The 135,008-nt window shown below is 41.0% G+C and overlaps 2 protein-coding genes and 2 pseudogenes across 11 annotated transcripts; 1 reads left to right on the top strand and 3 right to left on the bottom strand.

Annotated features, from left to right (window-relative positions):
* Positions 1-3,135: 3,135 nt before the first annotated feature.
* Positions 3,136-6,707, bottom strand: LOC131419859 (spermatogenesis-associated protein 31D1-like; annotated as a pseudogene).
* An 11,589-nt stretch (positions 6,708-18,296) lies between these two features.
* On the bottom strand, positions 18,297-24,573 carry LOC131419950 (spermatogenesis-associated protein 31D4-like; annotated as a pseudogene).
* A 10,130-nt stretch (positions 24,574-34,703) lies between these two features.
* Positions 34,704-55,729, top strand: IDNK (IDNK gluconokinase). Of its 9 annotated transcripts, none has more exons than XM_058565570.1 (6): positions 34,704-34,791; positions 39,442-39,472; positions 39,868-39,954; positions 44,501-44,533; positions 51,318-51,361; positions 53,231-55,729. In XM_058565570.1, exons 1-6 carry the CDS (start codon positions 34,742-34,744, stop codon positions 53,574-53,576), a joined length of 591 nt encoding a protein of 196 aa, XP_058421553.1. In that variant the 5' UTR covers positions 34,704-34,741; the 3' UTR covers positions 53,577-55,729. The 9 variants fall into 9 exon arrangements, with proteins under 9 accessions (XP_058421553.1, XP_058421555.1, XP_058421554.1 ...); XM_058565572.1 differs by having other exon boundaries at positions 52,724-53,317; XM_058565578.1 differs by lacking the exon at positions 34,704-34,791 and adding an exon at positions 37,157-38,871 and having other exon boundaries at positions 39,872-39,954.
* A 10,098-nt stretch (positions 55,730-65,827) lies between these two features.
* Positions 65,828-116,328, bottom strand: UBQLN1 (ubiquilin 1). Of its 2 annotated transcripts, XM_058565563.1 has the most exons (11): positions 116,139-116,328; positions 87,690-87,841; positions 85,448-85,563; positions 80,667-80,929; positions 80,039-80,197; positions 79,646-79,880; positions 74,278-74,420; positions 71,274-71,357; positions 69,928-70,043; positions 69,510-69,678; positions 65,828-67,811 (listed from the first exon to the last, which is right to left on the bottom strand). In XM_058565563.1, the coding sequence occupies exons 1-11, from the start codon at positions 116,316-116,318 to the stop codon at positions 67,659-67,661; spliced, it is 1,770 nt and encodes a 589-aa protein (XP_058421546.1). In that variant the 5' UTR covers positions 116,319-116,328; the 3' UTR covers positions 65,828-67,658. The 2 variants fall into 2 exon arrangements, with proteins under 2 accessions (XP_058421546.1, XP_058421547.1); XM_058565564.1 differs by lacking the exon at positions 71,274-71,357.
* Between the last annotated feature and the right edge of the window lie 18,680 nt (positions 116,329-135,008).

The following is a 135,008-nucleotide window of genomic DNA, read 5'->3' as shown; positions in this document are numbered from 1 at the left end:
ATCTGTACAGAAGCTGAAGGTTGCTTCTTTGGGCTTATGGTCTAGGATCTAGAGCAGAGTGGAGAGACTGTGGTGGAGCCAGGGTGAGCCATATTCCACCTAATTGTTCCTCCCCTCTAAGTCTGAATACTGGCAGTGGTGAGTCAGGTGGTTCTATGGGCTCCTTTCACTCTCCCATTCATGAGAACCCCACATTACCTTTACCTCCATGCCACCTTTCCCTCCTTTGGACTCTCCACCCTCTTTGATGATTTTTCTTACCAGCCCCCACTCCACTTAGCTGTTAAACAGCTTTGACCTTGATGACATGGAGATGGATGAGGACAAGGATGAGGACAAGGCCACTTGGCACCTTTCGCCAGTTTTGCTTCTGTGACCTGAGGTGTCCAAGAAGAAACCCTGGTGTTAGGAAGACTTCTAAGAAGGTTCCAGTGATCCCCACCCCCTGATGTTCACACCCTTGTGTAAACCCCTCCCCTTGAGTGTAGGCTGGACTTAGTGATCTGCTTCTGACTCATAGAATAAGGGAAAGGTGATGTGATGGGATGTCATTTCCATTATTAGCTTACAAGAGATTGTAACTTCTGTCTTGCTAACAGACTCTCTCCTGGCTTTGATGAAGCAAGCTGCCATGGTGGAGAGGCCCACATGACAAGGAACTGAGGTGGCCTCCAGCCAACTCCAGCCCACAGCCAGCCAGGAATTGAGGATCTCAGTCCAACAGACCTTGAGGAACTGCATCCTCTCAACAACTATATAAGTGAGCACAGAAGTGGGTCCTGCCCAGTCGAGCCTTCAGATGAGACCCCAGCCCCAGCTGACACCTGAATTGCAGCCTTGTGAGAGACCCTGGAGCAGAGAACCCAGGTAGGCCTTGCCTGGATTCCTGACCCACAAAAACTGTGAGTTAATAAATATGTGTTTTTTTAAGCTATGAAATTTTGGGGTATCCATTACACAGCAGTAGATAACTAACACACCCCTAAATTACTGTAACCTTGGTGTGAGATGTGGCGTGGTTGGGAAGGCAGGCACCAAATAGGAGGACACCCTCCCTGACAACGTTCCTGGAGATACTGTCTTCACGCTCAAAGACTATCCCATGTCCTCTTATGCTGCAGTGGTATCATTCTGCTCTACCAAGCCCTGATCAGTCTCCAGGAGGTGAGGTCTAGGTAGTGTTGGGTGGAGTGGGTGGCCAGGATAGAGTCACAAGGAGTGATGATGAGGTCATTCTTCCCCTCCTCACTTTTTTCTTCCTTTCCCACTCACTCCACCGTTACATTTTCTTTGCTGTCTGTCTCCTTTTCCCCCAAATTCTGGGTGGCTGCCCAATGCCCATTCCTACAAATGATGGCCAGGTGATCTGTTGGTCTTGCAATAGTGCTATCAAGCTAGGCATCCTGAGGTTTCCCTGAGGAGTGGCTCTTCCCATTCATCAGGGTGCCCTCACAAGCAGGGAGACCTCATTGTCGAGCTCAAAATATGCCTTCCAGACAGATTAACTCCCCACATATAACAGATTCTTCAGCTGGACCCAGCCAGTTCCTAGACCCTGCCATGGCCACTCCAGTGTCCACAATCACAAAACCCATCCATACACACACACCCCCCACTAACCACCCACCTGTGAGATACTGTGGAATCAGCAACTTTTTCTAAATGAAAGTAAGCCACTGTTTTTAGGGAAGCTCTGGGCCCTTTCAGAGCTTCAAGTTCTGTCCTCCCTACTGCTCCAGGAATGGTAGAGGAAGGGGGAGGGTGAACTGCTACCCGTTTTCATTAGGGTCAAGTGGAGGGCGGGGACATGGCTGATCACCCCAGCCTTCATGAGGGAGAGAAGGGCTCTTAGGAGCAGGTGACATTTATTCCTCACCAAGAGATCCATGAGGAAGATTTCTCCCTACCCCCCACCTCAGGGCCTAAACACCCCCATGCTTCCAATTCTAAATTCTGAGGCAACAAGGGGGAATTCTGGCTGTATTATTCCAAAGGAACTCATCCCACCCTGCAGCTGTGTATAGTTCGGGACAGTGAGGGAGCAGATGAAAAGATAGGTTGAGCCAAGTTCTGGACTTGAAGGGTTTTTCTGTCTTTGAAAAGGCCTGGAAGTTTTTAGTAAACTTTTTATGAAAAAATAAAGTGTTTTAAATAGAGGACATCTAAACAGAGTCAAATAAAGTACCCAGGATAAAACTGAGAAGGCCACTGTCAGGCCCCCTACAAGGGGCTGGTCATCTTGTAGAAACCAAAAGAGAAAATCAGTCAGAGCTGATATCCCTCCTTCCTTTCCCTGAGCACAAGCCCCGGGATACCCCAAACAGACGCCTCCAGTGCACTATGCAGAGAACACCACTCTGTGTTAGCAGAAACATTTACTGAGGAGGATCAGTATCCTCTGTTGTGCTAAAGAAAGGTCCTCCATCGGAAGATGTTTTATCACGAGAACTGTGAGCCTTTCTCAACAAGGACTAAATAATTTCTTTGGGGACATTTTTCTCTGGGATTCTTGGAGAAGCGTTTTCTGTTTGAATAGAAGAGTCAAATCTCTGAACACAGTGCCTTCATCACAGGTGTGGGTGGCCAGAGGGACCTGGCATACCTAATGCATGCAGGTGGGGCTTGGATGGGGCTCAGGCTTCCTGGAGGGCTGGGAAGCCGGTTGACTCTGGCATAAATGCTGGTCCTTGAAGGCCACAACTCTCTGGAGATGTCTGATCCTGTCTCAGTTCTAACACTTGTAAGACAACTCTGGTGAGCAGAGACAGCATCTTGGCTGCGGGACTTGGTACTTGCCCATTCCCCTTGCTGTGGGTCGGAGAGAGCCCCATAGTTGGAGGGATGCCCCTTGTCAGCCTCTACCTGGGCCTGCAGTTCCTGCTTCTGCTGACTTAACTCCAAGGCCTCAGGTTCATGCCTACATGCCAGTTTCTCCTCTAGGATCTTCCCAGTGGCTGTCGTGAGCTCATGAGCTTCAGAAGGCCCACAACTCAGAAGGAGAGCTGCACTTGCAGCGGGGTCTTGGTGCTGCTCAAAGGTTGACATAAACTTGGGTTTTGCTAGGGACTTTACTGCCCTGTGATTTTTCTCTTGGAATTGATCCACTGAAAAAAATTGCCTCATCTTTTTTCTGAATTAACTTTCAGGAGGAAACTGTTCATTCTGTGACAGAGACAGGGAAGTGCCCTCTAATTCTCTGTCCTCAGTAGAGTGGCTCTTCTTTCTGGCTTTAGGTGTCCCAGCTCCTGAATCCTCACTTCCACATTCTCCTGTTTTGGAGCCCAGAGGCCTCACTCTCTTTGCAGCTGGTGGGAAATTCTTATCCTTGCATTTCCATGAGACTCGTTCAGAGACCCAGGGCTCGTGCTCCTGCTCCGTGCTGATCCGGGTGTCCTCCAAGTGGACATGCAGCACCTGGGAAGCTCCTTGTCCCCACTGGAGATGCTCTGGGACTGAGGGAGGACTTGGAAGGCAAGCTCTCTGAAATAAGGGACGTGTCTTGAGCCTGGCTATGCTCCCCACTCTCCAGTTGAAACTTTAACTCACTAAGGGGCTGTTTTTTAAGGTCTGATAGTTTAGAATCTCGGAGAACTGGTATTTTTGGTGAGGGACATTCAGTGGTCAGAGTAGTTTCTACTTTACTCATATTGACATTTACCATTTGGGAGCTTCCCAACTTGCTGGTTGTCAAGATGTCACAGGATTGTGATTTAAGAGCACACAGCTCCTCAGCCTTGTTAAATATCTCCCTGCACCCGTTGGACACGAAAAAACATTCTAACTTTTTCTCCACCATCCTTTGGCCCTGAATCATTTCTGCTCATCACTGGAACTCACATTCACATCCCTTGGCTCATGTCCAGCCCCAGCTTGCCTTGTGGGCACCTCTGGGATGCCTCTCTTGTCTAGTAGTCTCACTCTGACTCAGTTTGTCTATGATGCTGTGTGGGAGGGGCTCTAAAGTCTGTCTGCCACGCTCAGTTGTCTGGACGTCCTCGGCAAGCTCATAGTAGATATCAGAGTGGGATGGTTTCAGGGCCCTTGTCCTTCGTTGCCCACGGATAAGGTAGCAGAGAGAGGATGATCCAGGATGGGGACTGAATTTGTTGTTCTCACCTTGTTTCCCTGAAAACTTTTAGAGCTTCCCTCAAGGGGCTTGGAAACCTCAGCTTTGGAATCCACTCCAGAAATAATGAGTGGCTGAGGAGAGAAAGTCAAATTGGGGAAGAGACTATGTTTTGGCTTCTCTCAACATACGGAATTTTATGGATTCAAGAACCTTGAGGGGTAGGCCCCACCTCTGACTCACATGAAACCTTGTAATATAGGCTTCTAGTCGGGTGTTGGGATCAAGAAAAGAAAGCTGTAGAGTGCTCATCTGGCAGTACACCCTTCCTACCATTGTGTTTTTCGAATTTGTGTTCTCCGTGTTGGTCTGGGAACTCCCAGAAGGAGGGGATGGGTTGTCCTTGGCCGGCCGTGAACAACACACTCCTTGAGCGATCCTCCCCACGGTGATCTGCCAAAAATTCTTGCTCAAATGTAGTCTAAGAATGGTTCTCATTTCGCTTTCATTTTCGTTCTGGTCTATGTCTTTTCTTGAGACATTTAAGAATTCATTCCCTGAGTGATTCCTTGAGTGACACACACAGATACTTTTTGTCTCCAAGGCAGCCCTCAGACCCTTCACTAGGTAGCATTCTGAGACCCTTTGAGGGCTATCTTCTGGGCTGTTCTCTAGGCTATACCCAAGATTCCTCCTCTTGTCCTTCCTTAGGTGAAACTTTGTTGGGGTCCTCTCATGGAAGCTTCCTGGGAGACTCAATTCAGTCTCCGCTAGATCCTCACTACTCTGGCCCTGAAGCTCAGAGGCTTTGAGGCATGTCTGCCTTTCTGCTGAGATGTTTCTGTGAATTTACACTGAGGTTCCATCAGTGCTAGAGACTCTAGATTCCTACAGATGTGGAGGCAGCAGTGTGGGATTAGTGTGGGATTAGCCTCCTTCGAGCGTGGAGCTCCAGTTTCTCCTGGGGTTCACTGGCTATATGAAAATGTCCAGGAAGGATGGAGACCGGTACATAGGCGTGGGATGACTGGCTGACCCACGGAAGACTGGGAGCTTGAGGACAAATGGCTTCTTAAGATTTTTGGAACACAGGGACTAAACCCCACAAACTTTCCTGTTGCTTCTGCAACACGTGCCATTCCAGGTGTTGATTTTCAGTCAAGATATGAGAGTCTAACTCATTCTGGGATCTATGGAAAGACACTTCACGGTCCTTAATCTGGGATGGAGAAGAACATGGTAGGATCAGGAGTGGGGATTGAAGGTGGGCCTGGGGCTGGACCTGAGTGAAAGGTCAGGGCTGGGATTGGGGCTTGGTTTGAGGCAAGGGTTGAGGATGTACATTGGGGAGGGGAAGAGGGTGAGAGTGAGGAAGTTGTAGAGATTCTTGATCCCACATTTTGGCTGCAGAAGCATTACAGGCTCCATTGAATAAGACAAAGGAAGACTCTAGTGGGGAACTACTGCTAGAGACCAGGAGAGTGGCCACTGGGGACTCACAGTGCAGAGAGGGAAGACTCCAGAAGAGCTTGACATACAGCAGCTGCTGACAAATGCGCAGCTGCTCTGGTTTGCCTTTGATGTTCCAGCCAGTTTTGGGGGCTGTGGTGTCCTGTATATCAAGTGGCTGCAATGAATTCCCTGAAGATGTCTCTTGGCTTTCTGACCACATTTGTTTTGAAAATAGTCCCTCCTCCTTTTCTTTCTTCTCTAAAATCTGGAAAGCCACCCCCTTTTTTATTTGTCTCGCCAAGAGTACTTGGATGTTAAGGCCAAAGAAAGAATGGCTACTGGCCACACTGTGCATGGTAGCAGAGTCTTCCCAGAGACAGGTCTCTGGTAGATGGAGGGAAACGTGCTCTCACTGAATATCAGAGTGTGATAATGTGGGGAAGAACATGTTCTTGGCATGAGCCTGACAAGAGAATTCTGAAGTTGATAGGCTTGAATGGTCAGTGTCTCTGATTGTTGGGACACCAGTGGACAACCCACCAGGGCTATCTGGAGATGAGCTCTCCAGAACAGGCTTCAATAAGAAGGAAATCGATTTAGATTCAGTCACAGTTAACGGGCAGTGTGGCAGTGGTGAAACAGACAGGTTGATGGTGTGTGATGACAAGCCAGTGAATCAGTTGGACTCATTGTCTGGGACAAATCTGGTAAGTGGTTGATATCTTGGGAAAGGGTGGGGTGAAGAGAGAAGATGATATGCAGAGACAGAGTGGCCTCTGGTTGGAGAACAGGGTCTGCTGAGTGTCATGTGGTGGGAAGGGAAAGAGGTAAGGGGTTGGGGTGGGGAATGGTCCCCTGGGAATTTGGAATACGAGTGAGGAAAAGGCTCTGGTGGCATAGAGTGACCCAGTTGTGAGGGTGAAAGAAAGTCAGCTAAGGGGGTCATTGGATTATGTGAGAGAATGAAGGGGGGTGTTGGTGAGGAAGGCTCAGGCAGAGGGGCTGGTATTAGGTCTCCTAGAGGGTCTGCTGAGAAGGCACAGGACAGAGTGAATGATGACTCAGTCACAGAAGCTGTGAAAGCCAAAGGGGCCACAGAGGGAGTAGCATCACCCAGGGCCTCTGGGAACTGCAGCTAATAGACCTCAGCAGTTGTGTTATTACACACCTCGCAGAAGGGGTCTGGACATAACAGTTAAGAAAGCAGATGATATCCTGATGCCGGCCCAGGAGCTATGAGAGACAGGAGGTACAAAGCTGCAGCCAGAACCAGAACAAACATATGGGACCCTGGCAGGTCTGGCAGAGGTAGGGGTGCCCAATGCATACTGTGCTTTCACATTCCCCCACTTCCTTGAGATCACAATACACCTTGTTTGCCTCTCTCCAAGGCTTCATATTTTGACTCTGAGAGTTTTCCCTCCCACGTCCATCTCAGGCTTCACTGAGGCCCTAGAAATTCATAGACTCTACTAAAAGAGGGATACAGGAAAGAAGGGTAATGTTTAGTCGCCTTTGCAGAAGAGAAAGCACCTTCCTTGCCTCCTCTGCTTCGCTCTGACAAGCTGCCCAACCTGGGAAACCAGGAGAGTGATGAAGATAGAAGCAAGAGATCTTTTGGGAGGCTGAGTAGAATGTCCTTTTTGGTATGCTCGGTAGATTAGACTTGGAGAGCCCCAAGAATTAGGATTCAGGATCACGTGGTTAATGATAATAATAACAAAGCTCACATAATGTATGTTGTTTTATCATTCACAATGGACTTTCCCGTGAGGAACATAGGTCAGTGGTTACCTCAAAGAGGAGTCTGATCATCCAGGAAGTCAAAGTACTTTCACAAGGTCAGGAGACAGAAGTTCTGACTGTTGACGTCTCACATGACCACCTGTTGGGTGACACCCATTGCCCAGGTCCATCACTGCTTCATGGCCAGGGGCTGGCAGAGCAGGAATCTGAGAAGTGTCTTGGGTTCTGACTGCCTCTTCATGAGCCTCTCCTCTGAGGGCTCTGTTTTCTGAGAGGGACAGTATCTAGCAACTGACATTCTCAGAGATCATGGACCCAGGACCTCAGGGAAAGGACAGGAAGGGTCACCCTTGGAGAGCTCAGGTGGAATAAGCAGAACCCTAACCTCTCATGTTCCACCTTTCCTTCTCCTCTTGACTCTGCCCTGACGCTGAGAACAAAAAGAAAAGAATGAGGGGCTGGGGCTCATTTCTCTCCCTCCTCTCTCTAGGAAACTCAGATATCCATTATCCAAGAATAATATGACTGTCTATTTTAATTAATAGAATTGTGTGTTCCTTCCTTTAATTAATTTTTAAAGGTGATAAAATATTTTCAATTTTTCCTTCTTAGAAAAACTCAAAGAAGGATTTTTGTCTATGAGGTTCACACTTGATATTCTCAGAAGTTCTCCGCTCAAGGAGGACATAGAATCAGACCAACAGTCATGTCTGTGCTCCCTCAGATAGGACCCTGTATCCTGGGACAGAGCTCGGGCTCCGGCCTTTGCTCAGAGGCTCTCAGAGGCTCAGCCCTGCTCTCCTGATCTGCCCAACATGAAGGGAGGCTTGGTTGAGTGATGCCTGACATGGGAATGTGACTCATGGTCAAGTGCTGGGAACTCTGTTCTCCTGCACAGATCCCAAACTCTAAATAACCCAATCCAGGTCTGCAGCATCATTGTGTTAGGGATTTTATCTGAGAACTCACCACCACAACCAGATAGTCTTTGACCTTCAGATGGAAACCGTAGTCCTCCCTGAACCCCTAGTTCTGCCTGGTCTCCTCCCCTAGAAGAGTGATGTTCTGTCCTCTCCTCAGACTTTCCTGTTTAGGTGCGTCTCTGACCCAACTAAACTCATTTGGAAATGTGGGACAAGGAATAGGAAAATAAGTAATCATTCTTTGATTCCTTCTCTGAATCATTCTTTGAGGGATGACTTCTGGTTCCAGTTCCGACAGTTAAAGAGCTTTGGAGTCATCACTCCAGTCTTTAGAAGAAGCAAAAAAGTGAACAAACTGAAAATCGGTGACTTTCCATGGAGCCATCAGAGAACTGAGGTCACAGGGCAAACCACTACCGTAAAATCTTCAGAGAAGGTGAATGCAGAGACTCACTGTTGAGATCAGCTTACCTGGAGCAGAAGTGCTGGAATCATAAACTGGTAGAAACATGTAAAAGGACACTTTGACAAATCCTAGAGGATGCCTGTGGGGCTAGCAAGAGAATGAGAAACTTTTGGGATCACTGTCTTAGGAGGGGGCCCCACCTCTTCGTGGGTTTTACCTTCAGGAACCCCACCAGGTTCTTACAGTGAAGAACCATGAAGAAACTCTGATGTTTCTGGTGGGGGAGAGTGGGGGTGGGGAGACTATAACTGTTTTGAAAACATATTGAAATATCCCCTGAGTATTCTCCATAACAGAAGCCCACTTAGCAGGGGAAAAGATTACCAAGCCTTATCCCACATGGGAGAAGGGAAATTACCCAACTACAGCCCCCTCCAGCCTTCCCATCTCATCTAAAGAGTGAAAAGAAAAAAAATAGAAACAGCTGTGAACATCACATCCCAGGGACACAGGCCTCCTAAAAGACTGAGATTTAATCATGTCCCCTCCCCCATCACCTTACGACCACATCCACAGGAGTCCAGTATAGTCATAGGATCATAGCTGAAGGAGCTGCGAGGCATAGGCTCTATTTAAGGAGGAGATTTAGGGAAACCTGAAGACACCAGGAAAGACAAAAACAAGGACACTCGAGGACATTGAAGCATCTGACATGTACAGCTACAGTAAGTATTAAACACAGCCCAACACCTAGCCAGATTAACATAAAATTTCACACTAAAGGTCTGTTTACCTCAGTTTCTATTACCCAATACACCATGTTTGGCTTTCAATAAAAAATTACAAGGCATGCTAAAAGACAAGAAAAAGCAGTCTGCACAGACAAAGCAAACATCAGATCCACCTTCAAATGTGACACAGATTTTGTAATTATCATACATTGAATCCAAAATAACCATGATTAATATGTTAAGTGTTCTAATGGCAAAAGTAGACAACACACAAGAACAGAGGAGGAATGTAAGCAGAGAGAGGGAAACTCTAAGAAAGAATCAAAAGGAAATGTTAGAAACCAAAAACACTGTAAGAGAAATGAACAATGCTTTTGGTTACCGGCTTACCTGTAGATTGCATATGGCCAAGGAAAGAACATATGAGTTTGAATATCTGTCACTAGAAACTTTGCAAACGGAAATGTAAAGAGGATAAGAATTTTTTTTTAAATTTTCAAATCCAGAATATCCAAAAACTGTGAGACAGTTTCAAAATGTGTAACATACATGTAATTGGAATACCAGAAGGAGAAAAAAGAGAGAACAGAGCAGAAGAAATAAAGTAATAATGGCCAAAGATTTTCCAAAATTAATGACAGATTAACCGTAGATTGTGGAAGCTCAGAAGAAAACAAGGTAAATACTAAAAACTTCTATCACCTGGACATATCCTATTCAAACTGTAGGAAACCAAAAGATAAAATCTTGAAAGAATCCGGTGGAAAATAAACACTCTGCATGTAGAGGAACAAGGATAAGAATTATGTGCTTCTCATCATAAACCATGCAAGCAAGAAGAGAGTGGAGTATTTAAGGTGTTCTAAGAGAAAACGTGAACCTAGATTTTTATATCTAGTGAATTATCCTTCAAAAATAAAGAAATAAAAACTTTCTCAGACAAATAAAAGCTTAGAGAATTCAGCAGCAGCAGACCTGCCATTCAATAAGTGTTAAAAAAAATTCAGAGAAAAAGAAAATGATGACTCAGATCTACATAAAGGAAAGGAAGAGAAGGAATAAATGAAAGTACAATAAAACTTTTATTTTTCTTATTCTTAACTGACCTAGTAATAATAATGATAAAGTATTAGATGATTATAGTATATGGATAAGTGAAACAAATGAAAACAATGTTACAAGGGACTTATATTGGTTGTAAATTGTAAATTACAAACTCTAGGGCAACCACTAAAATATCTTTTTAAAGATGAATAATCAATATGCTAAGAGAAGAGACAAAATGGAATCATATAAAATGCATGTTTAAAACCAGAAAAGGCAGAAAGGAGAAAGAAAAAATAGGTATAATGAACAGTAAACAGTTACAGACATTGTAGATATTAATCCAACTATATTTTAAAAAACCGCTAAATGTAAGTGGTCTAAATTCACCAATTAAAAGACAGAGACTGTCATAATGGATAAAAAAACAAGACCCAATTATATGTTGTCTACAAAACGCCCCCTTTAAATATACAGATACAGATAGATTAAAAGTAAAGGGACAGAGAAAAATGTACCATGCTAACAATAACCAAAAGAAAACAGGAGTAACTGTATTAATTTCAGACAAAGCAGACTTCAGAACAAGGAAAATTATCAGGGATAAAGAGGGGCATTACATAACAACAAAAGGGTCAATGCTCCAAGAAGACATACAATTCTTAACATGTATACATCTAAGAACAGAGTTTCAAAATATGTGAGGCAAAAACGGGTAAAGCTGCGAGGAGAAATAGATGAATCCAGCTATTGTTGGAGACTTCAGCACCCCTCTGTCAGAAATGGACAGATTCAGCAGGCGGAAAATCAGTATGGATATAGTCGACCTGAACAACACCATCTATCAACTTGATCTAATTGACATTTGTAGAATACTTCATCCAAAAACGGGATACACATTCTTCTCAAGCTTACGTGGAACATGCACTAAGATAGACCACATTCTGGGCTCCAAAACACACTTTAACAAATGTAAAATAGAAATTCTACAAAGTATGTTTTCAGATCATAAGGGAATTAAATTAGAAATCAATTACAGAAAGATAGCTGGAAATCCCAAAATGTTTGGAGATTAAACAACACACTACTAACACATGGGTCAAGGAAGGAGCCTCCAGGGAAAAAAGATATTTTAAACTAAATGAAAATTAAAATACAACTTATCAAAATTTGTGAGATACAACAAAAGTAGTACTTAGAGGGAAATTGATAGCATTGAATGCATCTATTTGAAACAAAAAATTTAATATCTCTGAGGTTTACTTACCTGATTGATGTCTCTCTGTTTCCAAAATATTGGCAAACATGGATTCCTCTTTAGGTAGCATAGCAACAGGAGAAGGAGCACCATCCCACCCAGGAAGGCAAGGATGGGAATACCTAGGAAGGGGAGCTGGAGCTCAGCCATGGTGTAGTAAGGCTCCTCAGACAAAGAGGATGGTCCACATCATCAGAAGTGCATTGCTGCCTCAGGCAGCTGGACATTAAGAGTACATTCTAGACTAGAGTTCCAGGCCCACATCACAGAGCTGTAGCACGGACACCAAAGGTTCTTGAGGATAGGGGAGGGGACAACACAGGAGAGATGAACCCACAAGCCTTCCCCCACCATCCAGCCCAGCAGATATGTCATCTCTCCAAGGACCCTTTAGATACTTCCAGCCCGCCTTCCAACTCCACCCATTCACCATACCATGTATTTACCTTGGTGAAATTTTCTATTTATTCTACCTGTTACCCAGATATTACCTGAGACCCTTTCACTGCTTGGCAATCTCCCTTTGGACCCCACATCATCTTTGAAAGTCTGCTATGCGCAGGGATTTACACCCCCAAGATCTACTCTGCCCTCAACTACAGCTTCCTCTCATACATAATGTGTTTTTACCTGTATGAAACCAGAAATATACTCAGCCGCAGCCCCACCCCCCCAAATCTCCTCGAAAGAATCAACATTCACCAAAAAGATGAGAGAGCAGAGTAGCCTGTACCAACAAACAGAAAGCATGAGAAAGAGGGAGACAAGGGCATGGCACACCCATGGACCCATGGCAAACAACTTAAAAATCTTTAGTGATTCTTGTTTTCCCAGCATCCCTCTTAGGCTGTTCAGCCCCTAAGGTTCTCAAATCTAGTCCCCTCCACCCATACAGTGTCTCACCCTGCTGCTCCCTCTTTCTTCTCTCTGCCAAATCCCCTCTCTCTCTGTAACATTTTAAATTTCTCCTTAGTTTTACAGAGCAGTTGTGCTGGACCACAACCCATAGGACCAAACTCAACTTGATTTAGGGAGTGGACCTCTCTTTAGCATAACTTCTGATGAGCACAATTATAATTATGTTTAGCAGTACCTTTTTGGTTTTTTGAATCACACCTATGGCTACTTTTTCAATGGAAAAGTTTATGATTTTTTTCCCTTCTACTTTCTGTCTTTTCACTAAAATTCCTATTAGCATTTCTGTACCTTTTTAAACAAGAATGTCATTTTTGTTGATGGTGTATATGTATTTATTTCATCTCCCATGCTGGCTGGTCATTTAATAGTTGTAACCCTGACAGCTTCAGTATTTAGTGGTTAACTGCTGAACTGAAGCCTGTGTCATTTCCTCCCTTTGCCTGTCTGCATTCCCTCGCTCAGTCTGATGAAGCAGTCTGGGCCGCAGACACCCGGTCCTTTCCCTCCCACTTGAGAGGGTTTACCGGTAATGACAGCTCCTTTCTTTCCCTGTCTTCTCCTGCATCCACAGCTTCACCATCGTCTCCACCCAAGAGGAAGGGACGCTTCAAGCCCACCCCTCTCACATGCCCTCCCTGGACTGCAGGAGGTGTCTCTGTTCAGAAAAAATCCCTCTACATATCTTTGAATCTCTGGCGTTGTTTTTTTAATACTTAGTCTGGTCCTGACTGCCCCTAAGGTGCCTATGACACACAATTGTGAAAACATCCTTTAAAGTCTGAGCAAGATAAACTCCACCAAAAAAATTTCCAGGTGAGTGGGGTTTATAAGAATGGTACATTGAACATATTCTTTAAAAGTGGCCTTGTCACAAAAAAGAAAGGCTGAGAAACTGATCCAGATTAAAGGAGACTGAAGACACATGACAACTAAATGCAGTGTGTGATTCTAGACTAAATCCTGTAAAGGAGGCTTAAAAAAAGCCACAAAGGACATTACTCAATAAATTGAAAAACATGGAATATGAATGAGAGATTAGTTAAAAGTTTTATGCCAATGTTAAATTTACTGAAGCGGATAACTGTACTGTATGTTAGAGAATATTCTTTTTTCGAGAAACACCCAAATATTCAAGGAGAAAGCGCATGATGCATGAAATGTATTCTCAAGTATTCAGGAATGTATGCATATTTTTCATTTATGTGTGTGTTCATATAGAGAAAGAAAGGGGAGGGAAGGAAGGAAAGAGAAACAGAGAGACAGGAAGGAGATCACAAATGGCTCAAAATATTAACAGGTATCTCTGGATAAGGAGTGTATGGTTGTTTACCATCCATGCAACTTTTCCAAAGGTTTATTTCCGAATAAATACATTTTAGAAATGGACCATTGACTGTTGTCCTGAATTTTACCTAACCTTTGAGATTTCTGGCTTTGATTCCCACAGCTGCCACCACCACCACGCCCAGACCCCAGAAGTGTGCAATGCCAACTTTAAAACAGTTCTCAGGCTCTGTCCCAGGCAGGAAACCCAGGATTCTCTTGGCACGTTTGAAGCATGCTAACATTTCAACAAGGCTTTACAAAATACTGTGTAACCATCACCACAGTCAATTTTAAGACATTTTCATGATTTCAAAAAGAAACCTCGTAACCTTGAGCTATCATCCCCCTCTTCCCTCATCTCCCCACCCGCAAGCAACCACTAATCTGCTTTCTGTCTCTCTAGATTTCCCTATTCTAGACATTTCATATGAATGGAATCATATGTGGTTATTTATGACTGGTCTTTTTCACTTAGCGTGGTTCATCCATGTTGTAGCATGTATCAGTGCTTTTACTGCCAAAAAATATTACATTGTGTAGATATACCTCATTTTATTTACCTATTCATCAGTTGATGGACATTTAGGTTGTTTCCACCATTTGACTATTATGAATAATACTGCTGTGAACATTGTGTATAAGTTTACACAAAAACATATCTCTTTGTGTGGACATATGTTTTCATTTCTCTTGAGTATATACCTAGAAGTGGAGTTTCTAGGTCATATGGTAACTGTTTAACTTTTGAGGAACTGCCAGACTGTTTTCCAAAGTAGCTGCACCATTTTTCACTCCCACCAGCAGTGTATGAAGGTTCCAGTTTCTCCACATTCTCACCAACACTCGATACTATCTGACTTTTTGATTCTAGCCCTCCCAGAGTGTGTGCAGTGCTATCTCCTAGTGGTTTTGATGTGCATTTCCCTGGTGACTAATGATGTTGGGCATCTTTTCATCTGATCTTTTACTTTTAGTGGCATTTTGGGAAGGAGAGGAGATAAACAAGTGTGTTTGATCTACTGTATTTAACTCGCAACACAATAGCTCACTGTAAACGTATGACAAGAAAAAATTTTCTTCTAAATATTTGAAAACTCTTACATAGTGATGTCAAGTCCTTATCAACATGTACGGTTTTCTGCTTCTATACTCTTTGCTTGCTGTGGTTACTGTGTGATTAAGGGACTGCAACACCGCACTGCATCTGCTCAGTAAGGTTACTTTCTGTGTGGGGTTGAGGGAGCAATCCACTCAGATGACTCCTCAGGCTTGACTACAGGGCAGAGCAGAACTGATGGCCGAAGCCTCTAAAGCTCAATGCTTTTCGTCACCGATGCTGTGTCCATCTGCTGTGGATCAGTGTGCTCCACAGGTGGTAAATATCAGAGAAGTGTGAGAGCTGTGACAGGGGCACATAGCATACGTCTGGGAGACGGATGGCAGGATGTCCCAATGGGCTTTTGCCCTTTAACCATAGTGTAGGAGATGGGCTGTATCACACGTGCCAGATGATAACTGTGAAAGCTGAGTGAGGGGTATGTGGGAAGTCACACTGCTCTTGCGTGTGTTTAAACATTTCTGTGATAGACAGCTTAAAAAAATAAAAGAAGTCGGGTGCCTCATAAGGAGAGGGAGGGGGTGAGAGGATGCCTGGCAAGAGGGGCTCAGTCCATCAAGATGAGGGTTTAGGTCTCTCAAAAAGGACTTTTCAGGAAGTGTAATTCCTTTGAGGTTAGGAAGGAAACCTGTTTTCATATAACAAGAAAGAAGAAGGAAAAGAGGAACGGGAAAGTGTTTTTGTGAAGGTTTTTTGATGGAAAGTTCCTATCTCATGGCTTCTAGCTCCCTGTGAACAGTGGTCAAGCAGATCTGCTGAGCAAGTGGAAACGGCCTAAGTTTGAGGAAAGTGAAGGAGATTTGAAATAACTTTGGGTAGCATCAGAGAGAATAGACTAAGGAAACAGTGACCTAAGCTCCGTTTGCTTTGTTCACGTGTTAGTAAGCATGGGATAATTATTTGTGGAATGAATGAATGATTTCCAGGTAGTGCTGGGGCTAAAGTTATCATGGCACCAGTGGACTTCATTGTGAGATTTACTTCAATAGTGATCAGTTACTTATAGGAAGGCATTCCTGGAAAAGGCAGAGAGATGGGATTTTTCCAGACAGGAAGGATTAAAGGGGATTGGATGGGGCCCATTTGTAGTGGAGCTTTTTAAATGTTGGTTACCTGATCGACCATCAAGTCTACCTTGGAGAGGGGGGAAATGAAGACTAGAGCTTGGTGGATAGACGAGGAGTAATTGGAAAAATGAATGGCCTGGAGTTGAAAAATTAACAAGGGGCATATAAACCAGAAGAATCAGGGATGAGGCCAGAGGGTGGAATGTCAGCCTGTATTAGTCCGGATGGAAGAAGCGATCCTGTTGATAAGTTCTGGAGTGTGGCAGTGACTGCACTGGAGTGGAAGTAAAGGACCCTAAGACGAGATGACGTAGGGACTGAGAGGCTGGGCTATTGGCTGGTCATCCACATGGATGTTAGAGCCTCCACGGCCTCCTCACCTCCTCGGATTCCCTGCCCTGGGCCCCATCCCACCTTTTGTCCCTCCCAGGGCCTCCACAGCATCTGCATTCTTTCTTTGACCTTAATCTTCAGACATTGGAGAGTCAGTGGCACAACTCTGGACAAGAAGATACAAGTGTGGAGTAAGAGAGGGCTGTGGTGGACATTGGTTTTGTTTTTGTCTTTTCTGTTAACAGCCAGCATTCACAAGTCTTTCTGGAAGAACTACTTCAAGTGCCCTCCAGGACACTCACCCCATGTTTGAGTTGCAGTCTGTACAAGTGGAGTTGCCTTCCCTCCAGACACCTGTTGTAAGGATGGGTATGTGTGCAGTCCATGGTGAGTCCCCCAAATATCTGTAACCTGGTGCATATCTAGGACTCACCTCTGGTTCATGAGCTGCAGGTGTTCTGGGGGAGACCTACCATGGCTCCACCAAGGCCATGGATATCAAAGGTTGCACCTCCATCCTGATAGGTGCCCTTGCTAAGGGCAAGATCTTGTCTATTCCCATCAAGCGTGGATAGAAGGAGGGCACCAAGGTCACTCTTCCCTAAGATGGGGATGCTGTGCCCGACAACATCCCTGCAGATATTATTTAGTACTCAAAGAACAGCCCGGTGCCTTTTTGGTATAAGGCATCAGCATGCTGTACAGTGCTCCGATCAGCCTCAAGGAGGTGGAGTCTGGATCAGGTTAACCTGAGGAAGAGGGGGAGCAGGACAGGGTCACAATATGGGGATGAGGCATAAAGCTTTGTTCCACCAGCAAGGCCATTCTTTCCCCTCTTCATTTTTTTCTTCCCGCCCAGCTGCCTCTAAGGCATCTTTTCCTTACTCTCAGTTTCATTTTCCCCTAGGAGGCACGTGGCTGCGTGGTCAACATTGCTACCACTGGCAGCTGAGTGATGCTTTTGCTCTGCAACAAAGTGTCATCAATCAGCAGCCTGAAGAAATACCCAGGGAGGGGAACCACTTCCCCCAGCTGCCTTTCCAGTAGGGAAACCTCAGTGCCAAGTCTGAGATATGCTTTCCCAACACGTTACCATGACCCACATGACGGATTCTTTTTTTCTTTTGCTGAGGAAGACCGGCCCTGAGCTAACATCTATTGCCAATCCTCCTCCTTTTTTTTCCGGTTTTCTCCCCAAAGCCGCAGTAGATAGTTGTATGTCATAGCTGCACATCCTTCTAGTTGCTATGTGTGGGACGCCACCTCAGTATGGCCAGACAAGCGGTGCCTTGGTGCGCACCCGGGATCCGAAGCTGGGCCGCCAGTAGCAGAGTGCATGCACTTAACCGCTAAGCCACGGGGCCGGCCCCAGACAGATTCTTAAGCAGCATCTCTGCTGTTCCTAGCCCAGCCCCCACCAGCCCAGGATCCACTGCAGCAATATCCCCCAAACACTCCCATTCAGGGTTCACCCACCTGTGGGGTCCTCTGGTCAGTGACTTCTAAATCATGATGAAGCCACTGTTTCTTTCTCACTGTTATTTTCTGAGAAATCTACCTGTCCTTGACCCTCTTCAGATGTAGAAGACCTGTCTTCCCTACTGCTCTGAAGGGAGGGGAAGCATTCAGTGAGGGGAAGCTGTGGGCTGCTCTACATTTTCGTTAAGGCTAAGCTAAGAGGCAGGAGACAGAGTCCATCTCAAACTCATCAGGAAGGAAATGGGCTTTAGGGGGCACATGATACCTGTTTCTCGTCAAGAGCTCCAGGGAACTGGTGACCTTTTAGAAGCCAAAGGAAGCAATTAGTAAGAGCTGAACTAACTCCTTCCTTTCCCGAAGCACAAGCTCTGAGTTACCCGAAACCCATGCCCCCAACACAGCACACAGAAAACACACAACTATTGTTTAGGATCATTTATTGGGGAGAATCAATATTGCCCACAAGAAAGGAATTATTTTGGGGTGGGAAATTTTCCTCTCTGGAAATTCTGGAGAAGCATTTTCTGTTGGAATAGCAGAGACGGATCTCTGAGCACAGTGCCTTCAGTAGTGGTGAGAGTGGCCAGAGGCCCCTGGCTGGCTTGACGCCTGCAGGTGGGGCCTGGATGGGGCACAGGCTCCCTGCGGGGCACGGATGAGGGACACAATAGCTGGTCCTTAAAGGCCGCAACTTTCTGGGGGTGTCTGTCCTCGTCTCTGCTCCGTCTAACTCTTGGATAACTCTGGCCGGCAGAGAGAGCTTCCTGGTGGCAGGACTTGGTGTTTGTCACTTTACAGGAGGGAGCCCTGTAGCTGGAAGGATGGCCCTGGATGGGCTCTGCGCGGGCCTGCACTTCTGCCTTCTGCTGAGTTTTCCCAAACTTCCTCTGGGCGGGTAGGGGCTCTCGAGGACAGGTGGTATCTATCACATGCCAATGCCCCAGTTTCTCTTCTGGGGACTTCCCAGCATCTGTCATGATCTTCTGAGCTGTGATCATCCCCATAAAGGCAGCTCTCTTTTTAACTAGGCCTCTGCTCTGCGCAGATGATGTGGAGCTGCCCTTTTTCTGGGAATTCTCTTGCCTTTTGCATTTTATCCCGCAATTAAACCATTGCAAAAAGTCATTCATTTTCTTCCTGAAGAGGCTCTCAGGAGGAGGCTGTCCCTTCTGTGATGGGGTCTGGGAAGACTTGCTCCCAAGCATCTCCTCTAATGCCATGTCCTGAGTAGGGAAACTCTTCCTTCTAGGTTGGGATGTCCCCAACTCTGCGTCCCCTCCACCGTGCTCTTCTGCTTTGGGGCCCGGAGGGCTCACTCTCTCTGCAGCTGGTGGGAAATTCTTATCCTGGCACCTCAAGACATGCTTAGGGAGCCAGGGCTCCTGCCACTGCTCCACACCAATTCCTCTGTCCTCCAAATGGATATGCAGCACCTGGGAAGCTCCAGCATCCCCGCTAGAGACACCCTGGGCATGAGTCAGTGAGGCCTTGTCAGTCAAGCTCTCTGAGGGAAGGGGCCTGTCAGTGGGTTGGCCTTGGGCCTGGCTCTGCTTCCTCTTCTCCAGTTTAGACTTTAATTCGCTCAACAGCTGTTCTTTAAGATCTGATGATTTAGGATCTCGGGGAACTGGTCTTCTTGGTGGGGGGCTTTCAGTGGTCACAGTAGTTTCTACTTTACTCTCATTCACATTTATCATTTGGGAGCTTCCTGGCTTGCTGGTTGCCAAGATGTCACCAGTTTTTGATTGAAGAGCATCAAGCTCCTTGGCCCTGAATATCTCCCTGGACACGTTGAGCACGGAGAGAGGTTCTGACTTCTTCTCCCTCTTTTTGGCCTGTCATGTTTCTACTCCATCCCTGGAACTCACCCTGTTCTCCTCTGGCTCCTGTCTGGCCCCAGCTTGCCTTGCAGGCAGCCTTGGGGGGCATCTGTTGCATAGTCGAGTCTGTCTCTGACTTGCTTTGCCTGTGGTGCCGTGTGTGACAGGCAGAAGGGTCTGTCTGGCACCCTTACTTCTCTGAACATCCTCTGCAAGCTCTCGGGTGATACCAGAGGGTGATTGTGTCAGGACCCCCTGTCCTTTCTTGCCCACAGGTGAAGTGGCAGAGAAAGGACGATTCAGGACAGGGGCTGAATTTGTGGTTCCCAATTTGTCTCCATGAAGAGATTTAGAGCTTCCTCTAAGGGGCTTGAAGCCCCCAGATTTGGAATCCACCTCAGAAATCAGGTTGGTTGAGGAGGGAAGGTGGGAATGGGACAAGGACTGGGATGCGGCATCTTTCAATTTAGAGATCTCTATGGATTCAAGGACTCTGCGGGGAAGGCCCTACAGCAGCCTCATACGAAACCTTTTGATATGGGCTTCCAGCATCTGTTGTGCACTGGAATCAATGAAGGAAAGCTCCTGGGAGGTATTCAGGGAGTGGTCCCCACCCACTGATGGTGGCAGACTTCTCTGTTTTATTTGGGTGTGGGATTTGTCAGAAAGCAGCAGTGTCTGCTTGATAGCATGCCATGAACTATGCACAGTCCCAGGGAGCCGGCCCTCGTTGATTTCCTCAAACTTCTTGCTCAAGTGTACTTTCAGGACATTTTCAAGTTGTTTGTGACCTAGACTCCCCACTGAGGCCCTTGAATTTTTCCCTGACAGACTCGCCATGTGACTATTTAGGTCTTTCTCAGAGTCATACCCCAGATCCTTATCTGAATACCTCTCTGGGCCACTCAACAGGTGAGCTTTTGGGCCATTCTCTGGAGTATGTCCCTGATCCTTCCCCACGTCCTTCTCTAGATGAAGCATTTCTGAGCCCCTCTCGTGGAAGCTTCCAGGATGGCTCAATCCAACATTTAGAGTTTTGTTCACAGAGACCCATGAGGGTCCATGATCACTCTCTGACTCAGGTATCTCTGAAAAATTGCTCGGAGGCATTGGTGACAGAGACTCCTGGATCCTGCGGGGCAAGCCCCACCGGTGTTGGATGAGCCTCTTTTCAAGGTGATACTCTAGTTTCTCCCGAAGCTCATCGCTGAGAGGAAACTCTCCAGGAAGGATGGAGACTGAACCATGGGCCTGGGAGGCCCGGCGGCAAGGAGAGTTGGGAACTGAAGGGCAAAAGTCTTCCTGAGAGCTTTGGACCACAGAGGGTAAACCCCACAAACTTTCCTGTTGCTTCTGCAACACGTTCCATTCCAGGTGTTGAATGTCAGATGCGATGAGAGACTCCGATTCATTCTGCGGTCTGTGGAAACTCACTCCACAGATCTCGGTCTTGGGTAGAGGACCAGATGGTGGGATTGGGAGTGGGGATTGAAGGTGGGCCTGAGGCTGGACCTGAGTGAGAGGTAGGGGTTGGGATTGGGGCAGGGTTTGAGGCAAGGATTGAGGCTGGATCTCAGGCAAGGACAAAGGTGGAGGACGGGGAAGTACTGGTGGTTCTTGGTCCATGGAGGCATTCAAGATTCTATTGAAAATGAAGATTGAGGAAGAGTCACCCAAGACATGGTCAGCAGTGGACAAGGACTCGCTGTGCAGAGATGGGAGACCCCAGAAGAGCTGGACACGTTTTTGCTGTAAACTATCCTCTGAGGTCTTAGGATACGGGGGCTGCTGGTGCACGTGCAGCTCCTTTGGTTTGGCTTTGCTGCTCCAAAAAGAAAGGGAGACTGCTGAGTCATGCTTATGAGCAATTGACTCCAACATTTTTTCTGAGGAATTTAATTGGTAGTCTGGCCTAAGTTCTTTTGGAACAGAACCCCTCTTCTTTTCTTTTTCCTTCTCCATCAGGAAATCACTCCTCTTTTGGACTTGTCTTTCCAGGAGTGCCAGGGCATCAGGGCTGAGAAATGAGAGGTTACCAGGCTCTACAAGATTGGTTGCAGAGTCTCCCCAAAAAGAGGCCCCTGAAGAACGGAGGGCAAGAAACTCTTGATTGACATCACATTGTGCCGAGGTGGAAGGAAACAGGTCTTTGGCATGAGCTTGCCATGAGGGGTATTCTGAAGCTGACAGGCTTGAATGGTCAGCACCTTTGATTGTTGGGACACAGGTGGACAACCCACCAGGGCTATCTGGAGATGAGTTCTCCAGAATAGGCTTCAGTAAGATGGAATTCGAATTAGGTTGAGTCACAGTTACAGCACAGTCTGGTGGTGGTGAAACAGACACGGTTGGTGGTGTATGATGATGAGCCAATGAATCAGTGGGATTCATTGTCTGGGACAGATCTGGTAAGGGATTGGTATCTTGGGAAAAGGTGGGGTCAAGAGAGAAGATGGTATGCAGAGACAAAGTGGCCTCTGGTTGGAGAACAGGATCTGCTGTCTCAGTGTCATGTGGTGGGAGAGGGGGAGAGGCAAGGGGTTGGGGTGGGGAATGGTCCACGGGGAACTCAGAGTCCAAGAGAAGAAAAGGCTGTGGTGGCAGAGAGTGACCTGGTGGTGAGGATGAAAGAAAGTCAGCTAAGGGTGTCATTGGGTTAGGTGAGAGAATGGAGGGGGATGGTGGGGAAGGCTCAGACAGAGGGCCTGGTATTAGGTCTCCTGGAGGGACTTCTGAGAAGGCAGAGGACACAGTGAACGATAACTCAGTCACAGAAGCTGTGGAAGCCAAAGAAGACACAGAGAGAGTATCATCTTCTAGGTCCTCTGGGAACATCAGCCGATTGACCACTGCACTTGTGCTGTTACACACCTCACAGAAGGAGTCTGGACATAACAGTTGACGAGTGTGGGTGGTATTATGATGCTGGCCCAGGGGGCTGTGAGAGACAGGAGGTACAAAGCTGCAGCCAGGACCACAACAAGGAATGGAGGACCTGCTGGTCTGGCGGGGAAGGGGCCACCTGAAGCCTACTGCCCCTTCACATTGTCCCACATCCATGACTTCACAATATACTCAAGAACTCTCACCCCAAGGCCTTCATTCACATACCTGTTCCTATGGTTACCCCCTCCCATGACTAGGGCAGGCTGCACCGAATCCCTGGAATTACATAGGACATGCTAAAGAGGGATCAGGAAAGAAGGAGAAAGACTATTCACCTTTTCAGAATAGAAATCAGCCTCCTTTCCTCCTCTGTTTCCCTCTCGTAATATCTCCAACCTGGGAAACCAGAAGAGTGGGTTTTGGAGGGAGTAGGTAGAAGCATGGGTGTTAGGAGTCCCTTTATAGGAGACCCTTGGGATGTTAGACTCTGAAAGCCCCAAGAATCAGTAGATGAGGTCAAATGGTCAGTGATGATATTCACAAGGTTCACCTGTGTATGTTGCTTCATTCGTAAAGTACTTGCACATACATTATCTCGTGTAATGCTCAAAACCACCATGTGAGGAGCTCAGGTCAGTGGTTACCTCAAAGAGGAATGTGATCATCCAGGAAGTCAAAGTACTTTCACAAGGTCAGGAGACAGAAGTTCTGACGTGGCCACCTATTGGGCAACACCCATTGCCCAGGTCCATCACTGCTTCATGCCCAGAGGCGGGCAGAACAGGAATCTGAGAAGTGTCTCGGGTTCTGACTGCCTTCCCATGAGCCTCTCCTCTGAGGGCCCTGTTTTCTGAGAGGGACAGTATCTAGCAACTGACATCCTCAGAGATCATGGACATGGGACCTCATTGAGGGACAGGAAGGGTCACCCTTGGAGAGCTCAGGTGGAACAGGCAGAACCTTACCTCTCGATGTTCCACCTTTCCTTCTCCTCTTGGCTCTGCCCTGACGCTGAGGACAAAAAGAAAAGAGTGAGGGGCTGGAGCTCATTTCTCTCCCTTCTCTAGGAAACTCAGATATCCATATCCAAGAATAATATGACTCTCTATTTTAATTAATAGAACTGTGTGTTCCTTCCATTAATTAATTTTTTAAAATGATAAATATTTTCAATTTTTCTTTCTTTGGAAAACTCAAAGAAGGATTTTTATCTACAAGGTCCACACTTGATTTTCTCAGTCAGAAGTCCTCTGCTCAACAGGGCAAAGAATCGGAGGCCAACAGTCACGTCTTTGCCCCCTCAGATAGGACCCTGTATCTTGGGACAGAGCATGGGCTCCATCCTCTCCTCAGAGGCTCTCAGAGGCTAAGCCCTGCTCTCCTGATCTGCCCAACATGAAGGGAGGCTTGGTCAAGTGACACCTGTTGTGGGAATGTGACTCATGATCAAGTACTGGGAACTCTGTTCTGCAGAGATCCCAAACTCTAAATAACCCAATCCAGGACTGCAGAATCACTGAGTTTGGGCTTTTATCCCAGAATCCTCTACCACACCCAGGTGGTCTGTGAGCTTTGAAGGGAAACAGTCCCAGCTGAACCCCTAGCCCTGCCTGGCCTATTCCCCTGGACGCATGATGTTCTCTCCTCTACTCAGACTTCCCATCTTGTCTCTCTGAGCCAACCAAACTCATTTGAAAATGTGGGAATAGAAACGGAAAAAACAATAAAGAGTCCCTGTTGTGGGCTCGCTCAGAGTTCCTTACCTTTTGGATATCTTTGGTTTTCCAGAAGGTTGGTAAAGATGGAATCCCCAACAGGTAGCACAGGAACAGAAGGAGCAACCCCAACCCACACGGGAAGGTGAGGTTGGGGTCAGTATCCAAGAATGTTGAGCCAAAGCTCAAACAGGACTCAATAGGGCTATTCAGAAATGAGAGAACGTTCCATTGACTGAACTCCATTGTCTGAATCGCAAGGCTGCCTGAGGCAACTGAGCTCTGAGATTGCAGGCACAAGACTATAGTCCCAGGCCTGCATCACAGAGCACTGAAGAGTCACAAAGGGTTTCAAAGGGTGGGGGAGGGGATAGCCTGAAGAAGTGTGCCCACAGCCCCTGCCCTACCCACCAGCCTGGCAGATCTCTCCACCACCAACACCACCCGCCCCCTGGGCCCTCTAGGTCCCTCTGCCCTGTCCGTCATCCTATTTTCCAACTCCCTCCTTTCATCATATCATATATTTACTTTAATGAAATTTTCTGCTTGTTCCACCTGTACCCCAGATATTACCTGGGTCCCCTTTACTATTTGGGAAATCTGACTTGGGTCTCACCAGTTCTGCTGCCTTGAAAGTCTGAAATGCTGCCTGGAATTTTTGCTTGTACCCAGACATTTACACTCAGGACATATATGTCCTAGATCTGTCTTTCCTATAGAATGTTTTTCTTACATGAACCCAGATATAGAACTTAAAGTTCTTCTACACTTATTTAAGTTTCGTGAATGTTGAGTAGCAAATTTTAGTTTTTTGTTTGTGAGCTTTTACCATCTTCAGAGGGGCTGACTCAGATAATTAAAATGAACAATTCATTATTCCACATTCACAAAACTAAAGTCAGTACTATACTTGTAATTAAGATGTTTTCAATAAACTTGCAGTTATACCCAATCTGTAATGCATGTAGTGGAGTCTTTAAGTAACCTGTGTTGATGCAAATAATCCATAATCAATCTATAAGTCAAAATTGGGGTGAGTTTATTAAGAGCCAATTTGAGGACTGGCCTGGGAGAACTTTTCCACCAAGGCAGGAAGCTCTCTAAAGAAGTGGGATGTACAGGGTGGTTATATACCATCTTGGAACAAAGAGCATACATCAAATATGACAGGAATATCTATTTTACTACTGTCATGAGATGCTTAGCTAGCACAGCAGGTCAGTAATTAATCCTTAGTTTCTGAGAAGAAATGCTTATCCTTAAAGAAATGCCGATATGGGGGAGGCAACATCCCTATCTTTAAGACATTGTAAATGGTTAAAGCAGATATACAATGCATGCTCAACAGGCCACATCAGGCCTTTCTGGAAAAACAAGGTCAGGCCAAATTAGTTTTAAACCAGTGGCTTCCTCATAGACTCCAATATATCCTATTGCTTTTCATTTATTCATCACTTGTAATAAAGATGTTTCTAAGAAGCTGCTTAAGACCTATGTTCAGCAGAGTGTTCTTTCAGTGAATAAAAGTAATACCTTTTCTATAATGCATGTAGTGAAGTGTTTGAGAGACTTACAATATAGACATTTCTAATAATCTACTTGAAAGCTGTGTTCAGCACAATGTTGTTTCAATGAATAGAAGTTATACACAATAGTTTGTGTAGTTTTTATGTAGTATGTATGTAGTGCTTACCTACTTGTAATAAAGATGTTTCCAATAGGCTACCTGCAAGCTGCATTCAGCACAGTGTCCTGTCAGTGAATACCAGTGATAATCTGTAATGCATGTAGTGGTTAAGTAACTTGTATTCAAGATGTTTCTAACAAGCTGCTTGAAAGCTGCGTTCAGCAGTGTTCTTTCAGTGAATGAAAGTGATACGTATTCTGTAATGCAGACAGTGAAATATTTACAATTTGTAATAAAGATGTTTCCAGTAAGCTATTTGCAAGCCGCATTCAGGAGAGTGTTCTTTCGGTGAATGGAAGTTATACTGTTCTGTAATGCATGTTGAGAAGTGTTTTCAATGCTTGTAATACAGATGTTTTAACTACTTAAAAGCTACTTAAAAGCTGTGTTCAGCACAGTGTTCTTTCAGTGAATGAAAGAGACGCCCATTCTGTAATGCACATAGTAAAGTTTTTAAGAGACTTTTAATAAACATTTTCTAACAAGCTAGTTGCAAGCCATGTTCAGCATGGTGTTCTTTCAGTGAATGGATTTGATACCCATTCTGTAATGCATTAGTGAAGTGTTTACAATACAGGCATGCGTGGCTTAACAACAGGGATAAGTTCTGAGAAATGCATTATTAGGTGACTTCATTATTGTGTGAACATCGTAGAGTGTACTTAACGCAAACCTGGATGGTGTAGCCTACTACATACCTAGGCTGTATGCTACTAATCTTATGGGGCCACTGTCATATATGTGGTCCATCATTGACCAAAAAGTTGTTATGCAGTGCATGACTGTACAGCAGATTTGAGGTCTTTGGACATATCTTGGGAGGGAAATCTGGGCAGAAGAACCAGACTTTCTGCTTATCATTCTGACTTGAACATTGAGAGAAATGTGAACTAATTTTTTTGCCTGAGCTGGTAAAGCAGAGCATAAGTGACAGCATTTGCTTACACATCTATCCCCGTACTTGCCTTGAAGCAGCTGGAGGGTAATATTCATCTCTGGAGACCTGTGGATGGATGGTAGATGTTCAAGAAATGTTCATTGGCCATAACTGAACTGTAAGACCTTAGACAAGTCACCTCATCTCTCCGGGTCTCAATTTCTTCATCTGTACAACCCCTATCCAGGAACACTGAAGTGTCACCCACTCAGGCTAAGTAAGAAAAACAAAGTCAGTGCAGGGTGCTTTTATGTCAGCTTTATTGTTTTCGAGGACACAGAGTAATATGAACTTAGGTAACAAAGGAGGTTGGGCAGGATGTCTTGAAAGTGCTTTTAATCAAATATTTTAAATGACACATAATTAACACATTGTTTTAAAGCAAATGGGCACTTTAAAGTAGTGCTCCATCCCCTCAAGTAATTTACCTGAGAACAAGAGCCAATATAGTCCAATCTAATTTGATACCAGAAGATGTTCACCTCATATTATTGTGGCAAAATGTCAGGTTACAAAACACTGTGTACAGCATGATCCCAATTTCATAAAATATTCACACCCATCTATCTGTCAACCTACAAAAACATAAACCGGTTTAAGAGGCAAGGTGTTTATTTGGGATCAAAGAATTGCAATTCAGGGAGCACAGATCCAGGTAGAAACCCAAGTAGTGTCAAATTACAGGAGAGGGGCTCAGGGTTTTTATGGGAAGAAGGGAGGAAGATGAGGTAAGTTGTATTAAAGAAGAGTTCACTGGTGCTAGATGAGGTAAGGCTGGGTTTGTACTTTATAGATTGGCTTGAGATTCAGTCATAAGGCAAAAGGCCAGACTTGGACTTCATTGGTTGGTTAGGGATTCAGTCATTAGCAAAGTCCAATTTCATCAGTCCTTGCAAACAGGACATTCTTGTCCTTACTGACTTCTTTGAATATTGGCGGTTTGGTCCAGTTTGGAGGATAAAGAAAATAAGATGTGCAAGGCAAGTTCTCTGAAATGGCTGCTCTGGCTCTATTTTAATATGGCTCCACTCGTATCACCTTTCACATTTTCCTCTTTTGATCAAGGTCTGTCTTCAAAAGCATCATTGATCAAACACTGGAAAGCATGGTGATCCCTCATTGCCAGGAAGGCTTGTTCCCAATGTGTCATGTCCCTCATAGGAGGGAAAGTGGTTTCCTTAGGAGCCTTTAGGCCACCTTTGAGCAAACACCAGAGCAGAGAAGACTCTACCATCAAGTTCTTTTAAGGATAAACATCTTCTGCAGTTCCTTAAAGTTTCTCATGTGAAGTTTCACAAGCCATGGTAATCATTTCAAAGCACTGAGTGACCATTATCCGAGTGGTGTTTTTATAACATCAGGCTATGCAGGAAACAAAGTTTTACAGCAATGAGAATTCCTATAATAACAAACAAAATACTGAATCCAAATTGGAGAATAGACCTGAACCAGGAGGCAATGCCTGAGGGAAGCCAGCTAAAGAGATCCAAGAACCATAGGATGTCAGTGGGTATTACATTTAACTATTCAGTTTGTGCCCGAATTCTGTCTAGTTATGTCTCTACCTTGCCAGAGGTGTTTACCCAAGTAAAACAAGGGGTATTTACAACAGTTACAAATGATATCTCTTAAATCTTAGAGGTTCGATTGGTTAGGCAAGAAGTTCTAGACAGCACAGTGAATTAGGGGAGGAATGGCAGAGAGATAGGTAATTAAATGTACCAAAGGATTCTCTAGATTCATGTACAGAATGGAGCTTCTGATGACAAACCCAATAGTCAGAAAGATGACGTGAGTGGAGCCATATTAAAATAGAGCCAGAGCAACCATTTCAGAGGAATTGCCTTGCACATCTTATTTTCTTTATCTTCCAAACTGGACTAAACTGCCAACATTCCAAGAAGTCAGTAAGGACAAGAATGTCCTGTTTGCAAGGACTGATGAAATTGGACTTTGCTGATGGCCAAATCCCAAACCAATCAATGAAGTACAAGTCTGGCCTTTTGCCTTATGACTGAATCTCAAGCCAATCTGTGAAGTACAAACCTAGCCTTACCTCATCTAGCACCAGTGAACTCTTCTTTAATACAACTTACCTCGTCTTCCTCCCTTTTTCCCATAAAAATCCTGAGCCCCCTCTCCTGTAATTGGGACACTATTTGGTTTCTACCTGAATCAGTGCTCCCTAAATTGCAATTCTTTGATCCCGAATAAACACTTTGCCTCTTAAACTGGTTTCTGTTTTTGTAGGTTGACATGTGGTGTCAGCAAGTGGGACCTGAAGCAATCTCACTTTCGTGGACCAGCATCCCTGGAAACAGGTTGGGTACCAACATGAGCCCCCTTGTGTGCTCAGCTGCTTCCAGGAACAGCTGACTCTTCTGATAGTAGGACCTCTCAAGCTCGGACCTCCCTCCCTTTGGTTGAGGTCAGTGAGTTTCTTTGGGATCATTGTGGTGGCTTTCATCATCAAAGGAGAGGTTTCTCTCAAGCAAGCAGGGGACTACCTGGTTATGGCACCAATGTGGTTTTTGATGCAGGAGGGGATTCCCTCCATAGATTTGTGAGTACTCTGAATTTTGGAGGGGATTCCCTCCATAAAAATTTCTGCTTAGACAAACTTTGTTCAAGGTTAATACGCATATGAGGAAAAAGCTATTGCTAAGAGACACCTTGGAAGCCAAGGCTGCAAAATTGCTGGGCATGAGTTGAGCATTTGAGAGTCATTAGGTCACTCACCAACCTCAAGAAAACTTTTGTGCAATGAGGTACTCTGTAAAATATCACACAACCCCATCCCCATGGCACATCTCCCTTAGGTATAAGTTTGCCTCCAAGAGACCTAAGGCTAAGCTAACCCTGTTGATGTGCATATAGAAAACCCTATTGTTATTCTAAATTTCACACTTTTTTTTACCATCGGACTTTCATTTTCTAAAGTTTTCCAAGAGGTTCCTCCCTCAGGAACTCCAGCTGGTTTTATATTTAAAAACTGTAGTCTTTCCCGTTGTAAACTGTTGTCCCAGTGGACTGATAATACTAAGGATGATTTAAAATTACAGTAGCCACTTTGGGGCTCCTTTGAGCTTCCAAAACTTGTCTTTTTGCACACTAGATTTGAGAACCATGGACCAGACAAATTAAATGCAATCTTTAATTTCTAAAGAGTCAAATGTGCCACCATCCAGCACACCTGCTTAAAGCCTATGGTCTAGGAAGCTGTAAATATTTACCAAGAACAGCAGAATCTTACTAAGTTTGTTTCATGTCCTGAGAACTTGGCTTGGTAACTGCCAGGTTGGGGCCCCCAAAATACGATCAGACGGAAATGTGGGTTACACCCCATTTGCAGTCAGATATGGCTGGACAGATATGTGAGTTGAACTCCATTTGGGGCTAGCAGTCTGCTACCAGCCTCAGGGGAATCACACCGGCCATTAGAAGGAATGTTCCAATTAGATACCATCATTTAAGAAGTGCACTTCAAAGTCTTCAAAAATTCTAAAATAGTCTCACTGAAAGTTTCATTGCAAAAAGCTAAAGAAAAAATGGTAAGAGGTACCTAAAAGAAAAGACTATAAAAGTTAATGGCTTTACAGACACCCCCATATCTACCTTCAAAGGAGGGCCCTGAATGGGCCCCTCCTAGAGTTAACAAGACTCTGAGAGATTTTCTGGTAAACTGCTACGTTATTCCCTTAAACAGCCAAGGGGAAACTAAAATTAAAAATTAATGGAGTTGTTTAATACTGAAATATTTACTGTGCGTCCAGGCTGAAACCTGGCAGGATATTTGAAAGGATTTAGTAATTTCTGATCAGTAATTTGGCCAAATTGGAAGCTGATATTTGGAGCCTGAGAGGAAGTTTTTTATAGGCCTTCTTCCCTAAGTTAAAATAAAACTATGTGCCCAGAGGGAAAGAAGCAAATTAGAGATCAATCTATGATGCCATTTAAGTTACAACCCAATTTCTGAGGAATTGAGAGCAATGGTCCTTAACTTAGGAATCTTTGCAAAACTGGAAATGCAGCTTTAGGGGCAGTTCAGATTGCACCCATTCCCTTTCACCAATCCTCAAACCGCCCCTATTCATCTCAAAAAGTTTGTAACCTCTCCAGAAGCTGTTATCTAGACCATTACCAATTCCTAAGACTGAAGGAAAAAAGAGGCAAACAGCTATAGAAGCACCCTTGTCCAAAATCTAGCATCTTAAGTGTCTTCTCCACAAATATTAATAGAAAAAAAGATTTAGCCATCAAAGCAGGTAACCTTAATTTATTCCATCTGCCAGAAACAAAATTTGTATCAAACTATTCTTTCGTAACTAGTAAGCTTTGTATTACTGTACCTGATTCGTGGCAGTAATCTTAAAACTATGGGGTCTCTATGTGTGTCTATATATATGTATGTTATATTTATATGTGATATTTTTCTACCTCTGGATGGTATAATTTCTAAAAGAGCTCCATTTAATTGGCTTAAAGTAAACACTTATATAAATTATTTCTAAATATAATAGAAATTAACCCAGAGGAGTTTCAGGATCACATGACCTAGGAAAATATTCAGTATTAAAGCTAATTTAAGTTTGTTGTCTTTAGAGTTATCAACATTAAATATACAACTTTTGTTCTAGCTAGGCTTACCAAAGGCCAAACAAATTCATGTTTTCTTTGTTACAAAATTTGGCAGCAATAAATTGATGGCTGATTTTGTCTCATGTCTCATGTAGTTTTTTTAGGGAATCTAAATATAATTATTGGGAACAAGTAAGCTAAAGAGATGTAAGTAAGAGTAAAAGGTTTTTAGGTGAACTTTTTAACAGTAATTATGTGTTATGGTATATGTACTTAAAAATAACTTCAAAACCTTTTGGTAACTTGAGACCTTAGAGTTTTCTAAGTTAAATGATAGAAATTTATTGAGTATCTAGATCATTTCCAGATAAGATAAAATATTAGATTTTAATTACTAAACATATGTGTATCTACTTTTGGCTTCTTATTACAGAAAAAACTAAAAGATGTTTGGGTCTATTAATAAACATGGTCTTGTGCCACATTAAAATTTTTATGCTATGAGAAAAATGTATGTTTTCAGTAAAAAAAAAAGAAGGTATATGGAATGGAGATATTTTTAAGAAAGTAAATTTGTTCTAAAGTAACACTGGTTATGAGAAAGGACAAATTCTGAATGTAAAAAGGAAATTTACAGAAGGTTTGTGGAGGAGGAACCCTGAGAAAAGAGTTTTGTGCTTGGTCAAGCTGGCTAAGATTGGAATGAATTTAATTAAGTAAGTGGGTTTTAATATGAAAAGTAAGCTAGTAAAAAATTAGAATTTGGTTTCCTCTTTATTATAAGGACAAGATTTTCTTGGGCTTTTAGTCTACTCTTTTTTTTTTTTTTTTTTGTGAGGAAGATCAGCCCTGAGCTAACATCCATGCTAATCCTCCTCTTTTTGCTGAGGAAGACCAGCTCTGAGCTAACATCTATTGCCAATCCTCCTCCTTACCCCCCGCCCCCAAAGCCCCAGTAGATAGTTGTATGTCATAGTTGCACATCCTTCTAGTTGCTGTATGTGGGACGCAGCCTCAGCATGGCCGGAGAAGCGGTGCATCGGTGCGCACCCGGGATCCGAACCCCGGGCCGCCAGTAGCGGAGCGCGCGCTTAACCGCTAAGCCATGGGGCCAGCCCTAGTCTACTCTTGATAAAGAGATTATGAAAGATTTTTTTCTTTATCTTTGAGTAGTCTACCACAAAGGCAGGGATTTTATGTTTTATCAAAATAATTTCCTTTATTGTTTTTATCAGGTCTTTAATCACAAGAGCTAAGGTTTTTCTTACAACTATTTAAAGTTCTGTATTTGCTGAAAATCTTTCATTGTCACCATGGTTAAACGGATAACTAAGCATTGTTTCACAGTGACCTATGATCCTATTTGACCAAATGTTTTAAAACATTTTGATATTTTTTACAAACTTCCAAAAATCGAATTCTAAATGAAGTCTTTTTGACCTAGAAATAACTTTTGAGGTTTTTCAGAGGGTCCCTGGAACACCTCACCTGGAAAGATTTGTTCCCTCTTCCTATAAAAACAAAGATATTAAACTAATTGGGTGGGGCCAGCCTGGTGGTGTAGTGGTTAAGTTCACACACTCAGCTTCAGTGGCCCAGGGTTCTGGGGCTCAGATCCGGGCGCGGACTTACACACTGCTCGTCAAGCCATGCTGTGGCAGGTGTCCCACATACAAAATAGAGGAGGATTGGCACAGATGTTAGCTCTGGGACAATCTTCCTCAAGCAAAAAGAGGAGGATTGGTTGGGCCGGCCCTGTGGCTTAGCGGTTAAGTGCGTGCACTCCGCTGCTGGCAGCCCCGGTTCGGATCCCGGGTGCGCACCGATGCACCGCTTCTCCGGCCATGCTGAGGCCGCGTCCCACATACAGCAACTAGAAGGATGTGCAGCTATGACATACAACTATCTACTGGGGCTTTGAGGGGAAAATAAATAAATAAATAAAATCTTAAAAAAAAAAAAAAGAGGAGGATTGGCAACAGATGTTAGCTCAGGGCCAGTCTTCCTCACCAAATAAATAAATACATAAACACAGAGATTATATATAAAAAAAACTAATTAGGCTTATTTGGTATGTTTAATCTCATGGGAAGCATTGTCAAATAAATGATAAACCTTCTTAGGTTATATTGTATGGGTGAATATTATTAATATAAATGTTTTAGAAGTTATATGAAACTTTAAAAACTTTAATATGTCCTGGTATAATGTTATCACTTGTAATTCTAGTTATCTTAAAATGTTGTATGTCATAAAAATACCCAGGTTTGTCAAATGTATTATAACATTGTCTTTTGTTCTCTATAGATAGTTATGTTTTTACTCTGAGATGCTTTTGCAAATATGTCTCATCTTCAGAGAGATTCATAGAAAGGACTCTGACACTCTAGAATACAGGATTCTGATAAACTTTCACATAAAACTGAACTTGGTAAGAAATTACTGGGCTGGCCCCATGGCTTAGCGGTTAAGTGGGTGTGCTCCGCTGCTGGCCACCCGGGTTTGGACCCCGGGCGCGCACCGACGCACCGCTTCTCCACCCATGCTGAGGCCGTGTCCCACATACCGCAACTAGAAGGATGTGCAGCTATGACATACAACTATCTACTGGGGCTTTGGGGGGAAAAAAATAAATAAAATTTAAAAAAAAAATTACAGAACTCTTAACAGAGAAACTAATGGCATCATAAAACTGCTAACAGAAGATCAAGAACAAATATTATGTGGGACACTATTTGGCTTTCTAGCTGAACCTGTGCTTGAATTGCAAGTCTTTGATCCCAAATAAACGCTTTGCTGCTTAAACTGGTTTCTGTTTTCCTAGGTTGACACATATCAATAAGGGAGGAAGGGGGGAATCATTGGAGGAATAGACGCTTACTGCCCCATGCTGTGGGAAAGTGTGAATTTATTTTCTGCGCATTGTTTTTACGATATCATTAAACAAATAAAAGCTATTTCCTTTACTGGAGGAGGAGCAGGAGGGTCGGGCCTGCGAGGGCCAGGCACTCCTGCAGTTAAGGGGCCCGGGGTGGAGACGGCAGGTGCAGCGGCTCGGGAGCTCCCTCCTGCCAGCGGGGAGGCTCCTCTTCCCGCCCCACTTGGGGCGGCCCCCGGACGACCCCTTCGGGCGGCCGGCGGGGGGCGCGGCGTCGGCCCGGGCGGCCCGGGGCGGGGCGGCTCCGCCCTCCGAGGCGGCGGGGCGGCGGGGCGGCGGCCCGGAAGGCGGCAGACAGAGCCGGCCTGGAGGCCATGGCGGCGCCCGGCGCGGTGCTGGTGATGGGCGTGAGCGGCTCGGGGAAGTAGGTCCGGGAGGCCGGGGGCGGGGCGCCGGGAGGAGGCGGCGGAGGCCAGACCCTTGTCGTCCGGGCCCGTGGGGACGGGAGGGCCCTGGGGAGCCCCCTCCCCACCCCCGCGACTCTGCACAGTAGGAAACTGAGGCCGGGCACTGCTCCCTCTCCCCACCCTCCAACCGGCGCGCCCGGCCTGGACCTGAGACCCGGGTCCTCCATGTCCAGACGGAGAGGCGCGAGCGAAAGCCGGTTGTCAAGAGGCGCCTGCCGGGGCGCACAGCGAGTGAGAGGTGCCGCTCGCCTCCGGGAGTGGCTCGGCCGTCACACGCGCCGGTGTTGGGGGCCTCCTGGCAGAACCAGATGGAGGAGTGCAAGGCCCAGAGCGCGGGGGCCAGCCTCTTCCCGGGCTCCCGCGGACCCTCGCCAGGCTGGGCGCAGGGGCAGCCCCTCCTGCGAGGCCCGGCCTTGCTGATCAGTGTTTATCAGCTTAAACGGGAAGGAGTCAGTGTTAATACGGAGGGTGGCCTCGAGGGTTTGTGAGGAAGGCGGAACACTGCACACCACGAAGCCTCTGCCCAGCCCAGTGTGGCCAACTTGAGGGCACGGGGGTCTATCTAGCCTTTGGCTTCGTGATTAGACCAAAATGTGTTTCGTTTATCGGAAAAGTCAGCTACTGCAGTATTCCACCAGAGGCAGCAAAAGACAAAACCTAATCAACTGAAATATCATAACATTCAAAGGCCTGTAGTACCCTTCTAGAATTTTCTGAATCAGGAAACTGCCCATGTGGTCAGGTATATATAAAAGACTCTTCCTTGCTCCAGGTAGGTAGGTTTACCTTTCCAAAATTATCGTGGCCTTTTCAGCCTCAAATCTCGAGAAATTAAAATAGTTTTGGGAATCTTGAACTGAAATTAAAATTAAACATGGAGTCTGAAAATCCCTAGCTGTTGTATGATTTGAAGCAGTTGGAGAATGCAGAACTGCTGCTTTGGGGTGATGTCTGGGAGTCAGGAGCCCTGGGTCTTGCTTACCCTGCTTCCTGGCTGTGTGAGCTCATTTGAGCTATTCGTGTTCCCCCTCTGCCTTGGATCACATGGGGGAGTCTGAACCGTGATTTATATGGTTATGATATTCATGCATTCAGTGAGTGTTTATCAAGCTCAGTCTTTACTCTGTGTCAGTGATATATAGTGAACAGGACAGATAAAAATCCCTGCCCTCAAAGAGTTTACCTTCTAGTATGGGAGACAGTAAGTGAATAAATACATGTACAGTGTGCCAGGTGGTGGTAGGTGCTGTGGGGAAATAAAGGAGGGTAAGTAGAACAAAGAGCACCAGGCAGGATGGTCAGGGCAGGCTCCTCTGAGGAAGGAGGAGCGTGATCCACAAGTGGGAGAGTAAGCCCTGTCGATGGCAGGGGGAAAGGGCATTGTAGGCAGAGGCAATGGCAAGTGCAGAGGCCCTGAGGCTTGGTTTCTTTGTGGACTAGCATGGAAGCCATTGTGGTTGAGTGATGAGAGATGAGGTCAAAGAAACAATGCAGGTGAAGAGAAATGGTCATATGCTGGAGATATTTTGAAGGTAGAGCCAAAAGATGCATTGATGGACTGGATGCAGGGTATGAGAGAGGGAGAGCAGAGTCGAGGATGGTTTCAAGATGTTTAGCCAGAGTAACTGGAAGAAAGGAATTACTATTATTTGATGGGGAAGCAGTAGGCAGAGCAGGTTTAGAAGAAAATACCGGGAGCTCCATGTGGGATGTGGTGAGTTGGACGTGCCTATCAGTCATCCAAGTGGAATTGCCGTGGGTGACTGGATGTGCAAGTCCAGAGTTGAGGCAAGGGCCTTTAGCTGTAGAGGGAGGAGTCATCAATGTGTGGATGTGTTTAAAGACATGAGTTGTTGAACCACCGAGGGAGTGAATGTAGATACAGAAACTGGCCCACTGCTGGTTCAAGGTCCATGTCAGCCGTTGCTGATGGACTCAGTAACAAAAGGACTGAGAACTGAATAAACTCATCAATGGGTGTAGCAACATTGAGTTCTTTGGTGACATTTGTGAGCCCCTGTTGGGGCTCTGCAGGATTTTTAAGTATACTCCATGACATTTGGAGGAAAAAAAGTAGCTTAAGAGAACAGTAGTCCCAAACCAGAAAGATCCTATTTAAAAACACTATTAGGGCCGGCCCCATGGCTTAGCGGTTAAGTGCGTGCGCTCTGCTGCTGGCGGCCCGGGTTCGGATCCCAGGTGTGCACCAACGCACCGCTTGTCTGGCCATGCTGAGGCCGCGTCCCACGTACAGCAACTAGAAGGATGTGCAGCTATGACATACAACTATCTACTGGGGCTTTGGGGAAATAAATAAATAAAATTTTTTAAAAAATTAAAAAAAAAAAAAAACACTGTTAAAACGAAGTAATGTTGAGCCAGCCCTCCTGGCCTAGTGGTTAAAGTTCGGCACGATCTGCTTCGGCAGCCCGGGTTCAGTTCCCGGGTGGAACCACACCACTTGTCTGACAGCAGCCATGCTGTGGCAGCGGCTCACATAGAAGAACAAGAAGGGCTTAGAACTAGAATATACAACTTGGTACTGGGGCTTTGGGGAGGAAAAAAAAAAGTGATGTCAACTAATACGTTTACTTATTTACTGTGTTTATTGTCTCCCCCTCCCCTACCTGAATGTAAGGGATCTTCTCCCATTTTTGTTTACTGATGTGTGTCTAGAAAATGCCTGGCACCAGGTGCTCAGTAAATATTGTTGATTTGATAAAGGAGTGAATGGAGCTGTTTGAGTGGGTGGGAGTGTCGCTTTGTTTACATTTTAACAGTCTTAGTGAAGCCACCCTCAGCTTCTTCCCAGGTTTCCTTCCTCCTACTGCCAGAATGAGCTCAGGCCTTTTGCATATCTTTCTCATTTATTCTGTGCCCCAGCCTACCACCCTTGTCCTACTGTCTTTTTAAGTCTCCTTGATCTTGATTTAGACCAATTTAGGCCCCAAACTGGTTTGTGATGCTTGGCTCTGACCAGTCTCTTATGAGCCGAGCATTGTGCCCTTTTTCTGCTGGCAGTCCCTGGTCCATAGTCAAGAGTCCAGCTGTTCTCTGGTTTAGGAAGTTTGGAAAGAGCAGCAGACAGTGACTTTTCCTTTTCCTTCTATTTTCTTCCTGGCATTCTACCCCCAAATCTAGTTAGCTCTTCTTTTAAATTGTGAACAGTGGCTGTCATGGTCATTCCTGGCTAATCTAACTTACTCTTAGGTGTCATTTCTGTTACGCACGGCTCTGGCGTCACCAGCCCGGGGGTTTGACGGGGGAGGCCCAGCCACTAGGCTGCATGTTGTCACCCTGTGCAGCCTTCCACAGAGGGAACATAGTGGGACAGGTTTCAGTTCTCTTTCAGTCCGTGGTTACCTCAGGAAGCAGGTCTCAGTTTGGTACGAGGGTGTCTTTAACACCTTCCCAATACCTTCTTAGCAAAAGAGACAGGACCCTTGGTAGGCAACAGTATCCAGCTAGAATTTAATCACAATGTTTTGTTTTCATTGTATACATCTTTTTGGTTACCTTCTATTTAAGGCAAGTGATGATGGCTTCCTTATAAGGAAAGGAGTTTCCCTTTTTAACACATGTACTTAATTTTACAAAGTGAAGCAGTTAAGTAAAAATATCAAGTAAATAATTGTAGAGGTGGTATGCAAAACTCAGGAGAGAGGGCATGGTGCAATGGTAGGAGGATGCAGCAAAAATTCTGAAGGTAATCCTTAAATGATTGGCATTTGGGCGACACTTTAGGAATTGAGAGCAAGAAGGGGTTTCATTGATCCTTAAGTGTCTGCCAGCCTCACCCTCCCCCAGCACTAGACTGTAAGCCTCAGGATGGCTGAGACCATGTCTCAGTGGGCTGGCCATTATATCCTAGGAGCTACTAGGTGCTCAGTAAATACTGGCTGAGTGAAATGAGTAGGTGAATGGGTAAGTCATGTGGCTCAGTGCCCTTGTTTTGCAGGTGAGAAAACTGAGGGTTAAAGGAAGGGTTAAAGGTTCCAAGACCCAGACCCTTTTCGCGGAGCATCCTGCCTGTTAGGGTATGAACAGATGCATGGCACAGAGAGCATTTAACTCCCAGACTCAATGAGTGCTGGTCATTCTCCAGATCCTTTCTTTTAAGAGTGTGTCTCCTTTAAACCCCAAACAATGTTTTAATGCTTTAATGAGCTCCTTGAACCTAGGGTGGGTGCCGGAAGGTTAAATCCCGCGTCAGACCCCTCCCTCCAATATCCTCTGCAGAATTGTATCACTTTATTAATTCAGTATCTTTCCCAAAAAATAAACATCTAGAGAACAGGGGCCAAAAAACTTCAGAAAAAACTTCAAGAGTTTAATGAGCTCTTATAGATTTCTTTGTGGAAAAGAAAAATTAGTGGTAACTAGATAATTATTTTATTTAAATTCTTGGAGAACACGAAAGTCAGGCTCGAGACTCCAGGGTCAAGAGCATCACTCTCAGCGTCAGTATCATAAAGTTCTACTGTTTTCATTTCGCAAGGCAGCCATCTGTTCTCCAGGGCGTCCTTGGATGGAAGGAGGTGGCCGGGGTGGGGCGGGGGGGGGAGTTGGGAAGGGCAGTCGTTTGAACATCTCTGTCCTCTCCACAGATCGACCGTGGGCGCCCTGCTGGCTGCCGAGGTAACCAGTCCCTATGCCTCCCAATCACGAGTCCATTGTGTGGGGTCTCCTGCTTCTCTCCCTCCCCCTCCTTCTGGCCTCTAGTGGTTTGTAAAAGTCACCACAGACACTGCCACACGGCCTGTGAAACGCATTGGAACAATTCTGGTTTTCTCCTTGGTGATGACAAATAGTGATGAAAAGAAAAGGAGCTGTGGCAGCCAGTGAGCAGGGAGGATGAAGTGATGTACAAACCCCCTTCCTTCTGCGGGGGGGGGGGGGGGGGGGGGGCGGGGTCGTGGTTGTCTTTGGGCTGCTGGTGGGGAAGAGGGCGGCAGGGTTGTTAGTAACCCCATGGTGGCTGTCACATGGTCCGCACTGCCTGCCACATACACCCTTTCACTTTGTTCTTAAAGCTAGGATGGAAATTCTGTGATGCGGACGACTATCACCCGGAGGAAAATCGAATGAAGATGGGAAAAGGGATACCGCTGAATGACCAGGTAACGTTCGCTGTCTGTTTCCAACTCAGATGTTCCACATGGGCAATGTGGGTTGAGAACTCTGCAGCACATGGTGTAGTAGATTCCTGAGTCATGAGATAACCAGTGTCCAGTGCTCCAAAGCCAGGTGCCCAGTGGGTCCTCCACATGTATTAGCTTTGGCCATGAACTTCTCTCTGAACTCAGCATGGGGAGCCACACCACCCTCTGCGCCAGCTTGAGCAGGGTCTGCCAGAACACTTTGTTGCAGGATTTTAATCTGCAGATGTAATCCCTGAGCGGGCAGAGGCTCCCTGGGCCTCACACCTGGGGAAGTTCATCTCTTCCCAGGTCCTATCAGCCTGCCACCATTGTCAGACTCTGGCGTCTACCCCAGAGCCAGAGTGATCTTTGCAAATTCAAATCTGGCCCTTTGGAAGTTTCCTGCTGATCTCAGGGTCAAGACCAAACATCTAAACCAAACCCCTAAACATGCGTGGTCAGGCCAGACTGACCATGCCCACTCCAGTCTCTCTGGGTGCCATGTACCCCCTGCCAAGCTCCCCTGGAGCCACTGTGGCCCCTTTCACTCCCTCCTGCTGCCATGTTCCTCCCCACAGGGCCTTTGCATCTACTGTTCCCACTGCCTGGAATGTGCTTCCTTCCCCTCTTCACCGAGTTATCCCTGCTCATCCTTCACATCTCATCTCAGCTTCCATGCCACTTCTTCAGGGAAGCCCTCCCTCACCACTTAAGTAAAACCTCCTATAATAAACTCTCATAGCACCACATTCCTTGTTGCCCTTGTCCCAGTTGCAAGCTGGCATTTGATGGTGTGAGAATTTGATTAATATTTATCTCTACAACTAGTTTTACCTCCAAAAGGGCAAGGACTGTGGCCATTTCTGTTAACTGTTGTATATCCCCAGGGCCTGATGCACAGTAAATGTCAGAAAATATTTGTGGCATATTTGTGAGTGAATGAATGAATGACAGAAGGAATGAACAAATAGCACTTCATTCCTGTGTGCACCATCAGAGGCCATTTCCTACAGAGTCTCTCTCCAACCAGAGCTGCAAACTGGATAAACGCTCTGGTGTAACTAGTTGTAGCCCAAGAGAGACTGTGAGGGCAGGTCGAGGGCCAGGTGCACCGCGCAGCTGGGAGCAGGGGCCCAGCCGAGCCCGTGTGCCCAGGGTGACCAAAGGGCGGGGACAGAATGGACTGGCCAGAGACCAACACTGTTGTTTTCCCTGTGAGTGACCAGGGTTCACCCCAGCTGTGCACCCACCCTCTCACTCACTTGCCTTTATCCGGCCTTGAAGGATTTGCGTCACTAACCCGTCACTAGGTCTAATTCTAGACTGCTCCAGGTGCACGTCGCTTAGTTCAGGGGGTGCACCTTGAGTTTGCAATGGTTCAACCCTTGAACCATCAAAATTAAGTTAGCAGCATTTGACTTCAGAAGATAGGAGGAGGGAACAGAATAATAATATAAACATAATCATGATATACTAGAGATGACTGACATAACGTGGATAACCTGGCTCCACCACTAAGCATGTGTGACCTTTGGCAGATGGCTTCGTCTCTCTGCGCCTCATTTCCTCCTGTGAAGCAGGGATGGTAACGGGACCTAGCAGAACGTAAAAGTGTGCACAAAGCATTCAATCAGTATCACTTCTTATGTATTCTTGTTGCGAATATCAAGTCTATGTACACATGTATATGTAACACAAGCCATTTCTACAGTGTCAAGTGTGACTGTGCCAGTGTCATTTTTCTCCTTGGAGTACAAATAAAAGTTAAGTTAAAGGACAAGTAAAGCAACCCAAATGGATGGATTTTAAAATGGCATTTCAATATCCTTCCTCTTGTTCACAAGTGAGCTTGTTAAGTGGGCAGTGTGGATGGGAGGAGGGGAGGGATTCAGAAGAGGAATTTATTATACAGAAGAAAAGGTTATCGATTACCGGAAGAAACATAACGAGTTACTAAATATATTCAGGAGAAACTCTACGTGTTAGCCAGACTTTAGAGAGAAGCAGAACAGTGAGAGAAGGAGGTAGAACAGCAAATGATTTACGTTCTTGACAAGAGCTCAGGGAGTCTGGTCACGGGTGGGCTGGCACCAATGCTCTCCTGGTTGCCCTGGCAACCAGCCCCTACTCCCATACTGGGATGAGGATCAAGTGGAGAGTCTGAGGCAGAGGTCTGGGTTCTGCTTGGGGAAGAGTCCCGGGAGGGCTCAGGAGGGTTTTATGCTCAGAGGGCTGAAGTTTGAAGAGAAAGAACCTGAGCTGAACATGCGAACGTCTCCTTAAGGCTATTTAAATGTAAATTAATTAAAATTAAATAAAATATAAACTCCAGTTCCCGGATTGCACTGCCACATTTCAGATGTTCAGTAGCCACATGTGGCTGGTGGCTACCAATCCAGACAGCGCAGAGAACGTTTCCATCATGGCAGAAAGCTCTCTTGGACAGCGCTGGCCTAGAAAGATATGCCACCCAGGCTGCAATACGTCATTAGCATGATGATGATGATAATAATAAAGAACTTTCAAGCTGCAGTCAGGGAGGGTCACACTGTCCTGGTAGCCCACAGTGACACTTGAGCAGACTTCAACTTCCAGGTCTGTTTAAAAGAGGGGTTTTTTGATCATTTTTTTCCTGATTATAAATGTAATACTTATCCTGTATAGAAAATTTGGAAAGTGCAGAAAAATTCTTTCACAGAATACATCACCCTTAGTTTCACCTTCCAAAAATACCTGCTAATTGAATTTTGGAGTTTTTTCCCTTATCTTTTTTTGGTATATATTCTTTTTAGATGATTCTTTCCTCATGGGCTTAAGTTCACTTTTGCACCAGGTAAAACCAGTCCCTCATCCCTTCCACTCCCCTCGCACTCTTTCCTTCCCCTCTATCCGCCTCCCTGAGCGGTGCTGGACACACTCCACCCTATCTGTTCCTCTGAGCGCCCTCTAACCATCAGCCCCTTCCAGAAGACACTGTTTCTCTAGATGTTTCCATAGATCACTGAAACCATCAGCCCAGGAAGCGTCCTCTGTCCTCATATGTTCTGATTTAACTCTAAGTGCTTGAGCACTGGGTGGCGGGGGAAGGCGTACACTGTTCCCTGTCATCCTTGCATGTGGGACTCTCAGGAAAGACATGACCTTGGACATCAGACCTGGCAGGCAGAGATGGCTCATTTGGGTTGTGTTGTTTCCTCCTCTCTTTCCCCTAAGACTCTTTTTGTGTGTTTGACTTTCATAATTTATCATATCATCCATAGTAACTGTTCACAGAGTTCAGTGAATTGGCTCTAATATCTCCTCCGTCTTGCCCCAGTTTCTGCATCTGTAAAGAGGAGATCTGAATCACTTGCTTTCTTCACAAATATTAGAACACAGAATTGGGAGCTCGTGTGTCCAGGTCCTCCTGAATACCCTGCAATAAAGTCCAAACTCTGTAGCAGGTCACTCCAGGTCTTGACCATCTAGTTTCTCCAACCTTCCTTACATATCAGCTCCCACGCCTCCTGCTCACTGGTGCTAAGCATCTGCGTCATCCATTTCCTCGAGAGTCTTGGTAAACCACCTTTAATACTTCTAGTCTTGGATTATGCCCTTCCCTCTGCGTGGCAGGCTCCGCTTCAGTTGAAATCTCTCCAAGATTTAGTCTTCCCAGGGCCTGATCAAAACTGACCTCCCCCTACTGTGTTATCATCGCCCTCATCACTGGCCTGGGGGTAATTAGCTGCTCATCTACCCCTCTGTCTCTTCCATCAGGCTGGGACCCCTTTGAGGATAGGGACTGCACCATTCATATTCATATCCCCAGCGCTCCATATGGCACTTTGCACATAGTAAGTACTCATTGTTTGTGGAAACAAAGCCCAGTGCATACCAAATTCATGAATTAAAGCTCTTAAAAGTTGGAAATAAATACTGTTTATCTCAACTATTAAATCAGCCAGAAAGTAATGTTTAAGTGGAGTCTACTCCTTTTATTATTTAAATCCCAAAGCAACTCGATGAATTACATATGATTCCCCATTTTACAGATGAACAAAGGGAGGCACAGAGAAGTTAAGTAACTTGAGCAAAGCCACACAGTGAGGGGAGTCTCTAACTGCAAAGACCCTACTTTTCTTACTATGTTAAAGGCCCTGATAATCCACAGAACAAATACTACAGCGGAAGTGACTCAGGGTTGGTTAAATGGAGAGAGAAAGGGTGAGGGTGAGGGTGAGGGTGAGAGCAGGAGAGAGGTGCGACCCGTGATGAGCACATCCCTCGTAGGGGATTCAAGGCAGGTGACACTGAGGCCTGGCTTTACGCAGACCAGGTATGGGAATTCTGCTGTCCACACGGGAGTCTAGGAGCCTCCGAAGCTGCCTTGGAAAAATCCTTCTCCTTGTGGCCCATGTGATCCCCCAAGGAAGGATCTTGATTATTTAATTATGGCTCACTACTTGGAAACTTCAGGAGCAAAGTTCAACATGCTTCTCTTTTATCTCCAACCTTCTCTCATTGTTTTTGTGACCGGTGGACCTAGACCTCACTGATGCCGCGATTAGACGGGTCCAAGGTACGTTCTGATTGGACAGCTGTCTGAAAGCACCTATTTCTGTTTAAATAGTTTGATATTTCCATTTATTAAGTATAGTGTTCATAGTTGAGCTTCTGAGGAATTTTACTATGAATGAGTGAAGCAATGTGCTTTATTCTGACTAAAGCGTGTGTCGAGGCACTGTAAAACAATAAAAAGCATGGATTCAAAGTAAACGTCCATTTCCTTGTACACAGGATAGAAAGCTCATTACCCAAACATGTTTTCTGTTTAATTTGTTTGTTTCATTCTTATTATGAAATATTTCAGGCATGAAGAAAGTGTAATGAATAATATAGTCAACACCCAGCTTAATGAAATAACCTATTTGTTTCCTAAGCCATAAAATAATACAGGGATTGATCTCCACTTCTAAAGCACAAATAGAGACGTTTGTGCAGATGGGATGGAGGAAATGTGCAACCTGAGTTGAATAATACACCAGTCTGCCCCTCTGCTAATGGGAAGAAAGACGTGATATCTAAAGCATACTTGGAATTAAACAAATTATCCTCTCTCCTTCATTCATCCTAAACCCACTATGAACATTTACTCATGCAGAAGCACAATTTTTTGTTGTGTCTTCTCTGAATCAGGCCTAATTCATCGTTACAACTGCTCCTTGAACTGTAAGTGGGTATTGAATACATGTTGAATTCATGTTCAGCCGTCTGAACCTTCTGACCACCTCCTCTTCTAAACCAAGAATTCTTGTTGAGTGGGGATTGGCATCCACAGCACTAGTCTCAGGATTTTTAGTTTCATTGAGGGACTTGCACAATGACAAGGGATGCATTGTGAAGAAGGCTGGCTGACTACCAGATAGGTCCCCAGGGCCGGCTCTCCCATCTTACATGCTCAACTCCTTGATATTGTCAACACATTGAACATGGGTTCCTCTCTCACGTGAGACCCCCACTAATCAGGTTCACAAAATTCCTGCATAAAATCAAAATTCCAGCTGATTAATTTACAAGGAGAAACATAAAGTCACATGGCCCATAACACATCAATCTGATACATAGATTTTCAGAAGCTAACATACAATCAGAAGGTTACTTAGTGAACATGCAATCAAAAAAGTGGGAGAGGTAGGACCAAAGTTTCTAATGGTGTGAGACCATCATCCCCTTAGTAGGAAGAGGTTTACTAATGAGAACATTATGTTCAAAGTCCAGTGGCCAGGACTCCATGTCCTCTGGACGGTGCTTCACTATTTAAATCCACGGTGCCCCTGCTCGGGGCTTCCATGTCCACCAAGCCTCCCCAGGACAGACATGCTTCCTTTATATGTGTAAAAATAGTTAGTTGGATCACAGCAATGTCTTGCTAGCCTGAGGGTCATTCTTGCTCCTTCCGATGACTTTGTACATCTCTGCCCCTTTCCATTAAGTGTTGGTCTTTAAATTGAACCCTTAGAGAACAATCTTATTTCCTTCTCTAAGTCCATAGGAAAGTATCTCACCGTGGCCCCGTTTGCTGTAAGAAGATACATCCCTTGACTTGTTAACTTTATAGAAGCTGACATCATTCCTGGGACTTGAAGTCAGCTGCCCCTGTTTAGAGGTAAAAACCCACTCTGAAGTTAGTCCCCTATGTGCTCAGTAACCACTTTGCCAGGTAAGGGGCCTGTGCTGCCCATCCTGCTGGCCTGAAGGTGCCACGTCTTTATAGGACTGCATCCTTGGGGAGGAAATAGAGCCCATCCTACTTATGTGTGAGGCTTCAAGGCTCAGTCACCCTACTCTGTCACAACCTTCTGTTAGAGGAGCTGTTTTAGAAAATATAGCAGGGAGGTTAAAAAAAACAGTGATCTTAAAAATAATAGTGTTATCCTTTTCATCTCCATTAGTCCATGAACATGGTAGAAAAGCTTGGCTAATCACAAGGAATATAAGAAAGAAAGGAATTTAGGAAGATGAGTTCAGATGGAACTGTGGAAGTTAAACCAGAGTGATGATGTCTAGAGTACTGGACAAAAAGCACCCAGAACAGTGTCTGGGTCTCCCTGAGCAAACAACAAACACTTGTGGATGGATGAAGGGAAGTGGAAATCCAAATCATGGGCAATTTTCCATCAGAAAATACTACGTGACTCAGTAAATCCAGCTAATTATCCCTGTTACCTATCCGCGACATGCTTCTTCCCCGTCCCCACTATGTGCCCAGGAAATACTATATTGCAGTGGTAGTTTCAAGTTGCATAAATATAGCCCCTCCAGTGTTTTTTCTCCTCACAGACTTCTCTAGAACATTTAGTTTTTGAGTATGATGATGTACCAGGAAACCTTGCCAATAATAAACATTAAACACATATACTCTTTTCCAAGGGCACATAAAGTCTCCCCATAAAGCACAGAGTTCTTTGTGATCTGCAGATCTGGAGCTGGTAAACTTCATCATCTTCTTACTTCGTTTACAAATAACCAGGCTTGTTCCACTGAATATAGGGGAATTATAAGCACCCAGACAAGTGCTAATAATAAACAAATGTTTCCTTCATTAAATACTTTTGTGCATGTGTGTACACTGTAGTTGCTGTTGTAATTTGAGTAATGATCTCTGTAAATTATGTAGCTGTTGTCATTTAGGATATCATTTGTGTAAATTGTGTGTGGTCATCATTTGATCTTTATCTTGTGGATTTTGTAGATTTTGTAGCTATTGCATTTGAACTCCTAAGTGGTCTCTGGTTGAAGAGTGTGTCCATGGAGATGATGTCTTTAAAAATTCTAAGATTAGTAAAACTCAGGACCCTCAACCCAATAATAGCACACAATGCTTTTTTAAAAATTCATATATTTGATATGAAAAAAAATTATAATCCACCTCTGCCTTCTGAGAAGGGTGGAGTCCTAGTAACTGGAGGGTCTTTAGTTTGCTGAGCACAAAATAATTGCCTTGGTAGAATGACTCTTATTTATTGAAGACTGAATTACTCTGAATAAGAAATGGGAAAAGCCTGAGCCTAGGGGAGATATAGGAGCTAAAGGTGGTGACTCGGAGCTGGAAAGCTTGAAAGGATCCTGGTGGAAAAGATCAAGAGGAGAACAAAATAGCCAAGGGCTTAACCAAGGTCAAAAGCAAATGAGAAATTCTCAGGTGCCAGAATCAAAGTGGCAAGATTGAATTAAACCTAAATAACCCCCTCTCCCAGGTTTTGGAACTGCATAAAAGCCAGGAGGGTGGGGGCTGAGGTTTTGATGCTCTTGTAGAGATGGGAGATGAGGCTGTAAGCCTGTATAAAGCATGAAGCTGGACCTGAGTGTCTTGCATAACATCTTTAAATGAAGGCTGTCTTTGGGAGGATTACAAATATTTCCACTCACTGGACTCAAGAAACAGCAAAGAATCTGGCTATCTCCCCTGGGCCACAGGTGGAAAAAAATCATCCTTGAGAACAGAGCCCCTACTATACTCAAATTCACATTATATGGCAGAGACCAAGCTGAAAAGTTAATATAAAACTGGTCTGGAATTGGTGAAACTACTTATGGAAATATTTCCAAAACTCGGGACTCCCACAAGGGAAAAAAATCTGCTGAAGATGAGCCTACAATCAGAAATTACAAACCATGAAAGGAAATGAACCACTATGAGAAGAATCAGCAAAAGCACAAATGGAAGAAGTTGTGCTCCTAGAAATAGAATCAAATGGAAGACAAGAAAAGGAAAATATGAAAAAGAATGGAATAAAAATATTAGAAATGAAACATAATGGATGGAATAAACAATAAACTAGACACAGCTGAAGAGAGAACTTGTGACTTAGAAGGCAGACTGGAGGATACTACCCAGAATGCAGAAGAGAGCTAGAAAATTAGAAAATATTTAAGAAAAATTAAGAGATTAGTATGATAAAATGAAAAGCTTCACATACAGCTAAAAGTAATGCAAGGAGAACAGAATGAGTGGGAGAAAGGCAATATTCAAAGAGATGATGATAATTTTCCAGGGCATAAGTCCTCAGACTGAATATACAAAATGAGTCTTGAACAGAATAAATAGTAAAATTGCAAAACATCAAAGATGAAAACGGTTTTTTTCCTACCTAAAGCTACCAAAGAGAAAATATATATTCTAAAGTATTGCCCAATATATCGAGAGACTTCGCAACATTAGGGACCCAGATACAGTGAAATAAATATTCAAACTGTTGAGGGAAAACAGCTGTCAACCAGGCATTGTCTACCAACTGAAATCTTATTAGAGTAAGAGCAATAAAGACGTTTTCTGACATACACAAAGACAGAAGGGAGAACTGTCAACTTCTCAATCTAATGGAAGAATTTAAAACACCTCTCTTGAAAATGGATATATCAAACAGACAAAAGAAATTATTAAGGATATAGAAGACTTGAACAACAAATATATCAAGCTTGACATAACAATTAATAAAAAATAAAATTCTTTTCAAATACATGGAATATTTATAAAAATTTATCATGTACTAGACCACATGGCACTAGTGCCATATGGCACAATTTGCCAGAAATTCAAAAGAATCAATATAATGCTGATGACATTTTTTTACCATAATGCAAAAGAATTAGAAATCAGTAATAAAAATCCTCACAAATCGCTAAAATGGTTGGAAACTCTAAAAATAACTAAGTAAAACTGAAAAATAAACATTAACATATAAATAATTTATAAGCTAAAAATCGTAATGGAAATTATAAAATATTTAGAAATGCACAACAAAAGTGCTTTCAACCAAAACTTATGGGATGCAGTTGAAACATTACTTAGAAGGAAACGTATAGCCTCAGAATGCATTTTTGGAAAAATAACAAGAATGGGAAGTAATGAGCTAAGTGTTCAAGTAGGAAAAAAATAATAAAAAGGAAGAATATAGGAAAAACTAGAAATGAAAGCTGAAATTAATAGAATATAAAACAAAGAAACTATGTAGGTGATGAGCAAAACTAACTGTTTGAAAAAATAAAAATAGACAAATCTCGGGCAAGCCTGATCTAAGAGGAAAAAAAAGCACAATTAAGATTAGGAATGAAAAGAGGGCTGTGAAAAATCTGATGTCAGTAAATTTGAAGACAGATAAAATTGGACAATTTTATAGAAAAATATAAATTACTCTGGGAAAATGGGCTTGGATGGCATTGATCTGGTGGCAGAGACACTGCTCGGGGACACAGTCTGCTTTTTCCCCCCGAAAGGAAAATGTGACCTTCCTGATGCTGCATTTGGCTTGAGAATCAGAAGGGACCAGAGATCTCTGTGTATGTGTAGTCTCTTTCTGCTGTCTCAGATGCTGCAGTCACCAAAATTGAATCAAGGGCTAGAAAACCCGAATATAACACAATGTTCATTAAAGAAACTGAATCTGTAATCAGAGATCTCCCCTCAGAAAAGGGCTCAGGCCCAGGGGGTTTTTCAGATAAGTTTGTCAGCCTAGGTTGCTGTAACAAAATGTCATACACTGCGTGGCTTAAACAACAGACATTTATTCCTCACGGTTCTAAGTCCAAGTCAGGATGCCGGCACGGTCGGGTTCTTGGTGAGGGCCCTCTTCCTGGCTTGCAGATGGCTGTCTTCCTACGTATCCTCACTGGGGGTGGGGGTGGGGGGATTGGGAAGCAGAGGCAGGAGAGAGAGAGAGTTCGCACTAGCTCCCTGGTCTCTTCTTATAAGGGCACTAATCCCATCATGGGGACCCCACCCTCACGACCTCATCTAAACCTAATTACCTCCAAATACCATCACATTGGAGGGTTAGGGCTTCAACATACGAATTTTGGGGAGATAAAAACATTCAGTCCATAACAACAATATATTGTATACAAGCTGTTTCAAAGATTAGAAAAACAGAAGAAAGCTACTCTACTTATTTTATGAGGCTGATATAACCTTGATAACCAAAATTTAATATGTCCTATACAAGAAAAAAAAAACACCGGTCATTCACAAGTATATGAATGTAAAAACTCTAAATAAAATGGTAGTAATCAAATACTTAAAAGCAAGGACTTTTAAAAATGCCTTATGTTTCTGGAATATGCATTAAAATAAAGGATGGGGGCACAGGTGAGGAAATGGTTAGGACATAACATAAAACAAGATTAATTGTGAGTTGAAAATTGTTGAAGCTGGGTTATGAGTATGTAGGTGTTTGTTTTGTACTATTTTGCCTGCTTTTGTATATGTTTAAAAATGTCCATAATAAAAAGTTTGTTTAAAAAGATGCATTATGGCCAATCAGTATTTACCCCAGGAAGGAGAGAACATGTCTCAGGAGGATTTCTCTGTGAAACACTGTAAGGTGTAAGGTATGCTACGTAAACTTCCTCTGTCTTCTCTTTGGAAAAATATAAATTTCTCACAATGCTTTTATCTGAGGGGAGTTTTGTTTTTGGAGGGTTTGAAGAATAGGGCCAGGGAGTAGCTGACATAGGGCTCATGTGAACGCGTCCCTACATTTGGGACCACAGGCACCTAAAGAATCATGCAGTACAATGAAAGGAGATTTGTAAACATATCAGAACCAGGGAAAATGATGGAGGGAGACACACACGGGTTTTTTAGGGCAATTTTTATTCTTGTGAAAAGAACCCCTGACCCCTGAACCAAGGAAATGTTTCTGTGCTTAACTGCCCAGTGACCTGGCCCCTCAGCCTTGTGCGTGGCCTACTTCTCAAACCACCATGATCTCTCTGGATCTTAACACTGATGAACATGATTAACTATGTTTCTGTACAAACAAGCACTACCTGGAAAAGTCACTGTGTATCTGCTTCAATTTCAGGACAGGATTCCATGGCTCTGCAACTTGCATGACATTTTACTAAGGTAAGAGCATCAGGTCTTGGAGAAGCCAGTGAGTAAATAAAACCCATCAGAAAGTACAGGAAAAAAATACAGTCTTGAAATCACACCTGACTGATGATAAAGGATCCCAGAAATGCAATGCACTTCTATCAAGTAACCAACAATGATTTTAACTCAGGCTTTTGGCTGACACGTAGTTTAGTCGGGTTCTGAAGGCAACCTTCCAGACAGCTCCACAACTACCGGCTGGGAATCTTGGTCATCCATTTGGCTTCCATAAGCCTATTTCTTCATCTGAAAATGGGGATAAATATAGTTCCTACTCACAGATTATTGTGAAGAATTAGTGAGATGAAGCATGAGTAGCACTTAGAACAGTAACTAATACATAATAAGTGCTCAAAAAATTATAACTGACGCCAGCACTGTTATAGCCATACCTTAATCACCACTTTTTCTTCCCCCTACTTCAAGCTGTGGCAACCAGGAACATCTGGGGTCATTTGTAAGTCAAGAGGTAATTGGCCACCAGGATTGAAGTCCCAAATTGTCCAGCTCTGTAGCGTGCCTCTGAGCAAATGAGGTCCCTCCACCCATCTGTGGGCCTGACCCCTGGGAATCCTGGTTTCGACAGGGAGGATAAAGAAATGGCAGGGAATGGGTTATAAATCTTGCTTTCTAAGATGAAGTCATGTTTTATACATCTAAAACCCTCTGAGCCACATGAAATTATAGTATACTTATGATTAAAACTCAAGTATACTTTTTTACACCACATTGACATGGCTGGCAACCCTGTCTTTGCTTGAGATTAGGGTTTTGATTTAGGATTTAGGGTTTCAGGGTTTGAGAACTCCTGCCCTAACACAAATAGACTTGCCAGAGTTCAAATATACTGACCTGTGATGGAAGCAGGAGTGTAGATCTTCAGGAGAGCAGAGATCAGACCTCCAGACCCAGAATAAACAAGCTCTCATTCATGGCCCGTGAGAAGAGCTGGAAGGCTCAGGTACCTAAGTTCGTTGCTGATGATACACTCCATCCACTGGGTCTCCAGTCTACGTTGGCCATAAGTTCAAAGGCAGGCCCCTTCAGATTTCTGTTCTGAAGTGAACTTTCTACTAAGTACTCAAGCCAAGGTCTACCTTGTACCTCTGTACTCAAGTCCCTTCCCCAAGGACAAGGGCACACATTGGCTGGGTGGAAGCCAGGTCTCATTCTCTTGTACTGTCTTGGACCACTCTGGTTTTCCCTTAGTGGTGCATTGTCACTCTGCCTCTATTTTTAGCTCAGGTTTTTTATTTGCACCTCCCTGGAAACTTCTCATGTCCTGCTCACTGATCACATGGGGACTGATGGTCCCTCTTCTCCTGATTTCTCCAGCTCTGCCCTGGTAACTTCCAGCATACTGTACAGTAGGAATGGGGAGAGGCCAATCATGAAATTGAAATCACTGAACACCTGCAGAGAACCTGAGCTGAGCTGTGTGGCGCAGGCGCCCGCCAGCAGCCACCCGTGTCCACACCCTGTGGCTGAGCCACATCCTACATTCACAGGAGCAGAAGCAACACTTTCCGAGCACTTCCTGTGTACCAAGCATCTTGATAAACGTGTCCTCACCACAGTCCTGTGGGCAGGTACTCTGAGCAGCCCCATTTAACAGAGGATGAACTGATGTTCAGGGAGGTAAATACCCTGCCCAAGATGGCTGAGTTCACTAGTGGAAGATCTTTACCTCAAAGCCAGGACTGCCTGATGCTTGACCACCATGTTGTAATGCCTCCCACTGGCAGAGAAGTAGGACCGGAGTCCTCCACCTGGAATTGACACCAGTTATTTTAAATGTCGTCATTCTTTAGCACCACCCCCCTCCCTTTTCTTTTCTAACAGAGATGTAGCCTCAGGACAGCATGTGGTTCTAGCTTGTTCTGCTCTGAAGAAAATGTACAGAGACATCTTAATACGAGGAAAAGATGGTGCACCTCTGAAGTGTGATGAGTCGGGGAAGGAAGAAAAGCTGGCTGAGGTGAAGCTCCTTGTGGTCCACCTGAGTGGGTCATTTGAGGTCATCTCTGGACGCTTACTCAAAAGAAAAGGCCATTTTATGCCCCCTGAGTTACTGCAGTCCCAGTTTGATACTCTGGAGCCCCCATCAGCTCCAGAAAATTTCATCCAGATCAGTGTGGACAAAAATCTTTCAGAGATAATTGCTACAATTATGGAAACTGTAAAATGAAATGAGAATCCTTTCATATCAGTGGTCCAGGACAAAGTTAAGCATAAATCTCTATCCCATCCCAAACCGTGTTCCTGTATCCTTGTCGATACTGCATTCTAAATTCTTCTTAAGGTGAACAAACCACAGTGTGTTCAGATATGCTTGTTTGGGTGTATTTTTAGGAATTTGTGACACTCTCGTCGTCATACTCTGGCACAGAGAAGAGAGGGAACTTTGAAAGTAAAGCTTCAATTGAAGTTTAAATTCATGTGACCCAATCAGATGATCAGAGGAAATGCCATAATTGATGCTGTAAATCATCACCTCATTTAGAACATTCTTGATCATGCCTATATTTGGACAAATAAATGAAACTTGGCTATCCTTGACATCCCCTAGAAATTGGTCTCAGGAGCAGAAACGTGCAAAATCGACCACTCACCAGCAAGTCATGTCACACCACATGCCTCCCAATCCTCTCTCTCCTTGGGTCATTTCAAGATAAATAAAAAGCACACATAGTTCATGGATATAAAAAATTGAAGGGGCCAGCCCCATGGCATAGTGGTTAAGTTCAGTGTGCTCTGCTTCAGTGGCCCAGGGTTTTCAGGTTCAAATCCCGGATGTGGACCTACACCACTCGTCAGACTTGCTGCTGTGGCGACCCACATACAAAATAGAGGAAGATTGGCACAGATGTTAGCTCAGGGCTAATCTTCCTCAGAAAAAAAAAAAAGAGGAAGATTGTCAACAGATGTTAGCTCAGGGTGAATCTTCCTCATGAAAAACAAAAAAACTGCAAAGGTGGAACTTGAGTGAATGAAGCACAGGACTCTGATCCAGTCTGCCCTGCCTCATCTTACAGAGAGACCTCTGTGAGACTAGGCTGGTGTCAGCCCACCCCCCTCTCCTGCTGTAAAAGCCATCAGTGATGGACACTAGGCAGGCAAGGAAGGAACACTAGAGCTGCTATGGCCAAGACACGAAACGAAACCTTCCAGTGAGCAGCGATGTGCCAGCAGCAGCTGGCCTGGGCGAGGCTGCACGGGAGGTTGGAGGCACTGGTGCATTCCTGGCACGCAGCTTACCGGGCACCCACTAGGGAAGCTGCCTTTTGGCCAGCCATGGGCTGAGTTTGAGCCCTTCCCCCACAGGGCTCCAGGAAGAAGCTTCTTTACCCCTCTATGCTGATCAGCCACTCCTGCAGGGCCACTGGTTGGCTCTGGCCAGAAAGTGAGTTTTGGAACCAGTTACCTGTTTTCTTTCACAAGGGCATGCAGCCTTTGTCTACAACTGGAATATGTGTGTGAGGTGCCAGTGGAAGGAAAGGGCCCTTCTAGGGGAACGGATCTTGCCTAGAAAAATGCGGAGCCCCAGATTTTCCTCTCTGCCAGACTATTTGGGGCACCTCCAGCCTGGTTTCAGTTTACCTCAACCCTCATATTCAGGGTCCAGGCCCTTAAGCTGTCCAGTCAACATACTCCGCCTGGGTGGATGAGATTCACCCTCAGACAGAGGACTCCCTCAGTCCACTGTACTCAGTGAGTCCATACTGGGTACTGTGATGGGCACTCTGGAGGGTTTGAAGACCCATAACACAAAGCCTTGCTCTCAGGTAGCTTAAGTCAGGGTGGAAAGACAGGGCATCTCATATCCTCTGGCACAGGCTCGAGTTCTCAGTGAAGGCAGTTCACAAAGAAGAACTGATTTTCAAATATCCCGCTGGACATTCACGTGGGACTAAATGAAAAAGCCTGTTTATAATTATAGGAGCACAGACTCTAACTCTAGTTTGTACATAAATAAAAATTTTTTTTTCAGTTTTAATATACACTGAAATTTCCAAGAATGCAATAAAGGCACAATTGTATTCCATTTTATTTTTAACATTACCAAGAGTTGTTTACCTGTGAAAAGCCAGTGTATTTCTGTCACGAATACAACACACCTACATCCACCTGCATTTGTAATTCTTCGTGAAGCACCAATGGGCGCAAACACCCAGCTGCTCCACTGTGTTCATCTAGTGTAGCCATGCCCAAGCATTACCTGTTACAACTCATTCGTTTATTACAAGTTACTTTTTTTTCTCCTTTAGTTAAGGCATCATATTTATTATTTGCTTAGGTAAGTTTTATTAGCAATTAATTTCGCTTCAAGATGGTAAAGGGGGGGGCCATTAGAAAACAGTTGTTAAAAAACGGGGGTGTTGAGTCTCACGTTGTTGAGAGCATGACCACAGGGAGGCCCAGGTGGGCCAGTGCTGCCCTCTGGTGTCCCAGGGGCACAGCAAGCACAAACTGCTCTCCGAGCCCTGAGAACCCCCCAGCAGCCAAAGGTTCTGTCCCTGGGTTAGGAGCAGTGAATGCTGCTCCCCTCCCAGCCCTGACCACACCCCCTGCCCGGCCTCTATGACCCGGGAAGAAGGGGCAGGCAAGAACTGGTTGTAGTGGCTCAAAATAAATGCTAACGAAAGATTTCCTCAGCCCTGCAAATACCACTTACCACCCCTCTGGCAGGACTCTCCACCTTGCCCCCTTTCCACGCCCCACCACCAGAGGAAGCTGAGATTAAACATTTTCTTCTCCTATAAAATGGGGACACCACCTGCCTCATAAGGTTGTGAGAACTTGCAATGCTGAGACCAAAACCTGACACTAACTGCTCAAGTGTTAGCTCTTGGTATACGTGTCATCCCTTGAGTTGGAGGGAGTGTGGCCACAGGACAAAAACTCCTAATCCTGTTTTTCACTGTGGGGAGCTTATAAAACCCTTCTAAGTATGTGAATCTTAAGTCTTTGGGCTCTGGTGATCTTCCTTCTTAATCCCTGCCAGGGTCTCCTTGCACCCCTCCCTTGGCCAGGTCGAATCAGGCAGGGTCGGGGATGATGCCCTTGAAGCCTGAGACGTCTAGCCAGCTCTGGAATCAGGACCCAGAAAAGGCTGGGCTCTGGGCGCAGCACTGCCACAAACTCACTGGGTAGCCATGACCCCTATAGGTGTCACCAGGTGCCCTCAGAGGTCTGGGACTCACACCCCGAGCCTCTCTAGAGACTGCTCTGATGAGCAAACTATTTTTCAGTGGATGGGAGTGCAAGAAAGGACAAATTAAAACATGCTGACTTTAATCAGATACAATCCATCAGGGATTTTAATTTTCTGAAACTGTAATATGCAAGTTTATTCTCCCTTCACTGAATAGCAAATCTGTATATTCCAAATGATTGTTTTATAGTATTAACTATATTATGGGCATTATGAATACCCAGCAATTACCAAGGAAGTGGAATTTGATTAGAGATCCAGCCTACAAGCTGTGTTGGGCATCAATGTAGGGAGTCGTTTCAACTCCTGCAGACTCGCACGTGTGAAATGCAGCTTGGTGCTGACTCCGGGATAATCTTCAATCCCTCCAGTGAAGGTTCTCGCCAGCAACCTATCTTAGATGCTGTGGAAATTGAATTTCACTTTGTGGGTGAAGGTTGGAAAGTCATCAGCCATCACTCAGGAGAACCCCAGATCTAATGCTGAGTATCTAACACACACCTGAATTAAGGATTAAGGATCCAATCAGATGGTGCTGGGGGAAATGACTCCAAACCATGACAGTTGTTCATGGCAGGACTTGGGACACCTGCATGCCCAGAGAGCCTAGCAAAAACCATGGTGGGATATGGCAGACTACAGGGAGTATTGAGAACTGTGGCAAAATGGAAAATGCATGCTTTATCTAAAAAGGGCAGCCAGCACTCAGCTTGATGAAGCAGGACCACACCTGCATTCAACAAGCTGGGTTTAGTGCTTGTTGCGTAAGGGAGAACCCACACCTTCAGAACTGTGAGGGGAGTCTCAGTGGGATGTTAGAAAGACTTATGATTTGAACACATTAGGTGATATGGGGGAGGATTCAAGGAAGCAGGGCTCTCTCTAAATGGATGTTGTGAGGAAGTGGGGGATGACTGGGTATCTTAATAAGGTAAGAGGAATGAAGTGAGGCAAAAGCCATGATTCATAGAGAAGTACATTAGCCAAGACAGGGAGTTGTTTGGTCATTTTTGTGGTCTGGACAGGTTCATGTTTTTCTGTGTGCAGGCAGAGTTACAGAATGGTCTTTTGTGTTGACCATGGTCACAGAGCAGTACTGTAGTTCCATAGGTGTTCTGTGAAAGTGTCTATGTTCAGCAGGACAAAGAAGCCTCGCTTTAGTACTAGGCCAGCTCCTGGATGACAGGGACTGCTTTTCTATCATTGTCCAAGATTGTTGTCACTAAGATCTTTTAGTCTTAGATTTGAAATGGTTGAGGACACATCATTTATCTTTACAACAAGCACAGAGCTCAGAGGGTTTAACTTGAAGGGAGGGTTTAACTTGAACTTCCCTTCTCAAGAAATGAGAATTTGGTAGGTTTTCCACCTTAAGGGCGGGCCAGGTTGCAGTAGCTGGTTATACCCTGAGATCAGAGGGTTGAGTGACAGGAAGCTAGTGGATTAATCTCTCAGGACATATACCACTTCCCCTTCTGTAGCTAGGGCTCTTGTGGTTAGGGTCTATGAATCTGGGAGACCTTGACAAGGTCTCTCATCCCACCCAGCAAACACACTTGTCCAAGGAGCACCCAGGCCCTAGGTAAAAATGTTATCCCCGTTTCACCATGTATCAGTACTTCATTCCTTTCTATTGCTGAATAGCATTCTCATTGTATGGATATATCACATTTGGTTTATTCATTCATCAGTTCATAGGTATTTGGGCTGTTTCCAATTTGGGGCTATTACAAATAATGCTGCTATGAACATTCAAGTACAGTTTTTGTGGGGTCATAACATTTTCATTTCTCTTGGGTACATTCATACCAAGCAGTAGAAGTGCTGGGTCAAATGCTAACTCCATGGTTAACCTTTGAAGAATCTGCTGAACTGTCTTCCAAGTAGCTGCTCCATTTTACATTTCCACCAGCAATCCGAGCCAACACTTACTTTCTGTCCTGTGATTAGAGCCATCCTAGAGGATGTGAAGTGGCATCTCACTAAGGTTTTGATCTGCATTTCTCTAATAATGCTGAGTATCTTTTCATGTGCTTACTGGCCATTTGCTTATCTTCTTTGGAGAAACGTCTATTCAAGTCCTTTGTCCATTTTTTAATTGGGTTGTCTTTTATTGTGGAGGTCTAAGATTTCTCATATATCCTGGATACTAGATTCTTATCAGACATATGATTTCCAACTATCTTCACCAATTCTGTAGGTTGTCTTTTCACTTGATCAACTCTAAAGCCCAAAAGTTTTTAAGTTTGCTGAAGTCCAACTTATTTTTCATTGGTTGCTTGTGCTTTTGGTATCATATCGAAGAAACCACTGCCTCATCCAAGGTCACGAAGACTTACACCTATGTTTTCTTCTAGGAGTTTTACACCTTTAGCTCTTACATTTATGTCTTGGATCCATTCTGAGTTAGTTTTTGAATTAGAATATGCATTTTAAAAAGAACCCAGGTGATCTGCATGCACAATGAAGTTGAGAAGCAATGCCTTAAATTACTAATAAATTCCCATTTCCTTTAAATCAGTGGTTCTAACCTGGCAGTATATTACAATCACTTCAGGAGCTTTAAAAAATTATGCCTGTGACTTACCCAGATATAACAATGCCCTGGGGTGGGCTTATTTTTTAATCTCTTTAGTTGATTCTGATGTGAAACCAAGAGTTGAGAACTACCACCTCTTCACAGATTAACATTTTCTATAGCCCTAACCTAACTCCTCAATTTCTTGAGGATGTCCACAAAGTTATCTCCATCCACTTGCCCCACCATTTAATCACTGTTTCATGTCTTTGTCATTTGAAAAGAAATCAACATCATTCATGCATCCTTTCTATATGGATTTCACCCACATGCCTTTGCTAGGCTGGTTTGCACCCACTGCCTGCTTAATATGTGATGCTGGGACTTCCAACAGTGCCACATTAAGACTGGGATCAGTGTTCACAGTGCAAACAGTACAGGAGATTGTCAGCTTAGTGTCTGGATATGACACAAATCACACTTTGATCAAGAGACCAGAGGATAGAGGTCACATTGGGTGGTAGTGTATAGAGGATGGGAGGGGAATAGGTATGAGAAGAAATAAAGAACTTTGAGATTGTTCTGGGAAAACCAAAGATCTCAGTTTGGCCAACAGCACGGTCTACAACCAGCTACATTTTAACATCTAGTTATCATGTTCTTTTTGAGGCATTACCTGTCCTTGCTCTTTTTCTTTTTCTCTTGAAACAATGGGGTGGGAATAGGTAAAACACTCCTGTCTTCCCTTTGCAAATCCAGACCCACAGAACCCATTCAAATGGATCAATGATCTATATCTAAGACCTAAATCCATAGAACTCCTGGAAGAAAACACAGGGGAAAATCTTCAGGACCTTGGATTTGGCAATGGAATCTTAAATATGGCACCAAGAGCATGAGCAACAAAAGAAAAATAGATAAACTAGACCACATCAAAATTAAAAACCTGTGCAAAGGACATTTTCAAGAAAGTGAAAAGACAACCTACAAAAAAGGGAGAAAATATTTGCAAATCATATATCTGAAAAGGTTTACTATCCAGAATATATAAAGAACTCCTACAATTCAACAACAAAAAAAAAAACAATCAAAAATAGGCAAAGGTTGGGGCCGGCCCCATGGCTTAGCAGTTGGGTGCATGTGCTCCGCTACTGGCAGCCCAGGTTCAGATTCGGGCGTGCACCGACACGGCGCTTCTCCCACCATGCTGGGGCCACGTCCCACATGCAGCAACTGGAAGGGTGTGCAACTGTGACATGCAGCTATCTACTGGGGCTTTGGGGGAAAAAAGAACTGGGGGGAGGATTGGTGGTGGACGTTAGCTCAGAGCCTGTCTTCCTCAGCCAAAAAAAGAGGCAGATTAGCATGGATGTTAGCTCAGGGCTGATCTTCCTCACAAAAAAAAAAATAGGCAAAGGACTTGAAAAGACATTTCTCCAGAAGAGACATACAAATGGCAAATGAAGCACAAGAAAAGATGCTCACCATCATTAAGTCATTAGGGAAATGCCAATCAAAACCACAATGAGATATGATTTCACATCTACTAGGATGGCTGTAATTTAGAAACAAACAAAAGCAGAAAATAACAAGTGTTGACAAGGTTGTAGAGAAAACTGGAACCCATACATTGCTGGTGGGAATGTAAAACGGTGCAGCTGCTGTGGAAAACAGGCAGTTGCTCAAAAATTAAAAATGGAATTACCATATGACCCAGCAATTCCACTCTAGGTATATATCCAGAAGTGAAAACAGAGACTCAGATACTTACACACCAATGTTATAGCAGCATTATTCACAATACACAAATGGTGGAAGTGTCCATCAACAGTTGAATGAATAAAACGGGGTATACCCACACAATGAAATATTATTCAGCCATGAAAGGGAATGAAGTACAGATACACACTACAACATGGATTGACCTTGAAAACATGCCCAGTGAAAAAAGCCAGACACAAAAGGCCACCTATTATGTAATTCCATTTATATGTAATATCTAGAATAGGTAAATCCATAGAGACAGAAAGCAGACTAGTGGTTGCCAGGGGCTGGGCTAAGTGGGGAATGGTGAATGACTTTTTAATGGTTATGGGGTTTCCCTTTGGGGTATTAAAAACGTTCTGCATGATTGTGATGGTTGTACAACACTGTGAACATACTTAATATCACTGAATTATACACTTTAAAACAGTTACAACAGCAAATTTTGTTACATCTATATTACCACAATTTTTAGCAAAAAAGAAAACCATAGGCCTTCCCTACAAGGGCCGAGCCTATCTCACTAACCTTATTACCATATGCTAGGACAGCAGACTAGAAGGCATCCTTCCTTTAGACAGGCTGCTTCCCAAAGATGAGGGTCTCACCAAGTGTACCTCGTCCCTTCTACAATATTCAACAGCAGTTAAGTCACTACCTCTCCCCTGGAAAAGAGTGAACACTGGAGAAGAAAAATGTGCTCCTCCAGCACTTTTTCCCTTCTTGGATCATGGTGTGTGATAGATTAAGATGGTTACAAATTCTATGACATTCTACCCATCAAGCAGCAGGGCCTATGACCCTTAAATCTGGGCAAGCTAAGACTACTTGAACATTAGAATATGAGGGAAATGACACTGGGCCAGCTTTGGGCCCAGACCTTAAAAAACGGACAGCTTTCATTTTTCTTTAAATACTTGCTCTTGAAACCTATCTACCACATTGTAAAGAAGCACAAGTAGCCCTGAGGAAAGGCCCGTATGGAGAGGAACTGAGACTGCAACTGTACTCCCAGATGAAAGCATGTAGCAACTGAACAGCCAAGTGAATAAGCCCTCTTTAAAGTAAATTCTCCAGACCCCGTCAAGTCACTCCAGTGCTCTTCACCAAGCCTTACCAAAATTGCTCACTCATAAATAAAAAATAAACGATTGATTTTGTTCTAAGCCACCGACCTGTGCAGTAGTTTGTTATGAAGTATTAGATAACCACAACAGAGTGGAAACTCTCTTCCCTCTCTGGGAAGTATAAGGAGTGAAGAATGTGTCTGAATAAGCTTTAAAAAAAAAAAATCTAGCTTGAATACACAGTGACTACTATCTATCCCACTAAAGAATGAGGCACCACATTCAGCTTTGGTCTTTTGAGGGAAACTATACTGGGAGCTTCTATATGTGCCTAGCTCTGTTCTAAGCACAGAGTGGTAAGCAAGACAGACTGGGCTGTGGATCAGGGCAGGTTACACTATAATTAGGGAGTCTGAAATACAAATGTTAACATGTATAAATTGGAATTACAATCTGAGGATGTGCTTCGTTGTTGTCCCAGCTCTGGAAGAAATCGCATTCTACTCAATCTCACCAAAGCAAAGACATTGGGAGGGGGATGCTTTTCTTTTCCTCCACTTTGCAAAGGGTTGAGCACAAAAAATAGTTCCGATGGGCTGACCACTCCTACTGACAAAGAAAAGCAGCTCTAGCTGAGGAAAATGATGGCTGGAAAGACAAAGAAACCCTCTCCCTCACGCTTCAGCTCATGTAACAAAGGTGCATGCGTGCCTGCTTATTTATAAAACTTCTCAGGCTCAAAAGCTAGTGATAACTCCTTTCTCTTTGTATTTTTTGGTAGAAAACAATTACCCCATACTCTCCTCCTAAATCAAGTCCCCCTCTCCTCCACCGCCATACACAGGATCATTCCCATTAGAATACAAACATGCTATAGTACTTCCCATCTTAAAAGAATACAAAAGACAAACTTCCTCTCCACCACCACCATGCCCCTCACCACAGTTACTGCCCCCAATTTTTCTGATTCTCTTTACTTCAAACTTTGTGTCTCCTGATATCTCCTCCATCCACACTAACCAGAATTTTACCCTCAACACTCTGTAACATCCCTATCATAGTCACAAAGGTCCTTCCTTTACGAAACCCATAGAGTAACATTCAATCCACGATGAGTACTTGAAGCAACAGCATTTAACACAGTTCATTTACCACCTTTCTCCTTGTGAAAAAGTTTCTTCACCTGCTTTCAGGACCTCTCTTGATTCTCACCTTACTACTACTGCCCATTCATCACCTTTCCTGGTTTCCTCTCATCTCCCTGAACTGAAAAAGTGCGAGTAAACCAGGGCTCAATCTTCTCAAAGTGCATTTATCAACACTCACTCTAAAATTCATCTAGTCAGGATTTTCAACCTTGGCACTATTAAAATTTGGGCCAAATAAATCTCTGTTGTGGGAGGCTGTCCTGGGCATTGTAGAACGTTTAGCAGCATCCTTGGCCTCTACTCACTAGATGCCAACAGCAGCTCCAATCATAATGTCAAAAATATGTCTCCAGACATTGCCAAAAGCCCCCTGGGGGGCAAAATCACTTTTAGCTGAGAACCACTGATCTAGTTCCTAGGCTTTAAATACCATCTCTATATACTGGCAGCTGGATAACCTGTCTATAGCCTTAATCTCTCCTCCAATTGCCTTCCCATTATCTCCACTTATATGTCCAACCAAGTACCTCCCACCTAACATGTCAAAACTAAACTTCTGATTTCCACTCCTCCCCATATGTACCTCTACCTTGTTTGCCTTGCTTCACACCTCTCTTGCTCTTAACTTCACACTTTTATCCATCAGTAAATCCTGGCTCTGCCTTCAAAACATACCCCAAATCCAAATCTACTTCCTACCACCTCCACTGCTTCCAGCTCAGCCCAAGCCCACATGATCTCTCACCGAGATTACCTCCTAACAGTCTCTCTGCTTCCAGCTTGGTCCCCCTAGTCCAGTGGTTCTCACGTGGGAACTTTTTAGAAATGCAAATTCTCCTCCAATTCCAGAACTATAAATCAGAAACTCTGGGGATGGGACACAAAAATTGGGATATTAAATCCTCCACATCAAACACATGAACCACTCCCCTGCCCCCATCTCTCCAATCATATTCCCTACACTGCTTTCTCCCTAGCTCACTTTGCCCTGCCACACTGAACTCCCTATGTTCTACAAACACACTCAGAACACTCACATTACAGGACCTTTTCTTAGTTGTCCCTCTTCCTGGGAAGTTAGTCACCCTCCCAGGTATTCTGCAAGTCTCTATTTAAATGTCACCCTCTCAAATGAGGCCTTCTCTGACTACCTTCTTCCTGAACTAGCCTGCTTACTCTGCTTAATTTTTCACCAAAGCACTTGTCACTAACAGTCTATATATGTGTTTTGTTTACTGCCTGTCTCCCTACATTCTACTATGTAAACTGCATATGGACAGAAGTTTGTTTTATTTACCGTTATACTTTGAGCAACTAGAAGAGAACCTGGTACTCAACAGAATAAACACTGACTTTCTGAGGCAATGGTTGCCTATGGTTGAGTGGAGGAAACATACAAAGAAGTTGAGGAGGAACACAATGTTACTTAAGTTAACTGCCAACAAAATTTCAGAGCAGACAACAGACAAACAAACTCAAAACTGTAAGGTGGATGAGAAAGAATGCAGCAGTTGACAGTAAAGGCTAAGTGGTTCAGAGTAAATCAATCACTGGTTAGCAAAGTTTAGGCAGACTTCAGAACTGAGCCCAGAAAGCAATGGTAGGCATTACATACGCAGAAGACAGATGAAATTCCAGAGAAGAGAATACCATGTGCAATGCCAGAGAAGTGGAGGTTTGCTAAGTACAGTTTTCCCAAAGTGTGTTCACTAGATATAGCATTACCTTGAAGAATATTTCAGGAAAAAGGATGGCAGAAGATAGGAAAGGCTGGATTAAACAATTTTAAACAGATTTCTTTAATGGAAAACTTCTTGTTGACTTGAACATGTTTAACTTAATGTTAATCTCTGAGAGAGGAAGTACAGAGTGCAATATTCCCCTGCCTTAACCACACAACTTTTCATTTGGTGCAAGCACACAGACACATGGCCTAGCTTCCAGTGTTATCACTAATGTTAGTGATGTTTTTATCTGTCCTATTTTGTTGTAGTTTGCCTATTAAATTAACAGTAATAATGTCTCCCCAAACAAAAGACCCCTTTCATTACTATATTGAAACCAAGTCTGAAACTCCAATTCTGAATACACAAAGGCCAGCTGTCATTTATCTGATTGTTCGATATTTTCTATACTTTGTTTAGGATATCACAAATATTCCACTTGGGAAATAAAATCCTGAAATGTTATTTTCATCACTCGGTTCTTTATTCAATTTGTAATAAATAACTCAATATGAAAACAATTTAAACCTACAGTATTTTAAATGTCTTTTTTAATGCTTTTGAGAATTTTAAGTATTTTGAAGTCCTTAAAACATATTCAGATCTAAGATAAACATATTAGAAATAATAACAATCATACCACTGCAGCAGCTGAAAGGGACTTAAGAGATCACCCAGTCCAGTGTGCTGAAAAGGCCTCACCAGCACTTTTACAGTAAGAAATCATGATGTCTTTACTCAAAGTCAAATATTTAGTCAAGTACCAAAAAAAGCAAGCAACGCCCAGGTCACTTGGCTTTCTAAATTGGCCATCTTTTTAACATACAATACAGTGTATTGCACATATTTTTAGTGAGGAAACTTAAAAAATTAATAAAGAATAACCTGAAGTGTGATAGAATATGGGGTAAATCAACTCCAATCGTCTTTAAAAGACATGGTTAGAGAAAGTAAATTGAAGACATCTTTTTCTTTCTATAAAAGAGGCAAGACAAACCAAGTGTAAAAGCTAGAGATTTATTGTTATTTTATGATTAATAATTTGTCAAATTGGTTATGACACTATCTCGCACTGTATACCACCATTCACCAGTACAAAAGTTTTTAAACCAGACTGAGGCATAAGGCAGAGAGAGCGAAGACACAGGAATATTATCCTTAACAACTTCCTCTAGTCATGCCTCCACCTTGACCTTCATACCTGTTTTCTTCCTGGGGAAAGTGGCAGAACAGTGCACCGGCTGGTGGGCAACCTGGCCTCTTAACCTTTTTTAACAGCAAGCAACTTACAGAAGTAATGGAATTCAACTTCTATTTCCCTTGATTTTATTGGTCTGAACTCATTTTAGATTACTTTAACATTTTAATTTCCTGTAACTGTACATACGAGAATATAATGACCTAAGAGAATACTGAACCAGAGTCAGCCAAATATATTACTGACCCCAAAGTTATATTTTAATTGGTCCTAAAGGAATGTACCACCCCAACAGTTTGAGAGTTAGGCAAACAGAACTTCTTTGGGGAGGGAAGAAGAAAGCTGTAGAACAGCCAAATGTACTCAACATTGTTAAAACGGCTCTTTGTTTTTCACCCCTGAATTTACTTTACTACACTATATGCACAGAAATCCTAACAGAATCTTGGTTGCCAGTATTATTTAGGCTGGCCCAATCCAGGATAGATCCCCACCCCCCCAAGTTCCCCTTCTCTGAGGCTCTGAGAAGCACAATATTTAACTATTTCTTAATAGAACTACCAAACACTTCAGAAACAAGTGGCTCACAAATCATTTTAAATTCATGTATTGCCTGTGCATGAGAAAACTGATAAATCCAAAAGATAGTTCTATTTTTATATGGCGATTAAAAATAACTGAAACATCAAGACACTTTCAGTGAAAGCAACATTTCAATTACAAATTGTAATGCCTGTTAAACTACCTATGGGAGAAGCTGAAAAGTCCTAGGCAAATGCACTTTTGGATTATACTACAGTGCTCCTTCAGTCTGCACAAAGATTAAAGTAATTTACAGTCAATCTGTGAATGTTGAGACAATGTTACATTATGGTGTCTGTACAATTAAATGTCCTTAAAGAGATAACCAGAATCAGCTTTTCTACTATACTTTCAACAAACCTGACTAACTGGCACTTTTGCTGAGAGATGTTTATCAAAGATGCTGTAAGATTCTACACAATTAGGAAATACTCAGCTTTAAAGGTATTTCTTCATCTTTACTTTCTTGGTTACAAGTGTTTTGCTCAGATAATCTATTGTAGTACGCTTCTAGAAATTCAGTCCCAAATGTGCATACTATACTGTATACAAATAAAGCAAAAACTGTTAGTATAAATCTTACAGCATTTTGTTTGCAAAAATACATGCCCAAGTCACAATAAGCAATATTGTACCACAAATTATAGAGCGCAAATGATTTGCTTCTTTTTAATGCTTTTATTCTACATAAATTACTACCAGAGGCTAATGTTTAAAAAGCAAATAAATTGGACAGATGCAGGACAAAAATCTGTTCACCCAACTATAAAAGGTGACATGTTTTTCAAAAATTACAATAAATGCAGAAGTGTTTGACGCATGCAGTAGCCTTAAATGAAAAAGCATTGATTCCCATTGTTCCACCAAAAAAAGGAAAAAAAAAAAAACAGAAAACCCACACATCTTACTGCACTCCACCTTAAAATGCATCATCTTGCGCTTGTTTATAACAGCACAGAATTCCAAGAGTCAAAATGAAATAAAGCGGGTATTTTAAAGATTTAAGAGCCGTTATCAAAAATAAATTACATTTTTTCAAGATACAGAAATGCTGCTATGATGGCTGGGAGCCCAGTAACCTTTCAATAGCCGCATTGATATCACCTCCTGTTGCTATTAGCGCTTGCAAGTTAGCTTCACGGTTCAAAAATCCCATTGCACTGAGCTGTTCCAGTTGTTGCTGAAATCTAACTTCTGGATTCTGTAGCTATTAAAGAAAAAAAAAATTAACTGAAACTCTAAGGGAAATCAGTCCATGTCACACCTAAATAGCCTCTAAAAATTTTTAATAGCTTTTTAATAACATATTGTCTACTGGGCTATAAAAGCACTGGCCTCTCTTGAAACATATTCAACATGCTGAAAACTTCATTAGCACTTTATTTTGTTATTTTAAATAGTCTAATTTATACCTAAACAACCATGTCAAATAGAACACATAACTCTGCTTAAAAAAAAATAGCTTAATAAACCTCCATCATTATTTTAAATGTATTTAAAACACTCATGAACATGCAGGCAAACAAACATTTATATGGAAATAGTTTAGAATTAGATGATTTATTTTGTAGCTATTGACCAACTGGGTAATTATAAAAGCCAATGTCCTCATGTATAAAATTCTAAAGTTCTAATAGGGCTTAGAAGGTGGATTCAACTTCTGCACTGGCCAGTCAAGTCTTCAGAAAACAGTTCTAGTTTCAGGCCCACAAACTATACTCCTGACAATTTAGCTCCATCAAATCCTTCTTTAGAAATGAGGTAAGACAAAAATCCACAAATGACCAATCAATCTTGGCCAACCTGATAATGGGGAGGCCTGCAGATTGTTCAACTTATATAACAATTCTGTCCAATACCTAAAATCTTTTTCTTACTAATTCCATGAGTATTTACTGAGCCAGAAGCTATGCTAGGTAGCGGGAATACAAATACTTTTGTAAGATAAAACCCTGCTCTGTTTATTGTATTTAATAAGGCTTAAAATCAGAAAGCATGCTATATTTTTGCCATGAGAGGTTTGGGGGCAAGCTACAATAATAAGTTTGAACTGGCAATCAACACTGTATAACTGCCGATTCTCAGTAAAGCCAATAAATGTTTCCAGATGCAAGGACAATATTAGGAGTTCATATTTTTTAGCCATATTTATGAGGTGTGTATATATATATATATATATATAACACAAGTTACCACAGAAGTAGTAGTGGGCAAGGTGAGGTAGGTAGAATTTTTTTTAAAGTCCAAATACAAAGACTAGATATAATACAATTGTTCAGGAGGTATTTGGGATAATCAAGTTTCTATTCCTCCCTGACAAACTTTTATAAAATATATTTCAAATAATTTTCAAACAAGGACTCCCAAAAAGAGTGCTTTCTTCTTTTAATTTTGGTGAGGAAGATTAGCCCTGAGCTAACATCTGTTGCCAATCCTCTTTTTGCTGAGAAAGACTGGCCCTGGGCTAGTCTTTCTAGGCTAACATCCGTGCCCATCTTCCTCTACTTTCTATGTGGGACGCTTGCCACAGCATGGCTTGATAAGCGGTGTGTAGGTCCGCACCTGGAATCCAAACCCGCAAACCCCGGGCCGCCAAAGTGGAGCGTGCGAACTTAACCACTAGGCTACCAGGCCAGCCCCAAAAGAATGCATTTTTAAAGGCAACTTCGAAAAAATAAGGCAAGGCTGTAGCATTTCTTCCTCACAACTAGAACATTTCCTTTAGTGTCTAATATAGTACCAAAGTTAACAATTTTTGTAATGCCTACTGTAGAATCAACAGCCTTAAGATTGTGCTTTTCATTACAGTCTAAACTCTAAAGGACTGCCACTTTCTTTTTTGGGGAAAATTTATAAACTTCTAACATTAAGGAATGTAAAACGTGAGCAACAAAATAACCATTACCTGAGGATTGACTCCAGCAAGCGCCTGTAGCATCTGCTGTATAAACTGCTGGTGTCCAGGCTCGGTGGTTCCTGCCGTGGGACTTGGGTTTTCACTCGGTGCAGAGCTAGACCCGTTGGTTCCTGAGGAGCCTCCAGTGCTTCCCAATGCCCCCAGGCCAGGAGTAAACCTAGAGAAAGCACAAACTAGTAATAAACCAAAGCTCCTGCAAAACTAGAGGCCAGACTAGGCCAGCTAGTGGTGAATCAGATACATTTTAACATAATATTAGCTAAGTTATAAATGAGTGTTTTTAACTTTGAAAATTCTGTCTTAAAAACAATCTCAACAACAACAAAAAGGCAGAATGATATTAGGTCTGAAATTCTGAGAGAGAAAGGAACCCTCGTACACTTTCATAATCTTCAAATAAACCTACCCTGGGATGAGGCCCGGGGCTTCCGTTGCTAATGTCTGTAAACCCTGCTGAATCTGTAACAAGGCCTGCATTGCTCTGGGGTTTGACATTGCCGATAATGTATCAGGATTCTGCATCTAAGGAAGAAAGAAAACCAGTGGTAACAAGAGAATTAAAATCAGTGAAGGTAAAATTTAAATGTTTTCTTTGCTATGTTTCTGGAGAAAAACCTAAAACCTTACTCCTAAAACACTGGTAATCCATAATTTCTTTCCCAAAAGAAACACAAGCACCTCTCCTTAACAGCAAACCTAGTGTGCAAACCGTTACTTGACCTCCACCCAAATCCATCATGAAAGCCGTTTTTCATAATGAAAGACAATCAGGAGCTGCTCTGGAAGCCACAACTGTTCCCCTTCTCCAACAGAAGATAAAAGTATTATTTCTAAGAGACAACCTCCAAGTGCACAATTTATACAGCATGGTAATATGGTGAAAGCCACATATTCCTCCTGACCAAGTGTTATCTCTTGCTGATGTAACAATTTTACCAGTAAGATACACTAAAAACAATAGTTCCAAATTTGAAGTTAATACATGTGTCCTGAGCTCAGCTTTGCTACTTCCAAATATACACCACCTGACTGACCAAAAAAGATAGGCTTACCTCATTACACTAGATCAAGGACACTAACTAACCTTGGATAATGGTTTACAGGCCTGAGAATCATTTGCATAATATTTTAAAAGCCCTAGAACCACCAGTTTCAAAACACCAAGACTGACTTCTCGTTTATCTTTTTAAATAATAAAATACCACAGCAACCTGAAGTACTTTTTTGTCTTAAACCTTCCTTATATGACAACACTGACAATTTTAATCTTGCTAATTCCGAGTTTGAGGAAATGAGATTTACCCTTTGGAAAATAGATATTCTATTAATTTGGAGGAATTGAAACATTACAAAAGAAACCAAACCTGTAAAATGGGATAGAGTAGAGCTCTTTCCTGTTACTCGAGATTAGTTAAACCATAAAAGCGTAATATGACACAATGAAGCACTTCAAAGTTAGTAAAGTGAAAGGAAATGATTTATGGTATTATCGAAGCATTGAAAATCCTAAATCCTCAAAAGCAAAAACAAAATGGACCTTTCCTCAGAATTTATGTTTAAGAAATATAACCAAAAGGTCAGCAGTGAAATGGGGCCCAGTTAAGATCAAGCTGAATTCTCTGCGAATTGACAGCATTATCAGACTCTATTCTACGTTTTGCTATCAGTCAGAGAAGAGCAAGGAAAATGTTTATCATCAAACTTTTTCAAGCAAATCATTACCGAAGATAGCTAGCATCTTTTCTTACTCACTTGTTGGAGGAAAGTTGGGAGCTGTTGTCTCATTTGTTCTTGAAGCTGAGGATTTCCAGCAAATAGGGGATTATTCAGCATCATCTATGGGGCAAGTGTTCAAACAATTTTAACTGGAAATATCTGAAACAAGTAATGTACCTTGTTTAATAGTCTATCTTCCCCCAAGTGCCTAACCTGGCACTTAAAAAGGAGGAGGGTAGAACATGAATAAAAAAGGGGAAGGGAAGATACTGTCCACAAGAGAGATCTCCAAAAAAACCAAAAACGAGGCATCTTCTCTCTCAATGAGAATGGTGATTATGATAATGACATGCAATATCCTAAAAATAAAAGCAATCATTTTCTTAGGCTTTTCCTTGAGCAAAGGTGAATATTTGCCCTTGAAAGAAAAATGGGAGTAACTGGCATTCATGAGGGTACATTTCTGCTACACTGACAGAATAAACATAAGCATCAATACATGAAACTATACATGGCTTGCTTAGACACCTCGACACGCAAGTGGCAAGCACAGAGAAAATCCAGATCTGGAACCACTGTACTACCTGCCTACTACAAAACAGCTAATATTAGGTCCAGAAAAGTAACACCGCAGAACAGCAACCAACTTGCCAGAGAAATGGAGCTGCTAGGTGAAAATCAGCCCAGGACTAGCACCAACAGATCTCTGGGGAAAGTATTAAAAAGCTTTAAGACCTGAAAGATGTAAATCCAATTGAGAATACCAAGATTAGCCTCTGGATTTCACCTCACTATCACCAGAGATAAGAAAAGTTTGCATGCCTCCTAACCTTCACATAGGTGTTAAGAATTAAAAAGTCAGGTCAATATTAACATCATGTTGAATACCTGAAAATAAGATTACAATGCACAATCAGCATAACCAGAAACTAGTAAATTCTCATAGCTTCAAAAAAGACAAATTTTGTATCGGTTCCCCAGATGGAGTGAAAAGTCAGCTAACAATAATTTACTGATAGCCTATTTACCTGTCCAAAGTCTGCGGGAAAGATGATCCTTGCCCTCAAGTAGTTAACCATACTTGAGAGTAATTATGTGTAAACACTGGAAGTAGAGAGGACTGCTCTCTCCCTCCTTTAGTTATCTATTGTTGCAAAGTGGATTATTTAGTTAATTTCAACAAAATAGCTAAAGCAGGAAAAAGTCAGACAATGTTTTCTGGATATACAGTATTTATTTTGAAGTGACCAATAAGTTCACAGTAAATAAAGTAATACCTGAGATCAACAAACCTGCTTCTTTATTGGCTCCAAATACTTTTTATTATGAACATATTAATGAAGTTACCACATTTATCTTTTAGGATTCATGTCATTTGAAAAAGCATGTCATTTTAAACTTATACATTCTCAGAAAATTGTATCTCATTTGATTAGGATATTTCTCCTAACTTACCTGACTGTTTATATAACAATACAGTTTTTATACCCAGACTTGGAGTATCTAAAAATCAAAATCAGAACAGAGAAACTACAAACTTTTACAGAGTACATTGTAAACGTTTCTATATTGTGTATAATAAAAGACATTCATATCTAGCCTTCTTTGTCAACATTTTGCTTTAGAGTAAAAGAAAATAGTATATGAAAGTGCTCAAGTCATGTTATAATGTAAAATTGTTAGTTTAAATGGCTGGAAATGTGCTTGTTAAAATCAAAATTTTAAAGCAAGATGCACATTCAATGCTAATTCTTAATTAGTCAAATATACATTTAAAAACATACAAATAGGATCACTCTACATATATATTTTCCATATTTACTTTAAACAAAAGTGCTATGATCATAGTAAGTTGTGGCATTTAATACTAATAACTCAGTCTGGTAATTTTCATATAAACAAAACAATTTTTCATAAAATATACCTAAAATATGCAAAATTAAAAGAGTATACAAAAATTCACCTAAAAACTTGTTCTTTATCTCCAATTCCACAAATTTTAAGAGGGCAGAAGTTATTGTTGAGGATTGTAACTCAAAGATATCTGCTATATACTTGAATCAATACAGTTCCAGACTTTAGAAAATAAAAACCATTTCATTTGACATAATGAAGAAAGTGATTAAGAGCTTTCAAAATTTTGGAAATGGGAATAAACTATAAAGGAAACTATTTCAAATTCTTAACACTTTACAGAAGCCATTTTTCATAAATAGCAAACATAAACTAGAGATGATCAAGGCTTATTTTACTTTCTCCAAGGTTTTTCAAGCCCAATGGTTCTTAACCTGGGGGTACAATTAGAATCACCTAGGGAACTTGAGGGAAAAAAGATCCAGTGCAATTATACCAAAATCTCTCAGGATGAGGCCAAGAATTTTTTTTTTTTAAAGCTCCCAAAGTGATCCTAAATGTTCAGCAAGGGTTGAGATCCACTAATTTTCTTAGTTATGGTCTCTTGAGAAACAAGTTAAAAAATGAATAAATTAATAAAGAACCAGTATACTAACTTCCAGGGGCAGAGAGGGGGGGATCTATAATAGAAAGAACAAGAAACACTGTTCCCACAAATCTCCCTCTGCCTTTAATAAACAATTTCAGGCTATTTTGTAACTGCCATTTTGAACATGACTATTAACTCAGAATCTGTGTGACCTAATAAATAAAAGTATTTCAAACTTATTAACACTGTTCTTAATCACTTTCAAAGTTTACATTTCACTAAAGAATATACCTTCAGAAAGGACAGCAATCCAAAACTTTAGTATTCATCTCCTAAATCAATATATGTAGAAACAAAGTAAATCTGCACTTCTTTCTAGCCAGTGAATGGCAGAGATGAAGCTGTTTTTATTATATATGAAGTATTAATTTACTGCAAAGAAGAAACTATCCAAAAAGTTGGAGATGCAGTTTTACATACTTTTCTAGTGTGTTAAGGTAGCACACACAACACAAATGTACCAAAAAAAAAAAATCACAATTACTTGATTAGGTTATTTCAATTCACACCGCACAGTCCTTTTTAATACAAACTCACCTGTGCAGCAAGGTCAGGGTTCTGGCTTAGTGACTGCATCATGCTTCTCATGTAGGGAGCAGACAACATGTTTTGCATAAGTTGGGGGTTTTCAGTTATTTGTTGCAACAAGCTCTGCATTCCTGGTGTGTTGAACATACTAGCTGAAAGTTTGTTTAAAAAAAAAGACACTGTATCAAGGAAAAGATATGTAAACAAAAGTGAAAGTTTTATTATACAATGCATAATTTTAGCAATTGCAGATGAGTACACCTATTACCTATCAATTGAACTAAGAAAGAACTTTAAAACTGAGATCTCCAAAACTACATGCGCAACATATACCAGTAAAGGAGGGCTTATGATTTTAAACATTCTAGTCGCATTTACAGTAAAATCACATGTAATGGAAAGGCTAGGTTCTAAAGTCAATTTAAGACAAAAATCAGATATGGTCAAAATTACTACTGAAAAATCCTATAAAGTGAATAAGTCTGAGCCAACTTCTCCCTGGGATCACTTAATTAGAATCATATTCAGCACTCAATATGCTCACACGTGAGAAAAAAAGAAGCCTTCTCGCCCAGGGAACAACAGGTGCAGGACTCCACCCTATTTTCACTGAGTACTGGCAATCACTGAGCGAAATGCCAGGCACATTTAACATTTCAGAGAACTTACAGCATAGTGATTAAGAGCAATGTCTGGAGCAAGATTACCTGTGTTCAAATCTAATCTACGTAACCTTAGGGAAATTATTTGGCTTCTTCATACTTCAGGTTCCCCATCTGTAAAATGGGATAAATGTTATCTACTTCATAGGGTGGTTGTGACAATTAAATCAGTTAATGGGTAAAGTGCTTGTTACTATTATTCTCTTGTTTTTCTCGTTTTGTTTTTGCTGAAAGGTACAGCTAAATTTATGTGAATGCAAATTTCTTAGAAACTAATTAATTGGTTCAGCATATATCCAGATTCTCACTTGCTGACTAGATATACTCAAACTCAAATATATTCTCAAACTCACCACGTGAACTTAACTCCTTAGCTTTTTCATTTCCCTTCTGCTCTTTATTCCATCCAGTGTAGTTTTATCAGGCTTAAAACATTTGACTCTTCCCACTTATCCTTCTAGTTTATTATAATTCTGCTGGGGTTTTTTTGGTAATAATTTTTGTTTTTCCTATTTTCTCATGTTGTTTCAATTTAGTTTTTTTCCACATCTTAGAGTCCAAGAATATTCTAAGACAGAGGGCTGACCAATAGCCTGCAGGGCAAATATGGCCCATAACCTGTTTTTGTACAGCCCACAAAATAAAAATGGTTTTTACATTTTTAAATGGTTAAAGAAAAAAAATACATTTGTGAAATGTGAAAACTATATGAAATTCAAATTTCAGTGTCTATAAATAACATTTTATTAGAACATAGTCATGCTCACTTGTTTACTGTCTATGGCTCCTTTTGCACTACGAAAACAGGATTGTGTAGTTCCGAAAGAGGATTTATGTGTGGCACTATCATACTACTGCTCGTGTATCACAAATCACAGTGACTCATTTATACCTCACGCCACACGAATCACTGTAGTATGCTGTTTTTTTCTTCTCTTTTCTTTTTTTTTTTTTTTTTTACTACCAGTGCATACCAATCATGTCAGAACAAGAAGAAAAAGAACTGGACTACAAATGCCATGCTTTTAAGGCACAGTGGACTATGGATTATTTCATCAAATGAGATGGCAAAACATTGTATTTCTTATGCAATGACACCAAAAGAATACAATATACTTCAATACTGCTAGACTAAGCACTCATCACAGGAAAGCAACAGTCAGATAAATACAAAATTTAAAATGCAATGCAATATCTCATCATAGCCAAATTTCTTCACTAAAATAAAAAATGCAACGAAGGCTGCAACCAAAGTTAAGTTTCCACGTGGCTTATTTGTTAACCAATCAGGGAAAGCAGTATACTAGTGGTGATTAATTAGCACTGTTTGTTGAATCTTGATGGCAGCAGCCAAATAAATGTGTCCAGAGAAAATAAACTTAAGACTATTAGCCTTTCAGAAAGAATAGCTTCTCCAGAGTTAAGGACATTGGGCTCAACATCAATCAATTAAAAAACAATGCAAATTATTTTGAGTGGCATTCCTTGGTTCTTGATGAGTTGACAGGTGTTACTGATATTGCTCAGTTCTTGTTTATTTGAGGAGTCAATGCCAAGTTTGAAGTGACTGAAAAATTGGCCTCTATAAACAGTCTGCATGGAACAACTACAGGCAAAACTATTTTCAAAGTTGAGAAAATATTAGTTCAATACAAACTGAAGTAGAATCTGCAAAGATGTGCTACATCTGATAAAAACACATGTGGAGGATTACAAGGATTAGTTGGACAAATACACAAAGCTTACAAAAATATAAGGTATTTAAAGACTATGGCTAATTCACTGTCTTATTCATCAGCAGGTACTGTGGAAAATATTTTGAACTATCATGTTATTCAACCAAGAGTAACAATGGTGAATATCATTCACTCTTGTGCACTTAGCTAGTCAATTCCATGAATTTTTGTCAGACTTGCCCAACCACACAGCATTTGATAGTTTAACAAAGGTAAAGCTTTTGTGTGTGTGTGTGTGTGTGTGTTTTTTTAAGAGATAAAGTTTTATTGCAATGTTTTTAGCTCAGGGCTAAAACTGAAATTCTTCTGAACTACCCAATCACCATTATCAAACACTAAATGACTTGGGAAATTATCTTCTGCTAAAAACTTGGTAATGTTTCTCAATGAATTCAACCCAAAATTACAAGGCAAAAAAAGCATTTACATGCAAAACTCATACTGTCGTAAAGTCATTACGACAACAACTGAAAGTGTTTGAATCATAAGCAACGGGCAAGCTGCTTTATACATTCTCATGGTGTCAACAGTTAAAACAAGATCCCCATTCCCACAAATTTGCAGTAGATCTACAGTGTCAGCTCACACTACCATTCCAGCAGCATTTTTTGGACCTCAGTACAAGTGCAAAGACAATTTTCACATTTCAAAATTCATTTAACTGTGTAATTGAGGCACTACCACCTAACCTTCAATTGTGATTAATCCACAATGACGTGCTAAAAGCAAAGAAGAACCTAACAGAATCCTATAAATGCTTTCCAACTGTACTGTACTCTTGGAGTACATGTTTGAATGAAATAGGTAAAATTTCATTACATATCAGTATTAATAGATGAGTCTTTGCAACTGATTTTGACAACAGGGGATACTGTGAACACCAATTAAGCAAAATGTCACCCTCAAAAAAGAATTCCATTCCTATCAGTAGATACATATGAGAAAATATTATATTCAATCATTATGTTTTTAATTCCATCAGTAAAAAACTTGTGGAAATTTGTTTTCTCTCATAATGCAATATTCTCAATTTTGCCTCTTGGCCTGCAAAGCCTAAAGTATTATCTAACTCTTTGCAGGAAAAATTTGCTGACCCCTGCTCTAAGATTTCCTCACCTTCTGAAGTAAGTGCTTACAGGGCAAAAGAGGAGTCAAGAATTTGATCTTTACAGGTATATGGGTGCATACACGTATATATGCATGTATCTAACTTCAAAGAGTTGAGTAAAAATCACAATAGTGTACAAATATGCTAACAACTTGTTAGGCCAGCAGAGTATGTTCACTTTTTCTGTTTCTTGTTTTCCTGTGACGGAAACATGAACATGAAATCTTACATAGAGTATCAAGCTATTAAATTAAAAATCTGAGTGAAAAGTTGCAAAACTGATTTTTTGTTTTTTAGACAAAAGTTGTTACTGTAGACAAGCATCATGCTATAGTAAAAAAAGCAATTCACCTATCAGTTAGGAAATCAAATTAAATCTCTGCTCTCCCTATCTGCTCTAAGATCTTTTTTGTGTGTGTGTGAGGAGGATCAGCCCTGAGCTAACACCTAATGCCAATCCTCCTCGTTTTTTGCTGAGGAAGATTGGCCCTGGGCTAACATCCATTCCCACCATCTTCTACTTTATATGGGATGCCGCCACAGCATGGCTTGACATGAGGTGTGTCTGTGCGCGCTCAGGATCCAAACCTGCGAACCTCGGGCTGACGAAGCGGAGTGCGCGCACTTAACCTCTGCGCCACCAGGCCAGCCCCACTAAGATCTTTAAAATGTGAATAAGCATCTCTCTCAAAAGACTGTTAATAAGAATCAAATACGCAGTAAGTAAAATACAGAACAGGATAAATTTTTTTCTTGACTTAAAAATATAAGTATTACTTCGAATGTTAACCAGACTTACTAGAGCAATCATTTTGCCAATATACACAAATATTAAATCATTACGTTGCACACCTGAAATATGTTATGTCAATTATACCTCAATTTAAAAAAATGGTATTCTTCAATTTTTATAAAACTTGTTTTATATCCAGAAACCTCATGATACCCACTATATTCTATGACCACTAATTAATTAATCTCCTCATTCTGATTTTTTCCCTCAGTAATGAATTTTTAAAAATTCCTCATCCAGCACCTCATCTTTCCACTCCCTCTGCCAAAACACAGGCGTCTTCTAAAACATATCCAGTTCCTCTCACTTTAGGGAAGTGGTCCCATGCTTTCATTTCTTCTCATCTACATGCCAAGTATTAGGACTAAAATCATCAATCTGGCTACTGATTTTGGACCTAATTTTTAACATGTAAATATCTGAATAGTTGAAAAAAGAACACCCATTTATGGAGTCTAGTCTACAGAAAAATAATCAAAAGTAAATTCCTAACCTGTTCACACATCAGAATCTCCAGCACCTTTATGCAAACACAGACCTTAAACCCCACCGTGGAAGATTCTGATCCACAAGGTCTGAGGTTAAGACCTGGGAATCTGATTTTTAATAAACCTGGTATGTGCTCTGATACAGCTAGGTTAGCCCTGGTCTCAGGACTGGAGGTGGAGAATCCACTCATCTAGAATACAAAAACAGACTAAAGCCAGGAAATACATGGTCCAGTAGTAAGGACACAGGTAACTGTGTTCCCTCTGCACTTCAGTTTTTCTATTGTTGAAATGAGACAACCAGCCACTTCTCCCAAACCATCTTATGAGAATGTGAAAACACAAACTGCCTCTAGAAATCTTCAGTAACCCTTTCCACTATAATGCACATGAGTGATTAATACTAATCATTACATATTTAAAGCTTCCTAAGAAAAAAAAAGCAAACACCTTGCAACATGAAAAGACAGTTCATAAAAGCTATTTGTCATACACACATAAAAGCACAGAACAACAGTATAAGAAATGTTTCCACTATTCAAATAAATGACGACAACAAAGAATAAAAGTGTGAGTTGTTATAAGCATACCTCCTACTCCAGGACCCAAACTTGGCGCAGCAGAACTCTGCCCAGCAGTGCCACTGGCAGCACTACCACCAGTGCCCCCCACAGTGCTGGCAGTGCCACTGGAAGCTGAGGAACTCTGGGAAGCCTGTGGAGCCCACGGATTGGGTAATGGATCTCTATTTTCTGTACGAGAAGGTTGACTACCTTCACCTGAGGATGTATTGCTCACTAAGGAAGCAAATGGATTACCACCAAACTGTAATAAAAGACACAAAAATCACAAAGAATAAGCTTTTGTTTTAAATAACAGATATGGAACTCTTTTTTTAATGAAAATCACATTCTCCATATAAAGGTACCCCTCAATCACATATGTTTGTCCTTTGGCCTGAGCTCTGGAGCCAGTGTTATCACCTGTTCTTGTGCAGCACTCAGCATTGGTTCCTGAATATCCGTGTACATGCGCCGTAAAGCATTATATCCCCCTGGGATGCTTTCTAGGTTGCTCAAGGCTCGATCCTGGTTTCTCATCATTTCCTGCATCATTGCCGGATTCCTGGCAAGTTCCAATGTCTAACAAAAGATTTCTATTAAAAAAAGGCACTGAAATACACACAAATTACTTTAGCCATTAACTGCCAGGGCTGATTTTATAAGTTTTCTAATTCTATGAATTAGCAGTCTTCAATATTTAAATCAGAAAATTATTTTAAATAATTCCTGTTGGATTTCACCTCAAAAAGCAAGCTAACATTCAAATAACATGAAGGAAGAAGCACTTTGTTATGAGTGAATGCCCATCTCCTGAAACTCTTTTCGTTGTTTAAATCTACAAAATAACTGTTTACAAAGATAAAGCAGAAAATTCGAAGTTCAAATAGTCCAAATTAGTGCTTTGTTGAGTTTTCCTGAACAAGGATTAGGATTTCTTTTTTTTAGCTTAGCCGTATATATAGGACAAGCTCTTTAAGCATAGAAAATTAAATAATAAGAATCTACATACAATTTTTAGCTAAAGAAACTGAAAGAACTTTCCACATACTTGTCTCATAATATCTGGATTATTCAGCATGTGACTAATTTCTGGATTTCTCTGTATCAACTGCTGCATTTGCGGATTGGCCATAATTAACTGCCTCATCAAGTCAGGATTTGAGAGCATGCTCTGGACAAAGGGATTCTCCATGATCTGGACCATCATTTCAGGATTAGACAGAAGTTGCCGCTGCATCTGGCTTTGTAGTTCAGAGAAGTTGGTAGTATTCAATCCCAAGCTACTCAGACCTGCAAGTCCTCCAAGGCCACCTAAGAAAACAAAGAGAAAAAAGACATAAATGAAAGTCAGAAATTTTATCATTAACACAACCGTGCTAAAATACGAAGACGTAAAAATATTAATGGAATCAACAGTTCATTACAGAAAACCATTTTAAAGCAAAAATAGAATTCCTATTACTTTCATAAATACACACTTAATTTTTATAAATTAGCCCAAAAGTTGTTCACTTTGATGTTTAAGTAATAAACCAACTAAATATATACTTTTTATGTGTGGTATAATACAAAATATATTTGGTCTTTGTCCCCAGTTTCCAGCACAGAGCTCCTAAATCCCTAACAATTTCCTGAGTGGAGGGAGTATCTTTGGTTATTCAAAACAAGTCCCTTTGAATCACACTTCATTTACGCTAATGATGTTACTTAGGATGGGGCCTCTAGATAGCCTCAGGGGTGGTCACCAAAGAGACCAAATGATTAGAGAGTGGAACTTGCAGCCCACCCATCAACCTCCAGGAAGGAGAGGAGAAAGGGCTCGAGATTGAGCTCTGTAAAAACTCTTGAGCAATGAGACTCTGAGAGCTTCCAGGTCAGTGAAAACATCTAGCTGCCATCAGAGTGACAATCCCAGAGAGCACATGGAAGAGCCACACCCTCCCTCGCCCCCCGATACCTTGCCCTATGCTTCTATTCCATTTGTCTATTTCTGAGGTGTATCCTTTATAATAAACCAGTAAACATCAGGAAAGTGTTTTCCTGAGTTATGTGACCCATTGAAGAAAATTATCAAACCTGAGGGTGGGGTTATGGGAACACCCAACTTACAGCAGGCTGGTCAGAAGTACGATGGCCTGGGGACTTGGACTGGTATCTGAAGTAGGGGCAGTCTTGAGAGACTGAGCCCTTTAACGTGTGGGATCTGAAGCTAACTCCAGGTAGGTAGTGTCAGAACTGAACTACTGGACACCCAGACGGTGTAGGAGAATTGGTTGATGTCAGAGAAACACCCCAGAATATGCCCACTAAAGGAAGAAAGAAATGAAAAACACGCACTGGATTATATTTCTAATAATCTCTTTCCAGAAGACTAGTTTAAGTTTATAGCAAGTAAAATTCACCTATAAACTCTGGTGAGAACAGAGTTGCTGCCAATCAAGGAGAGAAAAAGCCAGGACATACAATGGAAATAGATGTCTCTTTGGAGGAATTAAGTTATGGAGAAACGTTAACAGATTCAAGAGAATGATTAAGTGCTTATTGTAAAGCATTTACTTTGTAAAATTACATAACCAACCAAATGCATTCATTCCTTACTGAGCACTTGCCACATGTGCCAGGGACTGTCCTACACGTTGGGAATAAGATGACAAGAAAGACACAAGTAATACCCTCAGAGCTCAATCTAGCAGGAAAGACAGACAAGGAAAACGAATGCAGAATAAGTACTTCAACAGAGATAGTCACAGGATACCATGGTAATTAATATAGTCCCTAAGTGGGATGGATGGCTGCTTTCCCACAAGATGACACTAAATGAGTCTGAAAAATGAATAAGTTGGGCAAGGAGAAGTGGGGAGTGCTGAGAGGAAGATTTAATACTAGGTACAACAAACATTATATACAGAAAGTATAGACATAAATGACTATTGATGTATTCTTAAAACTGCAAAAAATTCAGTATAATTCAAATGGCAGATAGCAGTGCCCACCAAACATTCCATGTGCAGTCTTATATTTCTTTTGCAGTTGGACAGGCCTATGTGACTAGTTATGGCAAAAGGACTGCAAGAAATGATGTGTGTCACTTCTAGTCAAAGTATAGAAGGTTCAGGTTGAGGCTTTTTAGCTGTCTCTTCCGCCATGTTCCAAGTGATGCAGCTACAAGATGGCAGAACTCCATTAGCTTGAGTCCCTGAGGACTACGTAGTAAGGGGCCTCACTGACCAGTGAACAACACGCATCATGAAGGAAAGCTCTGGAGCAAGAAATTAAGTTTTGTAGTAATAAGCTACTGAGTTGGACCACAGGATAGCCTATCCTGACTAATATATCTGTTGTGACATGGTAAGACATGAGGATGGAGAGGTAGACAAGGGCTAAATCACAAAGAGTCTTGAAAGATTTTAAGCAGAATAGTCAATTAAGATGTTTTTATTCTAATAACCGTGTGGAAATGACTCAAAGCAAACATTACAGATTTAAAAAGTTGAGGACTTGCATGAAGGAGGTAGCAACGGGGAGTAAGTGCATGGAGTGGGACAGAAAAGAGTTATGGACCAAAGGATTTGGTGGGGGAGAGGTAGTAGTTTGAGGAGCAAGATGATGAGTTTTTGCATGTGTTTTAGTTTTTTTTTGCTTTCTCAGGAGATACAGGCTAAAGTAGTTGGAGAATATCAGGTAATATCAAAGAGAGTTGAATACAAGGCATGGAGGTCCAAATTGATGTAGGTTGAGGTACATAATTGAAAGTCACCAAGATATAGTAATAGTTAGGATAATGTCACTCGAGAAAAATAAATACAATAAAAGAAAAGACAGACAAAGCAGAATTCTGGGGAACAATACCAACATAAGGAACAGGAATAAAAAAGAGCCACAAATGAGACAGAGAATAACTGGTCAGGAAATTAACCAGGGAAAAACAGTATCCAGAGTTAAAGGACGAAAATTTCAAGGAGAGATTGGTAAGCATTAAAAGAGATTGATTTAAAATCTAAAAAGTGTCCACTAAATTTGGCAAGCTAAGAGGTCAATGGTGAACTTATCAAGGGAACTTGCAATGAAGTGATGAGGGCAAAAAACAGAGCACAGCAAACTTAGTGAAAGGGAAATATGGACAGAAAATGACTTTTCCAAAGACTGCTGAGAAGAGAAGCAGAAGAAAGCGTGGTAGTGGAAGTCTGTGGCTTTTACATGAAATAGACCTTACAGAGAAGAGGCATCAAAAAGAAAAGCTGAATATGTAGGGTAAATGGAATAACTGATGGAGAAAAGCAACTGAGATAGCAGGGGGTAGGAATGAGACTAGAAATGAAGGGATTAGGGAGATGTACAGCCAGATGTATGGCCTTAGAGAAAGTAACTCCAAGTCTCTCTGGGCTTTAATTTCTTTGCCTATAAATGAGGAAAGAGGGGAGAGATCTACCTCAACAATACCTTTCATGAGTCTGAACACTAAATAATTTCCTCCTAATCTCTCTAGATTGTTCGTGTTAATAATTTTGCCATCTAAAACGAATCTGCCTCGAGACTGGATTGGTGGTTACCAGAGGGGAAGGGGGTAGGGAGGAGGGTGAAAGGGATGATTAGGACATGTGTGTGTTGATAGAATGTAATTAGTATTTGGGTGGTGAACATGAGGTAATCTATGCAGAAACAGAAGTATGATGTACACCTGAAATTTATACAATGTTATAAACCAATGTTACCAGAATAATAAATAAATAAAACTCATCTGCCTCAACCAAGAGACACATTTTAGCCTAAGATCATTTTAGAAAATTAGAACAGCAAACATTAAAAAAAAGAAAAAAAAAAGCAGGGCCGGCCCCATGGCTTAGCGGTAAAGTGTGCGTGGTTAAGTGTGCGTGCTCCGCTGCTGGCGGCCCAGGTTCTGATCCCGGGCGCACACCGACGCACCGCTTCTCCGGCCATGCTGAGGCCGCGTCCCACGTACAGCAACTGGAAGGATGTGCAGCTATGACATACAACTATCTACTGGGGCTTTGGGGGAAAAATAAATAAATAAAATTAAAAAAAAAAAAAAAAAAAAAAAAGCAAATGTGAATCCATGCCATGTCCTAAAAGTTTCCAACAGCAGGTTCAGTAAAAAAAAATATAAAACTTAGTAATTAAATTACTGTAAGAATTTTCTGGAAGGGATAAAAGGTATAATCCTTGATATGTGAAAATTATACATATTAAAAAAGGTCACTTCAAGGTACTATACTTGTCATACAACCTAAGAACTAAAAGAAGCATAAGCCATTTATCTGGTTCAACTTTTGTTAGCTTCAGAATACTTTTCTCCCCCAACAAAACCTTCCACAGAACCTCATTATAAAAACTGATATAAGAAAAGTAGCTTTGGCTGATGCAGGAGATCCTTAACCACTGGGCTTACTCCCAGACCCCAGTCCTCCTGTGGGTGTTCAGGACAGTTAGAAAATCACAAATGCAGTCTGATCACTCTGTTTTACAGATGAGAAAATTACATTCAGGGGTTTAGCTCATGATCAACAATTAGCTAACCTTCCTCAAATTCAATTATGTGGTGGTCAGATCAGGTACACATACACTACATCTCTTTCACGATTAAAAAGAAATGTCACTTATTGACCACTTACTAAATGAAAACTTAGGCTAACTGGGCACGTCTGTATTCCCAACCACTTCCTTAATACCTACAATTATAGAAGTGAGGTAAAGAAGTTTTTTCCTTGTTGTTAAAGTAACTTCATGTTTAATTCTGTCATTTTATCCAAAACTACACTAGAGGAAGGGAGTTTTTTTTTCATCCCTATAAAAATGACTAAAGACACTTACCTAAACCAAAAGGGTTGCTAGTGGCAGAACCAGATGTAGAGTTACTATTAGGAGCTGATGATGTGGTAACACTGCTTCCACTGGTATTTGTTTGTTGAGCTGAATGATCCTGAGGCCTGGGGAAAATAATTAAATCCTGGTGTAAACAGTGGAGCTAATTATTTTTAAAAGAACTTTCAAAATTCCAACATCCAGAAATAAGTGTGAGCTTTCAGACCAACACAAATTATCATACAGTAAGTACCCTGAGATAACTAAGCATTAGGAACACAAATACAAAGAAACAGTAAAATCTTACAAAATCCAAACTATACTTCAACTGCTCCTCCTCCTTGAGTAGAATGTACGTAAGTATTTCACTACTTTCAATCATATGGATTATGGAAGAGAGAGAGCTAGGTCACCTCACAGAAGAGAATCAATGATCAGAAGCTTGACTATATAAGCAACTTTTTATCTATTCCTTTCTAAGTTCTTCGGGGTGGGGGACAGTTTTACTCAGACCCTTGAAATCGTTAAAAGTAAAAACTAAAAAGACTTCAACAAGAGAAGGCTGAAAAACCAATACCAAATAATAACTGATTATTACTTAACATTATTTTTAAGCAAAAGAATAAAGAGACTTCATGTGCAACTTCTTCCATGTGATACCTGTTAATAGTTCCAAATCTCACTCACTGCTTTTTATTAATTCTAAGATGAACATTTTTCATTTTAACATTTTTGTAATCAGGATCTGTCTTAAAATTGCTGACAGCCAAGCATCAACTGTCATGCCTGCACACATGTGTTCTGTATGACTTCAGCTGAGTGACTGAGTACCTTGTTGTACCAGACAGGCTGCGTTTAACCACCACATAAAGTATCTTCAAAAAAGATTACAGCATTAATCGGTACCAAAAGAAGCTATTGTGTATACAGAAAATCAAAGACACAGGAACAAACAGAACGAATTTTATATCAGTGAGACAAACATTTGCTGGTGTCAATGGCTTGAAACTCCTGGAGAAAATACTGTAGCACTCTTTTAAGAAATGCTGCACCACCAACATTCTTGACAGTACAAAGTTACATTCCACATAGAAAAATATGGACACTGATGGCTAAGTCAAAAGATGATTCAAAAGAATCAGACTCAATGCAGGCCCAGTGGCATAGTGGTTAAGGTCGCACACTCGGCTTCAGCGGCCCAGGGTGCACAGGTTCGAACCCTGGGGGCAGACCGACGCACCACTCATCAAGCCATGCTATGGTGGCATCCCACATACAAAATGGAGGAAGATGGGCACAGATGTTAGCTCAGAGCCAATCCTCCTCAGCAAAAAGAGGAGGATTGGCAATGGATGTTAGCTCCGGGCCAATCTTCCTCACCAAAAAAAAAAAAAAAAAAACAGACTCATAAAGCAGTGTTAGGAAGGCTTTAACCAATTTATTTCATGTATATTTTCTTTGTATGTATGCATAAGAGTGACATGATACAATACCATATCCAAATAAGTCTAAGGGAGCTTTTTCACTAAATATAAAATCAAAATTTTAAGTGAAAAAAATATATATCAGTTCAACTGGCAGTATTTTTTTCTTACTGATACAAAAAACAAAGGTGCCTCTTAAAAATTGATGATGCCTTATATTTAATGAAATAAGGTTACTGATCTGTGGTTTGCCAAGGAGATGAGTCACCCTTAACCTGTGTCCAAAAATGTCCCTGAAACAAAAAGCACAGCTAAAAAACATATTAATTTGCTTGTTCTATAAGTCAAATAATTTAGATATAATGACTCAACACTCATGAACCTTCTAAAATATCAAACGTATAAGTTTCAGCATCAGTGAATCACACTGCCTTTTTTTTTTTTTTTTGTGATAAGGAAGATCAGCCCAGAGCTAACATATGTGCCCATCTTCTTCTATTTGATATACGAGACACCACCACAGCGTGGCTCGATGAGTGGTGCGTAGGTCCCCGCCTGGGATCCGAACCTGCAAACCCCGGGCCGCCGAAGCAGAGCATGAGAACTTCACCACCACACCACTGGGCCAGCTCCATTACATTGCTTTTTTTAAAAAAAAACATTTGTTTTTTTAAAACATTTATTATCAACAAAGACAAAAAAATGAATTTTAGTCCATTTAAATACAAATGACAGAGAAAGCCATTTACAACCATGACTGGTTATTTCTAAACAAAAATATAAATATTTATTCACAGTTTAAAGCTATACAACTTGTAAAATCATACCTGTTTTGTGTTTTGATGACTAGGTGAACAGTAAGACCATCGTGAATTCCATGCTGACTCAAAGTATCTTGATCTTTTAAAATTTTTCCAGCAAATATCAACACAAGTTGGTCGGTATGTGATTTGAAACGTTTAGAGATTTCTTCCTTGAACTAAATAAGATAAAAATAAAATAAATATGTATTATAGGTGTTTGCACAGCACCACCCAGTCTAGTTTCTAGAAGTAGTACCACAAAGAGGCCCCCTACCACAGATAATGCAACAATTCAAATATAAAGTGCATCTTTTCTGTGTCAGTATCTTGATCTTAGTGGGAAATGAGTATTACCACTTCAGTCATCTCTAACACAAAGATTTTATTATAGGTGCACATATCCTATATTCAATCTTTTGCTAAGGCCTAACACTTCATTTCTTCACGATATCCTTATTCTTTTTATATCAATGGTGCTAAATATAGCTCAAGCCACAAAGAGCTATTACCAAGTTTATAATAACCTATTCCTCAGATTTCCATCTCCAATCCTGCTCCTTTCTCGTTGAATATATATACAGCCAACCTCATATTCTCGGCCTATTATACTGACTTTTCTCCCCACCTCTTTCATTTAACATTTATTAACAAGTAGCATTATGCAGATGCAAAGATACAAAGCAAAAATCTTTCCCTGAAGGAGAGCAGTCTAATGAAAGAGTCAGTCAAGTAAACTACATAGTACAGGCAAAGCAGAGGGCAGTCAAAGAAAACTTTCCAGTGAAAACTAAAAGTAGCCAGGAAAACCTGAAGACAGACTTTCCAGGGACAAGAATAACATGCAAAAACAGACAAGACAAAAAAGCATCATACTGTAAAGAAAAACTTACTTATTCCACGCTAGATCATCATTTCTCAAGCCTTTATCAAAATCACTTGCATGATTAGGCTTTACTCCACTGTCCAAATCAGGAAAACCTCAGGGTGGGCCAAGGAATCTACATTAATAAGCTATTTCAGGGAATCAGTCCAAATTCAGAAAAGAATCACATCTAAAACCACTCTATCCCAATGTCCTACAGAAGTGCTTCTCAACAGATGACGGCATTATCACCAAAGGGGTGTTTTGGAAACATAAGGGGGTATTTTCGATGGTCACAATAAGTGGAAAGACACATTAAATAATATCTGAGAGTTTATAAAATCTTGCTGGGGTAAGAAAGGGGAGTGTAGAGGGATATAAGTAAAACAAGATAGGCCATATATCAATCAGTGTTGAAAAGGACAAGGGCATGAAAGCTCATCACACTCTACTTTTGTGTAAGAATGAAATTTTCTATAATCAAGTTAACAATACTCAATGTAAGCAACTAGTTTTTTAAAAAAATCATAAAGATAATGCAAAGTTATACTGCAGTAAATAGTTTGCAGCTTTTCCAACTGAGCTTTCCTTCCTTTATTTGAAAACATATGATATATAACCCTTTTATCTAAGCAATTTCCAAGTAACTAAAAAAATCTTTGTACATCACCATTTGCATAATAGTCTATACAGAGAAATAGACCAATCCATAATTTAACCATTCTCCTATTATCAGATACCTCATTTCTCCCTTATTATAAACAATAATAAGGTAGTGACTAGCAGAACACATGGTTTTATAAAGAGTAAATGAGAATGTGTAAAATGCAGGCATCAGGCACACAGATGGTTATCAATAAATAGTAGCTACTACTATGTCAGCTCTTTCAATCCTCAATGACTCCAAGGCGGCTAGTTTTTAATCTTATTTCAGATACAGAAACAAGAAAGGTTCAACATGTCCCCCTCCTTTCACAGTGACACAGCTAATAAACTGCCAGGTTAGGATTCAAACCTACGTCTGACTTCAAGGACCAATCTGCCCATATTAACTATACTCTATTTCATATGTAAAATGAGGTTAATCTAGATTTGTGTTTCTGAAGCTTAAACTAAGAAATCCTTCTCAGAATCCTTGATATCCCTAACAGGTCATTCTGAAATAAATGGTTTAATTGTCTAACACACAATTATACAGCACTTTAGCATATTTTAGGATTTGAAGGTAAGATGCTAGATTGAAGACACACATCTACTCTTACAGCCTTTCCAATTCCCACTCAAAGGACAGTAAAGGATTTTTTAATGCTTTACGGAGACATAATTCACATACTATACAACTCGCCCACTTAAGGTGTACCATTCAGTGGTTTTTAGTATATTCGCAGATACGTGCAACCATCACCACAATAAAATTTTAGTACATTTTCATCTTCTCAAAAAGAAACCAGTACCCTTTAGCTATACCACCTCCCTATCCCCCAATCACTCCAAGCCATAAGAAACCACTAATCTACTTTCTGTCTCTACATTTGCCTACTCTGAGCATTTCACGTAAATGCAATCATACAATATGCGGTCTTTGTGACTGGCTTCTTTCACTTACCATGTTTTCAAGGTTCAACCATGTTGTAGTATGTATCAACATCTCATTCCTTTTTACAGCCAAATAATATTCCATTCTATAGACATACAACATTTTGTTTATCCATTCATCAATTGATGGATATTCAGATTGTTTCCATCTTTGGGCTATTAGGAACAATGCTGCTATAAACATTCATGTACAAGGTTTTGTGGGGACATGTGTTTTCATTTCTCTTGGATATACACCTAGATGTGGAATTATTGGGTCATATAGTAACTCTTGGTTTAACTGTTTGAGGAACCATCAAGAGTGTTATCCTAAGTACCACCGTACATTCTCACCAGCAGTGTATAAGCGTTCCAATTTCTCTATCTCCTCACCAACACCTGCTATTATCTGACTTTTTTATTATAGCCATCCTAGTGTGTGTGAAGTGGTTTTGATTTGCATTCCCCTGATAACTAACCATGTTGAACATCTTTTCACGTGCTTATTTATAGATTATCTTTGAAGAACTATTTATTCAGATCCTTTGCTCATTTTTTAACTGGGTTATCTTTTTATTATTGGGTTGCACAAATTCTTTATACATTCTAGATACAAGTCTCTTATATGATTTGCAAAAAGAAATTTTTTGAGGGAAAAACTCACATGAGAGAACAAATTGAAATCTTCTGGTCTCAACTAAAATAAAATTTTGAAGCTGGCTATCAGAGGGACTCATGGTCAATTAATTTTCCAAACCTAAGAGAACTGAATCCTAAACACAGCAAAAAGCTAATTCAATCCCCAGAATCAGCAGAATTCCCAGAAGACTCAATATTGGTACCAGAAGAGATTGAGGGTGGGGGTATGGGGATGAGAGGTGCCTAAGGGCTAAATTAGGAAGAATTATTTGAAAGTCTAAGAAGCAGACATATCCTCAACTGCACACTAAGCAAGCAACTGTCCCTCGTCAAACCCAACAAAAGCCTGGAGAATATTTTTCCCCCTCTCTGGAAAAGGAACAGAGGGTCTCTGGACTAAAGAACACACCAGGCACACTGAGCACAGGAGTACAACACTAAAAACAGAAGACTAAGTAAACACAGATATACCAGATGCTGAGCCTTTCCCTCTTCACCCCACACCTATCAAACAGAATGCTGGAAAATGGGCCTTCACCGTCCAGGCAGAAAGATATAATAGATTATATGTATTGTAATTTGTCTCCAAGGGAATCCAACCAGCCTAATAGAAAAGAACTTAAAGATAACGAACGTAAGAGTTTTCCCCAGTTAGCCACCCTAGAGCAGTGGTTTCCAACAGGGGTGGGGGCCTCTAACCGCCCTGGGGAGCATTTGGCAATGTCTGAAAACATTTCTGATTATCACAACAGGGGTGAGTACCACTGGCATCTGGTGGGTAGCGAACAAAGATGCTACTAAACATCCTACAATGCACAGGCCAGCCCCAACAACAAAGAATTATCCAACTCAAAATGTGAATAATGAGGAGATTGAGAAACTCTGCTCTAGAGCTGTTCTTCTCAAAGTCCCTACCTGAGCAACATTCACCATTACCAGGTTAACCTGGTAGAAATGCAAATTCTCAGGCCCCACCACAGACCGAGCCTCCCAGGTGAATCTGACACACATTGAAGTTCAAGAACCACTGCCTGATCTAGGTCTGATAACAAATTTTCCCCAAAAATGTAAGCAAGAAAAGAACGTATTAGGTGACATCAAAAGGATACAAAGCACTAACTCAACAAAATACAAAAAAAAAAAAAAGTATTCTCAACAAATAAACTGATAACGGGGAAAAAGCAGAGAACATGTAGATGAAAATGAAACTTTTTCAACTACACATGGAACACTCACCAAGACAGACCATAAACTGGGTCATAAAATCAACCCTGGAAATTTAGAATAATTGAAAACATATAAGCATACTCCCTGACAAAAATGGAACTTTACTAGAAATCAATAACAGAAAGATACCTGGAAAATCTCCAAGTTAAGCAAAATACTTCTAAATAATTCCTGGGTCAAAGAGGAAGTCTTGAGGAGAAATCACAAAATATTTTCAACTGACGAAAATGAAGATACGATGTCAAAATTCATCAGATGCAGTTAAAGCAATGTGTAGGAAAATTTACAGCGTTAAAGGCTTAATTTAGAAAGAAGAAAAAAGGTCACAAATCAATAATCTAAGTTTCAACCTTCAGAAACCAGAAAAAGAGCAAATGAAACCCAAACAATTAATAACAGTGAAAAACAACAAAAACAGAATAACAAGAGAAAAATCTTTTGAAATATCAGTGACATTGACAAAACCTCTAGGTAGACTGACCAAGAAAAAAAACAGAGAAAACACAAATTAACAATATGTGAACTGAAGGGGGTGACTACAGACCCCACAGATATTAAAAAAGATACTAAGAGAAACTCTATATGCAAATATTTGACAACTCTGACGAAATGGACCAATTTCTTCAAAGATTCAAGCTACCAGAATTCATTCAATCTCTTCTGAAAATACAAGAAGCAACACTTCTCAATTCATTTCATGAGGCCAAAATTACCCTGATACCAAAACCAGAAAAGAAAGTACAAGACTACAGACCAATATCCCTCATGAACACAGATGCAGAAATCCTCCAGAAAATTCTCGCATATCAAATCCAGCAATTTAAAAACAACAATAATTCTTAATGACCAAGTGGGGTTTATCCTGAAAATGTGAGGCTAAGTCAACATTTGAAAACCAATCAACTTAATTCAATATATCTACAGACAAAAGAAGAACCACCACAATCTTTATCAACCAATAGTAAAAAAACCATTTGACAGTACTCATTCATGACAAAACTCTCAGCAAATTAGGAATAAAAGAGACCAACCTTGACCTGATAAAGTACATCTACAAAGTATCTACAATTAAAAATCATAGTTAACGGTGAACAACTGAATGCTTTCCCTCTAAGACCAGGAACAAAGCAAGAATGTCCTCTCTCACCACTCTATTCAACATCGTATTCAAAGTCCCAGCCAATGTAACAAGGCAGGAAAAAGAAACAAAGGCATACTTAGTGGAAGATAAGGTAAAAAAAAAAAAAAGCAAAAGAAAAGAAGAAATTTATCAGTCCCTTGCAATGTAGGAGTCTTATTTTTGCACTCCATTTTAGAAATAAATATTAAAATGACGTCAGCATCATGGCAAAATAAGCTGCTCCCTCTGTCTCTCCTCTCCAAGTTACAACCAATAGAACATCCATAGACCAAAAAAGGATTCTCTGCACAACACCCTAGAATGCCTGAGAGATTCACACACCTATACATCTGAAGGCGGCTGGACTAGACCTTGTGGAGGTGATGGAACCAGGGGAGCAGGTCGCCGGGTCCCAAGACTGGAGGTTCCAGGAGCTGCAGTAACGCCCATAAATGGAGACCTCAGGAAGAGAGGTAGCCCCTGCAAACCAGCCTGCTCCCCCACCCCCAGCAATGGCACCTACAACCCCAGCCCTTCTAGCAGCGGGGGCTCCATCCAATTCCCTGCTACCTCCAGCAGCAGTGGCAGTGCTATGACCTGAGGTTCCAGGAATCACACCAGCACTCACGACTCTACCCATCCCCCTCCGATAGCAGTGGCCTACAGGAGCCACTGGGCATTCAAGACCAGTGACTCCAGGAACCAAGAAGCTGCCCATGACTCATCCTCCCCATCCGCCCCAGAGGCAGGGCTTCTGCCCTCCCAGCAACAAGGGCTGCATACAAGACCCCGGTGCCCCAGGCAGCAGCGGCAGTGCCTGAGACCAGAGGCTCCAAGAACCTCAGCAGTACCCACAACTCCAGCCCACCCAGCAGTGGTGGTGACACCTGCGAACCCAGAGCCCCCAGCAGCAGCAGTGCCAGCACCCCCACAAAACCTAGGAGCAGCAGCACAAGAGATACATGCAGCAGCAATGCCAGCAACTCCAGCCTCCCCACCCACAGCAGTGGCACCTGCAGACCCAACAAACGTGGAGGTGGCGAAAGTACTTGTGATCCCAGCTCCCTCCCCAACCTCGCCCTCCCCGTGCTACAGTTGGGAACCGGTGACCCCACAAGCAGCAGAGGTGCTTGCCAGCCCAGTGATCCAGATGGCAACACCCCCTACTGCAGTGACACAGTAAGCAGCGAGGCACCAGCAACCTCAGAGGCACAAGCAGCACAACAAGGGCACTCATGACACCTGTGGCAGAGACAGTAAAAAGTGGAAAGCGCAGACTCTCAAATACAACCAGCAGCACCTCAGAATCAAAGTAAACAAAGGCTTACCTAAATAAAAGAAATCTTTGCTACTACAAACACATAGACAAAACAAGTCCTAAAACACCGTGAAAAGCCACGGTAACACGGTATCACAAAACGAAAATGACAATTCTCCAGAAACCAAACTTGAAGTCAAGAAAGAATAAAATCTAACTGATAAAGAATTCAAAATAATCATCATAAAAAAACTCAACAACTTATAATAAGACTCAGAAAGACAGTTCAATGAACTCAAAAATAAAATTAATGAACAAAAAGATTCCTTCAGAGACCGAAACTCTAAAAAAGAGCCAAACAGAAATTGGAAGCTGAAAAAGTCAAATGAGATGAAGAATAAAACAGAAAGCATGGACAGTAAAGCAGACCATATGAAAGAGAGAATTAGTGAGATCAAAGGCAGAAACCTAAAACTGATTCAGGTAGAAGAGAACAGAGAACCAATATTTTTTTAAAAATGAAAAAACCCAGGGCCAGCCCGGTGGTGCAAGCGGTTAAGTGCGTGCTCTGCTGCGGCGACCCGGGGTTCGCCAGTTTGGATCCCAGGCGTACACCGACGCACCGCTTGTCAAGCCACGCTGTGGCGGCATCCCATATAAAGTAGAGGAAAATGGGCACGGATGTTAGCCCAGGGCCAGTCTTCCTCAGCAAAAAAAAGAGGAGGATTGGCAGATGTTAGCTCAGGGCAGATCTTCCTCACAAAAAAAAAAAAAAAAGAATAAGTCCTATGAGAAATACCCAACTCAATTAGAAAAAGCAAAAAATAATAATAGGTATCCCAGGAGAAGAAAGAGAGAAGGGAGCAGAAAACTTATTTAAAGAAATAATAGCTGAGAACTTTCAAAACCTGGGGAAGGAACTAGGTATACAAGTACATGAAGCTAACAAAACACGTAATTACCTCAATGCAAAAAGACCTTCTCTAAAGCACATCATATTAAAACTGTCAAAAGTCAAAAACAAAGAAAAAATAGTAAGGGCAGTCAAAGAGAAAAAATAATAAACAAAGTAATCCCCATTAGGCTATCAGCAGATTTCTCAGCAGACACTCTACAAGCCAGGAGAGACTGGAATGATATATCAAAATAATGAAAGATAAAAACAGTCAGCCAAGGGACCAGCCCTATAGCGTAGTGGTTAAGTTCAGCAACACAGGTTCAGGTCCCAGACATGGATATACACCACTCATCAGCCAGGCTGTGGCAGCGACCCACATACAAAATAGAGGAAGACTGACACAGATGTTAGCTAGAACTACTCTTCCTCAGAGCAAAAAAAAAAAAAAAAAAAGATGATGATTTACAACGGATGTTAGCTCAGGCTGAGTCTTGCTCTGCAAAAAAAAAAAACAAAAACTGTCAGCCAATAATAGTCTCTCCAGCAAAGTTATCTTTCAAACATAAAGGAGAAATAAAGTCTTTCCCAGACAAACAAAAGCTGAAAAATTCACTGCCACTAAAGCTGCCTTATGAGAAATCTTAAAAAGAGCTCTCTGGAGCCAGCCCCATAGGCTAGTGGTTAAAGTTCCACACGCTCTGCTTCGGGGGTCCGAGTCCACGGGTTCAGACGCCAGGCACGGACCTACATCACTTGTCAGCCATGATGATATGCATGTGGTGGCGATCCATATGAAAAATAGGGGAGGATTGGCATGAATATTAGCTCAGAACTAATCTTCCTCAAAGAAAAAAAAAGAAAAAGATCAGCAGCGGATGTTAGCTCAGAGCGAATCTTTCTCAGCAAAGAAATAAAAAAATTGAAATTAAAAGAGTGGCTGGATGGATTAAACAACAAAATCCAACAATATGCTGCCTCCAGGAGATTCATCTCAGCTTTAAAAACAAACACAAGCTCTAACTGAAGGGACAGAAGAGGATACGCTAAGCAAATGGAAACCAAAAAAAAGCAGGTATAGCCATACTTGTGTCCCACAAAATAAATTTGAAGCCATAAAAATAACAAGAGACAAAGACGGACATTATATTACGACAAAGAGAACAATCCATCAAGAGGAGATGACGTTTATTAACTTACATATGCACCTAACATAGGAGGACTAAAGTATATAAAGCAACTATTAACAAGCCTAAAGGAAAAAAATGACAGCAACACAATAATAGAAGGTGACGTCAATACTCCATTTACATCAATGGACAGATCATCCAGACAGAAAGCCAACAAGGAAACAGTGGCCTTAAATGAAACACTACACCAGATAAACTTAATAGACATCTATAGAACATTCCATCCAAAAGCAGCATAATACACATTCTCAAGCGTACACAGAACATTCTCAAAGACAGACCACCAGCTGGGAAACAAGTCTCAATAAATTTATGAAGACTGAAATCATAAGCATCTTTTCCAACCACAATGGTATGAAACTAGAAATCAACTACAAGAAGCTGAAAAAGTCACAAATACGTGAAAGATTAAGCAATATGCAACTGAACAACTACCAAATCAATGAAGAAATCAAAGGAGAAATCAAAAAAATACCTGGAAACAAATTAAAATGAAAACACAACATACCAAAGTCGATGGAATGCAGCACAAGCAGTAATAAGAGGAAGACATACAGCAATGCAGACCTACCTCAAGAAACAAGAAAATCTCAAATAAATAATCTAACATTACACCTAAAAGAACTAGAAAAAGAACAAATGAAGCCTAAAGTCAGTAGAAGGAACGAAATAAAATGAAAATAAATTAGAGACTAAAAAGATAATAAATCAATGAAACTAAGAGCTGATTCTTTGAAAAGATAAACAAAATTGACAAATTCTTAGCTAGACTCACTAACCAAAAAAAAAAAAAAAGACTCAAGTAAAATCAGAAATGAAAGAAGGGAAATTACAACGGACACCACAGAAATACAAAGGATTATAAAAGAATACTACAAAAAGCTACATGACAACAAACTGGATAATTAAAAATAAACAAATAAACTCTTAGAGTCATAGAATCTCCCAAATCTGAATCAAAAAGAAACAGAAACCTTAATAGATCAATCACTAGTAAAGATATTGAAACAATAATCAAAAACCTCCCAAAAAACAAAAGTCCAGGACCAGATGGCTTCTCTGGTGAATTCTACCAAACATTTAAAGAAAATTTAATAGGGCCGGCCCCGTGGCTTGGCAGTTGAGTGCGCACGCTCCGCTGCTGGTGGCCCGGGTTCAGATCCCGGGCGTGCACCGATGCACCACTTCTCTAGCTATGCTGGGGCCACATCCCACATGCAGCAACTAGAAGAATGTGCAGCTATGACATGCAACTATCTACTGGGGCTTTGGGGGGAAAATAAATAAATAAATAAAATTTAAAGAAAACGTAATACCTATCTTTCTCAAACGCTTCCAAAAAACTGAAGACAGAACACTTCCTAACTCATTTTATGAGGTATTATCACGGTATTACCGTGATAGCAAAACCAGACATTAACTCATAAAAAGAAAATTATAGACAATTACTGCAGATGAACATCGATGTAAAAATTCTCAACAAAACGTTAGAAAACTGAATACAAGAATACATTAAAAAGATCATACACCATGATCAAGTGCAATTTATTTCAGGGATGCAAGGATGGTTCAACATCCATAAATCAATCAACATGATACAGCACATTAACAAAATGAAGACTAAAAATCACATGACCATCTCAATAGATGCAAAGAAAGTATTTGACAAGAATCAGCATCCATTTATGGTAAAAACTCTCAATAAAGTGGATATAGAAGAAAAATACGTCAACATAAAAAAGACCATACATGACCAACCCACAGCCAACACCAGACTGAACAGTGAAAAACTGAAAGCTATCCCCCCACTTAAGAACAGGAACAAGGTAAAGATGCCCACTCTTGACACTCCTATTCAACATAGTATTGGGAATCCTAGCCACAGCAATTAGGCAAGAAAAAGAAATAAAAGGGAGTCAAACTGGAAAGGAAGAGGTGAAAGTGTCGCTATTTGCAGATGACATGATTTTATATACAAAAATTCTTAACAAATCCACCAAAAACCTATCAGAAATAACCAACGAATACAGTAAAGCTGCAGGGTAAAAAAAAAAATCAACATACAAAAATCAGTTGCGTTTCTATACACTAACAACAAACTAGCAACAAGAAAAATCAAGAATACAATCCCACTTACAAGTGCGACAAAAAGAATAAAATACCAAGAAATAAACTTAATGAAAGAGGTAAAAGATCTGTACACTGAAAACGATAAGATACTGTTGAAAGAAATTGAAAACATAAAGAAATGGAAAGATATTCCATGCTCACAAATTGGAAGAATTAACATAGTTAAAATGTCCATATTACCTAACGCAATCTACAGATTCAATGCAATCCCTATCAAAACGCCAACATTTTTCACAGAAATAGAACAAAGAATTCTAAAATTTACATAAACAACAAAAGACCCTAGAAACCCAAAGCACTCATAAGAAAAAAGAACAAATCTGGAGGCATCACACTTTCTGATTTCAAAGTATACTACAAAGCTATAGTATTCAAAACAGCATGGTACTCGCAGAAAAACAGACAGAGAGAGCAATGGAACAGAATTGAGAGCACAGAAATAAACCCACACATTTATGCACAGCTAGTTTTCAACAAACGAGCCAAGAACATACAATGGAGAAAGGAAAGTCTCTTCAATAAACAGTGTTGGGAAAACTAGACAGCCACATAAAAAGAATTAAACTAGACTACTATCTTACACCATACACAAAAATTAATTCAAAACAGATTAAAGACTTGAATCTAAGACCTGAAACCATAAAACTTCCAGAAAAAAATATAGGCAGTATGCTCTTTGACATCGGTCTTATCAACATCTTTTTGGATAGGTCTCCTCGGGCAAGGGAAACAAAAGAAAAAAATAAACAAAGGGGACTACATCAAACTAAAGTTTCTGCACAGCAAAGGAAACCATCAACAAAATGAAAAGACAACCTACCAACTGGGAGAAGATATTTGCAAATCATAACTCCAATAAAGTGTTAGTACCCAAAATACATAAAGAACTCATACAATTCAACAACAACAAAAACCAAAGAACTCAATTATAAAAGGGACAGAGGATAAAAACAGAAATTTTTCCAAAGAAGATATGCAGATGGCCAACAGGCACATGAAAAGATGTTAAACGTCACTATTAGGGAAATGTAAATCAAAACCACAATAAGATATCACCTCACACCTGTCAGATGGGCTATTATTAACAAGACAAAAAATAACAACTGTTGGAGAAGATGTGGAGTTGGAGACGATGTGGAGAAAGGGAACCCTCATACGCTGCTGGTGGGAATGTAAGTTGGCACAGCCACTGTGGAAAACAATATGTAGATGCCTCAAAAAATTGAAAATAGAACTATCACATGATCTAGCTATTTCAATTCTGGGTATTTATCCAAAGAACACGAAAACACTAATTTGAAAACATATATGTACCCCTATGTTCACCGCAGCATTATTCATAACAGCCAAGACTTGGAAACAACCTAAGTGCCTATCATCACATGAATGGATAAAGATGTGGTATATATAGACAATAGAATACTACTCAGCCATAAAAAAGATGAAATTTTGCCATTTGCAACATGTTGGACCTTGAGGGTATTATGCTAAGTGAAATAAATCAGGCAAAGAAAGACAAATACCATTATGATTTCACTCATATGCAAGATGAACCAACACAGACATAGATACAGAGAACAGACTGGTGGTTACCAGAGGGGAAGCGGGTTAAGGGGAAGGTGAAAGCGGTAAAAGGGCACCTACGTACAGTGATGGATGGCAACTAGACTTTTGGTGGTGAACACAATGTAGTCTACAAGGAAATCGAAACATAAGGATGCACACCTGAAATCTATATAATGTTACAAAGCAATGGTACCTCAATAAAACAAAAGGAAACCTTTTTCAAAACAGTGAAAACGACTATTTGTTAAAGACACATCTGATAAACGACTGTTACCCAAAATACACCAAGAACTCTTAACACTCAACAATAAGAAAATGAGCAACCCGATATATAAAGCGCAAAACCTTTTGCCACCTCATCAAAAAAGATATACAGAGGGTAAATAAGCATATGAAAAGATGCACCACATCATATGCCATTATGAAATTGCAAATTAAAATAAGGAGATACCACTATACACCTACTAGAATGGCCAAATTCAAAACACACACAATACCAAATGCTGGCAAGGATGTGGAGCAACAGGAATTCTCATTCACTGCTGATAAGAGTGCAAAATGGTACAGGCACTTCAGAAGACAACTTCTCAGTTTCTTACAAAAGTAAACATACTCTTACCATTCAACGCAGCAATCATGCTCCTTGGTATTTACCCCAAGGAGTTGAAAACTTATGTCCAGACAAAACCTGCACACAGAAGTTTACAGCACCTTTATTCATTAACTGTCACACCTTGGAAGCAACCAACATATTCTCCAATAAATGAATGGATAAACTGTGGTACATACAAACAATGAAATATTATTCAGCACTAAAAAGAGAGGAACTATCAAACCATGAAAAGACATGGAAAAAACAAGCCAAAGAAGCCAATCTGAAAAAACCACATACTGTTTAATTCCAACTATATAACATTCTGGAAAAGGCAAAACTATGGATTGACAGTAAAAGACTGCCAGGGCTTAGGAGAGAGGTAAGGATGAATAGACAGAGCATATGTCATTATACATTTGTCAAAACCCATAACAGCATATAAAAACACAAAGAGTGAATCTTAATTTAAACTATGGACTTTGAATGATAATGATGTATCAATGGAGGTCCATCACTTCTAACAAATGTACCATTCTGGGGTGAGATGGTGATGTTGGGGGGAAGCATGGGGGGGGGTATGGAAACTGTACTTTCTGCTCAATTTGTTGTGAATCTAAAACTGCTCTAAAAAATAAAGTCTATTTTTTAAAAAAGCAAAAATACGTAATAATAATTTCATGCTATCATTATGCTAATAAAAATCATTTTGACAATAGGGAATTCTGAACTGATGAAATGAAGGAAATATTGACTGGTAAGGCAGGATGATGTATTATGTTTTTTTAAAAGGGTCCTTATCTTTTAGAGATACACGTTAAAATTTAAGGGATGAAATGATATAACACATGAGAAATGCATCAAAATAATGGAGGAAGGGGAGGGGCCTTAAGGGAAAACAAGACTGGCTGTAAGACTGTCAAAGCTAGGTGAAGGATTCACAGGGGTTTAACTTATTATTATCTCTACTTTCTGTATATTTGAAATTACCCATTATAAAAAAATTAAGAAAAAACTTAAAAAAGGAAAGAATAACTGGCAACCTAAAATTTTATGTCCAGTGAAAAATCCCTCCAAGTGAAATTGAAAGACATGTTCGGACACATAGAAATAGAGAGAATTTGTTACCTAGCATATATAGACTACAGGAAATGTTAGTGTGGTCCTCAGACAGAATAAAATGATCCCAGATGAAGGAATGAAAAATTAAAGAAGAGGATACATACATGTGTAAATCGAAATGAAAACTGATTTTATAAAGCATTAATGTCTTGCGTTATAAGAAAGTAAGTCAAGTCTAGTCCAGAGGTGGGTAAATGGAGTTCAGTTGTTCTAAGGTGCTTGCATTAACTGGAAAGAAATACAAGCACCTATTTAGACATTTGATATGATACATATGATAATCTCTAGAGTAGCCACTAAAAGAATAGTAAAAACAGCATACATCTACCTAATTAAGGAGGCAATTAGAATAATACAAAATAATCCAAAAGAAAGGAAAATGTGGCACGGAATAGACAAGAAAAATAGAAATCTAATAGTATAATGGTAAATGTGAACCAAAGGTATCAATCATTAATTCCACAACAGACTATAAATTAAAAAGACAAAGACTGTCAGACTGGATTTAAAAACCCAACTTCATCCTGCTTAAAAAATACACATAAACTATAAGCAAAAAGAAAGGTTTTGAAAATTAAAAGAATGGGGAAAGATGGCCCATGCAAAAATTAACCAGAGAAAGTTAGTGAGGCTATTCCAATCAACAAAGCAGACTTTAATACAAAAGCAACTGGGACATTTCAACTTCATAAAGCGTTCAATTACAAGAAGATAAAACTTTAAACGTACACATACATCATAACAGCTTCAAAATACATAATGCAAAAATTAAATAAAACTACAGAGAAAAACAAACAAATCCAAAAATACAGTAAGAGGTTTTAACATTTACCTCAGTAACTGATGAATACAACAGGCAAAAATAAGTAAGGATATAAAAGAAGATTTCAACAAAATAATTAACAAATGACCTAACTGGGATGTATAGAACACTGGACTCAACAACTCCAGAATAAGCATTCTATTTAAGTACATTTACAAAATTAGACCATATGCTGAACATAAAGCAAGTCAACGTATTTCGAAAGTTACAATCTTACTGAGTGTGTGCTCTACCTGCAAATTAAACAGTACCAAAAAGATAAATCAGTACTATTAGCTGAACTGGAAAAGATTTCCTAAGTGGGACATAAAAAGATGTAAACATAAAAAAAAGGCACAATAAATTGAACTATCATTAACAGAGTAAAAAGATACGCAACAGAGTGAAAATATCTAGAAAATATCTATAACACCAGTAAACAACAGAGATCTCAAATTCAGATTTTACACCAAAAGCCTACAAATCAACAAGGAAGACAAAATGCAATTGAAAAACAGTCAGGAGACTGAAACAGGAAATTCACAAAAACGAAATCTAAATGGCCAATAAACACAGGAAAAGGTGGTCACTCTAATTAATAATCAGGTAACTTCAAACTAAAACCAGTGACACACTCACTGAATGGTTCGATTTAAAAGACCGTTACAGAGTGTTGCAGAGGACGTGAAGCAACTGGAACCCACATATATTGCAAGCAGAAATATAATTGGTATATTTTGAAAAAATACTTCACAGAAGCAGCTGAAGCATACTTACCCAATGACTCAACAATTCCACTTCTGGAATTTTATCTAACAAATTACATGTCCACAAGTACACCAAAAGACATGTTCAAGGAAGTTCAAATCAGTATTCTTTGTTATAGCCAAAAACTTAACCCAAATGTTCCTCAACTGTAGAACAAATTGTGGTACTTTCAAATAGACCATTACACGCAATGACCACAAATGAACTACAGCCACATGTCATCATGGATCCCTCAAGGTACAGCAAAAGAAACCAATCACAAATGAAGATCAACTGTGTGACTTCATTTACATAAAGTTAAAAAAAAGAAAGCAAGCAAATCCATGGTGTCAAAATTGAAAATAATGGTTACCTTTAGGAGGAGGTAGTGGTTGTAAAGGATCACAATCTGACTTCTGAGGGGTTGGTATCTTTTACCTCTTGACCTTTAATATATGGAGCTGTACATTTATGATGTGTGCATTCTTGTTTACTATCCTTCAATAAAAATAGGTTTAACCTTGATTGTGAATGCCATACACATAAGAAACAGCAGGAAATCAAAACATAGGTGACCAAGTTCCCTGAACGTTCCAATTTCAAGTGACTCAACTAGCCAGAAAACTAACATATAACTTGTCTTGGGTAGGTCATCTGAAAGGAAATGGGATGAAGATGCCCTAGTTTTTAGGCAGCAGACCAGAGTAGACAGAAAACATGGAAATCACAACACAGATGATCACCCAAATATAAGAGATGGTCATTCATGAGCATCGCATCTGTTAGAGAGAGTTAAGACCTGAGAACCAAAAAGAGCCACAACCTCAAAAGTTTATAAAACAGCAGCAAATAGTTCAGTTGAGCCCTTAGTAACATTTAAGGGATGGAGTCCTCCTAACCATAAATTGTCAATATCAATTATCTGAAAGATAATCAGAGCTTTCTGGACACACCAAAGGTTTCTTCATGGTGTCCCTAGATGCAAAGGAGTATGATCCTTATGGCACACACTTCAAAAAGCATTTACATTAATCATTTTTTTATTAAGCAGCTACACTGTGCCTGGCACCACACACTTTATCTCATTGAATCCTCACAACAAAACCTAAAGAAACCAAACCAAAGTCCTGACAGACCAGTAGGAAATCACTTTCTCTTACAGAATTACAATGCTGTTTAAAATTAACATCACTGATACTAGGATCCTCCAACCTGGCGGAACTCTTGGTTCTCAAGGGCACGTAAAGGAATTCAAGTATGAGTTTATAGCATTTTATGGTGAAAGTTGGAAAGCATTATGTTAGACATGGTACTAAGGTAAAGCTATACTTCTAGTACTGTACAAAAGGAAATTGTACAATCTGACTACCCATTATAATTCAGTTCTTATAAAAACAAATTTTGTATTTCAAACAACCAATGTCAAACAATTTAGCTATTAGAACCACTCCCAAAGAGAAGACTAATGCAATACTGATTTATTCTGAGCAAATTATCCAAAGCTCGGAACAAACTAGGACAAACTAACAAAAACCAAGGATTACTACAATTCTATACTCAGCTGCCTGCCACTTCCTTTGAAACAAAAGTGAATAAGTCTTAATTCTAATTGTATCATATGAAACAGATACGATACACTTCTCCAAATAAGGTGTATTTTAGAAAACTCAATCCAAATATGATCAATTTAAACAATGTTATGTTTTTATAGAAGAACCAAAAATTCTGCACATACTTTACATATCCTTAAACTTTTATTCTGCATCCTAAAAAACGGTAGAGGGAAATAGTTTCAGTTTATAATGGCTTCAAAAATTTTCTCTCTTAACATTTAAACTTTAATTCCATGTCTGTTTTGTCTACTACACTTTTATTGAACACAACAAGAAAAAATCAGAAGCCAGTAGTATTGACATACGAAAAGAAAATTAGCAATCTTAAAAATTCTCAAAGTTGCTTTAAGACAAAGGCAGTCCACAAACACTATTCCTCTGCAAAAACATAAAACTTATTGCAACAAATTATATAAAATATCTCCATCTACCTAGAGAAAAATCCTAACCATAAAAGAAAGATTTTTGTAATTTCCTTTAGTTACTTCTAAAGTACCTAAATGGATATACTTATTTCTGTCCTTAAGCCCATGTGGCCAACATTAACTCAAAACGAAAAATACTTGATATAATGGGCCCCTAAGGATCTGTATTTCCTATAAATGTATGTTTGCCTACTCTGGTCTTGCACCTACAATCTACAGTAATAACCAATAGGCAAGAAGAGTTGAAAACTGAGAATTACTACATGCTTTCTCAATAACCATAAGAATCAAAACTTGAATGTGCCTCAAATAAGTAAAATTTAAGTTAATGATTTGAAATCAACTTAGTATGTACAAAACAACATTCGGTAACCTCTCATATTCTCAGCATCAACCCAAAGTCAGGTATTTCACATCAGTGGACTCTCCAGCTAATTGAAGTTTACCCCCGTGTGAGCACCAAAATTGTTTTTCCATTTCACCAATTATAATTTAATTTTTTGATAATGCTGAGTTACTGGTGCAAATATCAACTGCTGTTCTGCAATACAGTGATACTGTTCCAGGCTCTCAAGGTGTCCTATATCTGCCCTTTTTAACCAGATTGTCAGTTGTTACCTTGACAGCATACCTCCCCTTGCCTCTAAATTTGCTGTTTTTAATCTGGGGAGGAAGAGGCAAATAATCAAGAATTAGAAAAACCATATAAAATAGAATGCTGAAAGATTTAAAACGCTGTCCTGAAATGAAAAAGCATAAGATTCAGTAAAACAACTTATGACACCAGTTCTCAGCTGTTCAGGGCCTACTTTACTCACTCCCTGTTCTCTGTTTAAGGGAAGAAAACAAGACACACACATGGTTGGGGGGGCCGGGGGGAAAACAAAGAGTTACTATATTAGGAAAGACAGCATGTTTTTGAAACACGCAGATCTGAATTCAAATCTTGGTTTTGCCAATTACTAGATGTGTGACCTTGAGGATGTTACCAAACTCTCCCTGAGCCTCGGTTTCCTCATCAGTAAAATGGAGATAATATTTATTCTGCAGGGCTGATGGGAGAATTAGGAGATGTACGTAAAATGCCTGGGCACAGTATTCACACACACGCAAATGCTCAAATATTGCTAACCTAATTATGTGAGACTAAACTTTGAATTATAAACATTTTTTAAAATTAAGTTAATCTGATATTAAGTTAGCTAAAACAAGCACCGTCACCCTTCACAAATATCCCGCAATCCAAACTGCCTTTAAAAGCCAGTCTCTGCTCCTCTATATTAAATATCCTCAGAAAAAAATAGTAAAACCTTGTAACCTCTGAAGAAAAACCTCTTTAGATTAAAAGATACACATTAATTTCATTTCCTGAAGAACCACATATTAATAGCATTTAGCAAGAATTTTCTAAATAGCTGAATAATACAGTGCACTCAAACATCTGCTATTTCAGTATTTCAAGTCACAGGCCCTCCAAGAGTCTCTATTTTTTAATCAGTTCCTTACTCCATATTGCTAGTATCTCTTGAAAAAACATCCATGCTCAATAAATCGTCCGATGCAATAGTTCAACCAGTTATCACTCTCCAAATGCCTGATGTTTGAGTAACCTTAAAGTTAGTACCCTCATTAAAAAACATCGCATAAATCTTACACAAAGATGTCAAGTGTGAGCATAACTACAGAGACATAAGCAGCTACATGAAAAAAGAGCCCCTTCTTATAAGCAAAAATGAACGCTCAGTCATAAACATTACAATGCATTATCCAGAAAAAAACGTATATTTTTAAAAATAAGAGTTTCCATGACCTAAATCTGACAAAGAAAAACTAAATATTTCACTATTCATGTGCTAGGATACGCTTTACGCTTCCTTCTACTGCAAAACATTGACTCAATTCACTGGCAGACAAAAGGGTGCAAGAGAAAAAGCAATACAAGTAAAGCATATAAACTCTCAGCCAGGTATTTTATACATATTATCTCATGAAATCCTACAAACAACCTAGCGAAGCAGGTATTATATCACATGTTAAAAATGTTGCCAGTGAGGCTCAAAGGAAGCACCTTGCCCTAAGTCAGACCTCTCAAATTCCAAGCTTCATGCTCTCTCCAAAATGCAGACCACATTTTAGTTGGTTAGAACTAATGAGTTGGTTCTACATATGCTAATATGCTAATATGGAAAGATGACAAAAATACAAGTAAAAAGAAAGATAAAGAAAAGTGTGGGTTATGATCCATCTACTTACCAGAAATAAACAGAAAATTATATACATGTATACAAATAAGCATTTTTCTGGACAAAATCACCTATATATATATATAAATATATATATAAAGTTAGATTACCTTTTTTTTGAGTTGGTCTCCTTTTTATTTCATACTTTTCTACATCATTCGAATTTTCTAATCTTAAAGTAATAGCATGCATAATATATTTAATGTTTTCTTTGCATTCTATATTTTTAAAAACTAATAAAAGCCATATCCTTTATGAAAACTGGAGAGCTCTTTAAAGGCTATAAAAATAATTTAACAGGAACCATTATACCCAAGTCTAGAAATCTATATAGCAGCTGCTTAACCAGTAAACCAAGCAGTCTATGTTGTCGTATCTACAGGACATCAAACTAACTCATAATGGCATAAATGTACCCAGAAAAACCAGTGCAGATCTTCTGGTAATGAAAATATTTTGCAAAACGGAGGCACACATATATACATTTTATTCATACCTATAAAGAATGGAATCTGTTTCATGTGCTAACCCAATAATTTTTGCATGAAACAGCAGATTTATAGATGCTATCAACTTTAGTGTATAAAAATACTTGCAATCCTAATTTAAAGAGATTTTCTTTTTTCTACAGTGGAAGCTGCTCACATGAAAAACAAGTGAAAAGATGTCATTAAACATTTAACTAAACTAAGAATAAACATCACATTTTTCTAAGTAAATCACATTGTTAAAATATTTCCAAGTAAGTACAAAATATTGCAAATAAATCTTTGAAATACTATTTGCTCATTCACTGAATAAACACTTGCATTACTCAACATGTGCCAAACACAATGCTAGGTAGGCACCACAGGATTAGGAGGTAAACAAGACAGTCTTGTAAATTCTTACAGTATGGAACGGGGAGAAAAAAGTTCATATAAGCACAAAATGGTATCAAAGATTATAATTCTTGATCTAATTTAGATTGGTGAGTCCAATCAACCTCTGATAAACTAACATCTGAATAAACCTAAAGACTAAAAAGCCAGCTACAGAAAAGTTAAGGCAGCTTGGAGCTGTGGTTAGGTGTGGGCTCCAAAGTTAGTCACTGGCTTTTAATCTAAGCTCCAATATTTAATAGCTGTATGAATTTGATCACATTATTAATCTGACTCTCAGTTTCTTCCTTTTAAAAAGGGAATAATAATAAAAGTTGTGAAACTTTATAATGCATTATGCCTTGATAAGCCTGGAATAAATACTAGTTATTATGTTACTGTCATTAGCATCATTTGCAAAGGCCCAAAGGGGGAAGTAGTGAGTGATACTTGGGGGAAAAGACGACATACAAATGGCTGAAATGCAGTGAATAAAGGGGAAGAGATAAACAGGAGGCAAAGCATGAAGACTCTGTTAGCTGTGCTATCTAATTTGGAAGTCTCTAGCAACGTGGCTATTGAGCACCTGAAATATGGCTAATCCAAATTAAGGATGTGCTATAAGTAAAAAATACACACCAGATTTTGAAGTCTTAGTATGAAAATAATGTAAAATACTTCAATTTTTTATATCAGTTACATGTTGAAATGAAACTTAGAATACACTGGGTTAAATAAAATATATTATTGAAATGACAATACCCAAAAGGTAGAAGCAACCCAAGTGACCACTGATTAATGAACAGATAAACAAAATGGGGTGTATATACAAAATGGATTATTCTTCAGCCTTAAAATGGAAGGAAATTGTGCCACATGCTACAACATGCATGAAACTTCAGGACATTAAGCTAATGAAATAAGTCAGTCACAAAAGGACAGATACTTATGATTCCACTTTTATGAGATACCTAGAGCAGTCAAATTCATAAAGACAAAGTAGAAGTGTTGTTTTCAGGTGCTGGTGGGAGAGCAGAATGGAAAGTTATTATTTAATAGGTATAGGGTTTCAGTTCTGCAAGATGAAAAGAGCTCTGGAGATGCATGCTGGTCATGGCTGCACAATGTGAATGTATTTACCAGCACTAAACTGTACACTTAAAAATGGTTAAGATGGCAAATTTTGTTATGTCTATTTTTCACAATAAAAAAATTAATTTCACTTCTTTTAAATGGCTATGAGAAAATTTAAATTACACATGTGGCGTGCATTATATTTTTATTGGAGAGCACTATTATTTAACTCATGGTAAAATTTTTCAATGAGAAGGGTTTTGAGGAACAATATGAGAAGATCTAGAAGAGTAAGCCCTATTGCCCTAAGGCAGGGGTCAGCAACTTTCTGTAAAGGGTGAGACAGTAAATATTTTCAGCTCTGTGGGTCACATGGTCTGTTCTGAAAACAGCCATAGATAATAAATAAGCAAATGCACATGGTGGATTTGGCCCACTACAGTTTGCTGATCCTTGTTTTAAGGCATCTACTGTAAGCAATGGCTCCTACCAGCTCAGACTGCTAAATTTTCAGGAATTCTCTGGGCCAATTTAATATTGATAGCTTAAAATTTGCCATGATAAGAGTGTTTACAGCACAGAAATCAGCAAACACTACAAATCAGTGCTGTTTTTCCCGGAAGAACTGGTTGATAACGTTTACCAGCACACCGACTGTTGATAAAGAATTAACTTCTCTCCTATGCATTAGTTGTGAACCATCTTTGAGAAAAATGGATAGTCACTCAAATTATTTTCTGTGTTCTGTGGTTCAGATGAAGATCCCCAGCTAAGAAAGGGTGTTCTAGAAGAATTATGTTCCAGTAACCAGAATCAAGAGTGAACGTCCTGAGGCAGTTAAGAGTTGTGCTTGGAAAGAGGTGAGCTAAGGAGAGAGCAGTTTAAGAAGCTGCTGCAAGAGGGGTGCAGGAAGCCATGAGATCATGTATACACCGCACTCAGTAAAGGCTCAACAACTGCTAGTTACTTAAATACATATTATTGTGCATAATACTCTAGATTCATTTGTAAAGACGTATTTACTGAGCCCATACTATGCGCTAGGCTCTGGTAACACAAAGGAAACAATCACAGATCCTCTCTACCAGAAGAAATAAACATTAATCAAATAATCACATAAACACAGAACTTAAGTTGTGATGAATTATGACCAAAAACAGGATGAGAAAATACAACAAGGAATCCCAATCTAGTCTGAACAATCAGGAATACTTCTCTGAGAAGGTGACCTTTACACTGAGATTTAAGGGATGAGTGGCAATGGGCAAAGAGTGGGAGACATTCCACGTAACAAGAACCAACTGCACAAAAGTCCTGAGGCAGGTGGAAAAAAAAAAAAAAGTTATAACAGGTCAAGGAACTAAAAAGTCAACATGGCAAGAGCCAAGTGACCAAGAAGGAAAGAATGCATCAGAACAGAAAGGTAGGCAGGAGCCATACCACACAGGGCCTCACAGCCACGTTATATAAGTCTAAAATCAATGGGGAGCTATTAGTTCCATGTAGACAGACAGTAACATGATCTGATTAACATTTTTCAGAGATTGCTCTAGGAATGAATGGAGGGATAGCGGGGGGAACGAGAGAGAAAAGCGGAAAGGCTGACCAGAAGGCTATCATAGTTTCTAGGCAAGAAAAAATAGCAACTTAATGGAGTCAATCTTCAATCTTAAAGTACCTACTTAATCTATTAAATACTCTACAGCAGCAATTCTTGGTGTCAGGATACCACTCTTTTACAAATTGAAACCCCAAAGAGTTTTTGTTTATGTAGGTTATATCTACTGATATTTACTATATTAGAAATTAAAACTAAGAAATCTTTAAAAATATTCATTTTACAATAACAATCAACTCAGTACATGTTAATATAAGTAACATCCTTATGAAAATAACTATGCTTTCCTAGCGTGAAGAGTAGCATTGTTTAAAATTTTTGCAAATCACTTTAGTCCCGTAATAAAAGATAATTGCATTTCACATCTTTTGTGATATCTCACATCTTAAAGCTTCTGGAAAAGTGCATTGTCCGTTTTTGAGAGAATTAAGAGTGAAAAACACAAACATCATCTCAGAATTATTATAAAAAGTTTTGATCTCATAGTCCTCCTAGAAGGATCTTCAAGAACCCCAGACCATACTGAGAACTGCTGCTTGAGTAACAGAAAGCTAAGTAATCACAATGAGATACCAATTTATAGCAACTAGGAAGGCTAAAATCAAAAACAATAACAAGTGCTGCAGATAATATACAGTAATCGGAATCCTCATGCATTGCTGGTGGGAATATAAAACGGTACAGCTGCCTTGGAAAATAGTTTGACAGTTTCTCAAAAAGTTAAACAGAGAGCTACCACATGACCCAGTAGTTCCACTCATAGGTATACACTCAAGAAACACGAAAACACATGTCCACACCAAAACTAGTATGAGTATTCACAGAACCATTATTCATAATGGTCAAAAGTACAAACAACCCAAAAGTCTATCCACCGATGAATGGAGAAATAAAGTGTGATACATATCTATACAGTGGAATACTATTCAGCAATAAAAAGGAAATACTGATACATGCTACAACATGGATGAACCTTGAAAACATTTGCTAAGTGAAAGAAGCCATTCACAAGTTTTAAAAATCTGGTGTGTATTTTTCACTTACAGTACATTTCAAATCAGTCCAACCACATTTTAAGCGCTGAATAGTCAGATGGGGCTACTGGTACCAATGCAGACAGTGCAGTTCTAGATCCACACTATAAAATATAACGTTAAATGATATTTATGATAACGACCCTGAGGCACCGCAATTCCCCTTATCAAGGAAAGGCTCAATTCTATTCAACACAATATTTATATTATGTCTAAGTATGTTAATATTTTTCTAAAAGTTTCAAGTGATGAGGATGTTTTCTGAAACTAGAATATACCTTGCTTGAATATTTCAGCTAACAGTATTTCAAAATCTTACACTATAACCTAGAGGGCTACAAAATCCCAGATCAAGCTAGTAAGAAGTTACATGGAAGCTCCCTTCCATTCTCTGCACTAATTTTAATCACACACACACACACACACACCTTTCTTCTGGACTTCATCTTGCTTGTTGACACTTGGAAACGTTCAAACTGTTTCCAAAAACAGATAACCAACAATTAATAGAAAACATAATCTGATACACAGGGACTTTACCACTACACATGTATCTACTTTTTTAATCTATTTACTTATATTATGAAAACCCCTACTAACGAAACCACCTTGGAACATACATAGTGAAGTTCATAGTCTAACCACTCTTAAGCAGAAATTTAAACACTTTGCAATTGATTCTGAGTGCTCAATGAAAAATAAATTTCACTTTAATTTCGAAAAAGTGTAAACTTCATTATCAATCTTAAACAAGTAACATTTGTTATATATCAATGTATTACAGTATCTTGTTACTGCCTGTTGGTGATACACACGCAAAAAGAAACAGAGGAAAAAATAAGAAAATTAATTACCACCTTACAACTTATTTTACAATTGAGCCAGGAGGTTTAATATAATCCCATCCAATTATTAGAACACATTCGCGCAAACACTATTTCAGTATAATCTATCAAGAGAATTTACACTATATAGGAACACTTATTGAAAGAGATTTTAAATTGTAAAACATGGGATTTGCCTAATAGAAAGCCTTTAACATTATCCTTTTGTAGGTCTCTTGCTTACCCCCTCTTTACCTCTAAGATTAGATAAGAATTTTTAGGACTAAATACTTCCCAATTTTTTCCTGAACATTTTTAGTGGAATCAATGTCATTAAGTATATTTTAATGACAAATTTTAATCTGTAGCAAATAGTTTAAATCTATCAAACTCTTTAAGAAAAATTTAAATTACAAAATGACAGATCCTTTTGTGCTTCCTGTAGAATTTTACAAATCATCTGAAAACTGCTTTTCTTATTCTTGCACATTTTCCTCTATGTACTTCCCTTAGACCTCATAGATAATTCGTCTTCAGGTTCTTAATGCAAATGGTGAGCTTCAATTTTCATCATGTTTTCCGCTTCAACAGAAAGCATTTAACAAAATAAAAATTCAACTGCCATCAGAAAAAGTTGCTTCAGAAAAGCTTTAATTTTATCTTATCAAAATTTTACTTTGGTTACAGAGCAATAAAATTAAAACTTCCACAAAATTTAAAATTCTAATTTCACCATCACAAAAACTAAAAATCCTCACAGATATAACATCATAAAATGACCTAAGTGAATTTTCCTACTTATAAAACACTGACTCTTTCTAATCTTTTACAGTAAAATGCTGAAAGCAGCCAGGATAGTGGAGGCCTGAACTAGGAATCTTAGAAAGAAGATCCAAGGACTTCAAAAGTTAATATGGCTACACACCCACTACTAGAGCTAAAATGAAAGACTGACACTATTAAATGTTAGCAGGGATGTGGAGCAACAGGAACTCCCACGCACTGTCAGTAGAATTGCAAAATGGTACAAGCACTCTTTAAAAATATAGTTTCTTATAAAACTAAACCTACAGATGGGGCTGCAAAACGGTACAAGTCCCTTTAAAAATTTCTTACAAAATGAAACCTACAACTAGCTATCCTAAAACCCAGTCATTCCACTTCTAAGTATTTAACATGAGAGAGAAAAGCTTTTGTCCAACAAAAGATCTGTACAAGAGTGTTCACAGCCAACTAACTGGAAACAGCCCAGGTGACCCTCAACAGACAAATGGATAAATTATGGTATATTCACACAATGGAAGACAGCACAACAATAAAAAAGAACTACTGATATACACAACAAGAATGAATCTCAAAAACGTTATGCTGAGTAAAGAGCCTTACCCCAAAGAGTACATAGCATATAATCCCACTTATATGAAGTTTTGGAATACCCAAAACTAATCCATGGCGAAAAAAATCACAACAGTGGTTGATGGAGGGGAGAGCAACTGAACTGATTGAGAAAAAGCAAGAGGGAACTTTCCAGTCAATTATGAAGTTATACATCTTGATAAGGCTTTGGATTGCAGAGATGTATATGTATTTGTGAAATTTCATGGAATGGCAACCATGTGCATTTCATTGCATGTCAAATTTACCTAAAAAAAAAAAATTGCACTCAGTTTAATGACGGACACATTGCTGAAGTGCTCTTAAAGGTAACATGTACCGATATTTACAACTTACTTTGAAATGCATCCAAAAAATAAAAAGGACTGATAAACGATTAGCTGTGTGACAAAGCAAATAAAGCAAAATGTTAATTGTAGGTGATGGACATACAGGTGTTCACTGTACAATTCTTTCAACTTTCTTGTATGTTGGAAAATACAAAAACGTTAAGGAAAATTTTTACAGGAAAATTGACAGACAAAAAAATGTGATTCCCTGGCTGGTAAAAGTTTCTCTCACTTGATGCTACGCACTACTTACTGCTTCACAAAACACACCACCTTTCCGAACTATATACACCAGGCCCTAATCATTTACTATCTCTGGGAAACAAAGGTCGATTTCGGGAACTGCCGTTTCCTGATAAACTTCACATTGAGATCATCAGAGATCAACTCAATTATTATGGAAAATATCCTGGGATGTATATTCAGGAATAAGCTAAAACAATTTGAATTCTTCAAGATTCTTAGTTAACTGCAAAATTTGTATTCCTCAACAGATTTTAAATAGTAAATTATTTGTAATATTCTCCACTAATTCCACTTTTGTTCTCTCTTATTGGATTGCAACCGCTATTATCTGAATAACATAGCTATCATCCGTCTCAAGTTAAACAAAAACCTCCCCAATGACTGGCATCTGAGGGATGACAAATATAGTAAAACGGAAACAGCAAGTCATCAATGAAAGTCATCCACCTTTCTCCTCAGGCCTAGTACTATTACTTAAGATGTGGCTGAAACCAGTTTCTACGTCATAATTTTATTTCTAAAAATTGGAAAGTGGGAAAGATTTTAGCAGTCAAAACGCATATCTAAATGTACACGTGCTCCTCACCCCAAAATCTACCTTAACCCGCGGCAAGGTAAAACAATGAGCACCCCATCCCCCGCTTTTTTTTTTTTTTTTTTAATTCACGAGACAAAACCGCAGACTAGGCTAAAGCGAACCCTCGCCCCAGCCCAGCCTCCACGCCTCCACCCCGCCCGGAGCCGGCGGAGGGTCCCTTCCTTTGTGAGGAGCAAGAGGGAGGCGCTGGGGGCGGGGAGCCGGGGAGGGGGCCGGGGGTCTCCGAAGCAGGAGGGAGGCGCGGACGGCGCGGCGTCGGCGCGTCCCACAAACAGGCCGCGCGGCCCCGCCACAAACCTCTGCGGTGTCGCAAGAAGCAAACCCACGAACTTGGGTGTGATCTCATTTGGGATAAACCCCGGAGAAAGGCCGAGGGCACCTCCGGGGACACCCCCTCCCAAGCCCTTCTAAAACGCCTTCGCCTGCCGGGGGCGGAGGTCCCGCCGCCATCCCCACCCCACCGCAGCCTGAGCCCAGGGCGGCCCGCACCTGCTGGACGGAGCTGTTCTCGGGCACAGCGAACTCCTCCTTCTCCTTCGGGGTCTTCACGGTGACTTTCATGATCTTGGGCTCCGCAGAGGCAGCGGCCGCGGGGGCGCCGGCACCCTCGGCCGCGGCGGCGCCGTCCTGGGAGCTCGGAGGGCCGCCGCTTTCACTCTTCTCGGCCATGGCGGCGGCGGCAGTGACTCAGGCGCGCAGGAGGGAGCAGGCGAGCGAGGGAGAGCCAGGAGACGCCAGAGCCGACCGGCCCGGGCAGCGGAGAATGCGGCGCACGCCGCCGCAATGGCAACGGGCGCGGGGCCACCCTGGCGGGCAAGGGGCCGCGGAGTCGGTGTGGGCTCCGGCGCAGGCCCGGGTCGGGCGCTCGGCAGCCGCCGTGTGTTCAGACGCCGCTTGGTCGCAGCGACATCCGCAGCCGCCGCTTCCTCCTCCCGCCCCTCCCCCCACGTCCCTCCGCCGGCGCCGCGCGGAGCACGCCGGGTAAGGCGGCGGGCGGCGTCGCCGAGTCATATTCGGCGGGCGTCGCTTCGAGCCACGGATGCTGTTCTTGGCCTTTCCCGCTGCATTGCTCAAAGTCTGGGCGCGTTCAGAGAGAAGGACTAAAAGCCAGCTGGAGCGGCAAAAGTCAGTTCATTTTTTTTCACCCCTCTCACTACAAAAATAAATTCGCGGGTTCTAGGAGGCACTATAATGGCGCACGGGGATGACGTCACGGCTAGCGAAATTACTAGAAAGAAGGCTCGACCACTGGGCGCTGCGGCCGGGGATGCGCCTGCGCGCTGGTGGTCCAGGAAGTTTCCCCACCCCGTCACCTTAGGCACCGCGGTGGCCGTGCTCGTGTCTTCGTCTCCGCAGCGCCCCTTCGTGCGTCGCGTACCCTGCTGGGAGGAGGCTGGGTAGTAAATGCCTGCGAGCTGTTCTGTTGTTGCTATTTTAATACGGTTCATTTTTGCCTACTTGGAAGACTTAAAATGCTTGATCGTATTGCCTGGGGTGCGGGAGTTATTAATGAGGGAAAGATCCTCATCATAACGAAAGGAAAATGGAGTAGATGCCTGTAGCCACCCTGCGCAATCCCGCGGAGTCATTGCTTCTTGGCCAGGGCTTCCGCCCTTGGGTCAGCCAGGTTCGGTCAGGTGATCAGAACACCTGTGTCGACAGTGGACTCCGCTCCCGCGCCGACAGCCGTGCGCGAGCATCCCCGAGTTGTCTGTGAACACTATCCCCCAGAATGTTTGGGACGGAAACGGTGCCCAAGGAGTGCCCGCCCCACTGGAACAGTTTAATGTAGCTGAGGTGTTCATTTTATATTCTTCTATCCGGTTAAGTTACTGCGCCATTTCACACTTCAGGTGCTGTTCAAGATAGTTGTTCAAAAACTATTTTCCCTGTAATATGGGTACAAATAAGAAACAGGAAGTTAATTTCTCCCTGAGAATTCTAAATTTGAAATGACGTCATCATTTGCCTTTAAAGATGACTTGCAAGGAATATACAACCCAGAACATTAACTTTATTAATCAGTATTGCGCAAATGTAAACTCTGACAGCTAACTATAACCCAAATATGCAAAGATACGCTCTGTATTTGTTTTTAAAATGTCCAACTCTGTTGTGGGAATAAATACTCTTGCATTAAGACTACTTTTTAGCAGATCCCCTTTGGAATCTGGGTGTAAGAGAAGTTCTGAAAGTATAAGTTCAAATACATACATAGACATCATCAGACAGCAGCTAAATTTCTCGCAGCATTGTTCAGTAACATGAAGAAATTACACAAGGCTCTCTGCTGAAGGATGTCTTCTTGTTTATGTCTAGATGTGGGGTAATCGTTACTTCTCAAGGTAGAAAGTTCCACCATTGGACAACCAATCATTTATCTCTAATCCTGCACTTATAAAAGTGTAATTATCTGTGTCTACATTAATTTCTAAAAAATTCTTATGTGTATGCACAAATTATGAAATTATCTGTGAGAATATACAGTATAGTTAGTTATTTGTTATGGCACTTTTTAGAAATAATCCTACTTTTTAAGGAAACATTGGAGGTGGGGGTCTAGATCAGGGATCAGCAGTCTTTCAGGGAAGACTGGATAGTAAATATGTTATGCTTTGTGGCCATACATTCTCTGTCTCAAATCCTCAGCTCTGCCCTTGTAGCACAGAGCAACCATAGACAATACATACATGAATAAGTGAGGCTGTTTTCCAATAAAACAACTTACAACAACAGGCATAGGATCTGATGTGGCCCACAGAGTCTAGATGTCTATTTGAGGCATTTTCTTCTGAATGATTTTTGTTTATTAAATGGTCAGTCTGAAAAAAAATTACAAGAGCTTATTTATTTAATTCTACAAACATTAAGTGAGGACAATTAATGTCCAAATATTGTTGAGGATAACAAAGACAAATAAGACTCAGTCTCTGCCCTCAAAAAACTTAGTGGCTAGTTGGATGGAGGTTGGGGAGAGAGAGGGAGGGGAAGATAAGCAGTGAGGTGCTGGTAAATGTTTAATAACCAACTCTCCAGAAAACAAGCCAATTTATAGCATTTGCCAAGTTCCTTGATATAAATACTTGCTAAATAGCCAATCTCAAGCTACCAACTTGAGGTCAACTGGCTCACAAAATAACCTGAAATTTCACCAGTCAGTTTCATGAGCCAATATGAGGCAGCTCTAACTGGATAGGTCCCTTTTTATAGGTCCCAATATTCAAACTTAAAGTATACAAGGTTATTATTCACATAGTAGAAGAATACTTCCTTGACAGAATGAGTTAATTCTCAATAAACAAGAATTTATTGAGCAAAGTTTAATCCTATGTCCAGGAACTTATATAACTTCAACACAAGGTAGTACATATGTCATGTCAAAGAAGTGGTGTAAATAACATGCATCATCATTTTACTCTCGTACTTTAAATTCATCATAAGCTTCCACTGTCTGGAAGATAAAACCCAAGCTTCTTAACTAGGATTTCAAGGCCTGCCAAACTAACTCCTGGTCTGTCTTTCACGCTGCACTCTCATTACTCTCTATGGATAAACTCCATTACAGGCAAGCATGTTTATTACCATCTATAGAAGAACTTGTACATTATACTTTTCTCACCTCTGATCATTCCTTCAAGTCATTACACTCCCCACGTTGTGCCTGTTATTGCTACCTCCTCTCTAAAACCTTTCTTGAGCACCCAAGCCTACAGAATCATTTTTTTTCTCTGACCTTTGGCATAATTATTTGTATGCTTCACTTGACTATTTGTCACTTGTAATATTGCTTCCATTACCTAAAACTATTTCTCCTGCTACCAGTCTAGTTCATACCCTCATTAACTCTGGCCTTCATTCCAGCAATAACCTGCAGATTCCTCTGTCTCAGTCTAACGTCTCATCCTCAAAACTATTTTCTGTTGATGCCATATGTTATCCTAGAACTAAGCTTTGATCATGACACCTAGAAAATTTTCAGTAGCTCTCACCAAAGTTTTAGAATAATGTCTAAACTTTTTGGCATGGCATCCAGGGCCCTCTGTGACAACAAAACCTTGCTCATCACTCATATCTTACCCTCAAGCAAACAAGTCCACTAAGTTCTCCAGGCTTGTCTTGTGCTTTCCCGCCTCAAGCCTTCAACACAACATTCTCACTGCAAGTAGAAATTCTTCCCCCTCATTCTGACTCCATTGTTGTTTTTCCCCATCCTTCAAACATCACCTGAAATGTGACTTTCCCTAAAAATTTTTCCCTGATAAGCTTTTTTTTGATCAGAAATATTCTCTAAATACTCTACATTCCCATATAGCTTTATTACCTTTTTGGTGTCACTTATCACATTCTGCCTTGTATTACACTTAATTGTATGCATATTTTAGACATTTTTTAGACAAGGTGCTTGAAAACAAGTCTTAAGCATCATATATACCACACAGTGCCCAAACTAATTTCTTGGCATGAGAGCATTTACTGTTGAACTGAATTGTTGAACTGTCATGTTTTCCACTAGAGAGGAAATTCATTTAGAGCAGTAGATCATACTTTACACCCCTGTCTCACCCAAGGTTTATAGTATAGTGACATATAGATAGATTATAGACAGATACAAACACACATACTTTGAAACTTACTTGCTTTGCAATAGGTTCAGAGGAAGGAAACATTATTCGCTCCCTGCTTGGGGTGGGGGAAAGCGGGAGAGTCAAAAAGGATTTCGAGGGAAATGATTTGAGCCAGGCCTTGAGGAATGGATATGATTTGTTAAGGGTGTTGAGAGGGGCAGCGTCGTGAGAAAGATGCAGTAGTGGGAAACAGAAACTCTGCTAGGGCACTGATCTTAGTGTGGTCCACAGCCTAGGAACAGTCCACAAATATCTCTAGGACTACTTCAAAACAAAGGGAATAGGGTAAGATGTTCAAGTTTCTAAGCCTTAGGGCTAGGGAAGAGATGGTGGTGAGGAGGGGTGTTTACTTTATTAATTTGCCAACTAAAATTTCAGACCACTGGGTAGAGTGTGCAAATACATCTCCAGTCACCACAACCTTTGAATAAAAGCTCCTGAGAAGGAACCTGCAGCTGTGCCAGGAACTGCATAACATACAGAAGCAACAAGAGGGCCAGCAGTGGCACAAGTGAAGGCGATATCGCAAGCTTCTCTGAAGAATACACCTGTGGTTCTTATTTTGCTCCAGTCTCACTCTTTGTTTTTTAAATTTTCATTCTGAAATAATTATAGATTCATAGGAAGTTGCTAAAATAGTACAAAGAGACCCATGTACCCTTCACCCAGCTTCCCCCGATGGTGACACCTTAAGTTGTTGTATAATATCAAGCTAGGAAACTGACATGGTAACTAAACTACTGACTTTATTCAGTTTTCACCATATTTTTTAACCTACATTCATTTGTATACGTGCATGTGTGTGGTTCTTGCAATTTTATGCCATGTATAGGTTTGTATAACCATACCACAGTCAAGATACAGAACTATTCCATCTCTAGTCTCGCTATTTTTTATCCTTATACAGCAGACTTTCTCGACTTGGACACTATTGACATTTGGGGCCAGAATTCTTTGTTGGGGGGTGCTTTTCTGTGCATTGTAGGATGTTTAGCAGCATCCCTGACCTCTGTCGCTAGATGCCAATAGCATCCCCCCAACCCCTATTATGACAATCAAATGTCTCTAGACATTAGCAGATGTCCCCTGGGAGGCAAAATTGCCCCTGGTTGAGAATCATTACTGTACAAAGTGCTGGGGAGATCATCCCTACCACCTACATTTTTCTTCTTATTTCCTCTCACAAAGTGGAGTAGCAAATGTTATCAAATATCAAAGAATCATATTTCACTATGAAGTCTCTTTAATTCTGAGTTGATTTAATACTCATAATAAACCTTACAGTGGATTTTTCCCATTATTGGTAAGTATTGCCAGGATTCTATTATAAACTTGCATTTAACCTCAGTTACTGCATTTCACCTACTCAGCTCTTATCAGGAGTCTGGAATTTACTCAGGCCTTCTGAAAATGCCTAAAAATATTCTAAGACTATTCTCTTTTGATCTCTCTTATAAACAAGGTACTACTGATAACCTGAGACACAGTCCCTAGGGCAAGCACTGAATATCTTACAGAAGTGGTAAGACTGGTTCTCCTGGAAACATATGAATACAAAGATCAATATTTTTATAATTAGACTCAAGCTTGATTTTATTTTGTGTAAAACTCCGTGCCTAATGATTTCAGAGGACAAATTTACTCAATACACCTGTATTTAAAGTGTGCAAAATCTATTGTATGAAGCAAATTATCTAGGAATTCCAGAGGCTAATAATGCTTTTGGGGAAAAACATGTTTCTGGATGTTGGGGAATTTTATGGCACTCAAGAAGGCAACCTGTTGAGCTGTTTTACATAGGAAGCTGAGAAGTGTTAAAAAAAAAAATGTATAGTCTTTCCATCCTTCCATTTCATCCAAATAATTCGTACCACCTTAGTTCCCAAATGAGTTGAAAAGTGAAGAAAGAACAACACTGTGGCTTATCTGAGTTGTTGTATAATCTATCAAGGATTGTGAAGGGTCTGAGATTTTTCCCTACTTACAAGCTAACGGTTTCATGAATACTGGCAGAAGACACACCTGGGTCAGAAACAAAGTACTTTGTTACTCACTGCTGTAGCAGTAGCCAGTGTATCAACATTTTCTTGCACCAGTTCCCCAACCCCTAACTTCTGCAGAATGATGCAAACATGGTCAGGTGACACCTGCACATGCAAGGGTTGCATTATAAGAGAGGAACCCCAAGCATGGGAAACCGGGATCTTTTAAATAGGCAGTAAGCCTGCAGCCCTTTGCTCTGGAGGGAGATACTATATCTTGAGACTGTTCACCATACAAACATGCTTGAAAAACTAGTCCAGAACAAAGCAGTGGATTAGTTGCCTATTGCTGCTGTAACAAATAACCACAAATTTAGTAACTTAAAACAACACAGATTTATTACCTTACAATTCTGGAGCTCAGAAGTCCAAAATGCATCATAAAGGGCTAAAATCAAAGGCTGTGTTCCTTCTGGAGGCTCTAGAGGAGAATCTGTTCCTTGCCTTTTCCAGATTTTAGAGACTGCCCACATTCCTTGCCTTGTGGACAAATCAACCTCTGCTTCCATTGTCAATCTTCTCTGACTCTCCTGCCTCCCTCTTTCCCTTATAAGGATCCTTGTGATGACTTTGTGATGAGCCTTGTGGACATCTTTGGGGAGCCATTATTCTGCCCACCACAGGCAGTCAGTGCCTGTGTTCACAAGATGTGCAAAATTATGAAAGACCTATGAAGAATTTTCTCCCACTAATATCCACCCCTTGTTTCTACACTGTCTTGGCTTCTGCCAAACTTTCCCATGAGTATGCCTCTCTGTTGGTCATTCTGATTAATCTGACCACCAGAGGCTGGGACCAAATCCATTCAATCTGTTTCGTATAGCATTTAATAAGGCTACTATCAACAGGATTTCGAGTAGCAGGAGAGGCCAACCTACAGTATTAATAATTGTGCTCCTCAGGGGTCCAGACCTAATGAGCTGAACAAATCTCAGAAACCATCAGGGTCTACTTTGGCTGCTTCATAGGTATTGTTTCTGTATTGACTTTTCTCCTTGGCCCAAGGCATTAATCTAGGTACAGCAGCATGCCTTAGCAATTGCACATACTTTGCCATGGCCTGCAAGGAAGAAAACTAGGACAATTATATCAATCATAACAACCCTGAGCAGTGAGTTGAGGCTGACTTGAATGCCTTCCAGGGCCAATGTGATGTCATTGATCTCTTCAGCTAAAGTCAGGACAAATTTTGTTCTACCTCTTCTAATTGGATGGTTCTCATTGTAGGAATAATGCCCACAGGTTGCATACAAATAGCAAGTAGGTTATCCCTCTGAGAAACTCCTCTAAGTAATCAAGGGCAGCCTCATTTTGGATAAGTCTCCCTGTTATCTGAGGGCTCTGTGATCTAGTGATGGTGTTTCCTTAAACACTTGAAGGTCTCTTATGACCACCCCTAAGGTGCAAGCCACTGTGTTTTCAAGAGAAGGCAAGTTAATAATGCCTGACTTCCACATAAGAAGTACAGTCCTAGGGGTGTACATGGTGCATCTGGAAAGAAATTGTTGTTTATAATATTGGAGCCCCCAAATTTGATCCACATCAGTTGGGCAGCATAGGTTGACACCGTGTCTTTCACAGAACACAGTGTCGCCATTGTGACCTCCCAGCTATTTGGTAGGCCTTAGGGTTCCTAGTTCAGTTTGAATTGAGTCTAGTCCTTATTTATGGAGGGAGAGCCTGTGGGCAGTCAGTCCAAACTGTCCTGTTTGTCCATGCCACCAGCCAGTGGCATTCATCCACTCCACAGAATGACTAGTGAAAGCTACAGGAATGGGAGTGGGAAAGATATCCAGAGGTGTTGACAGATGTTTTGCACGGGAGGTACAGGAGCTGGACCATTCCCTGCTGTTTCAGTTGACTTCTTATTAAACTTAAGGAGAATGGCAATCAATTGTAGTCAGAGCTATCCGGTGGGGTATGGCAGACCCTGCAGTCAGTTAAATTTAGTGTTTCCTAGTTCAGGAGAACCTCACCTGAATATTTTCCTTCATGAGGAAAGATCCAGGGATAGCTCTGAAAGACAGAAGATCATTAATGTCTCTCCCTCTCCCATGCCTCCCGAGGTCCAGGATGTTCCTTGCCCTAGTGCCAGAATTGTTTACTTCCACCACCAAAAAATCAGTGTGTCCCATTCCAGTAGCTATAAGTTCACCTTTTTTCCCAATCATCCCCTACTTACACCCAGACCTTTTGTCCAGAAGGGTAAGGCACAAAAGGGATAAGGACATTTTTCTAAAACTTATAGAAACCCATTAGGTCCCCCATTTGGGCCCTAATGGGCCACTATAGAGGTACTTGGGGAGCAATGTACTCAATCATATAGCCATTATCCTTATGGGCTAGGATCATGTTAGTCCAACAAGAGAATCTAAGTAGCTGAACCAGAATTAAATTTAAATCCCTTAGGCCCCCTTTTGGCAGGGCTGCCACCAAGAGGGTGTACCAACCAGGCCAGTCTCTGATGGTCATTAGGAGAAAGAAAGAAGCATCATGTCCAGGAATGCCCCTGGTAGGATTCTGGATTTTCAAAGTAGGCTTATAAACTCCCCACACCACCCATCTGTCCTTATAATTACTTAGGAAGTGGCCAAGAGGAGATGATCCCTTCCTGGGGACAGCCACATCCAGTAACCAAAATACCTAGTACTAAGGTGTATGAATTAGGAGGAGGTGAGGGATACAGAGTAAGAGATCTCTTTGAGTTGATTTTTGAGGTAACTGTTCCAATGCTCAACACTACCAGATGCCTGTGGATAGTAGTGAGCATAGAAAATCCATTAAGTACCTTGGCCATTAGCCCATTGTTGAATGGCTTTTGCAATAGAAGGTTTAACATTGTCAGACTGCAAATGGTCCAGAAAGCCAAACACATAACACAGATTAGTTTCAAGGGCCAAATGGTATAGCTAGAGTCAGTTGATGGGACTAGACCAGTAACACCAAAGCTGAAAAAATGTCAATAGCAGTGAGGCACCACGAATAGCCCTGAGAGAGGGTCAAAAGTCCAATGTAGTCAATATGCCAGGAGTGGAGAAGGGTCACACTCACGCAGTGTGGCCTCATTCGCTGTGAGACAAATGCGTCATCTTTTGTCAGGAGTCCAAGTCTGGCATGCAATGGTAGCCTTTGCATCAGAAGCATAGATTCCTCTACTCTGTGCCCAGTCTATGAGGATGGGTGTGGGCTATGTCCAGTACAATGATGGACACAGGCAGCAACGATGGCAATTGGGGCAGCACAAAGTTCCATCAGCAGCTTGACTCTAGTCAGTCTCCTCAGAATGGCCCCTATCATGGACATCTACATGAGGGACCCAAGTGGTTGGGTCAGCAGCTGCGATTTGTTTCCAGTTCACATCCCCAAAGAAAAGGAATGTTTTCAATCTGCCAGTCTGTAGTTTTCCAAGTGCAGACCAAAGAGCTAGGCCGCTGGCAACAGCCCAAGAGTCAGTACAAATATAACAAGGTTCATCAAGGGGACTGTTGGTCAGAGATAAGAGAGTGGCCTTGAATTCTGCCCACAGAATGTAGACCATGTCCACTTTTGGTTCTACATGTTAACACTGAGATAGAACAGCTGCAACAGCTCCAAGAACCCCTTTCACGTTTCAGTGTAGCCAAACCATCAGTGAATCAGTCCCAGGAATTTAGGGGAAACTGAACTGAGGGCCCCATTGAGCCAGTGGCTTAGCTTCAGGCAGAAAAGCAAGAAGGAGGAGAAGGCAAAGGATAAAGTTTCTCCCAGGGGGAAAGCTGCCACTTTTTCATATAATGCCAGGATGCCACTGGGGCCAGAACAGGGGCATTCTTGAATATGCCATTTCCATTGGACAAGCAAGGCTTATTGAACCCTTCTCACTTCGGTCTTTATTCAGTCCTAGTTGACCCACCCCAAAATGGGAGTATTAGGCAGAGAGTTGCAAGGCCTTTATCAGTCAGGCATTCAGTTTCAACAAGAGCTCTGTAGCAAGCTAATAGCTGCTTTCCAAAGAGGTGTATGTGGTAGCTGTGTTAGAGAGGCTATGAGTCCAAAACCCTAATGGCCACCTTTGACAAGGGGAAGCTCCAGTTGGCAAAATCATCAGTCCTATAGAGTTGTAGCTCAAATTGTGTAGGCTCAAAGGTACTAGAACTTCTCTACATGCAGCTCTTCCCAATCAGGATAAGCTCCTCTGGCACTTATGGGATGAGGAAACACAAGTATATAACACATCAATTCCTACTATACATTCAGATGTAAAAGTAACAACAATACATTGAATTGGCCTGCAGGGCCCCAACCACAAGGTCATATCAGCTCTCCTTCCCCAGGTGAACTCTGCCTGAACCACAGGTAGCTGATTCCAGGTGCTAGTTTCCCCATGGGACGTGTAGAATGGTGACTTGGGTGCCTGTGTCCAGCAGAGCCATACAAGTTTGAGTTCCTCTCCTCCTCAAAGTTACCCAGCATACTTGTGACGTGCATAAACCTTTGGTCCCCCTTGGTGATGGAAACCTGGGCCCCTCCCCTAATCATTTTTCCCTTAAAGCAGTGAGGTTGGCATATAGGAAGAGAGAGAGATCAAGAGGCAAAGAAGGAGAGTGACTACATGCTGGAAGCAAGCTGCATTGACTTTGTTTTAGGTAGTGCAATGGCTGACCACAGCCTAACCCAACAAACTTCCAATGTTTTCAGTCCACCCAAAGCCCTATATTAGTTTAGCATAGTTATCATTTGCTCACACTCTTTTAGCCTTAGGAACTGTGGCAGCCACAGCCATGTTTTCCAGCTGTGGCTGGGGTTTGTGCCCTTTGGCTGACAACCTTCTTTGAGGAGTCCACCTTAATCTGGGATATCTGCTGCCCCATTATCAAAATAACATCTCTTAAATTCTAGGGAGTTTTCCATGATGGCAGGGCTGATTGCAAGTTATCTAGATCTTTGGGTCTGTTTCTCAATCAGCAGTGGGTTACCTCATTAGCATTGAAAACCTAATGTGGGGCAGTAAGAGCCTTAATACTAATGTAAACACCTGTTTATGGTTTCCCACAGGAATTAGTCTGCCTCAGGAAAATTTCTCAACAGGACCAAAGCTCCTTTTGGCAGCTTAGACACACTGTAAAAAAAAAACTTTGAGACCTTTTACTGTCATCTCTGGATGGATCTAAGATTAGCATGACAGATTTAAGGGAAGGGATGAGCCGAAGGATAGTTTAGCTGTTGCCATTCTTAACAGGCATTATACTTCCACTCCCTCATCTCCCAAGCCAACTAGCCAAAGTTCTAAAAATTTGCCTGATTTCTATTTATAGCAGTTGCAGATTTCCCTTTCACGTTCAACATAGTGCATGTCTCTGTCACTGTTGTCTGAAAGAGGGCAAAACTTGGTACTAGTTGTTACAATGGGGTGAACCTGAGGCTGATCTAATATCAGCCTCTACTGGCCCTACTTGCAAGCTAACAAGTAAGTCTGCCACAGTTTCATGGATACAGAAGACACAAGACTCCCTAAGTCAGAGACAAAGGATTTTATTTTATTTTTTGTTGTTGTTGTTTTTGTTTGTTTGTTTTTTTGTGTGTGAGGAAGATTGGCCCTGAGCTAACACCTGCCAATCCTCCTCTTTTTTTGCTGAGGAAGACTGGCCCTGGGCTAACATCCATGCCCATCTTCCTCCGCTTTATATGGGACGCCGCCCCAGCATGGCTCGACAAGCAGTGTGTCAGTTCGCGCCTGGGATCTGAACCAGCGAACCCCGGCCGCCACAGCAGAGCATGTGCACTTAACTGCTTGCACCACCAGGCGGGTCCCAGAGACAAAGGATTTTATTATAGCAATATCAGTAGGCGGGATATCAGCATTGTCATGCACTATTTCCCCAAGGCCCAGTTCCCACAGGGCAATGCAAAGAGGACTATTGTTACCTGTACTTGCAGTGGGTTACAAGAGAGGAACTCTGAGCTTAAGCCTTTTATAATAGGCAGTAAACCTATTGCAAGGCCTTTATCAGTCAGGCATTCAGTTTTGGCCTGCCCTTTGCTCTGGAGAACACTATCGTCCAAGGCTGTAAGCACACCTGCCCTTTGCTCCAGAAGGAGACAGACACTATCTCTATCTTCCAAGGCTGTTCACTGTACAAACATCATTGAAAAGATAGTCCTGAACAAAAGCAGTCAGTGCCTCTTCTCTCAAGATGTGCAGAAATGCAACAGACCGATGGAGAATTGTCTTCCAACATAGTCTCATAACAATTTATATTAGTCTGAAATTCCAGGCAATAGAAAGTTCTTGAGAATATATTTATTCTATCCCTCCCCATCCTTTTTTTTTTTTAATTTTATTTATTTATTTTTTCCCCCAAAGCCCCAGTAGATAGTTGTATGTCATAGCTGCACATCCTTCTAGTTGCTGTATGTGGGACGCCGCATCAGCATGGCCAGAGAAGTGGTACATCGGTACGCGCCCGGGATCTGAACCCGGGCCGCCAGTAGTGGAGCGTGCGCACTTAACTGCTATGCCACAGGGCCAGCCCCGATCCCTCTCCCTCCTTAAGGACATATCTCAGAAGAGACTATAAGACAGAGGTCAAAAAACTTTTTCTATAAAGGGCCAGGTAGTAAAGATTTTAAGCTTTGCATGCCATAAAATCTCTATTGCAACTACTCTGCTCTTGCAGCACTAAGAAGCCAAAGACAATATGTAAATGAGTCAGTGTGAAAATATATAGGTGTTACAATAAAACTTCATTTATGGACATTGAAATTTGAACTTTATATAATTTTAATGTCATGAAATATCCCTCTTTTGATTTTTTTAACCATTAAAAAATGTAAAAACCATTATTAACTGGCAGGCTGTAGAAAAACAAGCAGCAGGCCAGATTTGGCCCATGCAGTTCTAAAAAATAAGATTCTCATAAATTGGCATGGATTCAAGATGGCAACATTTTTTTTTTTTTTTGAGGAGATCAGCCCTGTGCTAACATCTGCCAATCCTCCTCTTTTTGCTGAGGAAGACTGGCCTTGGGCTAACATCCATGCCCATCTTCCTCCACTTTATGTGGGACGCCGCCACAGCCTGGCTTGCCAAGCGGTGCGTCGGTGCACGCCAGGGCCGCCACAGCGGAGCACGCACACTTAACCGCTTGGCCACGGGGCCGGCCTCCTAAGATGGCAACATTTTTTATCTATTTCTTAGCAAGTCCCTGTCCCCTCAAGTTGTGAGAATTTACAGTTACAGAAAAATAAAATCACTTAAGTACTAAGGCTTACAAAAATGCCAGTTATAGGATGTGATGGTTAAATTTATGCATCACCTTGACTGGGACCCATGGTGCCCAGATTAAACATTATTTCTGGATGTGTCTGTGAGGATGTTTCCGGATGAGATTAGCATTTGAATCAGTGGACTCAGTAAAGCAGATGGTCCTCCCCAATGTGGGTGGGCATCATCCAACCCTTTGAGAGAGTGGAGTTGAATTCTCTCTCTGCCTGACTGTTTGAGCCGAGACGTCAATCTTCTCCTGCCCTCAACTGGGACTTATACCATGAGCCTTCCAGTTCTCAGAACTGCACCACCGGGTGTCATGGGTTTCTGGTTGGCAGACAGCAGATCCTGGGGCTTCTCAGCCTCCATAACTGCATGGGCCAATTCCTTATTTTTTATATATATATATATATATATACACACATATATTTCCTATTGATTCTGTTTATCTGGAGAACAGACTTGACTATGTATTAGTACGATTATCTTGACTATGTATTAGTCAATACATAGGACCTTCCTAATATTCTTCAACTAAATTTAGGAGGAAATGCTCAATTGTTTATAAGATAAAATCCTAGCTTTTTTTGAAGATTAAACATCCAGTTTCAATTGTGGATAACCAAGGCATAATCCCTAAAGAGTAAGACTGTATTAATATACATATCAGCAAATGGTGTCATAGTCTGAGTGGGGTAAGGAGAGAGTTCATGTGTGGAATTGGTAACCTAAATGTGGAAAGCAAAATTTAATAGCTTTTAGAAGCTAGGAAAGGACTTTTTAAAGATTTTATTTATTTATTTTCCCCCCAAAGCCCCAGTAGATAGTTGTATGTCATAGCTGCACATCCTTCTAGTTGCTGTATGTGGGACGCGGCCCCAGCATGGCCAGAGAAGCAGTGCGTCGGTGCGCGCCCGGGATCCGAACCCGGGCCGCCAGCAGCGGAACGCACGCACTTAACAGCTAAGCCACGGGGCCGGCGCTGGAAAGGACTTTTTAAATAAAACACAAAAAGCACAAATCATAAAAAAATATTGACATAGTAAATTAAGATAAAAAAATTCTGTACATCAAAAACAAAATGAAAAGACAAGCTATATGCTGAAAAATAAATGTAGGACCCTTATAAACAACAAAGAGTTAGTATCCAGAATATATAAAAATGCCTGTATGTAAATAAGAAAAAGATAAAATACCTAAAAGACAAATGGGCATTTCACTCAAATGAAAACCCCTAAGAAATGCTCAACCTCATTAGTTTATATGGAAAATACAAATTTAAACAAGGTGTCAATTCATACAAATTATACTGGCAAAAATAAATCTGACAATAGCAAGTGTTGTTGAGGATATAAAGAAAAGGCAACTTTCATATTACTGCCATTGGGAGTATAAATTGGTACAGCCACTTTGGAAAATTGGCAGTATCTAGTAAAGTTGATGATGTACATATCCTACAATCCAGCAATTCCACTGGATAGTATAAGTATAGACCTTAGAAAACTCCCCTATAAATTCACAGAGAGATATGTACAAGAATATTGATTCCAATACTGCTTGTAATAGTTAAAATGGGAAATAACCTAAATATTCACCTATAACATTGATACAGTAGAATACTATAGAGCAGGTAAAATGAGTAAATGAGAGATATATGTATCAATTTAATAAAATCTCAAAAACACTGAGCAATAAATGCAAGTTGCATATCACTACAGTATATCATTTATATCGTTTTAAAACATGCAAATCAATATTATGTTAAAGTATAAAAACATGCAGGGGAATGACAAAAACATCAAGATAGTAATTATCTCTGGGAGAGAGGGAAGGGAATGAGATTGGGGAAGGATACACAGGGGATGTGCTTCCATTTTACCTGTATTGTTTTATTCCTTAAGCACATTGATTGATACACAAATGTTTGTTGTATCTTTTTCTAATCTTTTGTACCTCTGAAATATCTCATTAATTTAGAGAGATTCTTTTCAAACCCTTCAAAATGAAGTAGTCCCTTCCCTTCCTCTTTCTCTCCCTGAAAGAGTCCTCGAGTCATTAGGTGGGTTCAAGAGTGGGGAGAAGATAGAGGGGTGTGGTGGTAGGCATGATATATAGCCCAGAGCTGGGTCTCAGAGCCTGAGCAGGGTGAGGAGGGCATTCCCAGGTGGAGGAGGTGGCAGCACCAATGAGAGATTGGTTAAAAACAGGGAAATTGATCAAATAAGTACAGTCGATCCTCATTATTTGTGGATTCCATATTTGTGAACTTGCCTACTTGTTACAATTCATTTGTAACCTCAAAATCAATACTTGTGACGCTTTCACAATCATTGTAGACATGAGCAGAGTGGCAAAATCATTCCCAACTGAGGTCAGACAAGGTGATACCCTGCCTTCTTGTTTCAGCTTTCAGACTAGAATGAAATTAGTTCTTCTGGAGTATCAGGTTGGCAACTTATTCTCAAGTAATGCAGAGGAAAAGAAAGTTTGTTGTATTGTTATGTATAGATTTTCTCTAAGTTTATGATGGTGTCAAAAATTTTTTTTAATCATTAAAACTAAACAAAATGAAGTAGTGGCCACTAGAATATAGAATGGGTTTGGTGAGAATATTGTGCCAGAGTAACTTTATTTATACGTTTTGCCAGAATTACCGGACTGATAATCAGGCATGTAGAGTAAGCACACTAACACTGATTTCAGCAAGATATTTGTCAAAAACCTCATACAATATCATTGTAAACAGAAGGGAAATGTGTGTGCTGGAAAATAGAAAAGTTAGGCAGATTCAAAACTGGTTGAATAGTTGTACCAAAATAATGCCTTTTTTTTTTAAGTGTCAGCCTGAAAGTTTTCAGCTACATGCCACAGGACCTTGCACTTGGTCCTAGTCTGTTCAATATTTTTGTCAACATGGAAGATAGGAATTATCTTTCTCAAATACACAGAAGATAATACTTAGGAGACTAGCTAATACTGTGGATGACTGAATCATTAAAAATTTCTGCAATGACAGGCAAAAGTGAATTAAGGAATATTCAATAGCTATCTGTGTAAAAACCCTTTGCTTAGGGATATAAAACTAACTAAACAAATACAATCTAAGGAAGACCTGGCTTAATAGTAGTTCAAATGAAAAAAGACCTATAAGTTTCAGTCAACCACAAACTTAAGTTGCACCACTGCCAAAAAATAATTTAAGTTTAGGTTGCATTAAAAGAAGTTTATTGTCTATAACAAGAGAGTTTTTTGTAACTATTCAGACCACATTAAAAGGACTATGTTAAGTTCTGAGAGCTACTTATTAAGATGGACAATGACACACCAGAGTGTACCCAGAGGACAGTGATTTCAGTGAAAGATCTATAAATCACATGAAAGATAGCTGAGTATAAATAGCTATTTTTCAGTGCTTACTATGTACTAAGCCCTATGCTAAATGCTTTGCATTCATTATCTGATTTTATCTCCCTCACAAGGGCTTTGTTATGCCTATTTTACAGACAAGAAAATTGAGGCTTAGAGAAGTTAGGCATCTTTTGTCAAATCACATGGCTAGTAAATGGTGGACCTAGGATATGAGCCAGATCTGTTCTGATTTTAAAGCCCATGTTCTTTTATTATTATTATTTTAATTTAATTGTGGTAACATTGGTTTATAATATTATATAAATTTCAGGTGTACTTCATTATATTTCAATTTCTGTGTGGATTACATCATATTTACCACCCAAAGACTAATTACAATCCATCAGCATACACATGTGTCTAATTACTCCTTCCACCCTCCTCCCTCCCCCATTCCCTTCTGGTAACCACCAATCCAGTCTCTGTCTCTATGTGATTCTTTGTTGTTGTTTTTATCTTCTATTTATGAGTGAGATCATACGGTAATTGACTTTCTCCCTCTGACTTATTTCCTTTAGCATAATACCCTCAAGGTCCATCCACATTGTCACAAATGTCTAGATTTCATCATTTTTTATGGCAGAGTAGTATTCCATTATATATATATAACACATCTTCTTTATCCATTCATCCCTTGATGGGCACCTAGGTTGCTTCCAAGTCTTGGCCATTGTGAATAATGCTGCAATGAACATAGGGGTGCATGTATCTTTATGCATTGATGTTTTCATGATCTTTGGATAAAAACCCAACAGTGGAATAGCTGGATCGTATGGTAGTTTGATTTTGTGTGGGTGTGAGTGTGAGGAAGATTAGCCCTGAGCTAACATCCAAAGCCAATCCTCCTCTTTTTGCTGAGGAAGATTGCCCATGGGCTAACATCCGTGCCCATCTTCCTCTACTTTATATGGCATGCGACCACAGCATGGCTTGACAAGCAGTGCATCAGTCCGTGCCCAGGATCCGAACCTGCAAACTCTGGGCCACCAAAGTGGAGCATGCGAACTTAACCACTATGCCACCAGGCAGCCCCAGTAGTTCTATTCTTAATTTTTTGAGGAATCTCCATATTGTGTTCCGTAGTGGCTGCACGAGTTTGCACTCCCACCAGCAGTGTATGAGAGTTCCCTTTGCTCCACATCCTCTCCAACACTTGTTATTTCTTGTCTTGTTAATTATAGGCATTCTGAAAGGTGTGAGGTGATATCTCATTGTAGTTTTGATTTGCATTTCCCTGATAGTTAGTGATGTTGAACATCTTTTCATGGGCCTGTTGGCCATCTGTATACCTTCTTTGGAAAAGTTTCTGTTCTTATCCTCTGCCCCTTTTTAAATTGGGTTCTTTGTTGTTTTGTTGCTGAGATGTATGAGTTCTTTATATATTTTGGATATTAACCTCTTCTCAGATATATGGTTTGCAGATATCTTCTCCCAAATGTTAGGTTGTTGATGGTTTCCTTTGCTGTGCAGAAGCTTTTTAGTTTGATGTAGTCCCATTTGTTTATTTTTTCTACCATTTCCCTTCCCCAGTCAGACATGGTAGTTGAAAATATGCTGCTAAGACCAATGTTGAAGAGCGTACTGCCTATGTTTTCTTCTAGAAGTTTCGTGGTTTCAGGTCTTAACATGCAAGTCTTTAATCCATCGAGTTAATTTTTGTGTATGGTGTAAGGTAATGGTCTACTTTCATTCTTTTGCATGTGGCTGCCCAGTTTTCCCAGCACCATTTATTTTTGTGTGTGTGAGGAAGTTCAGCCCTGAGCTAACATCCATGCCAATCCTCCTCTTTTTGCTGAGCAAGACCGGCCCTGAGCTAACATCTATTGCCAATCCTCCTCCTTTTTTTTTCCTCTTTTTCTCCCCAAAGCCCCAGTAGATACTTGTATGTCATAGGTGCACATCCTTCTAGTTGCTGTATGTGGGACGCCACCTCAGCATGTCAGGACAAGCAGTACATCAGTGCATGCCTGGAATCCGAACCCAGGCCGCCAGTAGCGGAGCGCGCGCACTTAACTGCTAAGCCTTGGGACTGGCCCCA

The sequence above is a fragment of the Diceros bicornis genome, chromosome 22 (genome assembly GCF_020826845.1).
Source record: "Diceros bicornis minor isolate mBicDic1 chromosome 22, mDicBic1.mat.cur, whole genome shotgun sequence".
NCBI classification, from domain to species: Eukaryota; Metazoa; Chordata; class Mammalia; order Perissodactyla; family Rhinocerotidae; genus Diceros; species Diceros bicornis.
Note: the sequence above shows the minus strand (reverse complement) of the source record. Positions and strands in the feature narration are given on the sequence as shown.

Bases quoted from the DNA above. Each gene is read 5' to 3' on its own strand.
- IDNK (XM_058565570.1), top strand. From the start codon at position 34,742: ATGGCGGCGCCCGGCGCGGTGCTGGTGATGGGCGTGAGCGGCTCGGGG. The intron at 44,534-51,317 runs GTACGTTCTGAT...CTTCAATTTCAG, and splicing joins CGCGATTAGACGGGTCCAAG to GACAGGATTCCATGGCTCTG. The intron at 51,362-53,230 runs GTAAGAGCATCA...CTTTTCTAACAG, and splicing joins TTGCATGACATTTTACTAAG to AGATGTAGCCTCAGGACAGC.
- UBQLN1 (XM_058565563.1), bottom strand. From the start codon at position 116,318: ATGGCCGAGAAGAGTGAAAGCGGCGGCCCTCCGAGCTCCCAGGACGGC. The intron at 74,421-79,645 runs GTATGCTTATAA...ACAAACTTTCAG, and splicing joins TTTGGGTCCTGGAGTAGGAG to CTAGTATGTTCAACACACCA. The intron at 70,044-71,273 runs GTGAGTAAGAAA...TTTCTTCCTTAG, and splicing joins TCCCAACTTTCCTCCAACAA to ATGCAGAATCCTGATACATT.